At 33.4% G+C, this 144,179-nt stretch overlaps 4 protein-coding genes across 4 annotated transcripts in view; 3 read left to right on the plus strand and 1 right to left on the minus strand.

Annotated features, from left to right (window-relative positions):
* Window positions 1-7,244: 7,244 nt before the first annotated feature.
* On the plus strand, window positions 7,245-27,751 carry LOC124363044 (U3 small nucleolar RNA-associated protein 14 homolog A-like). Its single transcript, XM_046818108.1, is given in 8 exon segments — window positions 7,245-7,255; window positions 15,549-15,611; window positions 17,541-17,701; window positions 17,921-18,122; window positions 18,452-19,246; window positions 19,248-19,987; window positions 27,045-27,264; window positions 27,476-27,751. Coding segments are annotated over 8 exon segments (2,445 nt in total). The 5' UTR covers window positions 7,245-7,246; the 3' UTR covers window positions 27,731-27,751.
* An 18,295-nt stretch (window positions 27,752-46,046) lies between these two features.
* On the plus strand, window positions 46,047-83,168 carry LOC124363041 (S-adenosylmethionine decarboxylase proenzyme-like). The gene is made up of 8 exons (XM_046818105.1): window positions 46,047-46,251; window positions 57,763-57,849; window positions 70,334-70,460; window positions 72,348-72,453; window positions 73,177-73,361; window positions 75,292-75,384; window positions 78,578-78,733; window positions 81,051-83,168. The coding sequence occupies exons 1-8, from the start codon at window positions 46,130-46,132 to the stop codon at window positions 81,189-81,191; spliced, it is 1,017 nt and encodes a 338-aa protein (XP_046674061.1). The 5' UTR covers window positions 46,047-46,129; the 3' UTR covers window positions 81,192-83,168.
* A 7,116-nt stretch (window positions 83,169-90,284) lies between these two features.
* On the minus strand, window positions 90,285-110,895 carry LOC124363045 (sodium channel modifier 1-like). The gene is made up of 6 exons (XM_046818109.1): window positions 110,701-110,895; window positions 100,108-100,178; window positions 99,333-99,421; window positions 95,568-95,765; window positions 93,739-93,979; window positions 90,285-90,584 (listed from the first exon to the last, which is right to left on the minus strand). The coding sequence occupies exons 1-6, from the start codon at window positions 110,749-110,751 to the stop codon at window positions 90,488-90,490; spliced, it is 747 nt and encodes a 248-aa protein (XP_046674065.1). The 5' UTR covers window positions 110,752-110,895; the 3' UTR covers window positions 90,285-90,487.
* A 25,939-nt stretch (window positions 110,896-136,834) lies between these two features.
* Window positions 136,835-144,179, plus strand: part of LOC124363046 (frizzled-10-A-like) — a 23,770-nt gene continuing 16,425 nt past the window's right edge. Inside the window, exon 1 of the mRNA XM_046818110.1 lies at window positions 136,835-137,187. Within this exon, the coding sequence (XP_046674066.1) occupies window positions 137,023-137,187 (165 nt within the window). The 5' untranslated portion in view covers window positions 136,835-137,022. The remainder of the gene's footprint in view (window positions 137,188-144,179) is intronic.

Here is a 144,179-nt window from a genome sequence, read left to right on the forward strand (position 1 = left end):
CCATCAAAAGTGCCCCAACGTTCAAAGCGTTAAGAATTCACCTCTAACGCTTATTAGCGTCAAAGGCATTTTATAATGTTGGAGAATTTATGGCACACAACTGGGAAACCAATCATTTACAAGACTGACCCCAACGTTGGAAGTTGGTAGAGTTGGCGTATGAATTAAACTGAGCGAAAACTGTATGTCTAAATAGGTATGTGGTATAAACGACAAAAAATTTTAATTTGTATTCCTAGACGTTTCATATACATTTTAACATGTTTTTCAATAACAATTTGAAATTACAACTTGATTTGAATGTGAGAGACGAGGCGACATTCAGTCAACTATGCTTGTGAGATTCATGCCATGTTACTTACTGTGTACATGCAATTGATCTTTTTTTGTGCAGTAAAGGTTGCATAATTTATGCAAGAACGTAGCCAGAACAAATATAGGGAGGGGTCAAGGCGAGAGATTTTTCCTGTAGTGGACAGAAAATAAGGCACTTATTCTCCATTTTGGTTCCTTAAAACGTTCCTGCCCCTTTCAGAACAATCTTTCAGCAGGACTTTCAGTAATAATGAATTATTTAAATTATAATACCTACTCGTTTTCTAAAAAAGTAATTGAAAACATTTAAAATTTGGAGGGGAAGTGGGAGGGAGGCTACGTCCTTAATACAGAGTGATCTGCCAGAGGAAGCTCTCGGAGAACATTTTGGAATTGTAGAGCCTCAAAACGCTGTTAAATATAAAAATATTTTAAAAATTTGGATGGGCCTAAAAATAAAGTTTTTAGCTACTTTAAAATTAATTCGGGTTAATGGAATAATACTGCACATAACAGCATTTTCGTCTCAAAAAAATGTTTTAAAATATATTTGGGGTGAAAACGAAATTAAAATTGATTTGGTCTACGATTTAAGTTTATACCTGCATTGAAGTTTTTTTATTTTGCCTAAGAAGAAAAAAAATAAATTATGACGGTTGTTTGAATCTTTTATTTTGAGAATATGTCTAAAATCCTATAGAAATATGTGTAACCCGAAAAGAGTTACATTACACATACAGTATTTTCTATCATAAAAAACGATAGACCTATCTTGCGCCACATTGGACGTTTAAGATTCTATATAAGTGGAAATATTTACTAGGCTTTTAAGCGAATTAGGTGTTATTAAACTTAATTTTGTCTAAATACAATGTATACGCTATTTTTTGTAAACAATATATAGGGTTGTATGATAATTATCGTTATTATACACAACTACAAACTGCAAGAAACCGTAAAGAAAGATCAAGATTGGCGACCTCACAGCGAGAGTTCTGTTTTAATTGCGGGCTTTCTAATTCTGTATGGACACTTCATCACGTTGAGATAGTAACATTAAAGAAACACACGTGAAACTTTCCCTTGCCGACACCCACGCAAACTTCGTGTTGCGCCGCGCCGCAGGCAGGTACAAGCGGTCGCTACACGCCGTACCGCCTTGTCTTTCCAGTCACCATTGTAGTTCAGGTCCACTTTCGGATTCTGTGCTCCGCTGCGCTGGTTTACTGTGGCTGGGAAAATGGAAAAAACGTGGCTTTCACTTGCAACCATTGTTATAAGGTAAATTGTTCAGAAAGTAGGTACTGTAGTTTCAGAAAGTGCAGTCAAATGAAATAGAAAAGTCCAACCATCAACTTTTTGCGTTTGGAATTTAACCTTTCAGAAATAACATTTATTATACTGACTGAGCTAATGTCAACAACTGGTTATCCCTGTACCAGTACATAAATATCTCTCGTCTTACTTCAAATTTAGAAACCCGGGTTTTCGAACTGCAGGCGTGCCTCAAGGTTCTGTGCTGGATCCAGTTTTGTTTTTAGTTTAAAATTAGAAGTCCAATTTAGAAAAATAACTGAGATAGTGTACAACTTGACTCTACTTTTTACAGTTTTAATACTAAATCTTTTTCTAATTTCGGATCGAAAGTGTGGACACCCGAGTTTGAAAATTAACCTTAAAACTCTCCAGTAGAGTTACAGTAACGGTAGTTACATTAACATTCAACCTGTTTAATTCTGCGCTTGTACATAAAAAGCGACTTAAACTTACAATAATTTATAACTTCTACTATTATGTTGATAACATTTAATAGGGTACATGTTTTGGCGTTCAACAAAACTGCCACTTTAAAAAAATAATAAATCGGAAACTTATAATATGATAAGAACCATATTTACAAAAAAAGATTGGAACAATTATTGGTCTGTTTTTTATCAGGCAATTTTATAATGTTTCCAAGAACGAAATTTTCCAACCGCACTAATAGAGGTGGAGGTGGAAATGGGAGGGTATTAAAAAGGTTAAATTATGAAATCATAATGTTTTTTCAGATCATATTTATCGTTGACCATTATCGTACATTTTAAACCGGCAGACACATAAATATAATTATCAGACAAACTGCATATAATGACTAAAAGACGCCTCTCTAAGGGTTTATGATTGGAAAAAATATATAATCATAAGAACAATTATCATTTATTGTTTTTAACCCTTTCAATGCTCTCCTATTTCGACCTCCACCAAAACTAACGCGGCTGACGATCGATTTCTTTCTTAGAAGAAATATATCTACTGATCTTAAGAAACGCCTGGCTGTGTGCTTATACAATTAAAATTGGCTCTTGATTGCTGGGGGGAGGGTTAATGTTTTGTAAAATGATAAAAAAATCCTTCTTGCGAATAATGGATCTTCAAATCTCGATATTCTCAGAACCTGTGTACAAAATACAATAAAATTGTTAATTGCTTTGTGTTTCTGAAGTGTTATGGGCATTCCAAACCGCGTTTCATTTTTTCTCTATGTCCATTGATAACGGAGTTGTGAATTTGTTTAAAGTTTAAAAAACGGCCACCATATTGGAATAAAATGACGTATCAACAAACTTAGCAGAGATATTCATGAGATCAATTTTTTACCGATTTTCAACTTGTTTGGGCTATTTTGGGACAGTTGTAATTGCTACAAGCCACTTTATCTAGCATATTATACTTTAGAACAGAGGTGTGGTTTTGGCCTCTGGAGGTCTAGTTCTGTGAAGTTTTGTGGAAATTTTCTTAAGTACTAAAATTGCAATAGGTGATTTACCTAGAATGAAAAAAAAAAATTCTCAATTTTAAATCTAAAACCCGCAAATATTACTTCAAAACCGTTTAATTTTTTATAAATACAAAACTTCCAGCGATAGGCCTACTTGGAATCATATTAAGATTCCGAAAAACCTCCCTGTCGAAGGCCAATAGGCATTTGCCTTTATGATAGAATTCACATCAGAATCTATAAAGTTATTATTGCAGACTTCAGAGATAACTCAAAATTATGATGGATCCAGATGTTGACCACTGTTGAATGTCCCATATAACCCACTGTGAATAACCCAACAGAAACAGTATGCACAGATTAAGAGATTTCTCTTAATGATCACCTCAGTGAAAGAAAAATATTCAGTTTTTCTTGGGTTTCCTGATGACGCTTCAGATGGAGTTTTATGCTGGGTATATGTTCAGACACATGAACACGAGTTGTACTACAGAGTTGTTGGACATCGCTATATAGGTTGTCCCACGAGTAACCCGACAAAACTTCTCAGGTAATTTTAATTGCTGATCTTTGCTGATCTTTTATTCAAATTTACATATAAATAGTGTTCAAAATGATTTCTTTCATAATTTTTATGCACAACCTAAAACGTTTGACAAAATTATCTGACAGCATCTCGGTCGTTCTTGAGCAGTTCACAAGCGTTTAAAATTCTGTTCAATAATTCTTCTTTGGAATTAACTGGTCCTGTAACTGGTATACAAGTTGCTTTAAATGACTGGTCAAATGACTTACAATGTTTTGTTTTTTAAGAAGAACCTACATTTAATAAACAGATATCGAGTTTTCTGTCTTGTCTTTCGTAAATATTAATTTAACGAAGCAATATTTTTTTAACTTTCTGTTTGTTTTTATTGGCATGTTTTACAAAATTAAATTCTCTAAAAGTTTTTGGTTAAAAAGTTTGCGTGTTTATTACCCATTTAATGAAGGTAATGTACTTCAAATCTAAACAAAGCATGTTTTTCGAGACAGAATTTTGCATATTTTGTTTAATATCTCATAAATGGGTGGTCTTAAATGGGACGTATTTCTTTACAATTTTGCAGTTCGTTTTACATAAAATCCAATAAATTCAAGAACTATCTTTACGCCATAAAAACATCACTTTCGCTATATTTCCGTTTTAACCTATAAAATCGGGCGAAATCTTTCGCTAGCCGTAGATAGCGAACAAGGAGTTTCCGGACATGTAAAATATGAACTTTTTTCATTATTTTGATGAAAGGAAACCACCTGAGAAGTTGTCGGGTTACTCGTGGGACACCCTGTTTAATCACGAATAACATTAGGGATAAAATGAGAAAATCCCCTATTTATACCAGGATTCCTTGTGACAGTTATTTGAGAATCCTTTAGAATATGACATGGAGCAACGAGGACGGAATATGTAGTAGAATTTACTTTTTCTCAATGACTATGGCTACTCAAGAATTCTAGGGTCCACATAAGATTCCTGTGCGTAGCAGAGGGTAGAATACAGAGATTTCAATTTGTGAAATTGCCATCACAGACTTCAGTATTTCTGGAGGATAATTCGCAGAACGTGTTTCCAGAGGATGCTCAAATGATGAGGTAAAATAAAAAGTCGGTTGGGGTTCTCTTATTGACAACTGAAACACACTGAACGGTTTTATCATATAAGAGAACATTTTCCTGTTCATGGCAGAGCTCTGGAGATGTCTATAGAAGGTCGCATAGAAAACCAGTTATGGACGAGTGAGATAGTGTTGGGTGGAGAGACTGGGGGCTTCCATTAGTATGACTTATCTCATTTACAACAGAAAAATGTTCTCAACAGTGTTCCAGGTGGTGATATTTTTGAAAACCCTAGCAGCTTAGCAACGATCAGGATAGGTGATAGACATGACGTAGCCTATCTTGTTCAATATGAGGTGGTCAGAGTACCTTCTACACCGGGAGGTCCGGGCCAGCCTGCGCCCTCTACAAACAGCTGCATGATGCAAAAAAAATTAATAATATTTCACCTCAAACTGTTTTATTAGGGACTCCACTTGCCAACAGCAGACTAAATTAACAGACACCTGTCCATCACAACAAACAACCACTTAAAAATTTCTCAATCAACAAAATTCAGTCCGACTGCTTCAATAAAAACGCCCAATCAGCGAAAGCGAGAAACAGACTGGAGGAACTGCAACTCATTTGTGAAGACGAAAAAACAGATATCCTCGTTGTGACCGAAAACGGTTTCAACGACAGGAACATTGCCCTCTGCAAAATTCAAAATTTCACTTTGGCCAAGCGCATTCTTTAGACAACTCTCCAAAGGAGAGGTGTCGCCATTTTTATGAAGGAAAGTTTTAAGTTCAACCTCTTTCCAGTCAAGGAAACAGTTGAAAAAGATTTTGAAGCAGTTGGAGTCAAAATTTACACCAACAAGTCGAAAGTAATCGTCGTTGGCGTTTATAGGTCTCCCAACGGGAACGAAGATATTTTCATGGCAAAATTTGAAAGCATTGCTGGCAGAATTGACTACCCAGCAACTGACCTTCGTTCTGATTTTAACATTGATCCGATGAACCAAACTCATCCGCCGCGCCGATATGTTACAATGCTTTGGCTTGGAGTCGCTGGTCAAAACTCCAACGAGAGTGACGCCAGCAACACAATGTGCTATCGACAATGTCATTTTAAATCTCTCAAATGTCGAAGTGTCCGTGATCAACACAGCAATCGCGGATCATTATGGCCAAGAGGCTATAATTACAGGACAACAAATCGAGAGGGAGCCCAAAATTAATAAAACAATAAAAGACATAAGGACCTAGCAACATTGCTCTCCTAAACGCCTCTCTTTTTAAAGAACAATGACGTTTTCTAAATTAGTACAGTAGCCAAACAGTAGAACAGCAGTTCCAGGCATTCAATAATTGCCTAAATTTTCATCTAAATCTACGCTGTCCTACAAAAACAATTTAAAATATGCCAAAAAAAGACAACAATTACTTGGATCACGAAAGGAATATTGGTTTCAAGAGGTAAACTAAAATTCCTTTCCGAAATTTATAGATCAGATTCAAATGAAAATTTCAAAATTTATTACCGAAACTACAAAAGAAGTTTACCGAAAAGTGATCCAAGCCGCGAAATCATATGATGTCTCAAAAGAAAATTCTTTCTTCTAAAAATGTTTCCAAAACTGTTTGAGACATTATTAACAATAACAATAAAGCTCACAAACAAATCAAAATTAAAATTGGAGATACCTTGGTGCAGCACAACGTGTAGCTACCGAAAATGACGAGCAACGAGAGCGAATACCGATTAGAAGAACAAAGACGTCAAGACAGAAGACGTCGTAGGGCATTAGAACTTAATAATTTATTTACCTACATATAAAACGTGCCGTTTCTGCAGCTGTGCAATATCACGACCTTAGGACCATTTTAAATTTTATGTATCCATTGCGGTGCACTGCATTTCCCAGGAACGGGTTTCTAATAGCATAAATAGAAATTCTTTTGGTGACTGTTGTTTGCATCGACAAATTGTAATGGAGCAAAAAAATTTCAATGAATTAGTATGTCTTTTTTTAAACCGTCACCCATGTTCGGAAGAGTTTCATAAAAAAATAAGAAACATAAACGCATTCTTTTGCTCTAGCATACTTTAATGCAGAAGATGAAAGAACAATAAATAGCCATTGCACTTATAGTTTTATCGTTTGCTGACAAGTACATCATAAAATGAATCCCAAAACACGATTTAACAGAAAATACCGAACAAAACTCGATTTCTTGATATTTACTTTTTAATTACAAACAAAGTTTTCCACAAAAACTTATATACTTTTATTGTATATTGGTATAAAAGCAATACTGTACCCCCCCCCCCCCCCCACCCCCCCCCCCCCCCACCCCCCCCCCCCCCCACCCCCCCCCCCCCCCACCCCCCCCCCCCCCCACCCCCCCCCCCCCCCACCCCAGCTGGCTATGAGCAATCGCCAAGCAAGGCAGCTGAAAGCCGCTGGGATGGCACATTGTATATCCAGCAGCGAGTTGGCTGAGCACAGCTCACATTCCCCCTGCGCTCCAACCAGTACACTGTTGTACTTACAGTCCCACCAGAGCACTGATATTTTCAAAAATGTTTCGGGTCAGCATTGTTTTAAACTTTATGAGAATCTAATATTCTAGATTATAGCAGTAAGGATACACTGTAGCATGGAGTGAAAACTTGGCAGAAAATGCGCAAAGGTAGGGAAAATTGGATGGTTAGGGCAAAGCCATCAATTCCTTGGGAAATATGAAATTAAATGGTGTTAGGTCATTGTGGATGAGCATTAGCTAGGCCCATACACATCAAGGCATGGTGTGAGGCTGTATTTTTAAATATACTCATCAACATATCAAATGTTCAAAATTATCAACAATCATTATTGTTTCAGGGGAATTTTGATCCTCTGATTCTGTTCCTCAAGCAGTTATAAATTAATATTGTATCAAAGATTAAACTACTGTTTGGCTGAGCACTAAGTGAAGCTTATCTCTCATAGGGACTGAAAAAATTTAATTTTCAATGTCTGTCTGCCTGCACTATTCTTGAAGGATAAACCTGATCTGTATTTTTAAAAACTTTTTTCATTAAGATTTCCATTTACTATATAAATGACATCAAGCTAGATGATGGTGCAAGTGTCACTTCATGGGATTTGGCTGAGCATTTAGTGAAACATTATTTGCAGCTTGGAGTATATAATGGTAACCACAACCAATGGATGGTAAAGAGAAAAAATTGTAGAATGGAATAAATTGTAAGACAAACTGAAAAAAGAGTACAAGATCTCTAGACATCTGTGACTAGACTAGTGTACTGTGTTTGTGCCTTTTTGGTATCATGTACACAGTATAAGACATGTAGCCTGTAGGATATCTCAAAAAAACTTTCATCTCTAGACTTTCAAATTTTTGCATGAAACTAGGATTTTTTACATCGACTAGAATTAGATTCTATAATGATGCAGTCACATCCATCGGATTATTTGGCTGGAGGAGCGTCATTGAAGCCTATATGCCGGAGAGGGAGAGATGTAACACCATATCTTTTCTGGCCGTCCATTGGACATGTTCAAGAATGAAATGAGCTATATACCTGAAATTTTTCATGTAACCTTATCACAAGTCTGTTTTCGCGTGACACTTGATGTGGCTTATTTCCCACCTTTGCATATTAGTTTACACAAAAACCGTGATAAAATTTCCAACAATTAATTCATAGTTGAGAAGAAGGGTTATATATTTCTATAACGCCCCTTTCTCTTTCCAATACAAGTAGTCCTCAGAAATAAATAATTGTTAAAGTCGTACACATATAAATATTTGAAAATATCTATTTTGGCTGTTCTCAACATAAGTTTTACTGACAACAATATATACTGAAAGAGAAAACACCAAATTTGCATTAACTCCTTTAGTGGTCTACATGATTTCTTTATTCAACTTAAGAGGAACAGCTGGACACCAGGAGATTTTTCATAGAAATAACATAGAACTTGGTTTTTAAACATTTTTAAATTAAATTACACATACGAAGTGCTATTAATTTGGACTGTTTGAATGAAGGTCCAAATATGAAGTTACCACATGAGGATGTAGATCATCTGGTTTACCAAACTTATTAGAAAACATGTAAATATCTTAAATAATTCAGTTAAACCTTTTGAGATTTAATTAATAGGGTATAAACAATTTTTGGCCAAAATAATCTTGTTTGGAATGTCGTTGTCCCTTAATTAAAGTTTGCTTTATAACACTAAGTTTTATGGTAACTCACATGAGATTAGAAGTAAAATGTAATTTAAAAATAGTAAGCAGTGTAGTTTCACAAAACCAGTGTTTATATTGTGTGCCAAGTAAAAAGTAGGTAATATTACAAAATCTAAATAAACTTTATAAAAAACTAATATAAATTAATAATAATAATAATAATAAATAATTTTATTTGTCATGAAAAACTGTATTAGAACATCATTGACAAGAGAGTCATAGTATATTGCTTTATTGTTAACCAAGTCCAATACACTAGTCAATAACAGTCTTACAAGTAAAATTAAATAAAATAAATAAAAAATCACAAAAATGGTACAGTACAAAATTGTCAGTAACAGTAACAAACACATTAAAAATCAATACTTTTGGTGTTGAAGAATTCATCTAGACTGTAAAACGGATTCTCAACAACCAGGAATATTAAACTTATTCTTAAAGATATCAAAGGGATATGAGCAATATTTTTTCTTCCCTCCAGAAAGTTATAAATTTATTCAAAAGATACTACAACATGACTGGTGAGGGTTTCTGCTTAATCCGAAAATGTTCCAATTTCAGCATTGTTTCGATTACGCGTGTTGTGGTCATGAATTTTATGTTTTAAAATTTAACAAATTATGGATTTTTTATGGATGTAAACCAGACCGAGTCAATATATATACCAAATTTTAGAACCGTCTGAAAAACGAAAATTTATGAAATGGGGTTTGCAATGCTCTCTGGTATCACACTTTTTTAGAAGCCCTAATTGCCTTTTTTGTAATACTAGTATTTCGGAAATTCTGGTGCAATTACCGATATAGTGACTAATCCATATCTAAAAACAGATTTGGACAAAAAGGCAAAGTAATGCGGCTCTTATAAAATTTAAGTGGTACAATATCATTCAGTCTACTTCAGAAGATAAATGCTGGACTCGTGAGAGTTCTTTTATTTAGATAATCAATATGTAGTTTCGCCCATGTCAAATTTCTATCAAGGTTGATACCCAAGAATTTAACTGAGTCTGAATAGCTTTCGTCCAATGACCCAGCAATATGCCTAAGAGTAAACAACATTTTTGTTGTTTTGTCTTTATTTAGCAAAAAACCCATTAGCATGAAACCAGTTTGATGCATTTTTTAATGTATCATTTGCCAACAGCTCCAGATCATGTACACTTTGACTGACATTAAAAAGTGTAGTATCATCTGCATATAATATGGTTTTCGAGTTAAGAGATAATGGTAAATCATTTATATAGATTAAAAAGAGTGGGGGACCTAGGACGGAGCCCTGTGGAACTCCCCACTCCACGAGGGCTTCTTTAGACCACTTACCATTATTAAAGACCAGTTGCTTGCGATTGTTAATATATGATTCAAAAAAATTTAGATTAGGCCCAGAAAATCCGTAATGTTTTAGTTTAGATATAAGAATTTTACTATCAACACAATCAAAGGCCCTGCTCAAGTCACAAAAAGTAGCCCGAGCAAAGCCCTTGCTCTCGAAAGCTGAGTGAATTTGTCTAACTAATTGATCTAGAGCATTAAAAAAGTTGATTTATCCTTTTCTAAAACCCAAATTGTGAAGGTTCCAGAAGGTTATTACTTTCCCAGAAAGTAGTAATTTGCTTACAAACCAATGATTCAATTAGCTTACCCAATACAGGAATTACAGAAATTGGGCGGTAGCTTTGAGGTTGGTCCTTAGGACCCCTTTTAAAAATTGGACATACTCGTGAAATCTTGATTTGCTCAGGGAAAATACCGTCATGAAGCAGATGATTAATAGACACTGCCAGAGGTTCAGCCACACTACCAATAATACTTTTTAACAAATTGTTAGACATACTATATATTGTCTTGACTATCAGAATTGCTCATTCCCCTGACAGCATCCAAAACATCATTTGAAGTAACAATTTTCCATTTAAAATGTACTAAGCTATCATTAGAGATTGATTCCATAAGTTCAACAAATGTAAAACTGGAATTAACAACCTTATTTTTAATTTCTTTTACAGATTCGAGAAAAAAATCATTAAAACACATCAGGCTCAATATTACAAATATTTTGTTTGCTGTTTGCTGTATTATATTTAATTACATCCCAGGCAGCTTTACATTTATTTTTACTATTTTGAATGTACTCAACATTTTTAGCATGTTTTGCCTCATTTATAGAAACACCTGTATTTACACTTCAACTCATAAAACCCCATATTTAGATGTATATTATCCCTGTTACATTTTCTTAATCTGTCCAAGAACAGTAGCCTTTCCTTCATGATAGCTAATTCAGTTGTATAATACCAATCCTGTTTTGTATTTGTTTTTATGCTCTGTTCTTTTTCTATTTACCCTTTTTAACAACTTTGTAATGATTAATACTATTCAGTTATAACATCAAAAATTTTAGTAAATAGTGTTCGCAGAACTTTGCTTAGTATATTCACTTAACAAGGACGGCCAATCATAAGACTCCAGAAGTAAAGAGAGAGGTTTAATATTCTTTTTAGGTAGTACCATGCTTTGAATACTATTTATATGTTGAGAGGTACCCCTTGAGTCAACAAATCCGTCTTTTTGACATGCATTAACAAGTATCCCATCATGATCTGAGTAAGGAAACGATAAGGTAGTTACAGAGGAGACATATAAATTGTGATTAAAGATAAAAACATTATCTAGGCAATTTTTACCCCCTGGTTGCATTTTTATTCAAGGGGAAAAAGTTGAACTGTCTTAAAATGTTTAAAAATTCATTTGCAGTTTTGGTATGTTTTGTAATATCAAACTTACTATTAAAATCACCCCCAATTATAATAGTGTAAAATTTCCAATTCATAATAAAATTTAAAAAATTCTCCATTACTAGCAAAAAATTCCTGTGGATTGCCATTGGGAGAGTGATATACTGAAACTACAACAGTTTTACAATCATCTAGTATTGCAGCTGCTGCCTCAAAATTTAGTTCGTCACAAAACCTTGTTACATCACAATTCCCTAGGCTTTAGTCTATCACTAACAAATATACAGGTTCCTCCTCTTATTTGTTTTGATCTACAAAAATCCTGCAGCACAAGAAAACCCAATGGGATAAGAACTAATAATTTCATCTTTTGACATCCAGTGTTCTGTTAAGCAAACCACTGAAATATTTAAATCAAGCAAGAAACTCTCCAAAACAGAAACCTTATTCTTTAAACCTTGAATATTTAAGAAGATTAATATTAAGGCTGATTGATTTTTGTATTGTGCATGGCAGTGCTGTACATACAGGTAGGCTGAAATACATTGTCCTGATCTATCAGGTGACAGAGAATAAATTAAATTTGACTTATATTAGTACTATTTACAGTTGTGTTTAAAAATATCTTGAACGACACCCTTACCGATCTCAACAAGCACAGCACTAGACACTTTAGAAACCTATATTTTCAACCGCACTACAATTTTCACTTTCATTTTGAAAATGCTGAATGTGTGAAAGGCGGCTGAGCTGCAGAGTGGGTCATGGTCAAAGGTGTTTGCTCTCGGTACGGAGTCTTCAACACGGCTGTCTGCTGACTTCTGTAGTTGATGGTATTGCAGAGAGATTGACTGTTTTAACTTTTTGATAAACTCAAGATGAGACATACCGTTTTGTAATTCTCCAGATCCTTCATCAAAAGATACAACTTTGATAATTGCTCCAGTGCGATGTTGAAAATCTACAAGTTTTTTAGCAAAATATTGTATTGGAACATTATCCCGTACCACAGCCCATTGGAGAGCAAATAAGCTGTTTAAATTTTTTTAATTTGAAATCCTGTAGAAACTGTTTCAAAGCTTGCATCCATAGTCAATCAAATTAGGCTTTTGGTAATGTCTAGTTTTCGTCACAAAGACCATAAATAGTTGCTCCTCCTTCAGTTTTTTGACATGTCAGATGATTATTAATAAAGTCATTAGGTTGTGGTCTATTAAATTTTTCTCTGAAAACCACTGCCACGCCCTGAGTCCATTTTAACGTCAGCTGAAATACAGTGAGAGAAAGCCGTGTCAGCAGAGTTTTTAAATTCTTCTATGACATCAAAACATATTACTTTCAACTAAATTAATTGGTAAGGTTGTATCCATTCTCTTCTCTTTATCCTGCTGAAAGATTGAACTTATAGTGTCTGAAATTGAATACGCGCCAATTTAGTTTTTCCCCTGTTGTTCAAATGCAACCCGTGGTGTGTAAAGTGGAAACGTTTGAGTACTAGATCCAGATCAATTAAGGGTGAACGGAGTCAAGACGACTAACTAACTCTCTTATATAGTTGTTAGCTTTGAGAATATGATTATGGTAACTATCAGTAACATGTAGATCACACCTCGCTGGGATTGTCGTTAAAAGTACAGGTGTCTTTTTGCTTTAACTGAACCAGTTCTTGTTCCAAAGGTTGAGTAAATTGGACGAAAGTCCTTACATAGAGTGTCATTAGTTCCTCCCATCACAAAGATGACATCATCCCTTAGTATGTGAAGCAGTCCTCAGCTACTTGGAGGAGGCAGGCATTTGGCATAACTGAGCCTACTACTTTAAGGTTGTTTGGATTAATCCACTCAATTTTCTGTGCCAGTCCTCTACCCTGACTATCTGAGTACAATGAGAGTCTCAGTTTCCCTCCCATATCATTTTCCTAAACTGGACAGCTTCTTTTTGGTGGAATTTTTGTTTTCACGAGGTTTTTGCAAATTTGTCTTGTTAATATTTAGTGTTTTGTTTCGAGGTATTTCTTCTGTCTTATTCGTCTTGATGTAAAATATCAGCTGCTTTAGTGTATTTGTACTGAAATTTAGATACTGATGTTTATGGACCAAGAATGCAAGCTGTGCCCTCTTTGTTATAATATCAGCTTCTGATAGAGGGTAGAAGAATTTCTTCAAAGAGGCTTGGTGACAAAGAAATGCACCCCTCAGACAGTTTTTGAAATAATAATATCAGTTGTCAAGAGCATATGGATATACCGCAATCATCGTTATTGGTTTGTTTTGGAGTCTGAATACTTGCTACTGAAAACTTTTTTAGACCATGTTAAAATATGTATTAATTTTTAAAAGCAATCTTCTCTGCATGTAGTAAGTTATAATCACCTTTAGAGTCAAAAATGGTAAAAATTGGCTACCCACTTTATCCCATAATAATAAGCTCCAGTGGGATCCAGAGCCTCCAATGTTTTGGATTTCAGATGAGTCATTAACTGGGAAAAAAATAAATTTTTTATTATGCAGCTGCAGAGGTTTGATAAGACCTGTCATAGTCATCAAATAATTTTTACAGCCAGTGTAATTACTGGGTTGAGAAAATGAACATCTCCTTGTAACAATGTTATTATTCAAAATGTTTGGAGTAGGCATCTACTGTATCCATCAGTGACCCATTTTGCTTCTATAAGTGATATTGGTATGTTTTCTTTCATTTCGATCCTCTGGATTTGGAGAGCTAGCTTTGTCCGATGTATTTTTGTTCCCAAGTGATGCAGAGTACAGATCTTTTGTATTCCAGAGGAAGGGTACCGTCCCTCAGATATGAGGCTTTTAGGGGTCGAGCTAGAATGAAGGCTTAGTCGTCTGTATTTTTGTTTGCCATTTCTGCCATAGAGACGCCTGTTAGATCAATTGAGTAATCTATATGTAGAGGGTTTTCAACAGTTTATGGAGCTGTTATCATTTTATTTTGGGAGTTGATGTTTTGTTTGAGGTGTCTGCAACACTGATGGTTAAATTAGTTAAATCTGCTGTTTTGCAAACCTTTTGTAAAAAGAAGTTGGGGTTTTACAATTAACTTTAAGCTTGGAGGCCCTTTTAGGAGTAGACTTCTCACTTACTTTAATAGCATTTTCCAATTTCTTCTAATGCCAAGTTGAACCTCTCATTTTTTTCCCTGGGATTTCCAAATTTACTTTTAAATTCTTTATATGGGTATATATTAGACTGCCTACATTTGGAAGTTTCGTTAGTTTCCATAAAAAATTACATGAAAATATTTAGTTTTATTTTTGGTTTCAATGTCAGTCACCACAGCAGGCCAAGAGGGGTGTCCTCGAACAGAGGCAAACACATATTCCCCTATTTCAGGAACTGCTTTAATTGTTTTGACCATTTTTCAATTAATTAAATAATTTATTAATTGATTGAAATTATTCAGTTCAGTTTTAATTATTATATTTTTATTTGGTTTTATTTATTGTTTACTACTACTATTGATCATTCAATATATTTAATTCAGTAATAAATACCATTACTTTATAATACCTACTATTTACTATCATATTATTAAGTTTTCCCAATAAATTGTTATGTGGAATTCATGATATAATCTTATCAGCTGCAAGCAGTAGCAAGGTGTAGTACTGTTTACATTGGTCTATCAATGAGACTCAGTCCAATGTCAAACCAGCTGTGCAGATACAGGTTTAATCCCAACACCAGACGCGCAGTAATATTCAAAGTCCACTTTTCAATATGCTCTAAAATTATTACTAAGATGTGTAGCATATTCCAGTTGTCCTGTTTTGCTGTAAATTTAGATTTAAGTAAAATGTTACATTTTCAAAATTTAGAATTGATAAACAAACACAACTAATCTGTTTGTGTACCTTTTACAGAAACCAACTGAACTCGAACTAGAATTGTCCAAACTCCTCAAGGAACCAAAACCATTCACCCAGGTAATTAATACTAAATACTATCGATCCTTAGACTTAGATTTTGTTTCGCTAAATTTCTTAACAGTGTCATTGTTTTGTCCATTATTAATTCCTCAGTTTTTATCACTTTCATTGATTTCTGGTAATGATTGTGAATTGCCAAAATCAAGTGACAGCAACAATGTCAAACTAACTGCGTCATTGCCAACAATCAATCACCCAAATCAGATGTACAGATATATTACTTAGACATGAAACAGTCTGCGCATGGAGTGGTGAGGGGTTTGAGGGGTAGTGTGGGCAGGGTGAGGTAAGAAGAGCGGGACGGTAGATGCAGCCAACATACTATTAGCACTATTGCAGACATCGAGGTGATGCACCTCTAGGCTATCATTGAACTTCGTTAACATAACATTCCGGTGTATTGTTTCTCCATATATTTATAAACGTTGTATAATATTTAGTAAGTTGTTTTACAGTTTTCAAAACTGAAGAACTTTGCGATATCCAATTTAAGCTCTGAGATTTATATTTTTAGCCATGCTAGTACATAATTCACTCGTGGAGCAGACAGAACTGACTGTCTGCGCTTATCGGAAAAGTGGGCTATGCGCGCACTGACATTTGTCCACCACGTAACCAAGGCCCGGTTCAAGTCTAAGTAATCTATCAGTAGATACCAATTGATAACTTTTTTGTTGTATTTCAATCTTAGTTTTTTAAGCAGGAAACTTAATGATATACTCTGCAGTCTAGTATCAATATTTTAATTGTGTTTTTTTTATTGATTTTTTAAAGTGGATTCAGAAATACGGTATAACTTAAGAAGAATCTCAGTAGTAGACCTTTTTGAAACCACAGTTACGTGGTTCTATTCCTAAATGGTAAACAATGTTCATTGTGTTTGTATTTTACAGTGTGTGACATTTTGTTAAGAATAATATTTAATGAAATTAAGGATAATTCTAGTGCATAAAAGCAGAAATCATTTTAAGTTAATTAGTAAATTTTGTTCATATAACAAGTTTCTCATACTTTTTATTATAACAGTTTTATATTTTTCAGTTTTTTATGCAGAGAAGTCAGAGAACTTGAATATATTAATTATTCTATGATTTGCTTAAGCAATTTTTGGGTGTTGTGTATAGTTTTTCTTGCATTTTTCGCAATTTGGTTTTATACAAAAACTACATTTATGTGATAGAGCTTGATTCTACTTAGTAAAATGAACATTGAATTAAGAAGCATGTTTAATTATGTCTACAAAAATTGTAACTGAATAACATTCAGACATTTTTCTTTTGTTATATGTTACAAAAAAGATAAACACTACATTTTGAGAATTTAAATTTATATTCCTCTTCAAATGTCAAAAATCTTTAAAATTTCAAAATTATTTCAGTGTGGTTAAAAACTCACCATCATCTAATTTGACATAAACATAAAGTTAACTTTGTCCATTAAAACTTGGGTGGTCCATGGCACCTAAAGAAGTTGGTAAATGAAATCTTTAACCCTAATGTCATATTTCTTTGTAACATTTAACTATGGCAAATCTTGTTACATATCAAATCATCGATAACAACCTTTAACAATGAATTACGGTTTTAAATTAAATTGATTTATTCTTACTGAATTTCACTTATGACAGCATTATTTAGCTCAAAGCTTTGTACATAGAACAATATTTTTTAAATTTGTATAACACCGTACAAAATATATAAATTCAATAAAGTAAACCGAAATTATGTTGAGTAATTTTAATTCCAATCAAAATTAAATAATTCTGATTATTTGCTTGCCATGCTAGTTTAAATTCCTAATTGTTAAATTGATTAATATTACTTTGTAATAAATTTAATAAAGCTCCTCTCATGTAGTCTAATATGACTTTAAAACTTAATGCTTCTGATAAATTTAACTTACTTTGGACAATATTGTAAATTCCAGGAGGAAGAAACTCAGGATAACAAAGATGAAGCGAAAGAAGAAGATTACCCTATGAGCTTAGCAGAAGTGAGAGAAAAGCGCAAAATGATGGCCAGATTAAGGGCTCAGCAGTCTTACAAACAGGCTAAGGCAATGAGACACAGCAAGATCAAAAGTAAAAAGTAAGTATATATTTACAATACAACAGTTATAAAATACACTCTTTTGTGCTTAAATGTTAATATTAAGAACTTATTGGTATAATTTTTACACAGGATTCATGCAAACCCAAACTTGAAAAAATGTAACATTTTCAATTCAGAAGTTTAAACGTTTTGTTTAGAGTTTAAAGAGAAGGCGGAACCAGGAAAATATGTTGCTAAGTTTTTTATTATCCCCAGGTTTCATCAGATCCAGCGGAGGGCCAGAGTAAAGCAACAATTGAAGGAATTTGAGGAACTTCAACAGAAGGATCCCGAGGCAGCACTAAAAAAATTGGAGGAACTGGAAAAAACAAGGGCCCAGGAAAGAGTGACATTGCGACATCGTTCCACAGGACAGTGGGCTAAAAACCTTGCTGTTCGTGCCAAGTATGACAAAGATGTGAGTAATCATTCATCCTTAGAGTAGGCTGTCCTTGAGTATTTTGTAATCAGTACATGTTTTCTTGATTTTCCTTCAATCTAGTACAGAGTTGGAGAAATATATGTATCCCACCTTCTCTACATCAAATTTAATTTTAATTTACATCTATACATCTTTTTTTAATTTTACTTTCTTTTTTAATTTTATTTTGCTGTTACTCCTCACTTTTTCTTGCTCTTCATTTCATGAAAAACCTAATATTCGCTGTAATTTTCTTTAAATCTTAGTCTAATGGTTTTGTTATTTTCCCATATGAATGTCCATTCAAATTGTTAAATCTCTTTCAGGCTAGGATCGCATTGGCAGAGCAACTGGCTAAGAGCAGGGAGCTAACTGTAAAGCTGGCAAAGAACAAGGAGAGTGAGTCTGAGAAGGAAGAAGAAGAGGAGGAGGAAGAGGAGCCACCACAACTGCAGCAGATTGAAGAGGATGGCCCTAATAATGAGTGGTTGGTGAAACAGAGCAAGGAAATGGTGGATTTTGTCAGTGGGTACCGCAAATATTGGGAGACCAAGGTGAAAAAACAGGAAAATGAGGCTGGGAGTGATACAGAGGTGAAAGGAAACAACATTCCATGTAGCAATGAGTCGGAGATGGAAAACCCCAGTGAGGGAAACACCGAGTTAAAACAGGACAAAATAAAACCTCTGAGTAATGTTGAAAATAAATCCAGCGAAGGAAACACAGAGTTAGAACAGAACAAAATAAAAGCTCTGAGTAATGTTGAAAATAAATCCAGCGAAGGAAACACTGAGTTAGAAAAGGACAAAATAGAAGCTCTAAGTAATTTTGAAAATAAATCCAGTGAAGGAAACACTGAGTTAGAACAGGACAAAATAAAAGATCTTAGTAATGTTGAAAATAAATCTAGTAAATCTCTTAAGAAAAACGTGCAAATTAAAAATTTGTTTTTCATGAGTGATAGTTCTGTAAATACAAATGCCAAAGCAGTACACAATAAAACGGCTTCTAATTTTAAAGTTAGTTCTTCAAACAAAAATGCCAAACCAGTACATAATAAAACGGCTTCTAATTTTAAAGTTTCTAAATCTACGCATAAAAATAAAACGTCTAAAAAAAATTAGTGATTCACTAGCTACCAGAAATGGTTTTAAAAATTTTGAAAGTAAAATGGGATCTTGGATTGTGACAAAACACTCGCAAGTAAAAGGCAGAAAAATTAAAAATATAGGAAAAGATAAAGGCAATGAAAAAAGAATAAAAATATCAAGTGGGACTTATGAAATAATGGAAACCAGAAAAAGGCATAATACAGAAGTTGTTCCTGAACATCCAGGTGAAGTAGGTGAAACAAACGGACTTTACATGAATACACAGAAAGCTAAAAAAGTAAAGAGTTTAGATGAGATGTTTGAAGAGGTTGAAGAAAAATTACAAAACAAAGTTCAGGAAAAACTAAATCAGATCAGTAAACAATTAGATAGTAAACTGGAGAACAAGGATAACAATGAGATGGAATTAGAAACAGATGAAATTCCCAGTTTGAAAATGAATAGACAGAATATAACAGCTGATGTTGATGAGGAATTAGCAGAAGAAACTCGAGTTAATAATAAACGGAACAGAGTAGAACGTGATGTTGTGGCAAAGGCAATAGCAACTGCTTCAGCAAAAGTAACCTCTGGAGAAGACATTGATCCTAATAAGTTCCAAGAGGTGACTCCGAGACTGCTTGCATCTGAGTTGCCAGAGATGGTGACTGAAGGTGAAGAAGCGATGGACCAAGAGGATCAAGCTGCCAAAGATCGGCATCTCGTTATTACAGAGGCCTTTGCTGAGAGTGATGTTGTCGAACAGTTCCAGTAAGTCAATATCCTAATTTGCTTATTCTTGATAAGTACATAAAGAAATTCGGAAAGCAATTCTTTACATTACAAGGCTGTTTTTTTCTATTTATAATCTTAGTGCAATTTCAGCTTTCTATAAAAATTAATAACTACAAAATTTTTCAACACTTTTGCAGTGGATTGTGAGGCACCGTTTTGATACAAAAGATGTATGATTCTAGAGATACGTGAGCTTTGCAGCTTCTTCCACACTCTCAATTATTGTTATTTACATTGTTTCTTTAATTCGATTTTTCTAACTTCTGTTCTGCATGATGAAGCAGACTTACAAGTAAGAAGTGTCTGGCTTACTTGAGTCCACTATTAAACCACTTAAAGTATTACAAAAAAATTAAAGAATCTATTCAATTTAGTTATTGAATTATAATGCATAAAAACATAATCTTACAAATAATAATATTCAGTACAGGGTAACAGAAGATGCAAGGAAAGAGCTATTACAATCCAATAGCTTAGTGCTCAAGGTGTGCAGCAGCAATCCACTAGAAATACCTATATTTTTTTAATTTACAGATGCATTATCTACAAATAAATAATAAGATTGATATTCAAAATTAAAGTCACTTGAAACAAATAATTAATTATTCTGAAATTATAAAAGGTTGTTAGGACAACTACATTTTTCTATAATTAAAACTAAATACATTTTATATTAAAATAAATACCACCAAATTATAAGTCAAAAATTAACATTACAATCGCCTAAAGAGAATGAACAAAATAAATCCAAATCACACTCTTCAAAAAAATTTTATTGTATATTAAATTATAAATTATATTCCTTTACTTATTCTTCAATGTTTATTTTTTCAAAACGTGTTCAGGTATCATGTCTTAAATCTTGGATAGTAGTGAATTTAAACTAAATATAAATGTATTATAAAATTTGAAACAAACAGCTTCTTAAATTCAAAATATAAGTCCACTGTAGTCTACTCACTCAATATAACTCAGACTTCTTTCAATACAACAGACAAAGATTCAGGACATTAGCCACAAACCCTAGAAAAATCAGTGGTCCTAGTTTTTTTTATATATATATATATATATATATACATATATCGTCGTGCAAGAGACATAGTGTCGTAACTGCGAAATGGCAACTTTTCAGGAGAGCCCTCCAAAGAAACCTACAGCACATCTTATGCTGTAACTGCGTAAATGAGCAATAAAATATTACCAAGACTATTTCAATGTTCTAAAACATATCTTGACATGGTTTATTGACCATTAACATTTGATATTTTTCTTTTTCTTCTTTTCTACAGCTGTTTTAAGCAGATACGACTGTATGTCTCAAAAAAAGGTTTAGGGCTATGCATTTACGACACAGTTATTATTATAAAAACTTGCTTTATTTTACAAGAATAATTATTATTTTTGTATAAAATAATATAGTATTGTAATATAATATAAGAATAATATTAAACTCTATATAACAAGCTACCCATACTTTGGGGAAAAAGTAAAATACTGTGTAAAAATTAAACTAGTGTGACAAAATAAAAAAATGGTAGGATTAATTTGGCCTAATTTTATTGTTAGGCCTAATTATAACACAGACTACATACAATATAATTATAATGAAAATTTTGTTTAGGGAAACATCAAACAGTGAGATCACACTACATTACTAAAAAATATAAAATGATTAAACCTAATTACAAATAAAAAACACTACATTGTCGAAAAATTGCATATCAATAATTCATTTTTCATCAATCAATGTCCAGCCACTTTATCTGTTCACTTATGACGCAAGTTTTTATAGAACTGAACAGTTTCCTCTCCTTTTATGATGGGAGTCGATCCAGCACAAAGTCCTATTAGGTCGGCATACTTTTCTCCACTAAGCATCGGCTGGTTTTTCTTGTAAAGTTGTTTGGCCTTCAAACCTTTCAGAGTTGCATCATGTGGAATTGTTAAACTTCTGTATTCTTGAGTCAAGTGGCTAGATTTAAAAAAGATTTTGTTTGGCTCCTTCTTCAAAACCATGTACTCGACCATTGTCGGCCAGTTCAGCTTATCTCCATTATCATCAGATCGCACAGTGAGCACCTTAAGCATTTTTCCAAGTCCCAAAAAATCCATAAAGTCTGAGTTTTCCATGCTGTGTACTGTGTAAGGTTTGTTCCTACGCGCAAGACGTATGATTGATTTTAACTCAGCTGGAACAAAGACATTACCAGCAGTACTCAATGCCGAATTTATCGCACTGTGCGTGGAATCACCTTCATTTTGGCCGTGATAAGGCTCAAAAAATTTTAGTGAAATGAAGGAGATGTTTTGTGAGTTGCTCACAAAATGTAGTAGCATAGTAGCAATGCCTGAGTTTTTGTTCTGACCGCAACATCCATCGGAGAACAAAAATACTTCCTTTACTTTTTTGCGATCAAGACTTGAAAGGAACTTGAACAAACAAGTGCCAATATCAGATGACCCTCTTCGGCCTTGGCCCTCATGCCACACATAACATGCACAATCCTTTGTTGCAATGTCATATACGGTTAAATTGAAATTAGTAAATCTTCTGTGATAGAAAAGTTGACTATCTGGTGCTATAGGAAGTAGAATGACCTGCTGCAAATCAAAAGCGGCACATACACAAGTTTCATCAGCCAGGTTAGCCTTAAAATGCCTTTTCAATTCCCTCACAGCCTCTTTTTCAGCTATATGAGCTTGATATCTATTTTCAAGTTGTTCTGCTTTTTTTCTTTCATCACCGGTCCTATACGAATTGCAAAGGGTGCACTGGTCCTTTTTAGGATGATGAAACGCTAGATGCATGTCTCTAAACTCCTTCGAGTAGGTATAATAACTAGTAGTTAACCCTTTACTCTTATTTTCATTGTTAAACATTTCTACCATTTTGTAAAGGCTCAGGTCAGGATGCAAATACTCCTTTGATGTGGATGCACGGCAATAATGTGATTCCATGCGCGGGAATCGATTAATATGAGTCCTTATTGCCTCACGCACAGTAGTATCTCGGTGTTTCAAAGCTGTTGGGCGACCGCCCCTTTTCTCTTTTTCAATTACGCCTGATTCTCTTACCTTAGATAAAGTTGTACGGACAGTTCTATCCGATATGCCCAGTGTGTTCAAAAACAATTTTTTACACACAGAGATTTCTAAGTCCTTTTTTGGTAAAAAGTATTTCAAGGTGTATTACCTCCTCGAATCTTCTTTACCACTAGTTTTTCTCTTCGTACTAGTCTGTTTCACATACCTGGCTATGAACTCCCTTTGCAACTGAAGACTACCAGTACCATAAAAGTCTTTCATAATTTGTTCCCTTTCTTCTTCAGTAATTTTTGAGCATTCATGCAAAAATTTTTCACATATCTTTCCATTGCACCTTTCTTTCAATTCATTCCTCGCAGGCACGCTTACGTTTCTCTTCACGCTACTATATTTTTCACCTTTGTTTCTAAGTTCTTTTGCAATTTTCTTTTTATTTATTCTTTTTTTTGCGTTCCTTGGCAGTCTCCTTTCTGCTACCATCTACTTCAAAGGATTCAGGAGTAGGACAGATTGAACTGATCACAGATTTATTCTGACCAGTTTTCGTAGTAGGCCTATCAGTTACATTTGGAGTTGCAACAGTTTCTTCAATTTTGTGATCATTGCGACAAATACTTTTATCGAGATGGTTGAAACAGAGATATCTGTAACACAATGGACATAGGAGTACACCTCATCCTTACAAATGCCTATCTCACAGCTATTCAGTTGCTGATCATGTCTAGGGTTAGATTGTTCATCATAACCTTGGGTAGGCTTCAGTTTTTTAACTAATGAACCGCCTTCAGGACAAACAGGTTCGAGAATTAAAAGTAATTTATGGCCATCACCACATGGAGCAGCTGTGTGATCTTTGCATAAAATACGAAGGCAATGATCACATAAAGAGTAAACGTCTTTACCACAGCATTCAATGGAACATGTTGGAAAGTAATCTGGATCTAACTCACCATTTTCATTGTTTGTTGTGTTACACTTATCAATCAAATAGTTAGACAGTGTAATCTCATCTTCACTGTCCTTGTTGGTAGTCATTTTTCATTTAAATACACTTGAAAACATTAGAACAACAGATAAACACAACATTCACTACACTGAGGTTATCCTTGTTTACATAAAGATTCAGTTTAGCCAACTGCAAGTTTGCATTGGCCCATCACAAAACAGCTGATGCCAACTCTGAACAACAACAAAACATAAATTCCCTTCTAGCACAGTCACAGTGTATGACAGTAATGAAATGTACAAATATTGAAAATTAATTGTTCGCATTAAAAAAATTGGTACTTTGGGATTATACCGACCACACCCAGACATGAATCGTTATTTCACATTTCGTTTCTACTGATTACTAGATTAGCGTAGAACAATATTTCGTCAATATAAAACAGGAATTGTCTTATCGCAAACCCCTCCCCATCCTCAGACAGAGGTCAAAGTCGAGCGTCTAGTAGATAACGTGATTGCAGAGTTTCGCCGCCCGTTCAGCTGGTGCATCGCTTTGTTGTACTTCCGTGTTTTACCTCTACATTTCTCCAAACACAAAAATTCAACAAAAACAAACATTTACCAAACTAAACTCTTTATTAAAAAAACACTAAAAACTTGTTTTTATTCTTGATCACATTCCGCCACCCAAAATGCGAGTGCCTCCGGCCATCAGCGCGGGCTTTGGCAGCACCTTCGGTGCTGCCCCGCGCTGATGTCGACGAAAGAAAAACATCCCTCGAGATAGTACCTATCAGTAAAATATCAAATTCTAGAGGGGCTAATCAGAAATATAAATTGAATTGTAATGGAAAGGCAATTATGTACCGTGCAAATCACGTGATGCCGCGCGGCCTGCCGTAATCAGGATTCTCGAGAAAGATAAGATAACAACGACAACAATACCTGGAAATGCTTGTAAGTTTGTAATTTTGTAATTGAAGAGTTGTTTTTTCGTTCTATCATGTTTGTTTCTATAAATTTCTATTTTTGTGTTCTTCATACTAGTGTGGTCGGTATAATCCCAAAGTACCAAAAAATTATAAAACCTTTGAAAGGTTGAGCATTGGGGATTGACGAGAAACATATTGCGTAATACGTTTTGTTAGTTACGACACTATGTCTTTTGAATAACAAATATTACGCATGAGAGACATAGTGTCGTAAGTACAGATACGTCAGTATGTTCCTTGTATAATTGTGATAAAGTTAGTTACGACCAACCTTAAGGTAGCTATACTGGTAAAACGACAAGAGATACAGATACGACAGTATGTCTATTCAATAGAGCACATCAACATTAGTGGAAAAGCAGTCTTATCTCAAAATCGCCGATTTTGTAGTTACGACACTATGTCTCTTGCACGACGATATATGGAATCACCTTAGTCTACTTCAGCTCCATGGTTGCATTAGCTTGCCACAAGCTATGTACAGTTTAGAAATCATGTTTCATTGTTGGTAATAGTAGGAGAAGAATTTTTAGACAACTTCAAGCAGGGCTTCTTCACTACTACCACCTATAACCAGAGTTTATATATTTTATATATATATATTCTAATTCACATTTAATTATTTTTTATTAATATTTATATCCTGCTCGGTAAGCCATTTAGTACTAATTTGGCAGACGTATTAAATTTTGTAATTCACATTTGTGTTATTAATGGGTCTAGGGGAAGATTCAAAAGTGCTTTAGAGTGCGTTTAAGATTATCTAAATAAATTGTACTAACCAATGATTTTTTTCTCAAACGGTTTTCAAGATATCGGTTACAGGTAAATCCCATAAAAAGTAAATTAGTAATAATTCAGTCAAAAGAAATATTTTGAATGATCATTATTATTAAACGCTACTAAATGTTCTACCCCCTAACTTGTTTGACACTAACCCCAAACTTGTTCTTGAATAATTAAAAAATATACAACTTAGTTTACTTTAGCCTCTATCTGTTCTATAAGTCTCAGATACCTTTTAGTTTATAATAACCGTTTAGTGTTTTTTTTTTTTCTTGTTCATTTTTTACTCTACATTTTTTTTAGTGAGGTCAAACATTATTTTTTATTTGTTTACACATTGATTAGAACACAAGTATCAAGTAATTAGAATAAAATAATCCACCTTGTTTCAAGCATTGTTGATTTTGTCACATGTAAAAAACAACCTAAAAATACAATTACTATTTACTGTAGAAGTATTGATTCAGAGGACTAAAAATACTTATATGTAAATACAGAACACAAGGCAATTAATGTAAGAATCTAAAACATTTTTCAACTTTAATTATTTAACATGAAAAACACAACATACTGTTGTTATATATCACATGTTTTCAACAGTATTGTCAAGTTGTAACCTACTAAAATTCTTTTAAATTATATTTGAGCAAAGTAAACTCTTATCAGTGGTATTGGTCTCTACAAGAGAACTTTTCTATGTACTGTACATTACACAGAGTTTCCCAATCTGTCAAATTAACTGCAGGAGTAGATGTACAAAACATGTTATAGGAAAATGCCTGAAATAAAAATTAATCTAATCTTTGGTAACTTCATACCTATACAAGTTTTAAAAATTCCTTATTAATTTAATAATTTATGATACTGCCAGGTTCATTTTCCTTGCAAACTGTAGAATGTTAAAATTTGAACTTAGGTATGCAAAATAGTTTAGCAAAAAAAATTATTTTCTGTGTTGGCCAGTGGGTGTTGCAGTATGCGTGGTTTGCTATGTGTGATGCTACTCCCCATATCCCCTATACAGGCCACATTAGCAAGAGTGCTTTCCCAAAGATGTGGCACATTCCTCTGTATTGGACCCTGACTTTCAATCCTAATATGTTCAAATTTATAAAATATCCTTATCAGTTAAAGCTGTAGTGCAAACTATTGAAAAAGAGACGACGAGTACTCATCTAAGAATATTTTTATAAAATATTGCTCCATGAGAATTAGGCTGAACAGTAAAATTAACACTTTATAACTTTGCAATGTGTTTTCAGAAAGGAGAAGGAGGACGAGACCAGCAAGTCCGCAGTTGGGGATGTGAACTTGAGTCTGCCAGGCTGGGGAAGCTGGGCCGGTCATAATCTGAAGCCAGTGACACGACGCAAGCGCAAGAAGTTTGTGATAAAGTTCCCACGGGTAATCCCTCGTAGAGACGCCAACCGTGGCAATGTTATCCTCAACGAGGATGCTGACAAGCCCATCAAAGAGCACCAGGTCAGTCTTGCCATAGACATCTGCATAGTCTACACTATAAAATATGTTTAAAAAATATCATTTGTGAAATTTCATGGTTTTTAATAATAAGATATTTTATAGGTATACATTAATTAGAGGTCTGCAGCTCATATCTTTACCATCTAACAGTGTGTTGCATATCATTTATAAGGATTATCCAGGTCATACCTAAAATACAGATTTGTTACAGGTGTCAGAAGTGCCGTTTCCATTCACCAGTGTCCAGGAATATGAAGCCAGCATGAGGGCACCCCTGGGTTCCACCTGGGTACCTCAGACGGCCCACAAGAAGTTGACACGGCCTGCTCTGATCACAAAGCTTGGCACTATCATCTCCCCTATGGATGAGGACCAACTAGTTGCTGTAAATAAACAGAAAAAACTTCCTAAGAGAAAACCACAAAATGTAATGAGAAAAAATCATATAACAGAAGTAAAAAAATAAAAATTAAGTATTTTGTTTAAATTTGTTTTTTATATTCCTCTTTTCCACATAATCCTTTGCTCATGACAGCTGTATCATCTTGGAATTTTATGTTTGCAGTAAACGAATAAAGGAGTAACTTTTCTAAGCAATATGTAATTAAGTCTAGTAATGAAGTAATAAAGTTAACGTCCAAGTGGAAGTCACCTACAGCATAATCTAACTGTGTTTACCATACCAAAAAGCCATCATACAAAGGGGTGATATTTTGACAGTCTCCTGGACGAGCGGAAAATGGAATCAACCAAATTTTTCAAGACCACCCACTGAACAGAGGAATTGGGAGAACCAATTCTACACTGGTATTGTGTTTCTGTTACAATATGTTATATTTATGATGCTTTATCTAATCTCCATGATTATGAATAACGAATGATGATTGACTGTTATAAAAGGAAGATCACATATGTTTCCTAACATATTTAAGATAAGTGACAAACATTGGAAGAAACCCTTATTTCTACATTCAATCATATGTTGATATTTTAAGACAGATTACATTTTGCCTTCAAAGTTGAGTTACATGGAGCATCACTAAGATTAAAGACAAACATGCAAGAAATACCTACATCTGCACTTCAGAACCACATACACTTGGCTTGTAAAAGGAGATCATCCAGAAACATCATAAAATTGAAATGATCTTCAGCATGCCTTGGTTAAATAGATCTTGCCTCTAAAAGGGACAGAGTAAGGCCACATTTTGTTCCTTAAAAAGTTCTTGACCCGTTTCTTTGTTGAGAACAATCTGTCAGTAGTACTAAATTATTTAAATAATAATAGTCGTTTACTAAAAAGGTAATTAAAAATTTGGGGGTCCAGATCTCCTCGCTGGCTACGTCCTTGGTGTAAAGAATATATAATTAGAGTGGAAAATCCATGTTAAATGTCGGTTCTAAACCTTGATTATCATGAGCTCTCGCATTGTGGTTCTCTCTGCAAGTCAATTGAAATTAGTTAGTCCAAGTTTCCATTGTCTATCACATGGTGTCTAATTCAAAATCATAAATATTATTTTATTATTCTGTCGGTTTTTGGACATTTCTATGAAAATAGTCAATTATAATTTTTTTTTATTGCACTTCCATCCATTGTTATCAGTAAGAACTATGGCAAACAATTTGTATAACATAAACACGCGGTTTACAATAAAAATATGAATAATTCCAGCAAATTAAATCAATTCCACTATGAATAGTTTTATAATAAAAATTATAAAGAAGTAAATAATTATCAATCAATCAGATTCTTTATTGACATTTTTTACAGAATAGAGTTTCAAAATATTAAAACAAAATTTTCATTGGATGCCCAGTGATCTAGGCGGCAGTGCAAATAACTATTTAAAAACTGTATTAGAACAGTAGCAACCACATAATTTTCTGAAAACTGCACAATAAATAATTAATGTGGGATTACTCAACTATGAAGGGAAATCAAATTGACCCAAACATTTGTCAGTAAGTCCACAATGTAGTGTTACTTTTATAATTATTATAAAATCATCAGATACACAGTATGTGGGTTTATTTTTGTTCCGTTCACAATTTAAGCCAAGAAACCAAATAAGGTTTTGCAGTGTAGAATTGGTAGAAATATTTCAGGTCATTCAATAAGTTGTTAAATATTTTTTAGAGATTTAAAATTATAACGAGTTCTAGTGTTTAGTTAAGTTATAGATTTATAAAACTTGAAATTCCATTAAAATATGTTGCTCAATCGTACCTCGAAAAAATACGCATATTACTGCTATTTTGGCTGTCCTAAAAAAAATTTGCAGTGTTATGTTGTTTTATCTTTAGGCTGTCTTAATGCAAATGAAACTGTGTTTGGTGGATTTACAGCTAATTATTAACAGTGAAAAATTGGTTAAATTTTCCATCTCCAGATTTCATTCATTTTTTAAATTATTATGATCTAGAATATACGAGGAGCAAACATTCAAAAGGTGATTTCTCACAAAAAATTGAAAAGTGAGTTTTTGGCTGATTGCTATTCTCCAAATTGAATCTCATGAGATTCAATAATTAGTTTCAGTCAAAAAATGCTTTCTCCTATTAAAAATAAATGTAGAAAACTGACATCTCAATCAAAAAGTGTTTCCTCCAAAGCCTATGTTCATTCAATTAGTGGTTTCTCCAGTGGACCAATCACAGCTGCTCACTTGTGTCACATGACCAGTTGTCATCTGTTATTATTTCCAGCAGATATTTGAGGTTATAGTGAATGTTTAAAGTCATGTTAGACTGTTTTCATAAGTTTTTGGATTAAGTTAATGTTGTTTTATTATAATTTTGAAAATAATGGAAGAAGTAGTGGATGGTGTGTTAGTGAGCATTGGAAATAGTGGGACACGCAAGAGACAGGCAAGTGGTGGGAAAAGGAAAGAAGCCAAACGTAAGCGGTACTCTGCACCATCAGGTAGTAATGTTTACATCCCATGCAAACACTCCACTAAGACTTTATCATGCTCTGATATTAGACCAAATGATGTAAAGAAACTGCGGGACAAACTTTATAAAGGTCCAGAAAAACTTCGCCAAGATTCTATACTTTCTTCATTAGTCGTTACAAAGAAATCTGAATACCAACGATTTAGCAACGACAACAATACAAAATGGTATTGTCATAGAACTGACTGTAAAAAGACGCTGGCAAGCCCAAGATATGCCAAGCTGGATACCATTCTCTCTAAGTTGTCTTCCCTTGCCACTAAAACAGAACTCTCAGAAGGACTACAACTTATAAAACAAGACCTGGAATTGGTGACCTCCAAATTGCTGGAACTTGAGCCTCGCTTGGCCTATGTTGAATCTGAAATAAGCACTATCAAGGATAAACAGGTAGCGGGTTGTGATCAGCTTTTTGAAGATGTTTTATCCGAATGCAACGATCGTAATCGACGTGCCAAAAATGTTATTGTATATAACATCCCCGATTCAAACACAATCTCAAAAACTGCGGATGCCGTTTTTGTCCAGGATTTTCTAGCTCATTTGAAATCTAATGTTCAGTATTCAGATGTTCGTCATTTTAGATTGGGGAAAAAAAAAGGACAAATCGTCCTCTCATGCTTTGTATGCCGTCTGAAGGCACTGCTATTCACATTTTCAAAAACTTCAAGGAAAATGATGTTCCTAATAGCATGCGTGGAATATCAATCTCTCATGACCGCACTCCTCGAGAGAAAAGACATCTGGAGACTCTTCGTGCCACCTTAAAGTCCAAACAGGATGCTGGTGATACTTCCCTAACGATTAGATATAAGAATGGAACGCCTTTTATTGTGCCAAAAAACGAATAAATTCCAACGGTAAGCAGCAGCATGTTTCTCTGAATGTTTACTGCCAAAATGTAAATGGTCTTCGTTCGAAGCTTATTGAGTTAAAAAATAGTTTATCTGCATGCCTTGATGATGTTATTCTACTATGTGAAACAAATCTCTCTCCTGATATCCCCGACTCCGAAGTTGTTGGTGATACTGACTTCATTGTTCATAGATGTGATAGGTCTGCTGCTACAAGTCACAAAAGTTCTGGTGGAGGAACCCTACTTGCAGTTCGTAAGAAGCTTTTGTCTAAGCGACTATACTCTGGATTCAACATCGAAAGTGTCTTTGCCCTTGTGAAATTAGGATTTGGTTTTGATCTTCTTCTGGCCTGTGTCTACATTCCCCCTTCAAGTCCTCTTTCTGTTTACCGTGAATTCTGTGATGTGGTTACTGAGACAGTCGAATTGGCAAATTTCCCAAAGAAGACACTCATTTTTGGAGACTTCAACTTGCCTCACTTCGATGTCAATTTACCTGTATCTGGCCTCCCTCAACATTGCAGCGAATACTTCCGTGACATTTCTTCTCTGCACTCTCTCTCTTCCAGATAAATCATGTTCAAAACCATAGAGGAGTAACATTGGACTTGGTCTTTCATTCTGATAGTGAGGTGCAAGTTAGCAGGGCTAATGATTGGTTGATTAAACCTGAAATTCATCATCCTCCTCTGTCCCTTACTCTTGAGTGCTATATGCCCTCTACTTGTGACAACAGCTACAGCGGCTACAACTTGGGGAAATGCGACCTCCCAGCTGCTTTTACAGCCCTACAGGTGGCAGATATGGGATTTATTCACCAGCCGATCTCAGTTGATGAAAAGTTCGACATTCTGGAAAGTTCCTTAGAGAAAATCGTCAAAAATGCAAGTCCGTTGAAGAAATTTTGTATCTCACGCTTCCCTAGGTGGTTTAATAATGACCTAAAAAATGCATTATCGAAAAGAAAGCTGCGCATGCACGTTTCAAGAGAAGTTTCAATCTTGCCCATTATTATGAGTTCTCGAGGCTGAGAGATACTTGTAGGTCGCTGTCTCGTGAATGCCACATTCGATATTTGTCCAATGTTCAATCAAACATATCTTCTAATCCACGAGCTTTCTGGGGACTAGTTAAAGCTCAAAGAAATACTCCTGATATGCCATCTAGTCTGCATTTAGATGATGAAGTAGCCAGTGACACAACAAGCATTTGTCAGCTGTTCTCCAGTTATTTCAACTCAGTCTACTCTCCCTCGTTACGAGTTTCACCTAGCTTTAGCTATCCCGTCTTCGATTCTCTTTGTGTCATAACAACCTCAACAGAAGAAGTTCTCAGCAAGCTTAAGAATCTGGACACTACAAAGGGAGCTGGAATTGACAATATACCGCCATCTATGCTTCATCACTGCCGATCTCTCTTAGCTGAACCCCTCACAGTGATGTTCAATGAATCACTTAACAAAGGAATCTTCCCTAGCTCTTTAAAGTTGGGCTTCATCATTCCTTTACATAAAGCAAATGATCCCAGCGACATACGGAACTACCGTCCAATCTCTATTCTGCCGGCAATTGGCAAAGTTTTTGAAAGTATCGTGGTAGATAGACTGAATCCTTTTCTATCCAAAATAATCCATCCTTCCCAACATGGTTTTATGAAGGGCAAGTCTACTGTCTCCAACCTCCTGCTCTTTCAAGAATATGTTTTGTCTGCTTTTCGCAAGAACTACCAAGTTGATACAGCCTACATCGATATGGCAAAAGCCTTCGACAAGGTCGACCACACAATTCTTGTGTCTAAGTTGCTGGGTTACGGAGTGGCTGAACCTCTTTTGTCATGGATTTCTAGTTATCTTCAAAAACGTTCTCTGGTCGTGAGGATTGGTTCCGCCACTTCCACTCAGTTCTCACCTTCTTCAGGAGTTCCACAAGGTTCTTTGCTGGGACCTTGCCTCTTCAATGTCTTTGTCAATGACCTACTAGACAAATTAACTGTAAAGGCCTTACAATTTGCTGACGACCTGAAGATTTTCATCGATGTGTCTACACCAGAAGACTCTCAAGAAATTCAAAATAGCCTTTCCGGAATTGAGGATTGGTGTGTCAGGAATAACATGTCTGTAAATCCCAGTAAGTGCTCTTGTATAACTTATCACCGCATCAAATCCCCAGTCATATACGTGTACTCCATTTCTGGTACATCCATTCCACGGTCCCAGTGTATAAAAGACCTAGGCGTTATATTTGCCAGCGACATGGGATTTTCTGGACATATAGACCACATCAGTAGCAAAGCGAACAAGATGCTTGGTTTCATAGCAAGATTCTCCAGAGGCATCGACAACCCTTCTGCTCTTCGCTCTCTGTATTGTTCCCTTGTGAGACAGCTTGTGGAATATGCAAGTCCCGTGTGGTCGCCTTACACTGTTGGCAATAGGACGAGACTGGAGGCTCTACAAAGGCGTTTTCTTCGCTTGATTGGTGTCCGGCTGGGTTTTGCCTATCTTGATGTGCCTGTGGAGGAACTGTCCAGCAATCTGAACTTGCCACCTCTTGCCCTGCGACGTGACGTGGCTGATGTTGTCCTTCTCTGGAAGATAGTGAATGGTCGCATGAACTGTCCAGATCTCCTAGCTGAAATCGACCTCAGAGTTCCGGCAAACACAAGATCTCGAGATCTGCTGGGTCGAAGATACCACTCAACCAACTTCGACTTCAACAGTCCTTTCGCAAGGTTTATTCGCCTGGGAAATCAGGTTGCGTCTGGGTGTGACCTGTTCTTCGATGGACTTCACCAGGTTCGCCGGCAGGCCTTCTCTCTTCTTTCTGTGAGGGACTAGTGATTAAGACCTACAGTAGTTAGCTTTAATCTGTGTTAAGTGCATGTTCATTGTATTATATGTTGTATTTATTTAATTTCACTGTTATTTGTTAAATGTTATATATTATATTTTAATTTATTAGCACAATTTATTTATGTTCGCTCCATACTTGAATAATTATTGTTGTTGTTAATCTTTATTTTTATTTTTTGTTATGTTTTGGATATTTATAACTTGTTACATCTTCGAATACTAATTATTTATTATCAAATTTTGTATGATACCTATTTTGTTACTTTATGTAGATTTTTCATCTGTTCGTATTAATTTTATTTTCCGCTGTATCTACTATCTATGTTTGTATTTGTAAATTGGCTGCTGCCGTTGGAAAAAAAATAAATAAATAAAGAACGTTAAACGACGTAGGCCTAACATGCCGAACTAAAACAAGTCTCTTTCAGCAGGCTCACAGCATGCCTTTTCAGCTAATTACTATATTCAAAGCAATGAAAAAAGAATTCCTGTTTGCAAGAAAAATTTTCTTGCTATCACCAAAGTAGGGAGAAAAAGGCTAGCCAATTTAGTCGCAAAAGTTTATTCTGGAGAGCCTATTGAGGATAAGCGAGGTGGTGATAGGAAAAGCAACAGGAGTATCGAAAAGAAAAATAAAGTAAGAGATTTTATTTCTAACTTGAGGGCATGTGAAAGTCACTATGGAAGAAAAAAGTCTAAACGTCTGTACTTAAATTGTAGATTAAGTATAAAGAAGTTGCACCAAATGTATAGTGACCAAGTAGTTAACAATGACCAGTACAAAGTCAGTTTTGCTATGTTTAGGAGATTATTCGTCAATGAATTCAACATTGGCTTTAAATCTCCATCAAGTGATGTGTGTAGCACTTGTGCACTACTTGATCAGAAAATAAAAAGTTTACCAATGGGATCTGCCGAACGTGTAAACCGTATGACTGAAAAAAGAATCCATAAGCTAAGGGCGAACTCATTTTATTCGTTCATGAAAGAAAACACTGATGAATCAGTTATGAATTTATGTTTTGATTTGCAACAAATCCAACAACTTCCAAAAACAAACATCCAAGATGCATATTATCTAAGGCAGTTGAACTTTTATAGCTTATGTGTAACAAGCTTAGATGGTAAAAATTCAACTTTTTACACTTGGTCTGAAGAACAGGCAGGGAAAGGTAGTACTGAAATTCCATCAGCTCTCTATAGCCACCTCAAAACAATGCATTTATGCATTAGGTATAAAAACTTTGAGATTATTTTGTGATGGCTGCATCTCCCAGAATAAAAATAACATCAACCTTCACATGCTTTTGCATTTTTGTATACGTCCAATTCAAGTGTTAATGAGATTAAGTTTTACTTTCCAGTGAGAGGACACAGTTTTCTACCAGCAGACCGTGTTTTCGGTAGGGTTGAAAAAGTCCTGAGAAAAAATGTTATATTAATATCCAAGGAGCAATATTATGAAATATACAAGATTATTGGGGATGTGAAAGTTTTGGGTGTTGATTGGGAACTTTTAAACACAAAATCACTTAGCGTGCTCTTCAAAAATCTCCCATACATTTCAGAATTGAAGCGGATTGCTTTTGAGAAATCCCAAGGAAGTGTCAAGGTCAATGGCTTCAAAAACTATAGGTTTTAGGATGAAAGTGAACAACTTGGGGTTAAACTTCTGAAAAAAGGTGTCAAACTTTCTAATATCAAGAAAACTGTCTTGGAACCTTTACCACTCAGTCATCATATTTCAGCTGAAAAGAAAAAAAGATGTGGAGAAACTGCTGAAACTTTTGTATGGGGAAGATTAGCAAAATGAACCTGAAAACGCTTTTAAATGGTACAAAACAATCCTGTACGATTTACCAGACGGCAATGACGAAGAGGAAGAAGTGTGTGACTGTCTGGACAATGATATTGGGCTAAGGATCTGATGATGCAGGTTCCAGAACAAACTGTAGACAACAATGTAGGCTACTATTTTACTTTTCAATCGACCTAAACCTGTTCATGTATCAATTTCAAATAAACCATTGATTTTGTATCATTTGTCTGAGTTTCAATCAATACCATCCAAAAAGTGTTTTATCCCATTGATATTCAATCAAAACGTGTTTTTCTCCTTGAGTTTCGGTCAAAAGGGGGTTTATCCAAAATTAAAATGCATTTAACTAGTTTGTTTTGAGGCTAACATCTGCCACATGTCTATTGATTATCTACGGACCATCTATACTAATAAATAAAAAAAATCATGGTTAAATCATGTGTTTCTGAGTTTCTATAGGTTTTTTTGGTTTCCTGTAAAATTGCATCAGAGTGAGAAATCACCTTTTGAATGTTTGCTCCTCATACATCCTGACGACCATCCAAGCCCATATATGTCATTTTGTCTTAGATATAATGTAGAGGCGATATAGCATATTCCTCTTAGCAATATAAATTCTACAGTAATTTTGATCTGACCTATTTATAAGTCTCTACTATGAAAAGTCATAAAGTTGGGGGTTCGTTACAAACAACATAAACACATTCAAGAAGTTTATATTTTAGGTTAACATAGCTACTGAGTAGCAATTAGGTGGTTTTGTGATGAGCCTCTATAATACTTATGTAAAAAGTGACGATATTATAATAAAAACTATAAACTAAATTTCTAAGTGTTACCATAGAAGCACAGTAAAAGTTGGTTTAGACTTTAGACAGTACACATCCAACATTCATTTTATTTTTGCGAATTAGTAGTTGCGAATGGTGCTCAAATTCAAACAAAAACTTGTAAAATCTAACACAATAACCATAACTAGATTTTTATCATCCAACACCTGGTAGTTTATGGAAAAAGCTACATATAGGGCTTTAACAACTTTATTCGACTGTCAAATTCTGTTGTAAAAAGTAGAAAAATCTTAGATTTGCAAAAAAAACTTGTTTAATGATACGCAGTTTTTACATTTTGTATGTGTTTACTAACAATACAGAGACATGTATAGTCCTCCCTGGAATCGCCTCACGAAATTTGTGCTAAAAACATTTTATTTATTTACAATCTGTTCAATTTGAGAAGAACAATAAGTAAATATTATATACAGAAACAAAATTAACAATTAAAATTTAGTTAGATGTTAACAATGGTTAACACTAACATAATTAATTCAAGAATCTAAAAGGTAGATCCTGGATAGTAGTTTGGTGGAGTCTGTTACACATTTTTAGAATTTTCAAGTAGATTTACCGCAAGGTGGTTTGGATGATCTTCTAATCTTGAAAGATAAATGTGACTGAATTTGGTTATTTCTTCTTTGATTGTTGGGATGTTCAAATCTTCATGTAACGTTTTATTGGATACATACCATGGCACTTTTGCAATTTTTCTTAACAATTTTGATTGATACCGTTGAAATATCTCCAGATTTGAGTTGCTTGCTGTGCCCCATAACTGTACACCATAATGTCCATACAGGTTTTAGGATATTTTTATATAATAGTATCTTGTTCTTCAAACTGAGTTTTGATTTAGATCCGAGTAGTCGATTCATTTGATTTGTTTTTAAATTTTCTGTCTAAGCGCATGCCCCGATAATTTACTTCAGTTACTTTGGATAAATGAATGTCATTCAATGTAACTGGAGAACAAGAATTTTGATGTAACGTAAACGTTATGTGAGCTGATTTATTTTCGTTAATTTCGATTCTCCATGTCTTAAACCAATTAGCAATTTCATCTAAGCTCTGTTGTAAGTAATGGGATGCTCCAACACAATCTTTATGGACTGATAAAATTGCAGTATCATCTGCGAAAGTTGCAATTTGAGTATGTTTATTTTCTGGGAGGTCAGCTGTATATAGTAAGTGTAAAAATGGACCAAGTACACTTCCTTGAGGAACTCCGGATTCTATTGAATGTAGCTGAGTAAGAACATCATGGTATTTTATTTGAAAATATTTTAAATATTCGATTTTAGTATTAAAAAACAGAGTGAGGCAAAAACGTGTTAATATTATTGAATAATAAACCAGTATGCGACACCTTATCAAACGCTTGACTGACATGTAAAAAGGTAGCCGAACAATAACTTTTATTTTCTAAGCACTCCCGTATAATTTCAACTATTCTATAGACTTGTTGTATTGTGCCATGTTTTCGCCTAAATCTAAATTGATCAGAAGGTACTACAGAATCTTCATCGATTAATGATTTAGTCTTCTCAGAAGAAGCTTTTCAAACATTTTGAAATAATAGGTAAGCGGCTTATTGGTCTGTATGAGGTCAGCTGGGTGAGGGACTTCCCTGGCTTCGGGATGACAATTAGCTGGGCTCTTTTAAATTGAACGGGTATGTGTTCTAGTCTTAGTATGGCGTTAAATAAGAATGTTAAGAATATAATAGCTTTTCTTTGGAAGTTCTTTCGGTATTTTTCCAGTAATAGAGTCGTAGCCAGGAGACGTATGAGGATTGAGATAACTGAGCGAACTTCCTCTTCGTTATTTACAAAGGCCTCATTTGGTTTGAAAACATTGGTGAAATATTCTGCAAATGCCTCAGATTTATCAATATTACTTTTCGCCCAATTTCCATCAGGTTTTAAAATAGGGGAAATGGATATCTTAGGCTGCTTAATTCTTTTAGTTACTTTCCATAACGAATAGTCTGTAGCTTCGGTTGCTGAGAGAGACTGGGTATACTCTTCAAACCACTGGTTTTTAATATTAAACAATAATCTTTTCAGGTGTTGAACTGCCCTGTTGAAGTTTTCCTTATCATTTGGATTTCTACTGTTTTGCCATATTCTTCTCAGCTTCTTTTCTCAGCTATTTTTTTTCTTGGTGTAGTGTTAGGGTAATATAACCCTGTCTTGTCAACTTTTGAAGAACATTGTAAGGGTGTAGCCACTTTGGCAGAACATTGCAAACAATCAATATCTGTTGCATTTTCTAAATCCTCAACACATTTCAACGAAATTTTCAAATTCAAATTTTCATTTAATGAATCACGAAATCGAACCCAGTTAGTAAATTTGTTATGTTACATTTGACTTGACTTTTTTTTAAATACTTCTGTGCTTAAATTAAGTATAATTGGCGAATGATCAGAAGGTAGGATTTGATATCTGTATAGTTTTTATTAATACCTTTTGTAACAAAAAATTTAACAAACCTGGAATTTTTCTCATATCAGATGGCCAGTATGTAGATTCATCCGTAGAAAGATACTTGTAATGATTATCATTTAGAATCTTTAATAGTTGTTGTCCTCTAGGAGTGGCCAAAACGAGAACCCCATTCTGGGTGTTTCGCGTTGTAATCACCTCCTGCTATACATTTATTTCCCAATGTAGTGAAAAATTGTTCAAATTGTTGTTTGGTTATAACATGTCTGGAGGGACAATAAATTGCTGAAAATTTAATAGAGCTTAACAAATTTTCAAGAACAATGCTGGAAGCTTGAAGGTGATTCTCACTAAAGCTAGGTAGTTCATAATGTTTAATTGTGTCTTTTACTAAAATGGCACTGCCCCCATGGGCCGTATTGTCAGGATGATTGGTGTAGTGTAATGTGTAGTTAGGAATTTTAAAATTACTTCTGTCTGTGAAATGATTTTCTGAAATAAGTAAGACGTCTAAGTTATGTTGGGTGATGAATAACTGGACTTCTTGACTATGTTGAGTCAAACCGTTGGCATTCCATAAAGCGATTTTGAGAAGAATATGCATTTTAGACGAGAAACAATACTAGTCCGCAGATTAAGTAACGTACTAATCTGTTCTGCTTCTTTAGATAAAATATTTTCAAATCGTTCAAACGATTTTTGAATTATGTTAGACAAACTTTCATATTTATCTATGTGTCCGTTAGATTCTTGTTCCCTAGGAGGAAAACTGTCATTTCTGTGATTATTCTGTACAGCTTGAGCGAAAGTTACCCCTTCAGTAACCAAACTATTTTGAGAGGACTGGTTTTCTTCAACATTAGTTGGGTTGTTTCGTCTAGAAAAATCCTGGTTAGTTTCAAAAGTTTTCTTTCTAAGTGGAGGGAATTGTTTGTTTTGTATTTATTTATTTATATACAAGACAGCCTTTGTAGTTAGCCGGATACCCACCAGAGCACAAAACGCAAGCAAAGGGTACTGTTGAAGGCTTCCTTCAAACCTTTGTATCATGATCCTGGAAACATCTAACACAACGAAATGTATTTTGACAAAATAATTTAGTATGTCCATAATGTTGGCAACGTTCGCATTGAACAACTTCCTTCTTTTTATTAGGTGGTTCAAATAAAACTTTAGCGTTTAGTAAATATTGAATTTGAAATATTTCTTTATTACGATCACAAGGCTCCACATCAATACAAAACAGAGACGTTGGGTTCTTTACAATTCTTGTTATTACATTGATCAGATTTCTTACTTTGTGGCCTTTTTCTTCTATTTTTAGGTCTTCAATAGAATTATAGAGTAGGTAACGCATATTCTTCAGTACAGCCCTATATGCTCGTTCTTGCTTTAACTGGTAAGTATGGAAACTTACGTTCAAGTCTGTTAGTCCTTTGACAATTTTCTGGTAAGCGTTAGGAGAAGATGGAAAGAGTTTAGTTCTGTCTTGATTAAGACACTTATAGGAATACTCAGTTTTTACTTGCCATTGACTCTAGGGCATCGGTGAAACATATTTTACTCCTGACAAACATAAGGGAGGTGGCTTAGAATCAATTATTAGGTTGTTAGTGACGACATCTCCATCCATCGAATTTCCTTTGTAAGAGCAATCCATAGCTATCATTGAGTCGAATAGTGTCATTATTTCTTTGTACAGTAGCTTTAATTAAGCAATGGCACTTGAGTCCATGGTCTGGCGAAGAAGTATATTTCTTTTAGTGTTTCTTGACTTAACTGTTGGCCAATTATCTAATTCGTTATCAGAAATGTAACCATCCGATGATTTGTACTGACTTAATTTCAATATGTTAGAGTTCTTCCTAAATGAGGAAATGTAATTATGATCATGTTCATGAGCGTTCTGTTTCATAATGGAAAAAAGATAAACAAACAAGTCCTTAACCAAAAAAATAATCGGAATATATCAAACCAAGGAATGTTCACAATTGAAACTAAACTAACGCACTGACTTTACATGATTAATTAATCCCGCTCTAACAAACCAATACACAAATATTATATGCAACATTAAAAAATCACACAAGTAATTAAAAGATTTTCCCAGAGAAAAATGAACGTGTATGTGTTGCTTCTCTCGCAACAATTCCCTATATACATATAGGGCATTAACAATTTTATTCGACTGTCAAATTCTGTTGCCAAAAGTAAAAAATATTAGATTAAAAAAACGTGTTTAATGATACACAATTATTACATTTTGTATGTGTTTACTAACAATACGAAGACATGTATAGTCCTCCCTGGAATCGCCTCACGACAAAAATGAACTCAATGTAATAGTCGTTGTCTGCCATGTAAAACGTTGGAGTAAGATACTCTTTTTTATTTATTTATTTCACTTCTAATGGTAAATCCAATGTACAATAATAGTAAAAAAATATCTATTAATATAAACATAATCATTTTGGGTTAAATTAGAACACTAAACAGGTGATTTATGTTTACTACCTTAACAGTACCAAAAAATCTTGGCAAACAATCATAAATATAGTAAATAATTAATAAATAACAATAATTAATATATGATAATTAATAATAGCGTAGTAATAAATTATAATGAAAAGTGAGTGATAACGTAAAATATAGGTATAAAATGTAATTCTTTATATAATAAATACTCAAAATCAATAACAATAATAAATCAATAAAAAAAAATAAAAAACAGTAGCAGTCGTGGGACTGCCGATAGAAGTGAAAACGGAACTATTAAGGGGAGGCGGTACCCCAGAAAAATATTTTTTTCACATTTTTTTTTTATTTTTTTAAAATGTTAAGCGGCTTTTTCTGCACACAATGATATATTAAATACATGTATATTTGAAAAATTGTAAACCTACAGAAAAAAAGTTTTAAAATATGCTTACATCATGTTTCAGGAAGAAATTTGTGACAGCGCTTGCGTTTATTCACACATGTACTATTATACATATGACCTTTTATTTGTGTGTGCTATAATTTGCTTTTTGTTGTGTGTTGGCAGGCTGAACTAACTTCTATTTCATCAGCTTTGAGTTCTGCTTCTGACTTTATACTGTTTGTTTATTGTTTTGGTGCTTTGTGAAGTGATTATAGTGAGTGTTAGTTAGTAATTTATATTTATTATTGCTAACAAGATTGTTTATGTATAAATATGCCTCGTGTTAAAAGTAGTTATGCTAAACCCGTAAAGGAGTTGGTGGTAGGAAAAGAAAACCAGCCAGTCCTAACCCTAATGAGATGTCAAAAGATGAGTCTACCCCTAGGCCTGAAATGTCAACACAATCTCAGTCAAGCTCTTCAAAGAAAATAAACATAGATAAGTATGAGATGTTTAATTGTGATGAAAACTATGACAATGAAATTATTAACATGCAAATTTTATCAGATCAACTTTTTAGTTCATCACTTTGTAAAAATTGCAAGAAAAGTGGTTTACAAGTGCGTGCTGCTCAACATTTTGGCCTGGCTTTTGAGATGGAGATTTATTGTTGCCATTGTAAAATATGTACATAAAATTTAATAGTTCTAGGAATATTAATTTAGAAAAAAAGACTCTATTTGATGTAAATATTAGACTAGTGTATGGACTGAGGTCTATCGGGAAAGGGTATGGCTGCAGGCAAAATGTTATGTGGCGTAATGAATCTTCCGCAACCTCCAAACAAAACCGTTTCGATATAATAAATTTTTAAAAGGACAAGGCCTAAACAGGTAATGGATTGAATCCATGAAAACTGCTGTGGATGAGGCTGTTGAGGAAAATAAAACCTTAGGTAAGAACGAACGCGACTTAAAAGTAGGTATTGATGGCACTTGGCAACGGGCGTGGCTTTACCTCTCTAAACGGAATTGTTACTTGTACAAGTGTTGACACAGGAAAAGTTATGGACATAGAAGTGTTATCTAAATTTTGTAATTGTTTGGACAAACACAACATGAGGCTATTTGTTCGGCAAATTATCAAGGCTCGAGCGGAGGTATGGAGTCAGCTGGAGCCTTAGCTATTTTTCACCGATCAGTAAATAAGTATAATGTTAGGTACTTAGAGTATTTAGGTGATGGAGATACAAATAGTTTCAAAACTATTGCAGACAGTAAACCTTATGGTGAAGTGGAAATACAGAAAACTGGAGTGTATAGGCCATATTCAAAAGAGAATGGGGTCTAGGCTAAGGAAACTAAAAAGAGACTCAAAAGGCGTAACACTTTCTGATGGCGGCAAACTAGGTGGAAAGAATAGACTAACAGATGGCATAATTGATCAATTGCAAACCTATTATGGAAATGCTATTAGGAAAAATACTGATAACCTACAGAACATGAAGGGCAGCGGTTTGGGCCATATATTTTCATAAACTTTCGACGGACGACAATCCTCAGCATGGCCTTTGCCCGTCAGGAGAAAAATACATGGTGTAAATACAACAAGGCAAAGCACAACTAAAGAGCCATATTCTCATAAGAACAGCATTCCTTCAGCTATAATGTTAGCCTTGAAACCAATCTTTCAGGCTTTAGCAAATCCTGACCTTCTTCGAAAATGGTTTACACGGTAAGACGCAGAATGTCAATGAAAAGCATCAATAATGTCATCTGGTCTAGAGTGCCAAAAAAAGATTTTGTGACATTGAACACACTTGAGTTTGGTGCTTATGATGCTATTTCTACTTTTAATGATGGCAAATAGCAAAATGCAAAATGCTTAGAGCAGTAGGCATTGAACCTTGCAAGAGGACAATTGACGCAATGAAAAGTTTTGACTACGAGCGAGTGCGACGAGCAAATTGTGCGATAAGTGACTTTCAAAGACAAGCAAGGAGACAAACCAGGAATTTAAAAAGAAAGGATTGAGGAGGATTTTGAAGAGGAGCCTGCATATGATCCAGGAATGCACTAATGCTACGGTAAATAAATTGCATGTTTTTTTCTATAATTTTGTTATTGTTTACTCTATTTGTGGCTGGGTTATAAGTTCTATTTCATAATTTTCTCTGTTATTTCTCTTATAAATGTATTCTAAACTCAAAAATGTTTGAAATAATATAGCCTAATTAATTTTTTTTTTGTATTATCTTTCACTCCCGTTATGACTATAGGCCTAACCCGCATCGCGTTACTTTTGATATACAAATTTTCCAATATAGATAATTCTAAATATTAAAAGCATATATAGCCTATTCTATTAATATAAAGATCACATTTAATTATAAAAAACCAATTACATATCATATATAGGTAAAAATATTATATAACATAGCTAAATAGGTCATTATATTCGTTTTTTTTTGCGATTTCCCGCAAATTTACTTTTTTACAGTTTTTGCACACAAAGGTACACGTTTCTCAGAAACTACTTGGACAATCAACTTGAAACTTTTACACACATTTATATAGGTATTTTGGCACCTACTGAGTTTTTTTTGAGATGCCTCCTATTATAATTAGGTACCTAAAAAAAAATATTCTAAATTCCAAGTTTGATATTTCAATATGGGTTTGAAAAAAAAATCATAAAAACTTTATTTTTTAAGATACAGCACCAAAAAAAAACTTCAGTAGTTGCTTAAATACCTATATATGTTGTATAAAAAAATTTAGGTTGATTGGTCCATTAGTTTCTGAGATAATGGTACCTATGTTAACATTACAAAGATAGGGGTACCGCCTCCCCTTAAGTTGAGAGTAATTAAAACTATATGCAAAAATTATATGAAATTTTTTATGTTTTATTTATTAGTTACATATGATGGGTTAAACAAATCATGAACAAAATATAAATACAAAGTGGTTGAAAAAATAATTAATATACAATTATCTTAACAATATCTTAATAAAAAAGTACTGTAAGTATTAAAGAATATTATTTTAATGAAAAAAAGTTCAATGCAATCATTATACTTGTTGTAATTGCTCAATATTAATAGTTAGTTAAACATAGAATACAAGTGAGTAAACACCGAGTGAACAACAGTGAGTTGAACACCGTTGTAAATAATACAGTTATTGCTACGGATAAAGTATATAATTGCAATAACAATTAAACCCACAATATTTTTAAAACTAATAAATTAGTTAAATTAACTTGGTTCTTTCGTAAAGGTATTTTTATTGCACAATAAACTAATTTGTTGAGTTAATACGGTATCAGTGAGCCAATGCGCCAACTACAGTTCCGGCAGAAACGTTCACTCATCACTTCATACGCTACTACAGGCTAAACTAAACTTCCAATAAAAAAATGATAAATTACAAAAAAAATATTCATCTATTTTCACACAACTTTCTCGCTGACAAATTTTGTTTGACCAAAAAATAAAAAAAATCCTCGCTTACTCCTTTTTTTATGTCATTGTAAACGCTATGTAAAATGTAAACAATAATCAAAATTATTTCGAAATTTTTTTAATATTTAAAAATGTAACCAATAGATTGCCAATATTAAGAGCTTTAATTTGACGCATCTTACAGAATTTTACGACATTGGCTTCACTTTTAAATCGCGAGAGGAAGCCGTAAAGGTCACTGATTTTCGCAGTCTGTTTTCATACTCCGCCGGGACAGTTTTAACACAGCGAGACTGACTTTTTCATGCAGGTTAGTAGTCCGCGGCCAAGTCTACGGTTAAAAAACACAGCGAGACTGACTTTTTCATGCAGGTTAGTATCATTAGCATGTCGGTGACGCGAACCGAGGATTTTACCCTCTACCAAAACGCTCAACGCGCCTAAAGAAGTTTTCACTTCAAAAATTTTATGATACAAGCAGTACCTTTTACTATGTTAAACTAAAAAACTACATATGGTTAAACTCTGTAATTTAAGATAAAGTACAACACTATTATAGAAAATAAAAGTTGTGTCGCTGTAAGTCTGACGCTAGTAGTTATATTAATACTAACCATATGATTGATCAGCTGTTGATGCAGTCTGCGCATGCGCTCTTCATCTAATCAAATTAGAGAAGTCTAAGCGCAGACGATCGCTCGCTCAGTTGGTTTTGAAACGGTATAGGAAGTTGTTGATTTTGAAGTAGGAATCTGCGGTCAGGAGGAGGATGGCTAGCTCCGAGGTGAACGATAGCGTTCAATATTTCGAGGGAGTAGAGAAATTGCTGGAGATCTGGTTTACGAAGACAGATGGAAATGATAAACACTGCGATCTTCGCAAAATCCCAAGGTAAGATTGACGTGTGTAGCTATTATCGACATTTGCAATTATTACTGAAAATGGCCGTCTAGAAAGTTTACTGTTATTTGTTGTTGTATTTGTAACTAATTACGTTAGTGGTGAAACATGCCCATTCCAAAGTTGTTAAATTGATCATAATATATTTACTAGAAATCGCTACCGGCATTTGATTCCCGGGCAGAGGAGCCTTGAACCGTACCAGCTCGGCCAATCTCAAGGTTATTCATTCTTCAGCTTCCAAATTCGCATGGGGTCAATCTAAGCTTTGTGAAAGTTTTGAAACCCGTTAGATTTGACTGAGGTCAGAAATAGTAATTTTTAAGTATACATAAAAACATATTTAACAAGTATTTGTATAAAGTAAAGCTACCCTACAATATAATTAATTAGCATCAAGAGTGTATTAATAACATAAGCGTAATATTCTCTAGTTTCTTGCCTTTTGGTTATTGTTATGAAAACTTGCTCCTTAACCTATTACTTGTTTTATTAATAAATTTGTTTCTTGAACTTACTAAGTTATTTGCACTTTTATGAGTGTACAAATGGAATTAAGTAAATTGTGTTTTTTTAATATAGGCTAGTTTAAAAAGTAGGCTGTACACATTTGGAAGTCATATAATTAATTATATATTTAAGTTTGGCGGCAGTATAATAAGAGGTCACCACCACAATAGAATCATAGTATATCTTAAAAACTTTAAAAAGTAACTAAATGTTAAACTGTTTTGTTTGTTACATTTTATAAATACACATCACATAGATAGTTTTTATATTACATAATTCATGTCAACATTTTTGTTTATATAGTTCAGATAATCATAAATATGATTCTATTGTGGTGGTGGCCTCTTATTATACTGCAGCCCTTTGTAAACCAGATATATATTTTCTATTCATTTAATTAAATTAAATCATTTAACCCTGGAACTGGCATAATTTTCCCTCAGATGACAGGCTATTTTTTAGTATTTTGTACCCTTACCATACTTTAAAAAATGTGTAAAAATACATTTTTACTATAAACATATTTACTACATTATTTTTCAGGAGAATGTGGAGGTAGTTGTTGTATAATAACATTATGTATAAACCATCAAATAAAATGACTAGGCCTACACTAAAAAAGAATTTTTTTATATGGTGGGACTGCACCTGGTAAAGTGTGATGATATAATAAATATTAGAATCTGAGATATCCAATGTATCCTTAATTTTATCTAATTTCGGAAAATATATAATGGTATCCAAGTTCTCTTGAAGAAAAATCAAGTATATTGTAAAAAACCACAAACAGTACACAAAAGGCTAAATTTGTTACCATGGGTACAAATCATTTTCAAAAATTAGCAAAAAATATAGTTTTTACACTACATTTTTCCCAAGTATACCAGAAAATTACATGCTCTACAATTTAATAAATAAATTACTTATAATTACTTGGTACCCTACACGTGTTGGCTCATAGGTGCAGAGGCATAAAATGGTTGAGAGCAACGGGTTTCAAAAAATCAAAAGTTTTTTAAGTTATGTGAATTTTAATATGGAAATATTTAACTAACTTATATTAGTTTTCCAATAAATACTAATTTTTAACTTTTACTGAAATAGTGGCTTAGTTTGGGGTTCCAGAATTCATAAAGGGGTACCTAGGTGTCACTGTCAAGGCCTATGCTGACTGGTCAACAAGTTCTTTAATTTCAGAAATCAGCAACGTTTAAGAACATCATTGAAATGAGAGCCTAAAACAAAGTTATAACAAGCTATAAAACAACATAATAACCTTGATTGTCTTAAGCTTACTAATATTATAACATATCACATATAAAACCATGAAATTGCTATAAAAAATACTACATATAAATTTTAAAAGATCCATAATAGACTTGTATAATAATTAAAAAAATGTTTAGCAAAATAATGTATATTTTTGTGACTAAATCTGTAGACAAAAACTACATATATCAGCTTTAAAATACCTAAATGAAGATGATTTCTGGCAAGCTTATGATGTGACTGTGACATGTCATATTATGTTTGCCAAAACAACAAAGCAAATTTCACCATTGATTCAACATTCTTTCTGTTTGAAATTGCATATAAATAGTGGTGGTAGTGTTGGCTTATGTACTATATAACTTAAACTGTCAAAACGGATGTGCCACAGATCAACATTATAATGATGTTTACCAGTTCCAGGGTTAGTAAATTTTAAGATCTATATCATGGGATTCTCTATACTCAAGTACATTCATATTTGATTCATCATCATCATCATCGTCAGACGTTTCCGTTCTCACGGGTCGTCGTACACAGCCTCCTCCACTTTAGTCTATCGTTCCAGGTCTCCTCTTCATCCACCTGTATTTTCTGTAGTCCCCTTCTCTCTATGTCTTTCCACACTTGGTCCTCCCATCTTCCTCTCGGTCTTCCTCTTGGTCTTCTTCCTCCTTCCTCCTTCTCCAGTGCTATTCTAGGCATTCTATTATCTCCCATCCTCTTCACATGCCCCATCCACTGTATTCTTCTTCCTTCCATTGTCTCTTGCAGTGAAACTACCTTCAATCTTTCTCTGGTTATTTCGTTCCTTATTCTATCTCTTCTTGTAGTCTTCTCTATCCCTCTTAAAAATCTCATTTCTGCAGCTTGCAATCTGCTTAAATCATTTTTAGTCCACGTCCACGTCTCTGCTCCATATAATAAAATTGGTTGGAAATAAGATTTATACATCAATACTTTTGATTCTTTCCCAATGTTCCAACTCCACACAATCTTCTTTACCATATTGAAAAACTTTCCACTCTTCCATATTCTGTTTCCTATCTCTTCTCTTATTGTGCACCTATCTGTTATGATACTTCCTAAATAACAGAATTCCTTCACCTTTTCAAGTCTTTTTCCTTCAACTAACACGTCTTTGTTATTTCCATCCCTTCTCTCTACTTTCATTACTTTACATTTTTGTATGTTCATCTCTAAACCATATTTCTTCGCCACTTTTGCCCATTTGTTTAACTCTCGTTCTAACTCTTCTTCCCTTTTTTCCCATATCATTATGTCATCCGCATATGCTATTGTCTTAAGTTCTTCTGCTCCTCTGTTTCCTTGTACTTCTAGAATAATTTCATCCATTATAATATTGAAAAGGAAAGGTGACAATATGCTTCCCTGCCTTACTCCTCTCTCTGTTTTAAAAGTATCTGTATATTTTTTCTTCAATTCTTACCCTGTTTTTACATATGGCGTACAGGTTCTTTATTCTTTCTACTATTCCCTCACGCAATCCTCTCTTTCTCATACTCTCCCATATCCTTTCTCTCAGTACCTTATCATATGCCTTCTGTAGGTCTATAAACGCTACCATTGTATCTTTCCCGTATTCCCACCTCTTTTCTAACACTTGTCTCATCACAAAAATAGCATCCACCGTTGACCTACCTTTCCTAAAACCACATTGCTCCTCTCTTCCTGTTTTCTTCCAGTACTGGTCTAATTTTCTGCAACAGTATTTTTTCATAAATTTTTTGTGTATGGCACAACAAAGTTATTCCCCTGTAATTCTCGCATTTTTGCTTATTGCCCTTCTTAAAAATCGGCACTATTATTCCCATTTTCCAGTCTTCTGGTATCTTCTTTTCCTTCCAAATCACTCTCATCACTCTGTACAACCATTGAATTCCCAATGGGCCCGCCGCCTTTATCATCTCAGCCGTCAGCTCGTCTATTCCCTCTAAGTCCAACCCCTCGTCCTCGTCGTGAGGGACGGGCAACGGCTCAAAGAGACGGCTAACGGGGCTCTGGTGAAGCTACGTCAGGTCTAGCAAGCCGGTAGTGGATAAAACTTGCTTTCAAAAATAAGAACAGCCTCATATTTGATTAATACAAAAAATTTGTCTAAGGACAAAATTTTAAACATTTGCCCATGAAAAATGATAGTTTAAAATACCTTATAGTTTATAAGGGTGCAGTATGATAAGTGGCCACCACCTTAATCGAATCATCAATATTTATGATTATCCAAACTATCGAATCCAAAATGTTGAACCGAATTACGTACAGGTATTTGAGATTATAGTATAGTGTTCAGTGTTTTTATATCTTTAAAAGTAATAAATTAAATTTAAAAGACCATAACATTATAGTTAACTATCATTACAAAGATCTATGGGGAAGGAAAAAGGGGCATTAATCAATACATCAAAACATATTGAATGCAGCTATATGGTTACTCGGATAGTTCAACTATGTACTATATTAAATATTGCCTAAATACAGATCATTGCATAAATCAACGCCTCCAATTTTTTTACTGTGATAAATCATGAGTTTTTTTACCATGTCATGTGCTGATGCCGCGGCACTCAAAAGAGTTAATGTAAGTATTGAATTTAACAATTTTTAATTTTGGTACGCCTATGAAATGTTAATCGTTCCAGCAAGGCACTATTTCCTGTAACGTTTAAAATAAATAATGATTTGGAAAACAACATTTTTGAACAATGCTGATAGTAAAGTCATGCACATTTGCATTTATAGACTTGTTTTTTAAATAGTTATCTACTATCAAAGAGCAGCAGGCTTTGGTTATTAGAGCTCTAATAGAATTGTTTACTAGATTATAAAATTGGATTAATTAGTGACTAGATTGTTATTACACTTTCATGAAATGTTTTAAAATAGCAAACAGTTGCTTATTTTAAGATGTGTAAACATTAATTAAATGAAGTTTTCAATGTGCCCATAAACACCAAAAGTATCACGTATCACTCATTTCAAAGTATAAGACCTTAGAGATAGTACTTCAATATCCGGTAAATGCTTACAAGCCTCACTTTGTATGATTTGTTGATTTTTTTAATGGAAAGTGCTTAAAAAGTATTAAGGATAGCAATATTAAAGAACAAAATCGAGGAAAGATATAATAAATACGATTTGTACATAAGAGGGTAAATCCCTCAACATAGGAAATTTCTTAATCTTCCTACCTTAGACCTAAAATATTGATATTTTAACCACACAATTTTATTGAACAAAATAAGAGAGTAACAGTAATGAAATGTTAATTTGTTCATGAAGTTAATAAAAACTTACCAGAACCTAACTACCAGACTGTCTTGCCAACCACTCTATCCGAGAGCCTATTGCCATACTTGAGGGTTTACCAATATACCCAAGAGGGATTTTCTTCCTTTAGAGGGAATGTATTTTTTTAGCTTTTGAGGCCTGTTTTTTCTTATTTAATTAGTAATGCTATCTTAGTCACTTTAAGCACTTTCTATTTAAAAAATCAACAAATAATGTGAAGTGGATCTTGTAAACTGGTACACATTTCGTGATCATGGTCATTATAATTTATTATTAACTTCATAATAATTTTATATATTTCAACCACAAGTACTAAAGTATATAACTTTCTTGGGGCTAATAATTTTGTGAGAACCTATAGAGACTTTAAATTAAAGTATCTAATACCAATTATTTTGCAGATATTTTTAAGGCAAATTCTGAGTTCTGACCTGTGAATTTATTCATAATTATGTATTGTTTCTTCTGTTCATTAATTTTGTGTTTAGTTTTTATCTTGCATTTTTAAGTGTAGAGTACTTTATACGGACTCTGTTAAAAACATCAGTAATATTTAATAATTGAATAACAGAAGTATTGATATTTATCAATTGATACCATCAAATGTATGTTAACTGAATACAATAAACATAAACTCATAAAACGTCTAAGAGAACAATTAAAAGACGATAATAGGACACGTCTTATTATGCATTTTAGAAGCTCCCCCTCTGGGTAGCGATGGGCACTTTCAAAAAGTGGTTCAAAGGCTTGCCTTCAGGTGATCATACTTCTCTTCCATATACCAAGATTTATTTCCCAGGATCATAGAAGCCAGGAAAACTTTTTATCACCTTCAGAAGCTGTTTTTAGTCCTTTTCAACATTTACTTTAATCAAAGTTTAAATTTGATAGAAATTCACATTTTTACCTCTCATTACACTGGAAGTGTGTTAAAAACAAGTGCTAGACACTTTTGAATACCATGAGGCAAAGGTAGGAGGCCATACCTGCATACTACAAGCAAGAAAATGAAAATTAGTATTTATGGCTCTATTTCTCAACCATTCAAGATGCGCAAACTTTAAATACAAAAAATTTTTGTTTTGAAAAGAGTTATTGACAGGTGTAATGAAAATGATATCTTGCTATTTGATTTTTAAGGTTTTATGAGTTTGAAATGTCCTAAATTTAAACTATTTAAAAAAAAATGGAGAATGTGTTGATAAGTGGCAACTATAACATAGTTTTAGAAAGAGTACTTCTTTGGTAACCATACTGTTAAACTATCAGCATTAAAAATTAATTTACTGTTGGCATTAACTTTAATTAATTAATTTTTAAACTAACATTTGAACAAAGTAATAAATAAAATTACTACAATATAATTTTCTTAGCAAAAAATTAACTAAAATCCAAATTTGTTCTTAAAAATCTTAAAAACTAACGATTTAGACATTTTAAATAGGGGACACAATTATTTGACATTGTTCTTATGAAGCAAAACTTGAATTTCATTGAAAAAACAAATTATTGCTGAAAAGAAAATACACAATTGTTCAATAATTTTAAATTTATTGGACAATTTTGTATTTCCTTTACAGCAATAAAACATTGTGGAGAATTGGTAAACCTTTCATAAAATTTCTAGACAGTAAAAAACTTTTATTTTTGTAAATTTTAAAATATTTAATTCTAGAGTTCCTGTGAAGAAGACAGAAACATTGATTAATCAATTCTCATTAAATTAGAATTTGAATCTAGGAGTCATGCTAGATAGAGAAATCAACTGGAAGACACATATTGAAATTTTAAAACGCAAACTAAACAACATTTTAAGATTTTTTTATTTTTTACAATACATTTGCACCGAAGAAGTGTTAAGAATGCTGTACTTCTCTTTGGTCTTAATAGTAGGCTTGACTATGGAATATTTTGTTGGGGTGGAGCCTATGAAACCAATCTAAAGCCACTTCTAACTCAACAAAAGAAATTCATAAGGTTGATTAAACGAAAACGAAGAATGAAGAAATCTTTTCCTCTTTTTGTTGATTTAAATATTCTTCCCCTTAAATATATGTTTGTTTATAAAGTTTTAAAAATATTTTATGTCATAAGTGGGAATTTACCAGAATTAAAAAATAATTACAAAAACAAATTAAGAAAGCAAGAACCAATACCAGTTCCAAAGCCTAACTTAGCATTTTTTTCAAATAGTTATTGTTTTTTGGGACCTAAAATGTTTAGTATAATTTCTTCAATTATTAGTTGTGAGAATATAAAGTTATTTTCAAAAACATTAAAGAAGTGGTTATTGGGTTTTAATAAATTAGATTTTCTTCTCTGCATAGATTCCTAGTTTAATTAAAGAAGGTAACAGTAAATTTTAGTTTGAATTTATTTAAGTGGATTTTCATTTGCTTTGTAACTGCAGCAGCACACTTTTAATCAATTTTGTTTAGGAGCTTATAAAAAAATCAAAGTTTTGTTGAAATTTTCTTTGAGCTGAAAATTATTTTTGTTATAAAAGGAACCTCTCCACAGGCACTTGCCTCTAAAGGCCCTAGTTATTTTTGAAAATATTTCTTTTAATTTACGAGTGTTATTTATTTATTTATTTTTTATTTTATTTACAAGAATGTTAAATTTTTATTTAAGTTTGCTCATTAGATTTGTACATTGTGTGTATACATTTGGTGGTTTAGGTTACTTTATTGATTTATTACATTGTGTATACCATTGTATATAATGTGTTATTGTAATATTTTCAAAAATAAATCATATTCTATTCTATTCTAATTAAAACACTTTCATGCGTACAAATCAAGCATTCTAACAACATTAAATATAACAATGTTTATTGATAGTGTATAGACAATATCAAGTTATGTAATCAATGTTCTTCAATAACAAATTTGCATTTACAGTGACTTCGTCAATTTGATAATTTAATAATGATTAAAAATTAATAAAACTTTGAAAGTTACTAAGATTTAATTAACTGAACACTTTATTCTAAAATTTAAAATATATTGAAATGATGCTGAACTATTTTAAAATTAATATTAAAGCTAGAAGAATAATACATAAATACCAATCTATATGCATGGTGTCCAGTGTTAGTATTTAAAAATGTTGAAATATTATTTTCAACTAAAAAGAAAAACATATGTCTTCACATATACATGAAAATACTAATTTATTCAGTTTATAGATTATAATAAATTATAAATTTTTAGTTTTCACATATCTTTAATGAAATTACTAAATTTTCCAGTTTTTCAACACAGTTTTTAGAGATTGCGTTTTAAAAAATAATCCAGTTTCATTTTCATTAAAATATTTTGGTTGACAGAGACCTTTAAAATGATCCTTAACATTATTAAATTTTAAATATTCAAGAGTTGAACTCCAGACCTCTGAATTTTGGCACAATCTGTTCTTATCATTTCATGAAAATATTTTCAAACCGTTTTCAAAGATTGGTTTTTAATTGGCAACTCTGTAGTGAATGCTATTCTAGAGTAATTGGCTCTCTCAAAATTTATTTGAGGCCTATGAAACAGCGAGTGTATATCTGAGCCTTGGTCGATTAATTCTTTCATTTATTTAGAGTAATTCGTATACAGATATATAAATATATATAGACATTCTCATAAGAGTAATTTTATAACAGGGACAGGATCTCAAAACACATTTTTTTTTTAACTCTAAAATTTGTTTATTATTTTAACTATTACATTCTTTAATAATACGTACAGGTAAAAAAAGTAAAAATATTGATGTAACTAAAATAGATAGAAACTTTTAGAACTTTTTCAGTTAACTTCTAGAATTGAAATCAGTTTTGAAAATGTTTCATGATAAATGTTTGTGTTAGAAATGTAGCCTCAAAAAGTGTTTAATTGGCAAGTATCTAAGAGTGTTTAAAGATGTGTTCTTCATTACTTATAAATGTTTGAGTTAGATTGTAATAAAATATGTTATGTTTGGTCAACTGTTTTGCTTCAATGTAGCGATGTCGAGTCTCATTATGATAGCTCGATAGAACACTTCAGTATAATGGTCACATCAGTGTCAGTCCACTGGGCTCTGCTGTCACAATCAGTGGAAGTAGTCGTAAACCATGAACATAACCACAGTGGCAATATTCTGCCAGCAGCCGTATCCATTACTTACGTAACACTATCCGCCAACTTTCCCTCTACGTCAGATCAAATGTGAACCAGTTTTCGGATCCTGTGGCACTCCCATCATCTTTTTATTTTTCGTATTATTTTATTTGATCAAACACGTTCTTGAAGCGGTTTATAACATGAGGAAAATATAGAATGTGAATTGTTTTACCAAATCTTTTTCCCATTGCATACTTAATAAGTATATATATATATATATATATATATATATATATATATATATATATATATATATATATATATATATATAAAATATAGTCAAAGTGTAGTATAGTTATAATTGATTATTAATTACCAAATAAATAAGAAAACTCCCAAGACATTCTCAATAGAAATTTCCTACAAAGCTTAAACAGATAGTTTTGTAAGGTAGTTTGTGAATTAGAGTTTTGAATTTATTTGGGTCAGTGTGTTATTAATTATTCCACATTAAATTTTAAGATAGAATTTACAATTTTTTTTATTATGTGTTATAATAGAATTATTGATTGAGTCTGAAGTGGAAATTGCTTAAGCAATAATCTTAGTGACAAAGCTAATTTAGCTGAAAATAGTAATAATAAATGCAAGGCTATTTGGAACATTATTTCTGAAAGATACTGTTCACAAACACTAATTGTACGATAGTTCCCATTCAATGTGTGTTGTAAATATATTTATTTACTCAATGATAAAAATTAAATTTGAAATGTGTGTATCGAACACAAATTATTTTTACAGTGAAAATATTCCTCCCAATCAACCTAAACTGAATATTATAACAGTTCATGACATTTTGGATGCTGCTATAATGTTAAAATAACTGATACATCTCCGTATATGGTTTAAGTAAAATTATCATTGCATAGAATAATTTTAGGTGATGCAACTCCACTTTCAACATTTGTAAATTTATGTGTCAGGCAAGGAGTCTTCGCAGAGTAACTCAATGCTTCTTCAATGTATCCTGTTTACTAGCAAAATAAAACCTGTGTCAGCTTTAGGCTATACAATTATTATTTTATGACCAGCTATTTGATTGTACCCTTATAAAAATGTAAATATTTTTACAACATTTGTTGTAGATTTTAAGTTCTTTTGAATATTTTTTTATACGTCTGGTTGCCTCATTTACCTGAATATTTCTCATACAGTACCTTAAAACCAAGTTATAATTCTTCTACAGGAACTTTTCTCCTATTCTGACAACCAGAAGTTTACAGCCACATTCCACTTCCTGATGGACAATGAATTTTTCCCGCCAAGATATTCATTTCAGGTGTCAAAAAAGGTGTAACTTGCTGGGAGCATCAGGCTGTACGGCAGATTGTCCAGTTGAAAGAGTTAAGGAGGCTTTCTATTTAGGAGCTAGAATCCATTTATTAACCTGCTGAGTCTAATTTTCTTAACTACTGAATGGAGTTTCTCAGTGCTGTGCAGTAGGCATTTGTGTTTATGGTCGTTCTTTGTGGAATGAAATCCATGAGCAAAACATCACAACTGTCCCAGAACACAGTTATATTGCGTTGTGAGGTTTTATAATGTCAATTCCGTATACGGTTGTTTGGATTTGGAGGGGTTTTGATTATCGCCATGAGGGATGTCATACTTCACCTCCTAGAACGGTTTCATTCAACATATCATTCCCTTCAAGTGAGAAAAAGATCAAGAATCTGTCATTTTCTTGAATCATCAATAACATTTAGGGATATTAGGGATGTTGACAGGACATGGATCCCCCTAAGGAAACATCTTATGAGGGCGGGCCTTAGCCAGACTGATGAATGTAGACTCTGTGGAGAAGAGGAGGAATCAGCAGAGCATCTTTGGTTAGATTTTCCTGCCATCTTAGAAACTCGGAAAAGATTCCTGGGAGCGTATCTGCTCAGCTCCAAGAGATACCAGAGAACAGAAGCCCTCAAATCTAATAGGCTTCTGCAAAATCCTCGGACTTTAAGGACACAAATTTAAATAAGGGAGGTGCAAAGGTCCTTTTGCCACTAAGTGCAGGGACAAGCTGTCCTTTTCCCTTAGGACAAAAAAATAAAATAAATAAATAACATTTAGAATATTTATAACATATTTTTACACCAGCTATTTTCCAATGATTTTTCTAATTTTTCATGGGAAAGAATTAATATTCTATAGAAATAACGAAGTTTAACAAATGATGTAACTGTTTTAGTAAATGAAGTTTAACAAATTATATAACAGTTTTAGAAACTTCTTGCAGTCTGTATGGTTGTACTGTTTGTTGCAGGCAGCAACTGGAGTCCCTACTCAAGATCGTACGCTGTGAGGTGATCAGCTTCTCCAGTAACGATCAAGTGGACGCCTATGTTTTAAGGTGAGAGTTTTAACACTTTTTGTCATACTTCTGTATGTCTGTCTGTCTGAGTCCCATTATCACATACCAAACGCCTTTACACTTTTCATTATCACTGTACAGTAGATAGAGAATCTTTGTATAACCTTGATGTTTACTGGATTCCAGTGATGTTATGATAAACACCATGTTTGTCTACATGTTCCCTCCATTTGTTGTTGTGTGCCAAGTTTGTATTGGCATACTATTCAACAATATGTAGCAAATATTTAACAAGATTTTCTAACTGTTTCTTTACTTCAAGAAAAAAACTTAATGTACACGCTTAATTTGTAATTTTTATTAATTTTGTATGCTAATGCTGATGGCTTTTATTTTGCTACAATACTCTTTTTTCCTATTTTTTATTGTTTATTTAACTTAAAAGTTATATTCTTAAAGTCCTTTTTAATTTTATAATTAAAAATTTAATTTTTAAGTTGTAAACTATTTCATTCAGAGTTTAATAATTTTCCCTTGTATAGAAAAGTTAAATTGTTTTAATGTAAATATTAACTACAGCCTTTCTTTAAATAGTATTTTGCACTGTTAACCATCTGTATAGTTTACATGAGAATAAAACAATTGACTGTATATAACTAAAAATATACAATCAATTTATAGTGGGGAGGGAGGTATATTAAATGTATTAAAAAATATTTTTTTCATTGCCATGATGCAATTTACTTATATTATGCATACAAAGTGAAATGAAAAATGAAAATGGAAAAATCCAAATATGATATTTGTGAATCATTTTAAAATTATTATTATTTTTCAAATGAGCAGTTAAGTTTTAATGAAGGAATTACCAGACTAACAGTTTTATGGTGTTATTTTTTTATAGGGGAATCCCTAGTATTTGATCTAAACTGCATATAGGACAAACTATGTGTACAGATACACTGATAAATTCACTATAGCACCACTATGTGGTACAACTGTAACTTTTGATAGCCTGTATTATATGAATAATCATTAATAGATATAAATACAGCATATTACAAAATTACCTATACTTTATATTTCTTTTTTGTGAAAAATGTTAAAAAAAATACTATGTAAAATGATTATATGTGTTCAAGATTAAATGATGAAAAATAATATTACTCAGAGTAAGGCTTGTCTGTGCAAAGGGCAAAGTCCAGAATAGGGACTGGGTACATAAACAGACTGAAACTGATAGCTCACTCAATCACCCTACGTCACATGTCTCTTACTGATGCCGGTGGTCACACTAATGTTTTGTTACAATTCAGTAATCACTGTTTAAAGTTTGGTGAACGATACCGTGGAGTACAAATAGTTCAGAATAATTCCACATAAACAGACTGAAACTGATAGCCCACTCAATCACCCTACGTCACATGTCTCTTACTGATGCCGGTGGTCACACTAATGTTTTGTTACAATTCAGTAATCACTGTTTAAAGTTTGGTGAACAATACTGTGAAGTACAAATAGTTCAGGAATAATTCCACATAAACAGACTGAAACTGATAGCCCACTCAATCACCCTACGTCACATGTCTCTTACTGATGCCGGTGGTCACACTAATGTTTTGTTACAATTCAGTAATCACTGTTTAAAGTTTGGTGAACGATACCGTGGAGTACAAATAGTTCAGAATAATTCCACATAAACAGACTGAAACTGATAGCTCACTCAATCACCCTACGTCACATGTCTCTTACTGATGCCGGTGGTCACACTAATGTTTTGTTACAATTCAGTAATCACTGTTTAAAGTTTGGTGAACGATACCGTGGAGTACAAATAGTTCAGAATAATTCCACATAAACAGACTGAAACTGATAGCTCACTCAATCACCCTACGTCACATGTCTACAGATGCCGGTGGTCACACTAATGTATTGTTACAATTCAGTAATCACTGAACGATACTACAAATAGTTCAGAAAACACATCAGACTGAAACTGATAGCCCACTCAATCACCCTACGTCACATGTCTCTTACTGATGCCGGTGGTCACACTAATGTTTTGTTACAATTCAGTAATCACTGTTTAAAGTTTGATAAAAGATACTGTGAAGGACAAATAGTTCAGAATAATTCCAAACAGTTTATCAAAACAAACTATTCTGACTGATTTTCACCACCAAATCAACTACATATTTTTTTTTTATTTCACACAGGGTAAATAATATCCAGGTAGTATTTTTATTTCACACATTGGTAGCTTTTTGTAGGTAGCAATAATCTGTTAGACTCATAGAATAAGTTCAGAATGGATTTTAAGGGGTTTATTTTATATTTTTTTAAAACTACACTAACTCAAGAATGTTTGGGCAGGATCAAATAACAAATTCAATAAATTTCATAAATTATTTATCTTATGACAGTTTAAAACATATCAAGAATAGAATAAAAATTACTGGGTATATCAATAATTATACAAACCGTAATTAACTTGGGTTAATTCATTTGAAATTGCACAAGTCGGCTGAAAACATTTCAGAGTGTAAATTTTATGAGATATCTAATTTTACTTTGGTTAATTTTGTTAAGTGATTATTACTGTTCATTGTTATGAAAATTTCAATCATTACAGAATTATTTCGTAGAAATGTAACATTTCATTATATTTATAGATAATAGATTTTTTTTCATTCATAAATTAAAACATTGCACATAAAAATATAGATGTTAAAAATAGTTTGCGTTCCTTCTGTTATTCAGCCGTTTTCTAACAGAGAGCACCGTATAAACAACATATATATTAATACCACACGTTGTTACACGCACAATGTTGCCCAGAATCCAGCCAGCCTTAAGTAACAACAAAAGGTACTCAAATAGCTCCAGGGCTGGTAACCACAAGGCAGCTCTGGATAGGCTTTGTCCCCTCCAGCAAAGGGAAGGGAATCAAACATTCAACACTTTCGTTGGGCTGGGGACCCACACTTTCATAATAAATATGGTCACACATGAGGCTGTATAAGTTCTTTTGTACGAGTACAAACTGGTGTCTTACAATCCAGGTAGAGGCATAAAATTAAACAATGTTGTGTTGAAATGTGTGATAAAATGGTATATACCATGAAAACATAAACAGAGAGGGTGGGAGTATTTTTTTATACATAACAATCTATTGTAGGCACAGTACAAAAAGCCAAACTTTATTCCATTATAGGCAACAACTAATTGGACTTACAACAAAATTAAATCTTCTTTTAAGAGAATATTTTGTAGGTGTGAATTATGTTATTTTGAACTTTTTAGTATTATATTTATTTTATTATGTAAATATATAATTTAAATCACTTCAGTTGCAACAAAAAGTTTTTTTTTAGGTGATTTAACATATCTTTTCTAACAGTATCTGTTTGAATTATATTGGATATAAGGGTTGTTTATTTTAATTTTAACACTTGTCAACTAATTTGTTTTAACATCAACCCTTTTCCTCCCAGAGTCCCAGAAATTTAGCCAGTGCACATGATTGTGAGAAGTCCTGGGGTTTAGACCATACAGTAGAGCGAGGATAGCTGTACTTTAGATCATACAATAGAATGAGAATAGCTGTACTTCCGACCATACAGTAGAGCGAGAAGAGCTGATTTTTAGATCATACAGTAGAGCAAGAAAAACTGAGCTTAATACCATACAATAGAGCGAGAAGAGCCAGGCTCAAATTAACCATTTTAACATTGTTTGAAATCCAAGCTAGAACATGTTTTTATGAAAAACTTTGTACTTACCTCCAAACTTTTTTTAAATTTTCTACTTTGATAACAAATTGACCCAGTAAAAAAATCTTCACTCATAGTATACTTTTGTACACACACACACAAAATGAGACACTTATATTGATTGTAGTGAGCGTGAGTGAGTAATCCTGGGTTATTAAAAAAAAATTGATTCAAATCTAAAAACCAATCCCATGATTTTATAGTGTTCTCAATGCATTACCATTGTCATAACTCCTCTTAGTAAACTATTTCATTGTATACAGCTTAGTTTCTACATGAAACTCACTCAGGTTTATTAAGAGCTCTATGTGCTTATTTCATAATTGGCATTTAAGATTTTATCAAGGGAGAGGAAATTAATACTAATTAATAAACTTTTATTTTTAAGAAATTTTAAAAAACCTCAAACTTTTGTCTTATTAGAAAACAATAAATCATGTATTAAGAATGTTAAAAAATAGTTTGTACAAAATTAAATGTAACATAACTTTTTCCAACAATGTAAAGTTTTGTGGTTTATCTTGGTCCTCAAAATCATTAAGCGCTTTGTTATGTCAATAGCTAATCAGTTTATTGTAAAAATATTGACAGTTTCCAGTTTCAAAGTATATATTTTAGAGTCATCTCTGAAAGAAATCTTTAAACATTATTTTCATGAACTGTTGTTTTTTCTTAGTTATTGTAAGAATTTATATGGATTATTTTAAACCATTAAACTTATGGCATGGAATATGCATTGTTTTTATTTGGAGTTCATATAAAGTATAGTGTTGAACCCTTGAACTCTGGCAAATTGATGAATGCAAGTGAAGAAGTAGAGGATGAATAGAAGAAAGCAGCTTCGGGCAGTGTTCATTGTTCATTAGCGCTTTGTTCAGAGTTGAAACTTGTTCAATGCTTCACAGCTGCACAATGGCCAACTGCTGGCTAAGAGTAACCAACCGATGTATAGACAGACCCATGAAATAATAACCAATCTTGTGATTAACACGTTTTTGGTTAACTCAATAATATTTCCAAGGTGATACAGTACTGAGCATTCTTTCATGTTACTTTATTATATGATCCATTCAGTTATTACAGATCTATAATTCTTAGTGAGGAGTGACATTATTTAAAAACCCTAACTATACTGGTTGTGCAGAGGGAAATTGGTTCTATAAGTTTTCACAGTATAGAAAGAAATATCTTTTGACTTTTTAGTCTGGGAGATCAAGTATAGTTTGCGGTAAAATTTGCAAACAAAATGAAGTAGTTATATACTAGTAGTAGTAGTGAAAACATACGGGCCTAAGTGGTCATCATCCATGTAACCAAACGATGATTTTTAAGGTTCTCTTGTATAAAAGATTCATTAACATCTATATTTCATAAATGTTTCAACCAGGTTTCCCATATGGGAGAGAATTTTTGAACTAATCTTTTTTGCAGTATTTAGGCAAAATAGGAGGTCAGCAGTTTATTTCTATGAACCAAGAACTTTTAAACTACATTTCTTTGATCTGATCTTTTCTGGATTAGCTCATAAAAAATAGCAATCAAACTTGCAAATTTTTAGATACGAATAATGTATGTGTGGTTTTATTAACATGGTGGATACCCTTTATTCTTTAATTTTTATGATATGTCCGCAATTTACTTACAGCATATTATAAAGCAAAAAATAAAAATACAATTTGATACCAAATCATACATCAATTTGCCTTATTAAAAAATCATAGCTAAATGAATTGAATTGTGCATAATTATTAAAAGTACTATATAAGAATAACAAAAAATCTTATCTCTTTTTGTAAATTGATGAGCAGTTGGAATTTGAACATTATAAATGGGATATGTTTTTAAATTAATAGGAAATATTTTGTACCTATGCAAAGTGTTTGGGAATATCCCCCAACAATTTTTTATGTGTTTTCTAAATATTAAATTACATTATGAAAACTATGGTTTTATTGTGCTCAGACTGCAATCACATTAGGGTAAAAATTTAGGATGAATTTTAACAATCCCAAAGAGTATTATTTCTTCCTAAAACAAACACCTGAGCAATCTCCAGCAAAATCAAAGTCGTGAAGTTAGCATACATATTTCAAAATTGTAGTTAAAATTGTACTGTATTTTTTAAAGTTGTATTTAGAAAAGTGCTGTGTGACATCTTGAAAATATTGAGCTATGGATGGCCCAACATGGCTAAAACTTTCCCAACATTTGTATATTGTATTTGGCCATTTTAAAAACCATTTTTTATTCTTTAATACATTCACATTTACGTAAAATGTATTATATGAACTCACTTCTAAATATAACTTAGATAAAATTCGCACTAAACAAAAAAGGCCTATAAGAATAATTATGCTTGATTTAAAAAATTTAGTCACTGTAAAAAATTATTTTATAGTTTATGTCTTGAAAACAATAAAGTACGTCAAAGAACATCACAATGAACTTCTATTTGAAATAAACCATTACTATAATATTCAGAAACAAGTGGTTTTGGATAGACCAATTTGGAGTTTTATAAAAACAAAACTAGTTACATCGTTAAAAATTCTTGACACAATTGATAAATGAAATTAAGAGGGAGCAAAATTGCAATAAATTTAAATACAAACTGAAACTAAATATTTAACTGAGAGAGCACCATACTCGTATTCAGAATTTTCCTAGATACTCTATGCTGAGAAAACACAATAAGGAATTATAAAAATATAAATGGTTATAATCTATTTGTGTTATTTCAAAGGTTTCTGTGCTCTTATCAAAATTATTTTTGGTCCTTTTCTAAGTTATAATTTAACAGTTATTTTTATTTGCCTTAACTCTATTCAAATACACAATGTTATGTATGACTTATTTTAATAAAGTATATTTTGACTTTGACTACCCGAATTTCTTTGCAATAATACTAGTTATTAATATATTTTTATGTTCATAGAAGAAAAGTTTGTATAAACATAATAAGAAGCCATCATTCACATGTTGTTAGGGCTGTCTCTGGATTTAGTGTTAGAGGAGGCACTGGTTTGAGCTATGATGTATCATACATTTAGGTTAGAAAATAAAGTCTAAGAATAAATTTAAAGCCAGTTTACATCATAAAATGCATAAATAAATGTGTTTAGTTAGTATTATGTGTAGTAATGAAGAGTGTAGTTAGTATTATGTGTAGTAATGAAGAGTGTAGTTAGTATTATGTGTAGTAATGAAGAGAAGTCTCAGCGGAGACAAGTACTTTCATTGTGGAATTTATTTACATTCTTATTTATTATTTATACTAGTATGATTATAATAAATTAGAATTTGACAAAACAAATTTCTAATAATTTTGTATTGTAATATTGTTCTAGCATTTTTATCAACATCCATTCTAGAAAGAGCCTTGAATCCGGTTGTAATGTTAATGAACAGTGAGATGCAATCCATCATTAAGTATCGTTACATCACTGTAATAACACAAATTATACACTATTGTATAACACTTTGCATCTACATCAGGCAGTGTGATAACCCTGCCAGCGCCAGCACCGCTGTTATCATGTTTTTTATTTCTTCTCGGATTGGCTTGTGTGTGCCATTCAGCAAGGCCAAAGTTTTATTTTAGTGTCAGACAAAAAAACTGAGGATATTCTCTATAGATTTAATTTTAAATAAATTGTGCCCACGTATGTACTTAGAATATTGTGACAATCTTAAAGTGTAAATTTATTGTTTGCAAATAACAGAAATAACAAATATCTGATTCTCTGTTCTTATCCATATGTATTAATTTCATTCTTTTAGGGCACAAATCCAAAATGTTATGCATTTCACAGATTAACAGTCCCCAACAGCAAGTATTTAGTTAACAGAGAACCATACTTATTGTACATTGTACTTCTTCATGTACATGTACGTTTACACTTATACCAAAATTTCCTAAAATTGAAAAATTATACATCTGTTTATTGGCCATATAAACACACATTTAAATTTATTCTACCATAAAAGTAACATACACAAAGAAAACTTTTAGTAATTTTGTAGCTGTTGCTTTAAATTATACTATTTTGCCATCTTATGTAAAAAGATCCAATAAAATTCACATCGGTAATTTAGGCTACTTTAATTAAATTTTTATAAACAGATACAGTTTTTAATGTATTTAATTTTTACTTAATGAATAACTCATCACAAATTTTACCTTTCAGACTGTATCTTTTACACATTTTTTCCTACAACCGATGCATTTTACATATTTTGCTTCAAATTGTTTATAGTGGTCTTAATGGTCAAATGAATTAGAGTAATTTAGAATTTTGTAATTCCAGGGCTTTATGGTGTATGTATGTAAGAAAACAACATGTTCCCTGACATCAAACTCTTCTTGTTATGAGTTGAAGAAAATTCCTGTAGATATTTTCATACAAAACTCATACATGGGTCATTATGCTCGATATGAAATAAACTAGAAGCAAAACCATTACAAGAATGTTTCTATATGTAGCAATGCAAATGGTTTACTGATCGAATAAGACAAAACTAAGCAGACCAACTTCTTTATAGACTTAAAGAACTGATTTAATACTCAATCCCAGTTTTTATATTCCATTTTCTTGTTTGTGGTGGTGATGTAGAAATGAGGCTGATACATAAAAAATATTATGTAAAATTCTGGATTTATACTGGTATTAAAAACTGTAAGGCAAACATGTATGAATTTGAATACTAATAGTGCAATAATATTGTATCATGATAAAAATTCAAGGTTTACAAAATTACAATATACTATGCTGGAATAACCAGAGGCATTGGTGGGGAGGGCATTTAAATGACGCATTTCAATATCCTGTTTGTATGAAGTTGTTGTTACATAATTGTTAAGTGGATTCTGATCAGTATAACTTAATTCATACCTGGACAAAAGTTATGCTTAGTTGCAGAAGTTACACAATCTCCAGTCTGCATATAACATATTAATAGAAACCAAAATGAGATGAACTGCGTTGTTCTAACTTTGCATAAAGTAAAGAATTCATTCATTTTGCCACCTAGGCAATTTCTGGCAATGGGAAATCAAGCATAGGTGCTCCAACTTTTAAACTAGACTTTCTCAAAAATATTAAATTGTATATGACCATAATTTCCTCCATTTTTAGCACACAATCTGATGATAAGCGAACTGTCTCTGATCTGTTAGTTTATGAAAATGCCTGAAAACTTGAATCTAGGCCATTGGAGGTGATAAGTTAAGATACTAATCAGGCATGATCTCCAAATAGCATTACTGGTGTTTAAAAATGTAAATTTATTCCTAGAAAATATTTTATAAAACAAAACGATTGTGTATTTCAGTCTTAAGAATGTTACAAAAAATATTCCTCATGTAAGATTAGATAATTTCAGTATTATTATATAAAAAAAGATGATTAAAGATGTAGGTAATGTCATAATTGAACAAATAATAATCCATGAAATGATAAGATAGCCTACTACTGGCCCTCTTACTTGATCTTTACTGAGAACCTTGATAGCAAAGGGTTCAAAGTTCAAAACCAGTGTTATCGACCCAAAAACAGACATTTCCATTTTCTCATTCTGTAGGTTTGAACTGTGGACACAAACACAATGGAATTCCTAAAAATCATCTTTTAAGAGCATGATACATACTTAAATATATTGGAGCATTTCCTATACAATGACATCTGCTGTAATTGTAATTGATTCTCAAACATAACAGTTTAATTAATTTGATATTTTATTAAAGTTGTTTTTTTAGTAATTCAATTTGACACTTGATATTTTATCAATGAAGATTTGTAAAAAAAAATGTAAAGCCTTTATTATTGGACTTAATTGAACATTTTTATGATCTTGTATTGCCAACAAATAGTTTTGCATGATTGGCTAAAATAAACATTCACTTACATTGTTGAAAAGCAAAAGGTAAAGCTCGTGTTGTCTGGGTATCTTACTTAAGTGAGAACGATAATCTGTTACAACTTTAAACTGCTTGAATTTTGATTTAGTATTTAAGATACAATAAATTTTGAGCTTGTAACGTAAACATTAGAGCATGAAAAATAACCAAAACGAAATTAAACATAAAAATGTTCTCTCTCATTCTTCTTTATATTTTTTTACACATTACTAAGGGTGTCTTAATTTCTAATGCAAAATGCATAACTATTGTACAGAAGATTTTAAGGTATTATTGTTTTTTTTTTTTTTTACAATGAACACAACATTCGAATAGAAAGTAGTTTGTGTGTTTAATAATGAGAGCATTCTAATGTGTTTTCCCCCAACACAATAGGCTTGTAGGTGTACAATTGTTGTTTTCATTGCTTAAAATCCAATCATTAAAATCCTTACAATCACTTGCAATGTATCTTTTGAAAACTGCAGTGTATCATAATTATATGGTTATAAACACATTGCCTTAGTAAAAATAGTCTTAAAATTTTATAAAAAGAAGGTGAGATGCATCCAACTTTGTCCAACTTTTTAACCCTTAGCGAGCCACAAATAAATAACCAAAACTACTCCTAAGAGCCATACACCTTAAAAATAAAAAAATTCCCACATACCAAAACCAATTTTTTTTATAATTCTTATACCTAACATAAGAGGTAAAAAAATGACAAAATATTTTTTTTCACTCTTTATTGTAAATTTACAGCCAAAAAATGGTAAAAACATAATTGCACTGAAAAAATTTAATTTTGACATTCTATATGTGTTCATATATAACATTAACAATAGTTGAACACAATTATTGATATATTTTACAAAAAACAAGCATATAATAATTTGTATTTAGAGAAAATATAAAGAATATAGTAAAAATTTATATATATACAAATTAAATAAAAGCAATGAACTAAAAAAAAACTTGACAATAAAGCCCTACATCACGATAATAATACATAAACTTCACTGCACATTGATCAAAAATATTGATTAACATCAAAATTGAAAAGATTAATACGCGGATCGAAAATGGAAGGGCGAATAAACATCTATCCTCACGGAAGACTACAGGCGGACTGAGCGCGCGTCAGTAGACGTTGTTGGCTCTGCGGGAGACTATGAACATCTGGCCGCCCGCTATTTTGTTGATCGAACAAGAGCCGTGACCTTCAAAATAGACACAAACGGTTGTCTCTTGTTTAGATAAACCTTGTTTAACAGTTTTTACTAAGTTTGTTACCCAGAAATGCTTTTAAATAATATTAAAGTAAAAAATTGATTTTGCGTCAGTGGACGTCGTTGGCTTTTAGCGCTAGTTTAGACATGACGTCTAGTAAAGTCATTGGCTCGGTAAGGGTTAAGAGAGCATTAGAAAAAGAATAAAAACCCCTTACAATTTCAAAATAAAGATATATCAACTAATAAGAGACATCTTAATGTAATGTATTAATATTCACCAACAAAGTAAAAACTGTATTTTACATGATTGTATATCTGGTCAAGATGTGACCTATGGCAAGTAATTATTATAGCAAGTAAGATAACATACTCCCAGGAATGAAATCAATTTGTTAAAACCAGAAATACAATTTATATAAAAATTGTATGAAAAATAATATAAACCCCTAAAGACTTTTGTTTTGTGGTTTGTATGTAATTCATTAGAATCATCCTACCAGCAGATTGCTCATGAATAAGTAAGATAGTAAATAAATAAATCAACAAAACATAAATATTAATAATACAGATTTTAATAAAAGCCACACAATAAAATACATTCTAAAAAGTAATATTTCCAAAATTTTAAACTCACTTGAATGTTCTGATCCAAATGAGGTAGTGTTAGAACCATTCTGCTCCTACTTTACTTTCTGTGACATTTTAAAATTTGCGCTGAAATGAAAATCCACCACTTTTCAATTGTGTTTTGTGATCAGATTTTTGTTGGTTCATCTAACTTAAAATTATTTGTAAGTGTGATGTGTAGGGGAATGAATAATTAATAAGAGCCGAGTAAGACTATAGTCCATTGATTTTTAAAATGGTGTTACCAATGTGCAAGAAGATGAAACCGCAGTGATAGAACTAGCCTTGGGACTGGTGATGGAAATTAATATCAGTATTTATAAAAGTTTTTTTTTACAATTACGGAACTTTAAGAACGTTTTCCTCAAATTTTACAGAGTTTGATACATGAAATTGAAGTTGAAATCTTTAATGCTGATGCCAAATAGCATGCCGATGTATAACAGTGCTTTAAATAGCCAGTGGAGGATTTTTAAAGAGTCAAAATTGAAAAATTTTAGATATAGAATGATAAATTCCTTCATTTGTGTAGTAATTCAATGGAAAACAATGGATTAAAGAATACATATATATATATATATATATATATATATATATATATATATATATATATATATATATATATATATGAAAAAAATGTTTTTATTGGAAAACTTTTGATACTTTCTGGATAGCCCCCCTATATCGAAAATGAAATTACTAATTTTTGCCTTGGCTGAAATCGATGTGGCCCAACGACAAAATTACCCTTGGATCTAGTATTTTAATTGTTACTGTTATGATGGAAGGTTAACTCGCTTAGTTAAATTGTTTAGTTACAGTAGTAGTAATCTTGACACTAATTCAACAATAGGGTAACAGTGACCTTGATTTGAATAATATTATGATATAAGTCAAGCTAAGATCTCTCAGACTTTGGTGTTCCACATTGCTCTCTTCATGTATCGGTAAATGAATATGTATTACAAATCTGAAGTGACACCATTGTGTTCCAGTGAAAGCAGCTTGTTTGTGGCCCGTCGCCGCTTCATCCTGAAGACGTGTGGAACGACCACACCATTGCAGTGTCTGACGCCGCTCATGCTGCTAGTGGAAAACTATGCAGGATTTGACCAAGTTGAGGTATGTGTTATTATGTAATCTGTTTATAATATTGTACTAATTATAAGCTACAGTTAGTACTCACTTAACCATGCTCCATATAACTTGAACGCTATAATTAATTTTTCCATAATCTTGAAGGAAAGATTAAAATTAGTCAGTTTGGCTTTCCTCTCATGAAATCATTTATGCTGATACAAAAGCATTAATGATATTTTAATGCATAAATGCTTAGGGCATGGAGTGAGTTTAATTGTAGTTTAATATTTTATAATATCAATTATATATTCTTGTTGGAAATTGTATTGTTTCTAATTAGACTGGATATTATCCTGATTCGCTCTAAATTTGAATTGAATCTTGAGATAAAAATTTTAAGTGGCAGTATGAAATTTTAACATTTCAGAGTGGATCTCAATTTAACTGCTCTCTCGCTTCTTAGAATTTCACTATGGTGAAGAGGATTTGGAAGCAACACAAAATACTATAACCATACCAACATCCTCCAGCGATTCACTCATATATGTTAGTGGTATTTAAAAAGAGCAGGCAAATTTTCCACGTCATGGGACAAATAGCTACCCTTCCAGTAGTAGTATGGATCCATTTTGGGGTGTATGTTTCTTCTTGGAAGTCTTAGTTTCACCTTAAACATCAATCATAAAATTCTTCACATTGAACTTTCTGGCCTTTAAATTTAATTTATAGGATGTGTTTATTTCTCCATAAGATTGGATGTTACTAAGTTTATACAGTGTATAGTAACTGAAATAGTTTGTGATGAAAAGTATGAATCAGACTAGAACCATTAAGAATGTTGGAGTGGAACTGAGGTCTCTCTTGTTCAGGTAATGACAATCCTTGGTTATGTGAGGCTACTATTTCTCTCTCTCTCGCACACACTCACTACTCCCCTAAATATAGATTCGCTATAATTGGAAACTTCCGCAAAGACCTTAGTAGTTCATTGCGTACTTCCCAAACAAACACGTGGTTAATTATTCGGAGTGCTATTTTACTTATAGATGATTCATCCATTTTTTTTTTACTACTTCTTAACTGTGTGTCATTTTTTTAATAATGAAATTCAGTATCAACAACTTTGGAAAATCACTTTACACAAAAACAAATTCCAGTAAACAAAATATGTATTGAGTGTATTGGTTTGTGGCTATAAATTTTCTGAGTTTCAAGTAAAAATATTAAAATTTTGTGTCTGCAAAACTCTGCAATAAAAAATTAAGGAGAAATTTACTTCATAGTTTAATATTTTTCATTGGGCCGTACCACCTCGTGGCCACCAGAACACTATATTCTTAAAAATTAATTTAAGTTTCAAAGTAATTAAAATTGTTATTATGACATAAAAACATATATTTATAATTTTAATTAATTTTATTTCAATTTATTTTTTGTAATTCCTAAGTTTTCAGCAAATTTCAATTAAATTTTTGCTTAACAATTGAAATTTAAAAGAAATGTAATAGATAAATTGAATTGTAAACCAGTATAAAATGATTATATTGTGTGCTACAGATAATATGGATATTACCTATTAGAAAAAGATTTTGTCTATTAATTTATATCTGCACAACTTTTCATACCGTTAAAATAAATAAATAATTAGTGAATAATCGTATTCATTGATTAACTCCCATTATAACGCAGGAATTTTAATTTGTACAGTGACTTTTCCATAAACTGAGTTTCAGGCATTGTATTATTATTTCAACTTGGTCTCTTAACTTGTATAATATCAGTAATGATTCTGCAAGGACACAACAACGATGAAAATGTATATCAAATTTCCAGGGAAAATATTATAAATAATATTACTAACAAGCTGAGAAGTACTTTTAACATTCTCTAAGTATTTAATAGTTTTGACCTCTTGCTATTATTTTTCAGGATGTTTTTTATTCACGCAAAAACTTTAAACGCCCTGATCTACAGAAAAATCCCCATCGTAGTTTTGAAAAGGAAGTTGCTCTTTTGGATTCGTTTTTCGCTAATGGTAAGTACAGTGTATAGTTTGCATTTTTGTATAACTTTTGATATAACTTAAACTATATTTAGTGGGATTGATTTTGATCTATCCAATTGTAGAAATCCTTTTGTTGGGTTTTAGGCTGTGTTGTCTGCCCAATCTGCAATATTGGCTTTTTCTTCAACAGTGTTTTAGAGCTATAAATAGAAACATTTTAATTTTGAAAATGGATATATAAAATCCAGATTTTTTTACTGGTAGTTTTATTGTGTAGTAAAATTTCTGTATTCCTCTACAGATAGTTTCATATAGTACGTAATTTATATATCTATGGAAAAACAACATACAGATATGCGATACTTAATTTATTATATCTTGATATACTTTATAATTAAAAATTTAATTGTTGGACTCCTTTTGTCCATAGAGCCAAAACCATTGTAGAAGTACTGAAATTGTTTCGGGCTGATAGCTAAAAAACTTAAATTGATCTTGTTAATTAAAGATCAGTCTCTATTTAAGTACATTTGTATATTAATTTTTATATTCATCAGTTTCACACTATATTTATATGTTTCTAAAATATTTCAGAAAATTTTGTTAAAATGTGGCAATAAGAAAATAGTTAATGTGAAAACCTTAACACTTTTATCTATTTTTTTAAATTTGACATTCAATTTATTTAATTATCTTTTTACTACTTATTTGTTTTTTTTTCTGGAATAAAAGGATTGATCTCTGTTGTAACAGGTGGGACAGCATATTGCTTGGGCTCACCAGCACGAGACTGCTGGTATCTCTACACCTTGAACCCTCCTAATCCCCATCCTCCCCAGCCTGACCAGACGCTGGAGGTGCTCATGACCGATCTGGACCCTCAGGTCATGAAGATCTTCACTCAGGAGGGCTCCTCCTCCGCCGCAGACGCTACTCAGGTAGTTATTGTAACCGGTTCTACTCAATCCCTTACAAATATTGACCTTTTTACTACCCCATCCCATTTTGTGCAGTCCTAAGGTATTATTTAGTGGAACAAGAGTTAAATATAATTTTTAAAGATACACATTTTTTGGATTTGGATCTTTTATAATAATAATTGATTTGATTTGTAAAGGTAGTATCAGTCAACACTCCAGAGCTCGTTTAAATTTCTTCTAATAAAATAGTCATAATCTACTAATGTGCGTTACATTTGTGTTTTATTGTTTGTAAAACTATCGTTTATCACATATTTTAAATAAATTTGAAATCTATGGTATTTTGTGATATGTTTGAAATGTAACAGGACTCTGCTGTTCTCTTTCACTCAACATCAAAAGTTGTATTAATACTTTTTTCTGAATTGTTTTGTTTAAAAAAATTGTATTGTTATGTTTACCATTATTCACATCATAACAAACTAATCTCAATTTCTTTGCTATTGCTTATAAGTAAGTACTGTAATGATATTTTCGAAAATATTGTAATGCACATGTACATAAATATTTAGATAGGCATGTAAAAATAATACAAAATCACTTGTGAATATAAAATAGGCTAAAAAACATAAAAAATAACAAACTGTATGTTAGAACCTGAATATTATATACTCGTAAATAGGAAAATTAACAGTTTTATTTGTTTTTATAGTATTTTTTAAATCTTAATAACTTTAATTGATCATCCACAGTAAAAACAAAATATTCATGTTAGGCGTGCGAGTTGACTGGGTATGAACAGAATAGCTAAGGGGATAATCAGACAGAAGTTAAGAGTTATTTGTGGCCAGCAAAATATAAGAAAACAAAAATGGGAAGGTAACTAGTACCCACAACATGGTTTCAGTCAATTATGGATCCCTTAATCAATCCAATTCCCATACCAGGATGGATGGATATACAACCTGGCCTCCTCAGCTCTGGTGGTCATTTGGTTGGCTTGCAGTACCCTGGTGTGATTCCCCTTAACAGACATCGAAACATTCGATTTGTGACTTGTCATATCTCAGAGTAGACTCAACATTTTGCACTAGATTTTTTTATACATGGCAAATTGAATTGAATTAAACTTTTGTGGTGTAAAAAAACACTCAGTCCAGAAACTAACCTAAGTGGATGATCAGTAAACACAAAGTTTATCACTGCTTTCCAATCCTATCAAATTGTAGGCCTCTCTTTTTAGAGACGAACAATTACTCTTGGTGTACAGTAGTTTTTTATAACAACTGATACAGGGTTGATCTCCTTGTAGTATTCTTTGTCTTAATTGCAAAGAAAGCAGTTCAAAAAGTATGCAGTAAAAATTTTACTATTTCTGAATTTTTTTCAGAACTATCAGAAAATCTTAAATTCTTTTAGGACATCACTTTTCCTACATATAGATTTTACAAATAGAGACGTTTTGAGTGCAAGAAATCCGCGTCTCAACCCACTTGGAATGTGTAAACTGTTGCAATGAATAGAGATTACAGCTACTAGATAGCAATTACACTTTCAGCAATTAACATTGGTGGCTGAGATAAGTGGAAAATTATGCACTTTGTTAGGCAAATCCCTCTACAGACACCCAACTCTGAATTATCTGATGAACCCACTTTAGCTATGCAAACAAAGGACGATCATCAGTGTAATTCAGAAAATTGAATCATGTGTTTTCAATTCAAACACTCATCATATTGTGTCAATGATTACTGCTGTTCTACACATCATGTATTACAAAACAGTTCTTATCTAAGACTATTCTTGAAAAAAAATTTACTTGTGGATTTAATTGTTATTGTGTATATATTTTAACAGTGATGAAAATAAATTTATATCAACAGTGGTTCATCCATAGAAACAATTATTGCACAATGCGCTTCAAGTTGTTTTGTCTGCTCTTTTTCAGAAATCTGGTATTGATTTGATCATTCCGCAGATGGCAATAGACGATTATTTGTTTGAGCCATGTGGCTATTCAATGAACGGGATTGCCAAAAATGTAAGTACCATGTCACTGGGAGTGTGTTGGAATTGTGTTAAATGTGTTAATTAGTTTCAGTTAGTGATAAGATAACAGATTAGTCAATCCCACTACTGTCCATAAAGCTACTTTATTGTTGTTTCAAATCATTTAAATTTACATTCTAATGCATCACTCAACAAATAACCTCTTTGATAATATTTTGAACAAAAAATAATTTAAATAAATTGTAAATCAAACTTGCCTATTTAGTCTTTACGTTTTTATTGTACAGAAAACCATTTATTATCAAATTTTATTTAAGGATATTTGTTCACCATGCTATTTTTTATTTATTTTTTGTAGAAATCTTTTTTTATCTTGCCCTAATACTGAAAATCGACTTTAACCCTTCGCAGACACCCAAAGGTCTGCAAAATAATTTAAGTTTTTTGGCTTGTGACATAAAAAGACATATACCTGTAGAAACACATTTTTCTGATACATTTTGGTGTAAAACTTATATTTGTTATATATGAGTATATTTGTTCAAAATAATTGTTTCGTGATTTTATGACCAAGAAATTTATGCTGATAACGTGACTGCTATGTTGCTAATGCACAAAACAAACTTTTCTTAAACATAATAATATAATTTGTATTTTGAGAGTTTTTATATTTTTTTCAAATACCTGTATTAAATATGATTTACAAACAGTTTGACACCAAAAATGAATTGTTTTGGTTTTGATCTGATTTTTGTGGATATATCCACAAATTGTCTGCTTCAGTCTTTAGCGCATATATTCATATCTGTCTATGAAGGATTAAAACATTAAAAATATAGATTGGTTTTTGACACAACCTTGCATCAACTTTATGCACAATCTAAGTAGCCGGCTGGAAAATTGTATGTATCCAATTTAATGAAATTTTTAGAAAATGTTTTTAAAAGTATTCTTATTTAAAATTCAGAATTGGAACAATGTTTCACTTTTTTTATGTGCAACAGTGAAAATAATCACCTTATCTAAAAACGAAGTATATTAGTTGGTGTTTGGCTTACCTGTAAGCAAGATAAAACTTGGAGAACTTGAATATGCTAGCAATAATCGTTAACTCCGAATCTTTTCAGTGAGACACTCAATGCTGTCATGTATGTCCAGAATGCATACCAGTACAGGTGCAGGTTATTAACAAACCAATCTTTTTTTTGATAGTCGATTTTTAATGTTGGAGGATAAACTAAAGATATTTTGACCAAAAATCTTCACCCAGTAAAAATCACAACTCCTGTATGTCTGTAGACACCTCATTATCCTTATAAAGATGCCTGATGATATCTCTGGTTCAGCCCACAAGGTTCAGAGATTGGTACAATGTGAAAGTATGGGGTGTACATCGAGGAGGGGTTTCTTCGATGTACCATTGTTGGTCTCAAGGGTATTTGGAATTTGTGAAACGTCGGGATTTGATTCATTGAGACTCTGCAATGGTGCTTTTCCACCACTACAGTAGACTCTTCCCAACACTATTCTCTATTGCACAACTTTCTTTAAAACATATATATTCTCTAACCTCCTTGAAATCACTGTAACACTTAATATTAAAAGTACAACTTTTATTTATTTTTAAAACTTAATTAGGACAGGGTTTTCCTGATTCAGGTCAAAACTTAATCCTCTATAGCAAGTCTTTTTGAAAACTCAACCTTTATACTACGAGTTTAAACTCGGTAGTACGTTTTTCACATATTTTAACCTTTATAGTACAAGTTCACTCTTTCCAGTCCGTATTTTCAACTGTTAAGTGGTATGCATTTTTGAAGGAAACGTTATCTTGTCTTGAGATTTAGGTACATATGAAATTTCTCTCCTCCCCGACACAAAAGAGTCATGTGAATTACAGTAGTCAGTAGCAACATATAGTGGTTGTGTCTGTTGTCAAATACTTTTTTGACAAAATACAGTACAGTAGCTAAGGAAAAAATTCATATTATCATTACTTATCTTTTTTTTTTTATGATTGTTATAGTATTAATTTGTGGGTAAGCTATTAAATTGTTTTGTTTATGAACACGAGTTGAATTAGAAATCTTGTTAAAGCAATAACGTGTACTGTACACTGCTGCATTGTAAATTTAGTTTTTGGAACAAAACTTGTTAGTGAGGGTTGATCCAAAATGCAAAATGCACTTGCTATAAAGGTGGTTTAGATAAACCCATATGACCTTGATTGCATAACTTTAAGTCCTAATAGCATGAATCTCAATTAGAAGAGTCCCTCGATAAGAAGAATGTTTCCCAAATCCCCTTGAGTCTCTTGCTATCGAGATTTACTGTATTACTGACTGCAAATTATTTGGGGACTTGTTGAAATCCAAGGGTGTCTTTGAAAGCCCTTTTAAATTGTGGGTGCGTTGTCGATACTATTGCAGATCATTACTTTTAAACACTGAATTCCGCTAAACGTTACAAAACATTTGTACCAATAGAACTTGGTTGGGCAGGCCCAATTTATTATTCAACTGTTTGATCATGTTTTGTTGCAATTCACTGTTCATTTTATCTGGCTGTTGCACAGTGTTGTACAACTCTTTGACGAAACTATAGAAACAAGAAACAACAAATAAGTTCTGAAGACAAAGTTGGAGTGCGAAGACAACTATTATCTTGTAGAGATCAGGTTCTCTCTGAGAAGAAATGAAGAAAATGAGAAGATTTTAATAGTGTTTTGAGAATCAAAACAAAATGTTTTGGAATTGGAATAATATACATCAACATTTTTACCATTAACTAAAACATTGAAGATGAGCAAAAATGTTAGATTGAAACGTTTGCTGAGGCGTATTGCTGTGAAGATGTACAAAAAGGACTTGAAATTGGTTTGTTCCGCCAAAAAGTATGTTCCGTCATTTTTCCATAAATTCCTTTTCATTATTATCATTACATACTTATTTTTATCTTGAGCATGTTACCATTATCATCCTCTGATTTAAAAAAAAATATGTTTTGTTTCATTCTGGTAAGAAGGTACTCTATTAATGAGATAGAAAATGTAACATACATAAGTAAACTAAGTGATAATAAGATGGGGATAATGTTAAATTGATTTCTTTAAAATACTTGTTTCTTTATAATGACACAAATTTTATTTAACTTTCCTTTGACTATATTTGATAGCTTCTTTCATAATGAAATCTGTTAGATAGTAACTGACGTGTTCAATGTAGGGCTGCTATATGACAATCCACATCACTCCAGAGAAGGACTTCTCTTACGTCAGTTTCGAGACCAACATGCCCCAGGCCTCGTACCAGCAGTTGATAGAACGTGTGGTGAACACGTTCCGCCCTGGCAAAGTGGTCATAACAGTATTTGCCAACAAGGTAGGATTGTTTGCTTCTTTATTATGCCAAAGTAGAATAATAGTTTGTAATACACATGTTCGGTGTAGTTGTAGTGCACACTACAAAATTTTAAAATGCAAACGGTTTCCATTCAATCTGTAACATTTTGATCAAATATACAAAAAGTATGGAAATATTGTAGTTTTGTGAATAATAGTTTACTTGAAGCTTGTATGTTCATGTCTATGTTTATGCATTGGCACGCGGCTATACGTGGGCAACAACTGATAGCCTGTAAAACTTTGTTATTCGTCATATTTGTTGTGTATGAAAAACTGTAGATAGATAAACAAAATATTATGGTTTCCGAATAATTTTTTATTTTGAACTTTATCACCTGTTCAGCAGAAACATACGATCGCTAAAATGTATTTACGCAGTACTCTTTGTATTCATATTTAAATATATCCTCTTTAAGAATACATGTGGGTTTAAATCTCGTATTGTTCTACTGGCTGAGCATTAGCGAAAGATACTACTCGAGGGGGCTGGAAAATGTCATTTCTATCTTTTTGCACAATATCTCAAAAACGAACTGACCTATAGACTGGAAATTTTTCACGATACTTCATTTCTTTATAAGAAACACTGAGTTTGGCGTTAGATCAATGGGATTTGGCTGAGTGTTAGTGAATATGTTTACATTCGTCTTAAGAGTAACCATGGTGGCAACTTGAAAATCACAGAATAAATAAACAAACTGAGTGCCATCATATGAAATATTAACACATGTAGCCTAACTACCCCTAATATATACCTTTTCTTTTAGTGATTTTGTTTCTAGACTTTTATTGATAGAGTGAACAGGAAAAAAAGAAAAACTAGTGGAAGATTAATGTTACAGTCGGTAAAAAGATTTTATTTCAGCTCACTCTTGTGTAGACAATACAGAAACTGAACTTAACGATAATATCTGAAGCACATATCAGCATGAAAATTGTGTAGACAATACAGGAACTGAACTTAACGATAATATCTGAAGCACATATCGGCATGAAACTTGTGTAGACAATACAGAAACTGAACTCTAACGATAACATCTGAAGCACATATCGGCATGAAAGCATCTTAGATACAAAAATTATAATTTATGACCTAAATTGTTTTTCTTACATTTAAAATTAAACCTCTTTGTTCCACTAACAGTTTTAATAAATAACACTAATTTAACACTTTCGCCCCAGTTGTCTGTGTTACTCTACAACAAGTGTAAAATATTCTTACTATGAAACCATGTGGAGCTGAGAGTGTACAACATTGTGTACTTTAGCTATTGTTATATAACACTTCCAGTCGTAGGCATCTATTTTACTTTACAGTAAATGGTAATATCATTATCATGTATCTTCACGTGGGGCTGATAGTATTAAAGAAGTTAAAAATAAAGATTAAGTGATTTTGGGAAACATTACATGATGATATTATACAGTAATATTACATGTATTCTGTTTCTATCTATAGATAGTAACAGAGGGGTGAATCGGTATGGAAATCAAATCTTGGGCATTTTAACAAAGATAAATCAAACATAAATATAACTCAGCAGTATTTTATTTTTTATGTCTGTAGATAGCACAAAACTGACATTTCTAATGGCATGTAGGTCATGTTGATTCATTGATTTTTTTCACTGTGAGAAATCAGACAATAATAATTTTACATGAACAGTCACGTTAACGCTCTGATTTGTGTACATAATATATCAGCAACTATTTCTGTTCAAGGTCTATACATGGTTTCTTATTATAACAAAAAATAGGACTCCACAATAAATTGGCAGCTATTCATCATTGATCAACCATTAACAAATCAGTCCTTTATCAATGGATAACCGTTGCCACTATTAAAGTTAAATATGAGGTTGTGTTTAACATCTATTCTGTGAAACTAAAAATTGTACATTTAGCAGATTTCCTGTTACTAAGTATTTAAATTGTAACTTGGAATATTTGACCTTCCTTGAACTTTCATCCTATTGTGTAATCTTTATCAAGCCATTGTTGATGTGCCACTGGTCTGGACTGATTACAGTAGTTTAGCAAGGCTAGATAACAACCTAATGACAAAAATATTCATTTAATAAAAGATTAATTTGCTTTTACCTTACACATGTGAGAATAAAATTTAAAAAAATTAAATTAAAATAAAATTCATTAAAATGTATTTAAATTACCAACGATTTGTTTTATTAATACTTTTACCATCAAGTATGCTTTAGTACATTAATGTAAAATAACTGTATATAATTTAATTTACTTGTGACAAAATCGCTATACTAGTCCCTTCCAATGTGTAGGAATCGGTGGCCGCAGAGTTTCCCAAGGCCGTGCAACAGATGGCTACGGTGGGAGAGGAGTTGCGTCGCCACGACTTGCAGTATTGTCGTCTCCACAACTACGATCTCACCTTCGCTTTCTACTCCAAGTTCCCGAGCTGAGGGTTTGTGCCGGCCCGCGGCCCCCTCCAGGCCCGGACCCCCACCCCCCTCCCCTCCACTTGCCGGTCCGCCATCCCTAGTCCTTTCGCGAGCCTCCTCTTTGCTTGGTGGCAATACAAAATCTCCTGAATGAACCTGAAAGCTTTAGATATCTTAAGGAATGGTCACTTTTGCTGGGAACACTTATGACGTTTAAGTTGTTTTAATTATCGTTGAGTTTTCTGCTGATACCCTTGTTTCGTCTGTTTGGTTCACCTATGAGGGTGTCGCTGTCAGAAGTCAACACAAGCTTCACGTCAGAACTGCAACTTCCTGTCAAACATTTCTGTCTTAACGATACAAATATATTTTGTAGCTCATCAAGAGTATAATTTTAGTAATATATTTAATTTAAAGCATTACTCAAAAAATGTATAATTTGTTTTTCTAAGAAACTAAATCCAAAACATAATAATAATAGTAAATTGTAAGTCTCATTAATGTAATATTATTATAAATATGATGATAAAAAAAGTTTGAGTCAAAATTAAAATGAAACAACCATGCCTGAAACAAATCTTGAGTTCTGAATCGTGATGTTTTCCATCACTTAAATCAAAAGCCGTTGAAAACTTAGGGCTTTTACGTTTGGATTGTCATTTAAACTATTATTACTTTAACAGTAGTAATACTGAGATTTGGGCCATGTTTTACCTTCGAGACAAGACAGGTAGTGACTAAGTTGCTCTATATTAGAGTGAGATTTGTCTGTTAGCAGACTGTCATGTCACTGGGGCACAATTTGCCAGTAACCCACCTTTAGTTTGTGTTAGATGAGTATTTGTTAACTCACAAACCATCATGTGCAATATTCAGTCAGTAGTTGTGATTCTATTTTAAAATTATTTTGTCGTAGAATTGTCTCAATTTTTTTATTTTTAGCTATTACAATGGTTTCTCTTTAAATTTATTCCAGACTGAATATAGCACATAGTAGAGTGTGTGCCATTCATCAGTGCATTTCGTTCAGTTCATGGTGCTAAGTTCCACTCAAAACCATTTCAAAGTCCGCATTGAGCAGATGTTGTGACTGTCTCAGTGCTTTAGAATAAGGTACAGTGACAAAGTTTGTTAAAGTTTTTGTGCTGGTGTGAATGCAGCGTTTATTGAAACTTTAAAACCCCCAAATTTATTGGATCCTCTACGGGCTTGATTAATCTTTTTTTTTCAAAATTCAGCTATTAAGTTAGTCATATTCCGATTCATTAAATCTCTTGGATAACGTGTAATCTAAATCAAACCCGTGTGAGATCCAGTTTTTGTATCTAAACGGAATCAATAAGTGAACTCGATTTGAACGAGTCGTTCCAAATTATTGTGGTCCAACGATTGTTATCAAGTGCTGCATCCATTCCTGTGGTAGATCTGTGATGTTGATAACTAAGGCTGTCACTTTGTGTTTGTATTAGTTATAGTTTAGGATATTCTATTGACTTTTTACTTTGTTTAGTGAGGTTTTTGTGCCCAAGCAAAGAGAAGAATCTGTTGTCTTCCTGTTTGTGCACACTAGTGTTGATTTGTAGTTTTTATACATTTACAACCAGTATTCTTGTTTTATTTTCTGATTAGTTATTTTATCTTGTTTTTTACTTTGCAAAGTTTATACGGTTTTACTTTTAGATAGACAATTATCGCGATACGACTAGGTACATGGCAACTGGTAAGACTGTCAGCCTGATTTATTGTAATCCTTAGTAGTTTTTTTAGATTTGTGTCGGATTGTTATTAATTTCCTATATTTGTGTTTAATGTAAGTTCGTGGAGGAGGATCATGTTTGAGTTTTTCTTGTTCAAGTGTTGTTCATACAGGGTCTTGAAGTGATTGGATATACTATACAGTACATGTTGTAGCCACCTCTGTCTAGAGCACCTATTGTAACAGCTGTTCATCCCCTGTCCGCACTATATACAAATTATCAATAAATATATGGTATAGCACTCTTGGTGTTTTTCTCTCCTGTCTATCATTGTAGTGACAAGTATGACAATTTACCGCACCATCAGCATTATCTACAATTGAATCTTGACCTTATATGATAAAAGTTCATAGAGGCATTATGATACAAACCATGTATATGTAATAATAGTTGGTATTTTCTAAATTTACTCTAATTAACAATAAACTTGTGGTATTCTATAGTTTGAAATTGAAACTATTCTGTTTTGCTTATTGTTTGATCTCAAAAAGCCGAACCAACTTAAGACCAGACTGATTCCTTCAATAGGAAGAACAAAATATGAGATCTAGTACCTAGTCTTTAGTCTAGTTATTTCATTGCATTATTAGTTTACGTGGTGTAGCAATGATGTTGGTACCGATCAATTCAGGAGATTCTAATCAAAATATTTAGTTTCATTCTATGTCTATAGATGCAATATAAATAATTAATAAATAAATGTGTATTCATTCCATTAAGACATTGTACAATAATTATTACGTCCAAAATAATTTAGAAATAATGCAAATACAGAATTAAACAAATATTATACATCTACATAAAAATGTATTAATATACTGTATTTTTTTTAATTTAATGACCATAGTAAATAGTTCTCCAAACTTATTTTGAAAGCCGTACGCCGATCAAGACCACGGAACTCACAAAATATTCAACCAATTACAGCTATTCACCTGGTTGACAGAAAACAAGTGGTAATTAAATCACTTTAAAGTGCTGGGATGTTTTGAAGCAAAATACATGGTTTCTTAAACGCTACTTTTTAGATAAAAATATACATTTAAAGATCATGTGTTATTCCACTTTTCTCTAAAAGAGTCTTGATGAATAGTAAAATTTTTTTTTCTTTTCGCTTTTTTAGATGGTGAGGTTGTAAATGCGTTTTAAAACCGTTATAAATATTTCAAAATATACAAATTGTTTCAAAATTCATTTTGAACAATAAAAATGTCACTTTAAAGCCTTTTGAACAAAAACTACACACACAAAATATAAAATCTAAAAAAATGTTCTGCACACCAAAATTTGCACGAAGGACATGTTTAAAGTAAACACTTCTCAAAAAATATTGGTTTGGATGTACATATAACCTCACAAAAGCTAAATGTCTGTTATAATAATTATGAATAGTAAAAAAATCCTATTATGGTCCTTTTGTTTATATATATGTATATATACATATTTACATTTGACTAAAGAAACTTTGTCAGAGTCAGATTCTGATTGCTGTGCTACCCTCTTTCTTCTGCCTCCCCATACGGACCTCCTGAAGTGCTCTAAAGCACTGTAGCAACTCATAATAAAATAGAAAATACACACACAAGAAGCAAGAATCTATCGTACAGTGAATAATAACACAAATCAAAACGATACGTCGCGGCGGAGCCACCGAACGATAACTAACCTATACGAAAACTACAACAAAGTACTGCGCGGCGAGCGTGGCAACAGCAGCTGTCAAAATCAGCTGACTGTTATTTTTCATTCTACTCAAAGGCTTACAGAGTAGTGCAAGTGCGTAGAGAAATTTCTCCTACGTTGTACTATGAAAATCACAGAATAATTAAATAAACCGTTTTACGGCAATTTAACCAAAACTAATAGTAGTGATAGTAGCACTTGGAGGGTTAACAGTCTAATATGCAGGAGTAAACACCCTTAATTCCAGTGTGTCTGCCATTTTATTTGAAGATCCAGTTTTTTACCATAAATGATTCATGATGTTTCAATGTTTCTGTAAACCCTTACAAGTTGTAATTTAAAAAGACACCTGTAACATCTTAGAAGAAGCTTTTCTTTTAGCAGTTATTTCACAAAAACAGGAAGAAAAAAATATTTATAGCAGAAGAAACGTTCGAACAATTAGAATACTAAATTGGAGTAACAGCTACAGGTGTCACTACTGACCAATTTTCTAAATGTGTATCTGTGTCTCTCTCTGGCACCAAAGCAGAGTTGCTGTAGCCATTTTATGCAATATAGGTTAGTTGAGTGTTGTGTGATTTGTGTGTAATCATCTTGTGTAAGTGTTGTGATTGTCTGTAGTTTTTGTAGATAGTCAACAAAATAAAACTATTTGTTACCATTCATTGTTCTCTTGAAAAAATTGCTCCCCATAGCTTGTCTGAACCTGCATTATTCATTTAGCTTCAGAGCAATAGCTATAATTTATTATTCACAATACATGTTGATTTATAATTAGAGTTACGTAAGCTGGATGGGACTGAAATTAAAAGTGATTCGTAGTTACTATTACTAGGTTCAAGGATAACTTCATGTAACAGAAAAACAATTCTGCTTGTTTATAGTATAAGTACTTCATTGGTTACCAATTGGAAAAAATTTTGAAAACATGAGTTCTGGCTAAAACAAATGCAAATTCCACTTTTAACTTTTTACCACAAATGCATATTGTCAACTAGTCGAACAAAGATACCCTCGAGGGTATCCTGTGAGAGAGATGTTGCATATTTTGTAACTTCAATTTTAATTTACTATAATGGAATAGTGCAAGACCAGATAATGTAGTAATTCCTTTAATTTGCATTTCTATATTATCCCTTACAGTGATGGATACTAGTGTTATGTTAAAAGGTAAACTAAACAATTAATTCAATTAATTGTTATAGCTAGGTCTATGTTTTTAGGTTTCAAGGTAAAATTAATATTTTTTGTAGTTATAAATTGTATTTTTACAACTAAAATGAGTTGTTTCCAAAATTTTAAGAAAGATGTTTGACATTTTATTCATTGTTCAACTAATCAAGTATACAAACAAGGAAATTTTTGGCTTTACGTTAAGTAACAATGAGTTAAAATCAATACAAGGTGGTGGACTAAGGATACAGTGTTATTAGTGCCCAGAAAAAGTTAACTTTCTCGTGTTAACAAGACCAACTTACCTGTATTTCTATCAACAACAAACTGGTAAGTCTTTTCACCAAAAACTTTAATAAGAAACTTAAAATGTCACAAGAAATAGGCACATAAAGAAAACGTACAACTGATACCCATTCCAAGCTGATTACACTTATTTTGTATTAAGCTCATTTTAGTAAAAGCAATTTACTTTATACTGAATAAACACATTTTAACTTTAAAATACTATGGGCTATTCCATATTTTTACCTATTCGAACTATTCGAAAATAATTCAAGAATCTACAGATCACTAGTAGCATTTGCCCGACAGGCTATGGCTATACATCATAGACAAATCACAGCCAGGTTCGTAATCAGACCGGTTTTTACTTGGGCCTGGGCTGAGCTCTGCCACAAGTTTATTTAAAGTGGGACCCGACGCTGAAATTAGAGAAAATTTACAATAGGCAAAAATGTTAACTTTCCACGTGGGAAATGCTCTATGAGAGTGAAATATTTTGCTATTCAATGTACATGGGAATGCGGTAGCTGGTTCCATTGGAGATGTTTAAATGGAATAGAGGCTGATTTAAAAATAACTACATAAGCTAACAAAAGAGGAAGTCAATGCCTGGAAGTGCCCAAACTGTGAAATGGGTACTAAAATGACTTGAGCATAGATAAACAGATACATCACCATAACAATCCTCTAAATGGAGTCAACTTGTACTCTGATAAGGATGAAAACCTTGAAATGATCAAGGTTCATGAAAAAAATACAAAACACAGACAAACTATGACTGTACAAAGAAACTTCTTTTCCCTTGAACTAGACAAGTTATCAGTAGAGATAAGAGACCTTCAAAAATATCTATAAATAATTATACTACAACTTAGACAGCTTATCGCCAACAGCCATTCCATTCCTCATAATTATAAATAGTGGTTTTTTATAGATCATGGAGAGAGAAACGACCTACACCTAAATCAACAGGAAGCGATTTACATGGAAGTAATAAATACCTGTATCTCTGATCACACAAGACAGCTTTGTGAAATATTAATGATCAAAACAACCATCATCACAAATGACTGCAGAAAGAAGAAACAACAGGAACCTACTTAAATTGAAACTACTGATGCCGATGAAGCCTATAAGTTCAATATCATTTTAACAAAAGCTATAAATCATGGCTGACCAATAATTAAATCAAGATACAGAAAGAGAAAAGTACATCAGCTTCTAAATGACACTAGACTCGGATACCTAAAACACAGACACTCAAATTAAAATTGCTGAGGCCGACAACCAGACAAAGACCCTTTGGAAAGTAGTTAACTTGGAAAGAAAACTGATTAAAACAAAGAGATTGCCTACAAAACTGAGCATTAGGGAACTTTTAAAAATCAAACCCAGCAGTAATGGCAGACTACCTAAATAATTTCTTTATTGAGGCTGCAAAGGAAATAATAAACATGAATGAACAATATAATTTACACACAGCTCTTTCTCTAGTATACAAGAATATCCCACCAGCTAACATCAAGAAATGTCAAAGATCATTAGGTTACCAAAGACAAAAACCTTAGTAGGATATTTCGTCAAAGTTATTGAAGCTATGCAAGGATGAATTAATACAACCTCTGGTCGATATCTTTAACAAATCTCCCCAATCTGGGACTTTTCCATTGGCCTTAAAGCTGACAGTCTACCCTAAATTTAAACAAGGCTGTACATCTCATGTACTAAACTATAGGCCAATCTCACTGATCTCCAATTTTTCTAAAGTAATTGGAAAAAATATGTTAAGCAGGCTTCTTGAACATATGTCACCTATGTTAAGACTAATTCGTTGTCCTTCCAAAATCCTGACCTAACAATTAATAAGATTTTTAATCTATTTGAGGATTTTACGCAGCCGAGATGTTAGGTCTAAACTTACCAAGTACTATGCACTTTGAGACAACCAAATGCCATGCAAAGTAATCTTACAGGTAGACCAAGAGTTCATTGGCATATCTTTATCATATGAGTGGCTGGCAATTGTATTGACAATGAACACTGAAATGTTGCTTTCCTCATGTGGTCTATTTTTTGTTGGAGAGAGTTATCTGAATGTAAATAAACTTACTATAATTCTTATCTGGAATTTCAAATAGAGTCCATCCTTTTCTGTTAAACCCTTCATCTAAGAAATGTGTTTTTAATAGCTAATGTATAAACGGTTTTTTATAAATCTTAAAGCTATTATCATGGTCATTATTCAGTAATGCCTCAAAGAACATAAATATATTTTTTTATTGTAGACAAAAAAATCAAAACGGGTGTTAGGGTCTGGTACAATTATATCTAAGAACCAAACCAAATCTTTTTTATCGCTGTGACAATAATTACATCGTGTGGCAAACGTCAAATTAATAAGGATATCAAATTTCTGTCATTCATACTACAATACACATTCATACATACAAACTTTACAATCCCACCTCTTTCATTCATCGCCAATGCAACCAACTTTGAACAATAGGGTCAGTCTTCTAATTGGGTGGCCTCCCAGTTGAAAGCCGAAAACTCACCTACATTATAAAATTCCTGAGACACCAAGAGGCGTTTTAGGGAAGTCTTTAACACCACCTTTGGTGTTGGAGCATCTTGCTTGAATTGGGCAGTCTGTTGTGGAATTTAACACCTGCTTGCAAGGGCAGCCGTTCATAAGCCACCGTTCTGTATCTCCCTGTTTTCGGTAGTTTACTCTGCCACATGTCTGATACATGTGTATGTTAAGGCACATTTATTCATACAAAACAAAGTTTTTTTCCCAATATGTAGAGACATGGCAGAGTCAACAGCTCCAATTTCTTAAAAACTTGCCTGCACGACTCTCTGAATTTGATTTTTGCGATGATTAGGGTCACTTTTTTTAGTCCCATATGCTCTTTGGAACTGAGTGTTTGTGCAAGCTCCCCAAAGGATTACTCCATATGCCAGATGGAGGCATCTCAAGCCATAATATGCTGTAATCAGCAACTGACTCAGGCAGTATTTTGCTAAAGACCTCACAACAAAGATGCCTGAGCAGATTTTGGTGCAAACATGATCAATGTGCTCATTCCATGTCAGTCCTAGATCAAGATACATTCCTAGGAATATCGAAGAGCTGACTCTTGTCCAGTGTGGTCATCAGCCATCAAGATGGCAGGTTCAAATTGGTTGCCCACAGTGTGCAAAAAATTCAAAATATTGGTTTTTGAAGAGTTTATTGTGAGGTTGAGGCTGTTGAAATATTGGACACAGTTGTTGATATAGAGAAAACCGTTGTTCCAAAACTTCGCTTGATCTTACATTGAAAAAGAGTCATATCATCTGCAAATTGCACAGTTCTTCCATACAGAAGCGATGATTCTATGTCGTTGACATAAAGCAGGAAACACAGGATTGAGGATAGACCTGGAAAGGAAACCTGTCAATTTCCACACAAGCCAACCACCGTTAATTTAAGGTAGTTCCTCCCACCGGTCTTATTATAGACCAGTGACTCTAATAAGTGTGCAACAGACCGCAAAAATCCCTAACATCAGGCACGGGAATCGGACCCGCAACTCAAAGGCTAACTCCCGTATCTGAGAGTAACCTTAGACCACACAACCATCCTGTTTTGGATGTCTTGAATATGCAGATAGATCACAGGAATGCCGCTGTTCATAGATTTAAATGAATTAGATAGACCTAATTCTAACTAAAACATTTAAGTGCTGTATTTCAAACAAGTTAGATCTCTGTTATACCTATATATTGTCACCATGCTGCGCCCAGCTACTGCAAGATGAGATATTTTATCAGTGATTCACAATAGGTTAATGGGAAATAACAAAAAGTAACTGAACAGAATAAATGGATTTGAGTGAGAATGGATATAAACAACACATTACATATTCATCTGTAAAGGTACATGAAATAGATGCAATTCCATAACTTGGGAGGTAAATGCCTCTGTTATTGAACTTTGTATGGCTCCATTTTTTATGAAGAATACTGTGTATATTGCACTTGTACAGAGATGAAATAGACATTTTAATTAAAGTTAATAAGCAAAATTAAACAAAATCAAGAGAATCGTTGGATTGATTTTCCTGATTTAAGAAATTACATGAACACCCTTAAAACTATCTGTATTTTCATATACAACTTTGTAACACAGTAGAAGTTTGCTTGTGGTCAATCATGTTTCAATAAATACAAAATATAATTAAACGGATTTAATCACAAACAATAATTTTATATTATTGTACACGTAACGTAAATAAATACATTGTTAAATATTCCTTACAGCTAAATGGTTCACTGTGCCAACATCTATTTTCCTATCCTCTCCTCAGTCTCCAGCAAATGTGCCAGATTTTTGAGATGGTGTCCGTGAGAGCTGCAGGTCTTAATCTGTTACGTGAGGGGAGGAGGAGCCTCCTCTTCATCACTGTCAAACTCAACATTGGGGTCCTTGATCCAATTTCCCAGGGAATCCTTAATCCAACCAGACCTGGAACCAATGAGATATTTTTCAATATATTAATTAATTAACATTATATTATTATCACCCCTATTCAAAATCAATATCGAAACAATTCACTCATAGCTTTTAAATACTGTCATCAAAGATCTATACATTTAAAGAGCCTGCAAAACTTTGCTTCAACAAGTCATAATATTCACATTGCTTATCCACAAGGTTTTAAGCTGTAATCGCATTTTGCGAAAAGAGTCAAGAAAATGTGATGTTAAAAAAGTTTTGCAAAATTATGATGAAGGTGAGAAAGAACAACTAACTGCAAAAAGTATATCGTGTTTTGAAAATAAATTTGCTGTAAGATCATATATTTTGTGATCACATTAAATGTTATGTACATAAAATATTAGGCACTGTGTCACCGGCCAATAAACTGTCTGGTTGGAAATCATCTGCCTACCCTCAAATCATAAGATACCTCAGTTGGACCGTTAACCACAAATTAACTAAAGTTGTGGGAGTTACATTAAAATTTAGTTTGTTTATTTCTTTTTCTAGACATACACACACCCACACACACACATATATATATATATATATATATATATATATATATATATATTATTCTATACAAATGAAAATAAGGTACTTTACTTTTGGCGCTTTATGACAAAACTGCTATTTTGAAATTTATTTATTCATTGTTAAACCTATCATTGGAGGTCCAAAGTCCATGAGAAAAGATGATGGGAAATGGTCAAACATATGGAAACATTATTTAATTTATTACGACCTTCTCTTGCAGTCCAGGTCACGAGCGGGCCATGCACAATCGTGGCAACACCGCCTTTGGCAGTCTGACAGTTTGTTCATTCTAATGAGCATGCACCTCCCATGGTAAGTTAACTAAATTTTTTCAATTATACTGGTGTTAAAAGTTATAGTTTTAAATTGTGTTTACAAAAATAAACGACCTTTAAAATCAAAATAATGACTTTGAAAGCTTCATAACGTGGCCAATGCCGAATTTTTTGAACCACACACCCAGTTTTACATAAGAACATTTTTTATGTATTTTTTCACAAAAATCCCATCTTTTAATTATTAAAGTTCTAAATATTTTAACAGTATTTTCATTAATGTTTGGTTCTGGGGACTAAAATATTAGAGAACTTCAGACTTTTTTGATGAATATTTTTGGAAACTCTGCTGAACACCAATGCTATTATTAAATGCTACAGGACAAATATCTTCCGGAGGAGTCTGAGAAGCTTGTAGCAATTTTGCTAATAAAAAGATGAAAGTGAATTCAGTAGAATGGTACGTAAAAATGTTCATATGTGACATGCATAAACAGACAATCTGGTAGAAACTAAAAAGTGCCAAGAAAAGTACATGTATCCCATTTGTGACTGAATAAATTACTATAATTTTTGGACTATAGAACTGGATATTTTCCATGCTTTTGTGTAAGAACAGGTGCACTTTGCATAACACTTACTGTATAACATGCTATGAATATTATAAATTAACCTTAGTTATTCCTTGTTATTGTATGAACAAAAAATATTAGGTTTTTGAAATATACATATATTTACACTATTTAAAAATTGTTATTATACTTCTTTAGAAGTTGGTTTGGGTGTGAAACACCACTTCATCTGGAAACATGTCACTTTTTACATTGGTACACTGTTTCACTTATTTTCCCCTGTGAGGCACAAACTAAACATTTTCTTGAGGGTCTGGCTTTGTTTGGTGGTTGGAGGTATCTTTTCAATAAAATGCCCCCAAAACTTTCCTTGAAGGCGCAGTGGTGATTCTCCACAGGCGGGAGGCCTACCAAAGGGTTACCTGAGCCCAAAAGGTTTCGTCACAGAAGTGATTGAACACATCTGATGCAGTGCAGTTTTCTCTTAACTGTCTCGAAATGATAGGATATATTCCATGATTGCCGGTAAAACGCATTGTACTAACAGTATTTGGTCCAACACTCCACGCAAAATCACAAGGCCTAGCCGGTGGGTTATCGTCACTTTCATTATCGCTGCTGTCATCGTTTGTACCATCAGACATTTCATTATTTTCATGTATCATGTCATCTTGTTCACTGTCACTTTCCTCATCACCACTTTCATCTAAAACATTAGCAACGTAAGCCGCAAAATCATCCGAATTTACGAACACATCATTCCGGTCGCGAGACGCCATCTTGACTGTTTACAAACGAAAGAAGGCTGTTTTACCAATGATTTGAGGCAATATCAGATGATTTTCAGCAACGAAGAAGAAGAAAAACATAGACTAGAATATTGAGAACAAAATATGCAGCAAATGTGAATGCCTCTGCGATCTATCGGCAATATATTCAACTACGTCAATGTCGTGTCTAGCGGACTACGTCTTTAGTCGTTGGGCCGCGCGAAGTGAAGGATGGAAACTGCCTGTCCAATGTCTTGAATGGGTTAATCAATGACTAAAAATTACAAGATACAACTAGACCGAAGAACTAGCAACAACTCAATATTCACTTCCAATTTACATAGTATCCAGCTTTTCCAGAAAAAATACAAGCTACAACTAAGGGTAGTTACTACTACCTCTTTATTCACATCAAACCTAGTTACAACTGAAAAAAGTTCAATATTAGCAATGACTACTTTTTTATTCACATCGCCCAATGGGTGAAAATATTAATATTGGGCCGGTGCTTGCATATTCTGGCACCATAGATCAAATTCCATTTTGCCACTCCCACCACTAAATGTTCACCTTCCTCCCTCAGTATAGAAACACTACTACAAATACAGAACTTTGACTTTTTTCTCACTGAAAGTACACTAATTTACAGAAATATTTACTCTTTTGCAATCCTCCGAAGCTGCCTAGTTTTGCCTAATGGACGCACTTGTCCTTTGATATTCGGTGATACTATGGTTTTATTTTCAGAAACTAAACCTGAAATAAAATAGTACAATGGTTCTTTTTACTTTCTATTTTGAGTTTATTACAATATACAAAACTGATAAAACAAGTCTGATGAAAATAACAAACCTCGGTATTGTCCGTCAAACAATAATTCTCAATTCTAACAGTCAGATTGATTGTCTGATTGTCTAAAGGTCGACACAGATGGCTTGGAATTTACCAATACTGACTTAAAAACAAAGGTGACACAAATACTTACATTCTAAGTTTTACTTCGTAGTCCTGAGAAGGTTTAGAGGATGGTACAACTGGTTTCTCGACTGACTGCTCAGGTTCAGCAGCTACACAATGTTGGGGTTGGGGTTGGCTTGTCTGCAAACCTTCACCGTAGTTCTCTCTGCTCTTCTCTACCACTTGGTCTAGTGAAGACTTGCGAGACATGCTCTTAAGATAGTGCCTGACCGTGACAGAGGCACTCTTGGGGTCTGCTTCCTTCAAACCTGCCAATCAATTATAAGATGATGATATCGCAACAAAAAGAGGACTATTGAACATTTTAACATTGGGACAGCGTTGTAATAGAATAAGTTGCACAATGAGCCAGGTCCCCCTTCTTTGGGTTTCACCTAGGGTTATACTGCGATCTCATTTGTTGCATTTTGCAAAATGAGCCAAGAAAATACAACACTGTTGAGAAAAGCTCTCGCAAAATTGCGATGAAAGAAAGAACAACTTACTGCAAAAAATGTATCACGTTTAAAAAATAAGTTTACAGCATTACAAATAATGTTTTTCAATTATATTATAAGAAAATATAGTTAAAACTTATATAAAATATTAAACACTGTTCTGCGCTGCCAGCTGACGAACTGTCTGTCTGGTTGGAAAACGCCTGCCTACTCTTAGATCATAAAGTATAGATACCTGAGTTTGAATGTTAACCACAAATTAACTGAGCTAAAATTACAGGAGTTACATTAAAATTTAGCTTGTTTATTTCTATGTCTAGACATATCATCAAATAAACTATTAACAAACAATAACCAAGTTTTGTGTCTGTAAGACAGTAAATAGGTACCGGGTTTTGGCACTTTACTACTAAACTACAATTTTTAAAATTAATTATTCATTTTTTAACCTGCATTTGGAGGCCCAAAGCCAATATGAAAAAAGCTTAGGAGAAATGGTCAAATATATTAATACAACATTTAATTTATTATGGCCTCTTCTTACAGACAGTAGTCTGAGCCCTCAATATTCTGGCAGTTCGCACGTTCTGACAAGCAGATGCAGCCACGGTAATTTAACAAAATCTGTTTAATTAAAGTGGTATTTTACAAAAATAAATTACCTTTAAAATAAAAATAATTACAATAAGAGTTTTTTAATCGAGCCCGGTTAAGAATAAAGTTTAAACGATTATTTATAACTTCTATCCATATAATTCTAAAAATCACCTCAACATTAAGTAAACAAATTCAGTAATTGGTTATTTGAAAAATATGAGAATTGATATTACTTTGGTTTTATATTTTTATTGAGTATAGTTCAACTTGCTTCATACAGAATCTTTGCAATACACTTTCAATCTCCATTATATTCTCAGTAACTGTAGACGTTGTGGTGTATATTAATAACGTAAAACACAAACAATTGAAGATATGTGAGAAGTCATCATGTAAATTAAAATCAAAAGTGTCCTACACTACTGGGCTTATGCGGTTTTAATACTGTAATACAGTACATTCATCTTGTGTTAAGAGATGAATGCCCCACCCACAGTGCAGTGGACCTCTGGGTTTGTGATCAATCGAGGAGAAAAATTCAGGAAAGTCCATAGAGACCAGCCTGTCACTACATCACAGTAGTGATGGGCAGTGCCTCACTCATACTTGTCGAATGGACTATAATAAGGTAACCTTTTTATTATTGCTTAACTACATATATTGTGCCTCTACCTTTCAATTCCTGGACTATCTGTACTAGTCTTTATTACAAACAACTGTGCATGGCTAAAAAACATAAAGAATTCAGCAATAGTAACCACACTTCACTGGTGAAGTTAAAAATTTCCAAAAGCATACTTACTGGCATCTCTTGCAGGAGGTAGAATCTCCAAGATGGGTTTGCGCCGAAATCTGTGTGGCCTGACGGACCTGGCTGCTTGTCCTAGCTCTGTCACCGATGTCAGATCAGTCTTGTCACCGGACATCTTGGCGAGGGGGTGAATCTTCCACAACCCTTTTATCACAGACCGTTCCTGACATTGGATGTGTTTGCTGAGTTCTGTTAAACAGTGACAATCTATTACATCTCATTGAGAACATAACAGCCACAAATAGAGATTCCTTTCATTTCCTGGGTGTGATACTTAAGCCCCCATACATCATCTGTGAACTGAGTTGGTTAGACCTCTGGTTTACCATCTCGGCACCAACTGCAGGAAAATAAAACCAATATGAGCCTGACTTGGGCTCAATTTTGATCCTCAGTAGGACCTGCATTCAAACAAGTACGGTATATGAGGAATCCTCCAACATAATTTTTTGACAATACCAAAAACATTTATTATCCCATAAAAAAAGGATGTGCGAAAAAGAACACTGCTAAAATAGCTGTTTTGCAAGCATTAAAAAACTTTGATAATATTTATTTGTCATAACTTTTTTTTTACTTTGATGTTTAGAAATAAACTACTTGTTAGAAAAAACTAGTAGGCATAGCTTTTAATAGATATAATATTTTATGTAAACAGGTAAAAATAGATTTTCAGCATTTTAGGATATAAACAAAAAATAATTTAACTGTGGAAAACCAACTCATTTGGTTTTAAATGTTTATTTTTTAACACATTAACGAAAGACGTTTATCACATTGGGTACACGTGATCTTTCACAACTGCAATCGTGTAGCTGATAGGATACACACCTAGCTTTCATAAAGCGTATCATGTGCTCGATGGGGTACACATTGCTATGTATTTCCATATATCGTTTTTATTGTTTACCTGTCTTGGGGGTTTATTAAATTTGATTCTGCTCTTAAAATAAATACTTCAAACTATCGTGTATGCTTTCGGGCGCACAATTGTTTAATTTTTAATGTAAATTCATTTTATTTTGTACACCTTTCAGTATACGGATAAAATTGAAAAATCATAATGAAACAATTTTTTTGTGCAAAATTACAAAGACTATACATTTTTCTTGTTATAAAGGGTGCGGCAGCATAACTTCCTTTTTTTAAATGCGCGCCATTAAGTTAGTTGATGTCATAGCGGAGCGCTAGTGGTCTCATTCAAGAGGGGGTACTGTAAAGTTTTGTCCCGACACGGTTCAGTCGCCATCATGCGTTGGAGTAGTGAGGAGCGTGCCTTTGCCGTTGAGGCTTACTTTTCAAGTGGACGTTCGGTTATTGCAACACAGCGTGCATTTCGGAATCGCTTTAATTTAGCCCCGTTGGCTCCCGTCCCAGACCGCAAATCAATTTTTACATGGCTCACTACATTCAACAAGACGGTGCAACAGCACACACTGCGAGAGCATCGATGGCTGTTTTGAGGGAAAACTTTCCAGAGCGCCTTATCTCAATTAGAGGCGATTTGGAATGGCCGATGGTTCTCCCGATCTGTCACCTTGTGATTTTTTTTCTATGGGGTTTTGGAAATATACGCAAAAACACCACCCACAGGGGTGTTGGAACCAAGTGTCCCCCAAATTCCAATCTTCTAGCCGTGGGAAAAAATATTTTGTAGCGTGTTTACATACCCGTCCAAAGTCACTGTCACTGTGTACCTAATTTTCCTCAAAAAACCAGGGACCAATAATTCCAGCTGAGGAAATTGCACACCACACTGTGACTTTCGGTGAATGCAAAGGCCTTTGATGCAATTCTCGAGGGTTGGTGTCAGCCCAGTAGCGCATGTTTTGTTAGTTAACCGACCCACTCAAATGAAAATGGGCTTCTTGCTAAAAAAAACAATAGCACCCTCGGGAACGACATCAAGAAGAAGCTCACACGCGTTCATCCGAGAATTGAAGTCACGTTCTGAAATTTCCTGCACTATCGCCATCTTATAGGGATGAAAATGAAGATCATCACGAAGCATTCTTCTCACAGAACGATCGGATAGTCCAAGGGCAGATGCGTGTTTGCGCGCAGAACGCCGTGGTGATCGCAACGTTGACGCTCTCACTGCTTCAATGTTCTCAGGTGATCTAACGGGCCGAGGGACTCCAGTTCTTCGTTTTGTCGCACTTGCAGTTTGTCTGAATGTAGTGACCCATGCAACAATTGATTTGCGGTCTGGGACGGGAGCCAACGGGGCTAAATTAAAGCGATTCCGAAATGCACGCTGTGTTGTAATAACCGAACGTCCACTTGAAAAGTAGGCCTCAACGGCAAAGGCACGCTCCTCACTATTCCAACGCATGATGGCGACTGAACCGTGTCGGGGCAAAACTTTAGAGTACCCCCTCTTGAATGAGACCACTAGCGCTCCGCTATGACATCAACTAACTTAATGGCGCGCATTTAAAAAAAGGAAGTTATGCTGCCGCACCCTGTACATAAGACATGCTTCTAGGTGACAAACGAAGCAACTCAAATAGGGATTCCCTCCCCTTAATAAGGGGGTTCTTTGATAAGGTTCAAGTAATTAACTGGTAATAAATCATTTAATGTAAAAAAGCCCAATAACAGATTTTGCCATTCATTTTTTTTTTAAAATTTAATGGCAATTAAAAAGTTCAAAGCCGTCATTGTGAATGTGTTAAAGTACATTCTAAAATAGAAAAGTCATAATGATAACAATGTTTTACTCATACGCTGGGAAAATAAAAAGAGTAAACAATTTAGAAGTCAGGCAATTACAGATATTTTTTTATACAGAGAAAGCAAATCATATCTTTTTATTACATTTTTTTAATGCTTATTTACACACAAAACAGTACAATGACATAAATACAATACTGTGCTGTCATAGAATATTACCTCTTTGTATTTTTAATGACATACGTTTTTATTTAGAACAAAATTGTTTATGTTACTATTGTTATTATTACTTTCATTCAGTTGTGTGAGTCCGAAGATGTACTCATTGAGTGCGAAAGGCCTCACAAAAATAAAAAACTTTATGTTATTGGAGAGTTTGTTTGAATTAATATATAAATACAAGTTTATTTAAGTTGGAAATGTTATGGTAAATTCATGATAACATCAGCCTGAGCAGCAATCTTGTCGGACAAAAATAAACAAACATTGCAAGCTACCAGCTGTTGCTTTGCAAATATGCTGATATAAGATAGTGGCCATGTTCTGGTGAAGAATAATGTTATTAACAACGTAATAGACGTCAAATTACATAATACCCGATTATGATGTAAAATGAACGATTGCACAATACACTAAAATGAACTAAATTTGTACCCATGCCGTCCCTGGGAGGATCAGCTTAAATTCTAACCACTCAGCTACCTTGAGTTACAATCCCTTACGATAAATTAATAATAATAATAATAAATTCTTTATTGCATTTGTTACAATTTTACAATTGTGTTGCAAGCGTCATATTCTTCCTAGCCATTCATACACATTGAAGCTCACTCAAACATACATACATCTCTCAACAATCATGCAAACAATCACACTCTCAACACCAGAATATGGGGTAGGGGGGTTACTAATTGTCCCAGCGGTATTGAAAAAACTCCTCAATCGTGTAAAAGGCACTAGACACCAAAAGATGCTTTAAACGAGTTTAAATTTAAAATGTTTTAATGGTTGATCAAATATAGTTAATAATTAAGGTGTGTAACAAGTAAAATGGATATAGCTTAATAACACAATTTTTACCATAGAGATGTCTCTTCCCTCTTCTGTGCATCGAGAGCATGTTGATTGTATCGAAAACCGGTCTATGAAGACAGATCATACACGCCAACCTGAAAACAAGGTTAATATTATTGCATTATTAAAAAGAGACATTTACTAACAACAGACACACTTGTAAAGCAAATCATTCTTCTTCTTATGTATAGCGCAAAATAATATTTCTGTTGAAAACATATTGCATGAATGTAAATCAAGAAGAGCACAGCAGAAAGTAATGTACAATTTGCATGTGATTATTTTTAACGTAAATTAATTCAATTTATTTTCTGACCAGAGGACTATAGCCTCTGAAGTGTTACTGTACCTCACCAACTCAAGTTCCCTACTCCCAAATCCTTATGGCTCATGTTAAAAATTCAACCAATGTTATATGATAAGATAAATATTAACTATTGGATTTTTTTAACAACACTGAACCAGCTACTGTAAGTTACATGTTATACCCAAGTGAAGTGAAAACTATTTACAGATCATCAGCACATTATAACATTTTGTTACAGAGAGCCACTATTTAACAAGATTGTATCTGCCCAGTGTTAGATAACAAGTAACAAGGATATTCTGAGAACAAGCCATTGTTTTTCTACCATGTTATAACCAAGATTTATTACAGTTACAGAAAATATAATTTGACTACAAAGGAACCTGTTAAATTTGTATTTAAATTTGAGTTTTCAGACTAACAGGACTTGGATGAGCAAGTTTCTAATGTATTTGATTTTACATGATTTTGTACCTTCCATTGCTGAGGAGTTTTGCTTCATCTTGTGGAATGTGGTTGCTGAGTAGCTCTTTCACACGTTGGTGCTGAAACATTTGACAATTACTAGATATTTGTAGAAAACAATATTTTACATTTCATGCCTTACTAGTGTAACCATATTGTGTTTGTGTCTTTCTTTTAACATAAATAAATTATAAAAAAAGTCCTGAAAACAGTCCCAACCTCTCAAAGACCTTTACCATTATGCCATTGTCTACTATATATTGTGATTATTTATTTATTTATTTCCAACAGTAAACCATTATAATTCTTACAAAATATTTGTCACAATATTTCACACAGTAAGATGGCATAGCTTACAACATAGGACATAGAAACAACTGACCAGAAAGACTGCAATAATACACGTACTAAACTATAAATATAAATAATAATAAATATAAGTAAAAGTAATTATGTCTTCAACAGTAAGTAATAAATTATACAAAAGCCCCGAAAACAGCCAAAAATTTTAGTTTACCTTTATGACATTTCTACTTTACTTATCAGCTTTATGCCAAAATACAAATAATTTTAACATAATTAGGAATAGGATTGAATAAAATTAATAATGGAAAGTATTTACAAATATAAGCTACATTACATTTCCTCTAATTAATTTGTATACAAATGTATATGAAGGAAAATTATGCATGATACTTTTATTGTAGTTTTAGCAAAAGTACGTATTGTTTTTTTTTTCTTTTTGCGCTTTTGGCTGTACTCACTCCATTGTATAAAGAAAAATGTTTGAAATAATTTTGCTAACTAAAAATAGGTGCTTGCGAAAAGACAATCTCCACGGTACTAACAACTTGTAATACTTGTTTAAAAGTGGTTTACTTACGTCAATTAAAGTAAAAAACAGTCAAAACTAACATTAAAAATTAATAAATAAGTGTTTTGATTATGTTTTCCATGAACGGCTTGTCAATCGGACATGACAATTTTTGGAACCTTGTCCATCCGATCAGTTGGACGTTGGCGTCCGATAATCAAATGGTTAATAATTCCATAATCCTAATAATATTGTAAATACGAAAGTGCCTTTGTTTGTTTGTTTTGTTTTCACGCGTAAACTACTAACTGATTGTACTGAAATTTGACATGGACATTCTTACAGTTCCTGGGTGGCTGATGAATATAAGCCTATACTTATTTCGAAAATCTCTCCGGGCTAGGCCTCACTGGTCTGTGTGATATTAATTGAACGAGCCTGTCAAATGCAATCAACTGTTAATCTAAATATTGTTTATTATTAGAAAATGTCCTAAAACACAAGAAGGTCAGAATTTAACTCCGAAGACTCCCTTCAAAGCAGTCAAGAAAAAAAATGCTAGCTGAAATTTCGCTGGACTGTTCTTTTGATCTAATGTACCAATTCCACCTTTCAATGTTCTAAATATTTTTAAAATGATACTATAAATTTAAAGACTGATATATATCCCATCTTAGTTCTCTTTTGACAGAAATAGGTTTCTCTGATCTGTGACATGTATATTTACTTGATCGAGAAACAAGACAAAATCAGCTATGGAATAAAACATTTAAAGAAGGAAGTAAAATTATTAACTTTATGACGTATTTTCTTGATCGTGGCAACAAGGTAAATTCAACATTGGCGTCGGAAATATAATTCACTCAAACCAGCAGTGGTCATAAATGTGCAGTGCCTACTAAATTGCGTGCAAAGCAGCAGGTAACTGCTAGAAGTGCAGATATAAGAGACAATGTAGTTCCACTTTTACTATACATTTAAAGACTGTTATGAAACCAATCTGAGTTGTCTTTTGACCAAACTATGCTTCACAGAGATGTGTATCCATTTATATATTTTCTTGATCGGGAAAGATGTCAAATCATCTTTGGAACAAAAAAATACTACGACCAGAGTCAATTAAAATGACCATAAATATATACTTTTTAACATATTTTCTTGATCGTGAGAAGAAGACAAACTCAATATTATTGGCATTGGAAATATAATTCACTCAAACCAGGAAATATAATTCACTCGAAATAGTAACTGCTAGTTGTAATATAAATATTAAACAAGTAATTAATTCTTCCTTTTTTTCAACATCATTTGGTATTTTCTGACTAAACGGAAGCCACCCATCCAGAGCACGATATTACAATAGGCCCTAGTATAAATATATCTTCATTACAAAATAGTTATCAAGATCAGAGAAGTTATGACTGATCGGCGCGCGACAAGCATGAAGTCAGTCTAGATCAAAGTAATTGGCCTGTGGGACTGCAACACCCATATACGCAATTTATGCTCGTTAGTACTTGCTCTTACAGCATGTTTGACCTTGTGGTATTTTTCTCTCTTTTAAGCATTCCTGCTCTGATCCTCAAGAGATTTTGTATTTTAATGATCGAAAATACCTCGAGGGTTGTTCGTCACCATCAAAGGTGTTTTTGTTTTAAAAAAGTTATTGCTTGAGTACAAAAACTACATATTATCGGGATGATTTATATGAATTGTTTCATCTGTTATTAGACTTACTAAAATATCTCTTCTTCATTAATTAGGCTAGCAAAGCAGTAAATGGTCAATTTGACAAGGTTTAATTAACTCGTGTTTTTTTATAAGCTTTCAACATATTAAAATGAAATTTTTAATGTTTATTATAAAACCAATGCACAATCAAATTATGTATTATATATACTTTTAAAAAATTATTAAAACATATTTATGTAGGCTTTAAAATATTTGTATCTTTAAATAAAAAATTGATAAAAATAAAATTAAGAACTTTTACAAACATTTTCATTGTATTTTTATTATTTATTATTTTCACATAAACATTTAGTGCATATGAAGATTCTTTGAGCATGGGAAAGATATTAATTTATTATCACTAGTAAATTTAGTGCATAATTTTACCATTTAAATTATATAGATACAAATGTGAAATTAACGTTATTAACCTTTTGCTATGGACCTCCTTGACAAAACAACATTGAAAATTTTATATTTCTTTTCTTTATGTACCAGTAACAAAAGTGGCGGCTGCAGTATAATAAGCGGACCAACACAATCGGATGATGCTCATCGAATGATATGGAATCATCAATATTTATGACTATCCAAAGGACTGAAAGCAAAATGTTGGACCAAATAACGTAATAGGTATTTCAAAGAACAAGATGGTTTGGCTAGTTTTCAATTTTAGAAATTAATGTATAAATATTAATATAATTTACAAATTAAAATATAATGTATAATTTAATATAATTACAACAAAACAATAACATTTACTTAACACATTGCATGCAGCAGTCACCGGTCACCGCCACACACCACTACTGTTAACTTATTTATTTTCAATGATAATGTAACTGTGAAACAAAGAAGACACGTACGTCACTGTTATTGCCGCCATTAGTCAAAACGAAACACATGATTATTATTTTTAATTTATTTTTGGGAGGATACCTTTTATTATAATACCAAGAGAAAAAATGTATTACAATAAAAGCTTTGAAGGATTCAAGGTTAGCACTTTATTTAAACATTTAATATTAAGACACATAAAAATTTGTTCCTGAGTAATTTAGAAGTATTAACCAAATAGATAAAAAACATTGACTAGCAAAGGGAGATAATTTCACTCCTCTAACTGATTACAGAACACAGTACATTACTTAATGTACATAGCAATGGCTGCTTACACCAAACTTTTTTTTAATCGGAAGGGTATGTATTTTGGGTTTTTCTAACTGTTTTTTGGGAGAATTCAAAATATAAACAACGTAGTCATGTGATAAATCAAATTAAAGAGCATTTCAAATGGTCAAGATGCCAAAAATTTTAGCTCTTTAGCTTTAATAGATTGTGCTATGGAGAATAAAAATAATATTAAAATATGACCAAAAACTGCCTTTCTGTGAATTAAGAACTTCCACAACAAAACAACTTCCATAAAAAAATTCATCAAAATCTCAGAGGTCACTCCTCTAACTGATTGCAGAACACAGTACATTACTTAATGTACATAGCAATGGCTGCTTACACCAAACTTTTTTTTAAAAAATCGGAAGGGTATGTATTTTGGGTTTTTCAAACTGTTTTTGGGAGAATTCAAAATATAAACAACATAATCATGAGATAAATCAAATTAAAGAGCATTTCAAATGGTCAAGATTGCCAAAAATTTTAGCTCTTTAGCTTTAGAGATAGATTGTGCTATGGAGAATAAAAATAATACTAAGATATGACCAAAAACTGCCTTTCTGTGAATTAAGTACTTCCATAACAAAACAACTTCCATAAAAAAATTCATCAAAATCTGAGAGGTCAAGGTCCAAAATTATTTTTTCTTACGTTGATTTGAAATAGATTGACCCTTACTATAGCCAAAGTGGCATCCATTGTCGTCTTTATCCTCCTTATTACATATTCTGTAAGTTTGCCATTGTTTTTATTTCTCTATTCATTTTATTTGTACAAGTTTTTTCTTTCTTTTCTTCGGTTATATTTGTTATTTTAATTATATTATTGTTTCTTGTATGCCAGTTGGCCTCCAAATTCCCATTTTTCCAAAATAAGATCACATTGGACTAATTCAGCACTCATGTGATCTGAGTTCGGATTTAGGTACTATCTCGAGAATGTTTTTCTTTATTTGTTATAAGTGCAGGTTGACACCGAAGCCCATACTGATGGCTAGGAGCAATTAAGGAGAGACTTTAATATGCGGCCTACACTCGTTATTCGGTTTGTTTTTATTGAACAATTCGATATATTATCCAACTTCGATATGTAAAAATCGTGCACAATAAGAGTTTTAATAAATAACCGTAACAAGAAGAATCTCGTACATTACAATTTTAAATACATAAATTTAACACTAATATTACAAAACAATAAAACCAACTACGACCTAGATCCTAGACTTAGATATCAAAGAAACCTTACAACATTTATAACGTGCCCAGCTTGATATCAATAAGTGACTGCTTTTGTGAAATGGAGAAAAGAATTCTCCCCATGTGTTAACAGGAGCCAAACCCACATGTTGAAGCCACTTAAACCAATCTCTTAACTTGTGAGAAATAGCTCACATACTTTCCTCATATTCATCGCCATTTTCAAAGTCTCAAAATAATTAGATATTTCTTGGTGTTTATTGTTTACATTAAAATTAAAAGTTGAAATTATATGCTAAGTTAAATAAATTGTTGTATTGAATTATTTCTTCGGATAAAAACACCGAACCGTTCGATAAAAACAACCGAAAAACGAGTGTAGGCCGCTTATTAAAGTCTACCTGCAATTAAGATTGGTACTATTCTGACGTAATTTCAGTTATTATTTAGGCTTTCCTCCTTTAACTCTTTGAGTGCCGTGGCGTTTTTCTATATGGTATGTATAAAATGCAGAGCCAAAATGCCTGATTTTGCAAGGGTCTGGTTAAAAATTCATAAACAAATTATTTATTGGTAAATGTCCTGGGTTTTTGTTTGTTTTGTAGATAAATATATTTTATTTATAAATATAATACATTCATTAGTTATTTCACGTTTTTATACTAGTAGAAAAAAAACATTAACAAAAACTTTTTTGTTTGTTTTTTATTTTGACACAACATAGTGTTATTGAAATAATATATTATTTTTTCATTTTCAGTTATGCTATCTTATACTCCATTTAATTCTTTACGAAAAAAACATATAAAAACTTTTTTTTATACTTAGAAATAAAGTTTTTGGAAAATAAATATGAATATATGAACCGCTACAAAACTAGAAAGTTCAAGTTTACAGACAGTGTTTCAAGACTTGGATAGTATTTTCGTTGTTTATAAAGACATGTGTATAAATTGTTTACTGTTTTATAAATAACAACATAATACAAAAAATGTGCTTCATCTCATTTTTATTTTATATTTGAATGCTGTTACAAATATATTTACCAACTGCCTAATGGTTTGCGCACCTGTTTGTTTCTCTTGTCAGACAACAAAACAAAAATTCTGTAAAAAATAAATAAAAATAAACAACAGGGCTAGATTCAGAACGAGGCATATGTTTTGGTCAATCCAATCAGAGGGGTGGGGGTCAAGCAACCGGACGACAACAGGCACATCAGGCGCCGGTTCATCGTCATTGGTTGTCATGTCTGGGTCATGAATGTCAGGGGAACCATGGTCACTATGAATAGGACTTCTTTGTTGTAGGCCTACGCTTAATTTCAACCTTTCTGATTACCTTGTAATTCAGGATGTGTTCTCTTATTAGGCTTTTTAGATGTGGATGTAAACATTAGGGCTATATTGGGTATTAGACGAATCTGATTCATTATCAGATGATGGATAGTAATCTATGTCAGCATCAGTATCGTCTAAGTCTGAGGAAGAATCTTCAAAAACGTCAAGATCACTCTCACTGTCTGAATATTGGTCATTTGTATCTTGGTCACCCTCGCTTAACCCTAACCTAACACTCTGTGTATTGTCTACACTGCTAATGCTTGAATCTAATGCCTGCAATACTAGGTCTTCATTGTCAGCAATGTTTTTATGACTCATTGTTTATAAATATCACTAAACAAACACAAAAAAAACAAAAACTATACAAATGTATTTAGTAAAGTACTAGTTGCTTACGATCACCGTAACTCACGGTCAAGTCATTGTTCTACTTAGACAAAGACTAGAACAACATACACAAACGAAATAATTTGAAGATACTACAGTACAAACCCATTTACACTTCCCCAAAACTTTCAATATTTACAATCATTTGGGAAATAAACACCAGTGCAAACAAAGCCGTGTAGTTGTCGATTCTAAACTCGATTGACACGCCGTAAAAATCAGAATCTACTCAGAAACAAAACCTTCATAAAAAGTTACGTTGAAGCCTTTGGAATGCGTATGTATAGACGACGTTACTTTGAAAGATAAGACATATGTTTCGTGGCTTCAACATGTTGGACTCGTACTGAAAAACCCATTATGTGAAATTTGTGGGAAAAAAAACAACTGTAACTGTGAGAGTAGCAAATATGGTCGTCTTCAGTTTTCCTAACTTTGCTTATAATAATTTGTTCGATCACTGTAAATATTAAATTCATATTTTAATTAAAAACATATGATTGTTATTGAGGACTATAGATACTTTTATATCGATTGATAGTCTAGGATTTGAGATGCGAATATTAGGTATCGATGATTACATTCTTCGATATAAATAAACGGGTCCGCTTATCGTACCCTACCCCCTGAGAGCTCAACAAGAGCTATCCTCCCTACCTAAAGGGCTTTTCTTTCTCCCTATGGGGAAAGGTGCTTTTTTAGGCCTTTCCTCAATTTCATTTAATTAGTATTGCTATCCTAGTCACTTAATAATCACTTTTCATTATAAAAATCAACAAGTAGTGTGAAGTGGGTCTTTTAAACTAGTACCAACTGGGTATCAATTTACAATATCGTGACCATGGAAAGGTATGTTCATTTTTTTTTCCTGAAAACTACAATTTTTCCTCAAAACAATAGTGAAAAAAAATTTGTCGGCAACAAAAATCAAAGGAGTACGATTTTTTGAAATTCTCTGAAAACTCTGTTTTTGACAGTACCTCTGGCAACACTATCCATATTTGACAGTTTGGTATTACTCTGCGGCTCTCTCAAATAAAGAAGGGACGCCATTTTGAACTATTTTGTTCCTCCGTGTCTATTCTTAACCTCCTAGTTCAGTAGTGGTAATGGCATACCTTTGTGTTGGATGTTCATTAAGGTAAGTGATAAGTTACTGAAATGATGCACACTAGTACGTTAATCCTGTCAACGATGCCTGCCCGCTGCGCAGTGCTGCGCACTGCTTGCTCTTTTAGAAAAAAAAAAAAATTATGGTTGCCTGTAAAGTCGGTTTTACGGGCGAAGATTTTACGTGACAACGTCTTTTTCTCGGTAGGACTATTTATTGATATGAATATTATTAAATTGCACAATAGGAACAAGGAATTGATATGAAATAAGAATTGCACAAATTTTAACTATAGAAATATATTTTGTTTACTAAAACATTGTACATAATTTGAAATTAATTAAAATTTTTTATTGTAAATGGTAAAGTTGAATAAAACATTTACTAAAATTGGAATTTGAAATTCTTGCTAAACACAGTTAAATTCTAACTCTGCGCGTGGTGATTGGTCGGTTTAGTTCGTTTGTTTGGTCGGCACTGTTATGACAGGTTAGAGGTTATAATTTGTTATTTTAAATGTTTGACTAGCAATACGCGCTGTTTCTTCTCAATCGACTGAATTACGATTGATTGCAGAGTGATTTAAACTAATAATTTACTTAACCCCTAGAACTGGCGGTCATTTCATCCTGTAGTGTCAGGCTGTTTTGGAGCTTCGCGCAAGGTTTTTTTTTTAAAAAAAATTATTAAAAAAATATAAAATAAAAAGCAATATAAATAAGAGTATATATTTTTGTGTTCAGAATTAAACTTAGAATTGCACTTATTGTAAAATTAACCATCAAAAATTTTCTAATAAACACTTTTTTTAATCAAATATAAAATTTTTACGAAAAATATTTCTTAAAATTTGGGGGGGACCACACTAGCAAATGAAGTTATATAGTGAGAAATATTTATAAGTGAGATAGCCATTCTGTGTCAAATTTTATCTAGTTTCAGAAAAACATAAACATTATACACATTTATGAAAGCATCATAAAGCTATAGAACAAAAAGCAGCGATGCGTATAAATTCTGAAAATCGGGGTGTACACGTAAGACTTTGGTAAAACAAGTTTTTCAAATACATTTATCTATGAATACATGTTATTTTGCATATTTTATTACTTAGAATAAAATAGAATATACAGTTAGTAATAAAATAATTACCATAAATTATTTTTTGAAAAGTAAAAAAAAAAAGTTTAAATTTTGCCATTATTCAAAAATTTTGCGAAAAAATTTTCATTCAGCAAAATATAAAATAGTTTCTAAAGCTTGTACTATATCAAAATTTATAAATTTATGGTTATAAGTAATAGGAAATATTATGTAGTTAGAAAACTATAAATATAACTAAAGATATAAAAAAAAATAGAGAATAACCCAAACAGTTACTATATATAACCAAAGAAATTACAGGAAATATATATTTTATTGTGAAAACTTATCTATTTACCAAAAATAAATAGTTACTTCAGAGCTAAAAGAGTGCTATAAATAACGTTTAGTAAGTGAAAACAATAACAAACTATGTGAAATGAATTTTAGCCAAGTCATTTTGCCATAGCCTACACAAAGCCGGTAATTTTCTCAAACATATTTCAGTAAATAGAAATTGATTTATTCTAAAAAATATATATGTTTACACTACTACGACATCAAACAACACACTACACATTAAATACGACACTAAAAACACGCGTGTTTTAAAACTATTAAAACTTACAAATATCCACAGCTCGGCACGAAAAGTGATACAGAACGGCAGCGGCAATATGGCGGTCACAACAAACGGCGTCGCGTTTTCTTTTACGTTCAAAATAACAAAGCTTGCTACGTCATAACCATAATACAAAGAGGAATAAAACTCATCTGTTTCCTTAGCATTTTTCTTCCCGAATCCAATGGTGCATGAATTATATCGATACGTTACCGGGAGTATTATTATAAAAAGTAATTATAGGAGGGAATGTTTTGATCGACAAAATTTTGATGGTTAACACCACAAAAGCGGCATTTAACCGACATAATTATGTTGATTAAACAGTTCTAGGGTTAACACTATCAACATTTGTCAATAGTATGACATAACCTATAAACTCAGTTTCTCAACTTTTGTGTCAATCTAACAATTAATCAATCAATCATAGTTTACGATAATGAAATATCAGTGTACAATTATTTACCTTTATTGTTGTAGTTGTTGTAAATGACGAATCTTAGAAGCACTCCACATTTTCACGAATAAACATAGTTATGTGCTTTATCCCATGCGGCGGACCCACAGTTATCTGCTTTTATCCCGTGCGGCGGACCCACTGGACGGGCATCGTAACGTTACCGGGCGTTACACTTTTTCATGAGTGACTCCGAGCCGCAACCTAATTTAAGACGTTGTCACGTCAAAAAATTGACTTGCAAAAGTCGAATCCCAGATCACGTGATGCCCCTGATGCCTCTGCTCCTTAACGCAATAATGCCCGAAAGGCATCAATATAATACAATAATATTCTTTCCCCCCAGTTTATATGCACCTGTGATAATAATACTAGGCTATAAATGCCCAACCCATGAAAAAAAAGTCCATTTTCCATGGTCACGGTATTATAAATAAATACCACCAACTGATCCATAAATACCAGAAGTACAAAAATAGGTAATATTTGTAAGTTAATAAATTACATAGACTATGAGAATACAAAGACAATAATATATTTGTATACTGTCTCCAAGACTGCCTTTACTAAACATTTCTAGTGGGTAAGCTTGCATAAATTTATCAACGAGATATATAAAGAAACATAGCCTAGGTATTAACAAATGTTAGATTTTAACCAAACAAAGGTTTCAAAAACTTACATTCAAATTTTGTAGGAGGTTGGTATCGTCACCATCACGCTTAAAAGACATTTTTCAAGTATATGATATCTTAAATTAGCTATAAGATAGTTTATAAAAGTTACTTTTTGGGAACACGTGCAATATGTAAACAATAACAAAAACAACTTAGTACGATTCAGCTGACTCAGTCACAAGCGAAGGCCGAAACAGAAATGATGAATGATCGTGAATGCCGTCGCCACATGGTTTTGTGTTTATTGACATTTGGTTAAAACATGTTGTCCTCTGTAGCATAATTAAACAAGTACTATAAGAAAGTTTTGTATTCTTCACAGCTTGTATTTACTTGAGCATGTGTAATGTTAATTGTTGAATTAACAATTAGTAGTAAATACTAATGTAATTATATTAATATTTTACAGTATTTTATTCGGTTAGTTCAAAATAATATAAGTAGGTAGTGTGTTTGGGATTGTATCTGATGTTACTGAGCTATAAGCCTACAGTAATACAGGTTGTCAGTAAAATAAGCTCTTCTTCATGCAGCGCATCATTAATTGAATCGTTTATTTCAGAAACCCCCTAACTAACAAAAAGTAAATTTTAGGAAAACAATAAAAAACTCTCCTCTACAAACACATTTTTTTTTCTTATCTTAGGTTTTTTTACGTTGGTTCCACCTACATTTAGAAATTGCTTAGTTGTGTTTTTTATCTCTCTACATATTACATTTTTGTAGAAAAAAAATTATTAAAAAAAATCAGTTGAAGGGTTTTTTCTGCACCAAATGGTTGTTCCATATACACTTTTCATTGTCTTTATATTATTTATGGGTATTTTTTGGTGTAGTTAAAATAAATTACACACTGAACAAGTGTCAAAAATGATTATTTATTACAGAGAAAACATCTAATTTGCAAATAAAAAGACAGAAGTGCAACTTATTCACACCCTTGATCCACTTCCTCAGGGTTTTCAGAGTCAGTTGTAAGGCCACAGTAGGATTGCATTATAAAAATGTTCATAACCTCTCGTGTACTCAGTTAATTTTCTCAAATCCTGTATCTTTTTCTTGTTAATGGGTACCTGAAAACCATTCCACTTTTATAAAAAATGCAGTTTACTGATGAGAAATAAAAATAACAAAAACTTGTTTGCTAATTTTATCATTCCTTTACATTATTCTCATGGAGTTAGTCTAAATTTTAGTGGAACAAATTTTAAGAAATAAGTTTAGGCTTACCTTTTCCTTGGGGATAGGCCGGCTGATTTGGTAGTTTTGGAGGCTTATATCACATTTCAGGAAGGTGAATGTAGATGAAATCATACCATCAATAAACGGTTTCACTACTACTTTTCACCTTTGTTCTTGAGCTGAAACAAAACTGCTTATATGTTGAAAGTTTGAAGGGCTCCTTGTCTTTTTTCGGAACATTCCTTCCTGAAGTTTCATCAGAAGCAGAAGTGGACTTTTTATAAGAAAGTGGCCACCAGTCCTTGAAATTCAAGATTTCATCTGTTTTAAATAACCATGTGAACTGAAAAGCGGCCATGTATTACTAGCCCTCAAAATAAGTTCTCTATATTCTTCAGGGGTGTAGATCCTGTCTACCTTTCTTATGAGACGCTTTATACAACCAAAATCCCTATCACAAGGAGAGTACGAGTGCCCCTACGTACTGGGAAGTTGTAAGTGATTGTCTCTAGGTTGCAGTTGTCACACAAATTCATTAAAAACCTAATTACAGTGTTGTTCTTGTTTTGGCCGAAAGGTCCAATCACTGAATAAGATCAAATGTTTTACAGAATCTGGGATCTCCGTTTTTATATAGTCAAAAATAAAAGAACACACCTCATTGGGAGATTTGTTTCCTTCCCCTTCGTGATAGACGTACATCTTGGCCTTATTGATTTCAAATCATGAATACAAAAATTGTTTACCCCATAATTGCCTCATGTAAAATAAAATACCTCCTGTACGGGTATGTGGGGCAGGGGGAGGTTCTGCATAAAAATCAAAACATATAGCAACAGTGTCATCATTTGTATATCTTCACTTGCTAACTGTAAGGAATGATAAAATTTTTTTGCTCTCCTTTTGTGAAGAATTAGCTCAGCAGCAACATTACGTTTAGCATTGTCACACATAAGGGGATCCTTTAATTTACTGGAAAAACTTTCGCACTGACAGCATACGTCAACTTGAGGACGACCAAATGAGAAATTAAAATTTTCCTTAAAGTAGCCGTAATAAAAAAGTTGTATTTTTACAACTTTTTCTAGATCAGGATGTTTATCTATAAACATTTCATGCATTTTCTTGAGAGTAAGCCGAGCATCTAAGTATTTCTTTGGCTTACCACCATAATGAGTTTCCTTTATTCTCATATGACTTTATATGTTGATCAATAAGTATACAGATATTTCCTGGTATGGCGTTTCCACTTCGGGTTTTGCCCCTCAAGTCACGTGGACTTTTCTCCTGGAGCAAAAGCTGACAAATCCTTTTTCATACGATCAGCTGAAAATTCCATGGACTTTTAAAAACACACTTTTGCAAACAGGTATAAGACAACCGTTAATTTTTAAATGATAAACATAAGTATGATTTCTCTTGAAACTTCTAGTGTCCTGTTCCATTAGCTCATTTGGTTCTTCACTCATTGATTCAATATTTTGTCCACATTTGGAACGCCTACCAATTTCTTTGGCCTCAACAAGTGTTTGAAGTAGACATCTTGAGCATTTTTTGTTTCCAGGGTGTAAAAAAAGTTCCAAATGTTTTTCTTGGACTCATTGTTTATCTTACTTACGATGACATTTGATTGGACACTTACAAAACTATATCCTCGGTAAAACACTTTACTTGACACCTGCTTACCTTTGTAGGAAACATAAACCTGCCCCCTTTACTCTGGCATCAACGTATGATATAACGTTTATAACTTTCTGGTCGTGTTGTTCCTCTTTTCTTCCTTGGTGGTTGTTGCTCCTCATCAGAACTTTCACTCATTGTGACAAACACGTATAGTTTTAATAAACAAAACTGTGATCACTATTCACTAACTCAGATTTCTGACAAGTTTAGGTTTAGGTTAGTTAAATAAGCAGTATTAACAAACAAACAACAGCTGACCAGAACTGAATGAGTGGGAAAATGCTACTGGCTCAGTGTTACCAACTGTCATTTCTCATAAATTTAAATTATCCCCTTATTTGTTTCAGAAACCCCTCAAGTGTTGTCACTTGAGGGGTTTCTGCACTAAACAGAATATTCACTTGCATTTTAGTGTTGGTTATAGAGGTTTACAGATAAGGGGTTTCTACACCACCAAACTGTGTGTTTATACTAATACTATAGTTTTCTAACAAAAAGTCAAATTAAAAAAAAATGTCGGTTAGGGGGTTTCTGAAATAAACTATTCAATTAAAAGCATGGATTCACTGAAGGTTACCAAATTGATAGTTTATCAGAACTACATACAAGATACACTTAATAGCAGGAATAAAGTGATACCATTAATTTGAGCATAAAAATATAACGGAACGCTGGCTGTCAGATTATCCTATTTAGAGATATGTGTTTAAAAACATCATAAAGATTTAACGGAAAGTTAACTGTCTTAGTGGTGGCCTGTCCTTTGAAACTGTTCTTTCCCAATAACCACAGTAATGTATGCTAATTTCAATACCAACATATCAAAAGACATCTCCTTCAACAATTTTAATACACTGGAGATTTATTTTACTCTTCATTAGACTTCCGTAATCGTCTTGACGTAATCTGTTCAAATGCATCATCTTTCATAAGTTTAAGTATGAATTCTGGTTAGGTGCTCTCGCCATTATTCCTTGGTGCGAAACGATCTAGAGTATGCTGGAGTTATATGGATATAGTAACAGCCCATACAGATTACATAGTTCGCAACGACAGTGGTTTTGACATTAGAATCAGAAGACTTTATTCATGAACGTAGAGTACACAATTGGAGTCAAATAGTTTACAAAGACAAAGATAGTTCAAATCAATATAATGCCTTGTTAGAAGTCATTGGGAGATGTTCTCTTGTTCACGAACTCGTCGATGGTGTAAAATGATCTAACCAACAACCATTTGGTGAGCCGTCGTCTCGTGTTACGTACTCCTTTTCCTTTGGCTACTTTCGGCAGCAGGTTGGCTTCTCGTTACTTTTCTAAGTAGACCGAACTTTATTATTTAAACATTGCTATGAAGCCTACAAAAACAACAAGCGGTTTGTGTTATGAGTTAGGATAAATAGAAAACTAAGCTTTAATATGTAAACATTAGATTTTACATGAAACTTCGTTTCTACAGAATGATTTATATGATGGCGTATATCCAATCATACCATTTGGCTGAGCACCATTGAAGGCTATTACCAGTGGCGTAGCGAAGGGGGGGGGGTCCGGACCCCCCCGAAATTTTAAGACATATTATTAAAAAATGAAGCATGGAGCAGGAGAAAAAAGGAGAGTTATCATTACTCTTGTCTACAAACATTAAATTGATTGATTTAATTTATTAAAGCGACCGTTGTTAAAAATATAATTATCCTTTCGTTTAAATCATAAAGTATCAAACGATACTTTTGGGCTCGACCTTTCGGATAGTGTAGTGTAATCACGGTATTTCTATAGGGCGCGGTCACGTGACGTCGCAAAGTAACCTGAACCGTAACACGGCGAACAGTTTAAATTAACGACCACTTCGTTCAAATTAGTCTTGAGGACGTAAAATGACTGCTTAGAATTAAGTTACGACGTTGATTTTAGTTGTTATTAAACTGTAGACGTGTATATAATTATCGAAAAAATATAAAAAAATCACTTTCGGTCGGAAATTACACTTGAAAAACTCTACTGATTAGAACTTCAACTAATTTGGACTTCAGTGATTGAGGTAATTGTGGTGTTTTCGACTGAGTTAGGACGACGATTTTTGTTATCATTAAACTGTAAAAATGTACCTATATAATTATCGAGGAAAAAAATCACTTCCAGTCGGTAAATACCGAAGAAAAGCTCTCTACAGATTCAAGTTTTGACGATTTTGGATTTCACTGGTTGAGTGGTTGAGGTAAAAGTGGTACTTAGGCTATAATTATGTTAGGACGTTTATTTCAGGTATTAATTCAGCGTCGACTAATACATATATAATTATCGAGAAACAAAACAATAAAATCACTTCCGGTCGGAAAATACAGAGGAAAAGCTGTACTGATTCAGATTTTGACGATTTTGGATTTCACTGGTTGAGTCGTCGAGATAAAAGTGGTACTTAGAATTATGTTAGAACATTGATTTTAGGTATTAATTCGACGCCGACTAATAAATATATAATTATCGAGAAAAAAAAACAAAAATAATCACTTCCGATCGGAATATACTAAGGAAAATGAAATAATACCTCAGTCAGTGAAATCCAAAGTAGTCGGAACTTCTTATCAGTAGAGTTTTTCCGGAGGTATCAATTGAACGCCGACTAATACCTATATAATTATCGAAGAAAAATTGAAAAAAATCACTTCCGGTCGGATAATACACCGGAAAAACTCTGCTGATAAGAAGTTCCGACTACTTTGGATTTCACTGACTGAGGTATTATTTCACTTTCCTTCAGTTTATGTATTTTAAGCGTGTCAATTATACGCTTGAGTGAAGCTCTGTTTTGTTCTTTTTCTTTCTTATCCAGTGAATCCAACATCACTTTGGTGCCTTCTATTCGGCCAGAATTGAACTTCGTAAAGTTTCTGTAGCTATACAAGAAAATTTGTGGTACTACTAGAGTTGCTGTGAGAGTTGAATTTGCCTATTACATCTTTCCACTTTCTATAAGGCGTAGTTACTAAAGCTCCATATTTTTTGTATTTACCTATTACCAGTGAACTCATTGGCAAATAACACACAAAACGTCCCCCGGATCCCCCGGTTTCGGACCCCCCCCCCGAACGAAATTTCTGGCTACGCTACTGACTATTAGCATGCTTACAATTATTACTCTTTTGTCTGCTGGGAAATGCAAACATTTAGTTCTTCTCTGTAAGATCGTCTTTATGTATAACTGTCTGCAGAACGTCTAAAAAAATATTCCAATGAGCTATAAACTTGAGATTTAGCATGCTACAGTGAATCCTGTTACACGACACGTGGTGCGGCATACTCCTGCCTTATATAAATAAAAACCCTAGTAATTACTAGCATGCTAGTGACTTAACGCGTTTGATTTTACTAGCCGCTACTAGTGAAGAGGAAATTAAGTCACATCAGCGAATTAAATCCCATTACTCACTCTTTCTGAATCCTACTGAACGTGGAGTAAATTAACGTTCATGAATGACTTCAAGCTGTACAGTAAACAATATACATAATATAAGATGTATAGCAAAAAACTCACAACCAGATCGAAGGATAAATGTTGGATGCTCGAAAGGAAATATATAACTTGTGAGAATAATTATTTATGCATTATTAACGTTGACGCCGACAAACAACGATTCCCTTCAAATTGTGAAATTGTTATCCAACTGATTCCACTTTCTGAGGAGTACGGAGCTAATTCGGAGAATCATATTTGTGATTAATCTTCTAAGCAGTACCAAAACACGGTTTCAACATTGTATTGCTACTGAGCTGTCTTCCAAAGTACAGTAGTTAGGCTAAATGTTCAGTTAAATATTAAGAGATAACGAAAAGTTGAATTTGAATTCGGAATATATGTTAAATTCTTAAACATGTTATAAGCCGTACAAGTATCTCTGTTATGTCACACATGATGATTAACACATTTCAAAAGATACACAAGAGACGTTTCTTTAATACATTTAATGTAACATCTCCAAGGAGAGATGTTTCATATAAAAGACAAAACATGGCAATTGTGTTTTCCTGTATGAGTTCATGATTATAATTAAATTTTATTTTATAAACATATATATATCTCACAGATTAGGGTCACAAATGTAGCTGGTGATGTTAGTTCAGTTAATAACCACCAGGTAACTCACTCTTGTTACTTTGTGACACTAGGTTACGTTTTATAGACAGTATTAGGATAATACATCGATGCTATTGCAAAAGCACAAGGTGGCTCTCCATGAAGAACAAGCGATACAGAATAATTTCATATTTCAAACATAAACTCGGAAGTTTTTAGTGATTCAAAAGAAATGTTTACGTGTAACAAAGAATGTTTAGAACACTTGTTGAGTTTGAACTTAGTTCTGGGATAAGAAGTAGTGATAAACTTAAGGCTCGCATACTATAATTAACTCTACTGAAACGAAACATTATCAACTTCTCTCTAGTCTGACAACTCCTGTTCCACTTACTTCTAAATCACACTCTGAACTTGTTAAGTTGTTGGAACACTACTTGAAATGTTCTGTCCCAAACTTTCTCCTTCCTTCCTAGTAGCCATTTCCTAGTAGTCATCTTTGAATAAAAATAGCATTTATGTTAGAGCTTATAATTCAGCTATAATCAAATACATCAATTCCAGCTTTATAACTATTTTAATTTACGAAATACACGACACTGTACGTACAATAATTCGATTTTGTTCAAAACGCTAAATATTTGAATTAGTTCTAGCAATGTCTTGTGGCTTCTATAACTGTAACCGGTACTTGATCGGATCACAAGTTTCCAAATGATGAATCTTCTAAGTTGCAGTTTGGTTGAAAAGTGCAAAAACCAGTATTTTTTCCTTGTTATCGATGTAAAAACTGGATGTTATTGTTAGTAGTTTTATATGTATAAACGCATAAATAAGTAATCTAAATCTCAATATATCTCTCGTTATTGTATCTCTATTAGTTAGTTTGTAGTGAACTTTCAAATCCAGATATCTATACATTTTATCTAGACATCAAAATTTAGGTTTGGTCTTGATTTGTTATTTACACTTAAATATTTTGTTAATGTTTTGATTAAATTTTGTTTTAGTTAGATACATTTCATATAAACTGTACATAAATATCATTTCATAAATTTTTGTTGCAGATTTTAATTATCCCCGTATAAGCTTCCTGGTGATTGGTGTTAGAGTGTTTTTACTGTAAACTTTATACATTTTGTCATGACATTTCTTCTCTTTTTATTACTTCATAAGTGCTATAAAATAACGGTTCTAGGACCTAATATCGTCTGATATTGATTTCATTCAAGTTTAAAACTATAAATAAATTGCTCTCTAATGTTAGCATATCGACTGTTCCAATCTCAAAAATGGGATGAACAGATTAAAAAACTGCATTAACTGCAATACCAGCTTTAGTATAAGATTCAAAACTAAAACCTAAACTATTTATAGTTCTGAGTTAGTTATGTAAAATACAGCACTGACGCAATCTAGAGTTAAAGTTATATATTATTAACTCTGTCATGGGAGGAGATGAGGCAGGTTTTCCTGGGATTGTACAAAGAAGCCAGAATGCATCCTCTGGGCCTTGTGAGAGTTTATTCTCTAAAGCTGGTGGTTAAAGTAACTGAAACAAGGAATAGGCTTTCAAACACTATTTCAAGCACGTAAATATGCTTTTGTTTCTCGGAGGGTTCCCAGCCGATTGATAGTTCAAGTAATGTATGTGTTAATTAAATGTGTTTAAATGATTATACATATAATTTGGAACTTATAGGTTAACATTATGAAATACAATTAGTAACTTATATGTTACTATTACTAAATACGGTGTTTTAAAGCAACATCTGTTAAAGCATTTTAGCCCCTCCTACTCCTTTATAGTTTCACTAAATTTTAAGATTTTTCCTCACAATAGCAAGCACTACACCAACTGTTAGTTGGATAAATGAATGTTTTTAACTTTAAACTAATATTAATAATTCTTTGGGGTTGTTGTTTGATATAGTGTCTTAACAACAGTATGAAGACCACTCCATTATACGAAATTTACCACGAATGACTACAGACGGGCGTGGATTGACTCTTTGTACTCAATTCTATAAGGTATCGATACTTTTCATGCAATACATGAGTAGTATCGAGAATTTTTTTACCGATACCGATACACCTATTGTTATTGGACAACCCTAGGTCCGTTACACCCCCCCCCCCCACCCACTAGTTAAAGCGTCAAATTAGCCACCATTCACCAACTGAGTAAGAAGCATCTCAGTTCGTATAGGCGGCTTTCAAATAATAAACTATTAGAACTTACAAAGATGAATACAAATCAAGATGAGAAGAAAGTATATAACAAAAGGAAAACGTTGTTTTAAAACCGCGAGGTCTTTTGCTTAAAATAGTAAATATAACCCAATAAAAGTGAATTCTATTTATAAAATATTTACAAACAATTACCATTTAATTATTTTTGATAATTTATTCACATTTAAGAGATGTTGATTTGTTTTGTTGATTATTAAATAGATTTTCAATTATATTTATTCAATTTCCATGGGAAACAACCTAGTGTCAAATCATCGAACTGACAAGAGCGTGTCACCTGGTGGCCATCACCAAAACTATAAACATACCGCAGCTACAGGTAGAACCATTGTCAACAGCGAGATGGATATCTGTATAAAAGTGAACTCAATTATAACTATGGGCTTGTTTTACTAACTCTTACCTACAACAATGAAGAACAACTACGCTCGCTCGGTTGCCTATATTTTCGGATAGAGTCAATTTCATAGAGAATATTACATACACCTCGTCACACAATAGCATAGCATACATCAATAGACTACTTTTGACTGAGTAGTTAATTTCTTTTAACGTAACAATATAATTACATTTTTATAAAAGTATTCCAAAAATTACTGTATTGAGATGAACTGTATTTCACGTAGCCACACGTCTTGTGCTGATTTTCTGTAATTCTTCCATTTATTGGACGACATGATCACTTTATGCAGACTGTTTTACAACTAACTATTACGGTTTGTTTGACCATGCTCTTAACAATTCCGGATATTCTGTAAATCTCACTCTTTATTAATGACTGTGGGGAGCCTTCTATGCCCCTTATCCTCTCTTGGTTACACCATTGATCTTTTAAAAGAATGCCATGTTAAATTTTGTCTATTGTTATAAAGGTTTCTATTGAATCCATGAAATTTTAAAAATGATTATAAATTAAATTGTTCACAATTCAATCAGTGTAACATAATAAATTATTAGCATATAATCTCTTAGGATTTAATTACCATCGCATAACAAACCTTTTGATGGCAGCTCTCTTAGACGATCTCTGGAAGAATTATTTGGGCCTTGAATTACTCTTGCGCCTGTACTCGATGTGGAAAATCAAAGTAGATTTCACAATGTATCGGCTCCTCTAAAAGATGACTAAGGCAAATCTTACCTCTGGAAACAATAAATCCTCAAAATTTTTCAGGCTAATGGTAAGATATGATGACAATGTTCTTCCTTTAACGACTAGCTGAAAAACTCAACGATTGAAAACGAAGCGAACCATAAAATGTGTTATGGTCTATTTTATAAAAAAATACAAAAATATACTACGACAAAATAATGACATGAACATAAATAAAGAGTAAGATAAAGAATTATCAAGATTTTAGATTAAAATAAAAAAAGGGGTTTACAAAATAAACAGCGAAAATGTGACAAATAACTGGTACATCTCGTTGATATCTCGTATTTTAAACGCGAGAAAACTCAAATATAAGCTATTTTATAAATAAATTAGAACCCAATCACACCTTTAAAAACTTTTTAATCTCCGGAAAACCTTCAGTTTTTATCTCATTAGGGGGACGGCCCGCAAGGAGCCAGAAAAATCTTAAATTAGGAGCACAGGTCGAGATGTACATCAAATTAAAGGTCCTTTATAGTAGTCTTATATGCTGCAAACCGGACCTCAAAAGAGTTACCCTGTCCGAAATGGCGGCGCTTTGAAGTTTCTCTTAAAGATATCTTAATTTACGGTAGTGAAATTTTCAATCAAGTACATACAGTTACAGTAAGTGTTCAAAATGCTCTCCAAGTGTTTATAGGCAATATCCTAATCTGTGGTGGAAACCAGTAACAACATTGTGTAACATATCCGGAGTTATTTGCCGAGTTTTGATTGATGTGATGAATTAGTTCTTGTGTGTTAGCAGGCTTAATTATGTACCGTAGACTCTTTGTTTTAAATCACTCCACGAAAAGAAATCTAAAGGGTTAAAAAATTATATTTGTATGAGTAATATTGATATATCAAGTCTCATTGCTTTACAAGAAATAGTTAAAAAATGATTACATCTTTCCCGCCCTTTTAAAGCACACTGTTTTATGTATATATAAACAAGATTAACATGAAAATAAAGTATTGCAAAAGATCTTTGACCAAATTCGTTTTGAGTAGGAAACTCGGATGCTCCACCGTGCATAGAGATGTGTCTATTACATCGTAGTGCACTCAACCGTGTACTGATGAGACAATGAGACTACCACTTCACCTATTTATAGTTGTCTCCGATTTCGAAACTATACCAATGTTTCATTTTGAGCTTCTTCGTCGTCGACTTCCTCTGTATCTCTTTAGACGAACATGACTCCAGATTCAAGGAGTCAAGCCTGAGACAGCGTCAGATAACAGACGCTGCAATAAAAGGAAGGTGAACTGGTGCTCAACTCAAAATTCAATTGAATCAACCCTTCCTACCATAGCTAGCTCAATTAATGTTTAACAATTCCCTAGTGCTCGGGGTATTTTCACCACAAATTATTCAATTGGTGACTTTAACGACATATTACAAGCACCCAGCGTGACAAGACTCCTGGGGCCGCAGATTTTTGGTGGAGATAACACTTACACAATTGGTCAAGCGAGAGCCGCTCTCTCACGACGTGCCGCAGGCGTCGCGTCTGTGCTACCCGGCTGGAAGTCCACGTACGGCTACGGGTATCTGCAGATACAGCACTGCCTCTCTAATGGTTACAGATGACTGGAATATTAGCAGAGCTGTGACGCAACGTGACCCTCCCTTACGTAAGCCAATCCTCTGAGAATAGTCAAGCGACACCACCTCAGCTTTTATTATTTGCAGAAGAATGATTCCAAGAAATGCAAAACCCTTGTTGTGATAGCTGTACTTTTCAAGATGCCGAGCTTAAACTGACATCATATTGATGGGATGAGTAATGTTGCCATTCCAATGTAGTCTACGGCTATTACTACCCCATGATGCCTTTGATGGTAGTCAATTCTCAGGTTTGGTGAAGAGACCCCAAGAAGTACTTAATGGTAACATGATTTCCTGTCAAGATTATTATATCCTGGAATTAACTAAATTAATTTTATTAGGGACTAAAACAGCTAAGTCTGATTTGTTTCTTAAAAAAGAATTCAATTAATATTATTAAATGCAAATTATGTAGTTCAAAAATTAGGTGTAAAAATAAGGATAGTAAATTATGAAAAATTTAGAAAATAATTTGTGCTCATTAACAGGCAATTTTGATAAAATCTTAAATGTATTGCTTTCGTATTGTTTGTATCTTGGAAAGTATAAAAATAGTTCAGCAAAGTAGTTGATAAGTCAGTCACAATATTTTTTACTATATAATCCGGTAAACACGCACGGTGTACAATATAAAAATTTGGGTTTTAATGCCTAAAGGCATTTTAAAAACGTTTTTATTAGTTTGCTTCCTCGTCTGTCTGTTTATTACAAAATTTAGCTCATCCCTGCACTTACCTTTTAAGGTGAAATAGTTTAAAAAATCACTAACGTTCACTATCGCAAGTGCAAGAAATAATTCCATATAGGCACGCATCCTTCGCAGTGTAGAGATTACAGCTGTTGTGAGATAACCGAATCAAGTTACGTCGAGCGTGTCTTCTGCTTGGATGGGTGACCACTGAGCGATCCTGTTCTTGCCCGTCCACTTGGACTTTGATGGTGTTGGTAAGATCCCCTTAAATGTTATAGAGATGACTTCTTACCCCTAACTTCGCCTGGTAAAATAAGGCGGTATTAATTTACTTTTACCCTTAACACATCAGACTGGAACCTTGTTTCTTAATTCAGGGTGCAATCGTTCCCCCCACTTGATAGTCCAGGGTACAATCGAGGCCAGTAATGATAGTCGTAAAGAAAAAAAGTGGTATCGTAAATCATCATTAAATTAATAACAAAAATAATAAAGAAATAATCATAATCATATTTGTATATATGTTATAAGGAAAGTTTGTTTTACAGTTTCTTGAATCTTGTTTTCAGTGAGAGTAAACCCTGGTTTAATTGAAGGAGGACCTCTTCTTATTGGGAAAAACTATTGAAGTAAAATAAAATGTATAATTGTCGAATTGATGTACAAATGTATAATTTCCTTCTACTGCATAACCTTGTTTTTTTTATTAGATAAGGTAGGGATACGCCACACCATGTTGCACAACGGGCCGTATGCAAAAATTTTAAATCCCCGCGACGGAAAAAAAGAGCGATTGTGCCAACCTACAGATTAAAAAGTTTATATTAAGCTTTGCCAAATTTCATGGTTAGACATGCACCGTCATATACCTCATTCTATGTAGAAATGAAGTTTCGAGCACAATTTAAAGTCTACAGATTAAACCTTCTCGTGAAATCTAGCCACATGAGACATCTTCATTTTTGTGCATTGTGTTGTGTCATAGCAATGTGCCAATAGTAAAATTTCGTTGAGGTTAGGAAACTACTACAACTCAAGAGCGTGCCGAATTTATGTCTTGTAACCGACTGTCAAAATTTACTTTCCACTATATAATTGTTTTATTTACTCTATGAATAAAAATGTAACATGTTGAAATCTCATATGACTGTACTCAGTTTGTTTACACCTTTGTTTATTTTGCTAATTTCCCGTTTCCATCTTGGTTACTCATAAGATCAATGTCAAAATATTCGCTAATGCCCAGTTAAATCATATAGAGTAACATGCACCATCATCGAACTCAGAATTGCCTATATAAAAAAGAAGCTTCGTGCAAAATTTCAATTCTATAAAGTCAGTTCGTTTTCGAAATATCGTATGGAAAGACAGACAGAAGTGAAATTCTTCCATACCTTCACTCGAGTGCGCTCCTTCGCAAACGCTCGATAATTATGCAAGTATTGTAACGATGTTCTGTTTCTTTTGTACATTTCTCGGGAATAAACTGCATACACAATTTACCCGTGACAAGAGAGATAACTCATTATTTATACATTTTACTTTGTTTAATTTTTGTTCTTATTACTAAGGTTTAAAATAATACAATATTAATTTTAAAAGCCGGTAGGATACAATTTTGTCTATATATTGCGTAATTTAAACGAGAGTTGTAACTTCGAATGTTTTATATAGCATTCTGTTGAGGTTTAATATGTTATTATAATGACAACTCTTGTTATTTTATTGGCAGGACATTTTGATTTTGATTCTGTTGTAAATATAAACCACGATTTAAATGTTTTGAAATATAAAATAAAAACTATTCTTGATGACAATACAATAGGTTGTTTAGTACAAATTTTCGAATAAACACAATTTCACCATTTTAATTAGGAATAAAACTGATTGTAAAAGATCTTAAGTAACGTATCGAATATGTTGCAGTGGACAAAATCCAAGTCGCAATTCACAGAAAAACGGCGGTTTGAAGACTGATGAGAAAAAAAGACAAACACCGTCCACACATCCATTATAATTTCCAATGTTCCGCCTTACCGTGAGACGCGGGCTACTCGCATCAATTCGTGGCGGAGACGCGACGCGCATGCGTGATGTACACACATGCGCGGGACGATCTTATAATTTAATTTTGGTCGTAAAAACCTAATGGTGGCGTGTTGTCAGGGACTGTACCGGGCTGACGGGACTGTACCGGTCCTACGCGGGCCGGTCTGTAATTACTCCGCTATTAGCTCGCCTCTACCCCCTAATTTTCGCAGCTCATTGTTGTTCCTCTCGCTCGCTCCTCTCCCCCTCCTCCTCTCCCTCTACTTTATTATCGTGGCTGGACCGAGTTCATCATTATTATTGTTATTACGTTCGTCCCGGCCCCGCCGCGTCGATGCGCCGCTGCGCCGCCCGGCCGGCCCGGCTTGCCCTTCACGCTACATCCTCCCAGCCAGTCTTTGTCCCGCCGCGGCCGGAGATCACGTGTCATATTTACATCGTTATTAGCATACGGGAATCCGAGTGCACATATCTTACTAGACCTCTGTGTCTCGACCCTCCCGCTTCCCGGGACGACCTGCCTGGGAAAGTGTCTGTGATTCTGCGCAGATTCTCGAGAGCACTTTATATTTCATCAAGACAAAGATGTTTTCTGAACAAAGCGATAGCGGGTTCTGAGCTTATCACTTTGTAGTTCTCACTGTAGGCGAGTAGTTACGCACAGGCACTACAAGCGTACAGTTTACGTATTTCAAAACGTCTTTACATTTCACAGTAGGCTACATTATGGATATCCTATAATATAGTCCTAGAAGTTTAGATGCAACCTTGAGGGACCCCATAGCTCATTTCGATTGGGTTTGAAAATTGGTTTGCTATCTGAACGACTTGTGGTTGTAACATTGTCTGCCAAATCTCATTTTGGCGCTCACAAGTTTGTTACTGAAACTCTACGCGCAGTAACTGCAAACAGGTGTACTTTTAGAGCATAACATCCCTAACAACTTGTTGTTTTGGCAGACAATGTTACAACCACAAGTTGTTCAGATAGCAAACCAATTTTCAAACCCAATCGAAATGAGCTATGGGGTCCCTCAAGGCTCCATTCTCAGTCCAATCATTTTCTTAGTCTATGTCAATGACAGGATCATCATCACTACTGCATGGAATACTTGTGCAGTATGCTGATGACACAACTGTCTGCCAAAGACAGCTGTGGAATAACAGGCTTTTGTTGACCTCAACAACTGTACCCAGTACTTTCAAAGTTTTAATGTGACCACAAATTCTTCTAAATCAAACTTTTTTAATTTTTCATTGCGCTCTGTAGAATCAGAAAACGACTCGGTCATCACACTTTTTGAAGAATTCCTTGCAATTCCTTGCTAGAAGAAGTCTATGCCTCGAAGTTCCTTGGTATACGCCTAGATCGAGGCTTGACATTGAATACACACATCGATTCGGTTTGCGCAAAATTGTCTTCAGGCATTTATGTTTTGAGGTCCCTAGCCAAATACTGCCCTAATTAAGTAAAGATGACAACGTGTTATGGCCTGATTTATCAACGTCTTTCCTACGGATTGGTTTTATGGGGGACGTGCACAAACAATCATTTTTTAAGAGCATTCAAGTTGCAAAAGAAAGCGATTCGAATAATCGCAAAAATAAATTTCAGAGAACCTTGCAAACAAGTGCAACTGTTGACTCTTCCGAGTCTACATTTTGCTAACAATTCTGTTCTGTAAGTCAAGATGTGCCCTGACAAGTGGCCGAGACATAAACGGATATAATACAAGAGGCAGAGACAGCTACCGAACTGAAAGACACAGAACGTTTGCTTATGAGCACTTGCCCTTACATGCTGGTGTTCATCTAATAAACAGATTGCCAGATTCCATCAAAAGTGCCCCAACGTTCAAAGCGTTAAGAATTCACCTCTAACGCTTATTAGCGTCAAAGGTCAAAGGCTTATAGGCGTCAAAGGCATTTTATAATGTTGGAGAATTTATGGCACACAACTGGGAAACCAATCATTTACAAGACTGATCCCAACGTTGGAAGTGGGTAGAGTTGGCGTATGAATTAAACTGAGCGAAAACTGTATGTCTAAATGGGTATGTGGTATAAACGACAAAAAATTTTAATTTATATTCCTAGACGTTTCATATACATTTTAACATGTTTTTCAATAACAATTTGAAATTACAACTTGATTTGAATGTGACAGACGAGGCAACATTCAGTCAACTATGCTTAAGAGATTCATGCCATGTTACTTACTGTGTACATGCAATTTCTCTTTTTTTGTGCAGTAAAGGTTGCATAATTTATGCAAGAACGTAGCCAGAACAAATATAGGGAGGGGTCAAGGCGAGAGATTTTTCCTGTAGTGGACAGAAAATAAGGCACTTATTCTCCATTTTGGTTCCTTAAAACGTTCCTGCCCCTTTCAGAACAATCTTTCAGCAGGACTTTCAGTAATACTGAATTATTTAAATTATAATACCTACTCGTTTTCTAAAAAAGTAATTGAAAACATTTAAAATTTGGAGGGGAGTGGAGGGAGGCTACGTCCTTAATACAGAGTGATCTGCCAGAGGAAGCTCTAGGAGAACATTTTGGAATTGTAGAGCCTCAAAACGCTGTTAAATATAAAAATATTTTAAAATTTGGATGGGCCTAAAAATAAAGTTTTTAGCTACTTTAAAATTAATTCGGGTTAATGGAATAATACTGCACATAACAGCATTTTCGTCTCAAAAAAATGTTTTAAAATATATTTGGGCTGAAAACGAAATTAAAATTGATTTGGTCTACGATTTAAGTTTATACCTGCATTGAAGTTTTTTTATTTTGCCTAAGAAGAAAAAAAATAAATTATGACGGTTGTTTGAATCTTTTATTTTGAGAATATGTATAAAATCCTCTAGAATATGTGTAACCCGAAAAGAGTTACATTACACATATTTTCTATCATAAAAAACGATAGACCTATCTTGCGCCACATTGGACGTTTAAGATTCTATATAAGTGGAAATATTTACTAGGCTTTTAAGCGAATTAGGTGTTATTAAACTTAATTTTGTCTAAATACAATGTATACGCTATTTTTTGTAAACAATATATAGGGTTGTATGATAATTATCGTTATTATACACAACTACAAACTGCAAGAAACCGTAAAGAAAGATCAAGATTGGCGACCTCACAGCGAGAGTTCTGTTTTAATTGCGGGCTTTCTAATTCTGTATGGACACTTCATCACGTTGAGATAGTAACATTAAAGAAACACACGTGAAACTTTCCCTTGCCGACACCCACGCAAACTTCGTGTTGCGCCGCGCCGCAGGCAGGTACAAGCGGTCGCTACACGCCGTACCGCCTTGTCTTTCCAGTCACCATTGTAGTTCAGGTCCACTTTCGGATTCTGTGCTCCGCTGCGCTGGTTTACTGTGGCTGGGAAAATGGAAAAACGTGGCTTTCACTCGCAACCATTGTTATAAGGTAAATTGTTCAGAAAGTATGTACCGTAGTTTCAGAAAGTGCAGTCAAATGAAATAGAAAAGTCCAACCATCAACTTTTTGCGTTTGGAATTTAACCTTTCAGAAATAACATTTATTATACTGACTGAGCTAATGTCAACAACTGGTTATCCCTGTACCAGTACATAAATATCTCTCGTCTTACTTCAAATTTAGAAACCCGGGTTTTCGAACTGCAGGCGTGCCTCAAGGTTCTGTGCTGGATCCAGTTTTGTTTTTAGTTTAAAATTAGAAGTCCAATTTAGAAAAATAACTGAGATAGTGTACAACTTGACTCTACTTTTTACAGTTTTAATACTAAATCTTTTTCTAATTTCGGATCGAAAGTGTGGACACCCGAGTTTGAAAATTAACCTTAAACTCTCCAGTAGAGTTACAGTAACGGTAGTTACATTAACATTCAACCTGTTTAATTCTGCGCTTGTACATAAAAAGCGACTTAACTTACAATTTATAACTTCTACTATTATGTTGATAACATTTAATAGGGTACATGTTTTGGCGTTCAACAAAACTGCCACTTTAAAAAAATAATAAATCGGAAACTTATAATATGATAAGAACCATATTTACAAAAAAAGATTGGAACAATTATTGGTCTGTTTTTTTATCAGGCAATTTTATAATGTTTCCAAGAACGAAATTTTCCAACCGCACTAATAGAGGTGGAGGTGGAAATGGGAGGGTATTAAAAAGGTTAAATTATGAAATCATAATGTTTTTTCAGATCATATTTATCGTTGACCATTATCCTACATTTTAAACCGGCAGACACATAAATATAATTATCAGACAAACTGCATATAATGACTAAAAGACGCCTCTCTAAGGGTTTATGATTGGAAAAAAATATATAATCATAAGAACAATTATCATTTATTGTTTTTAACCCTTTCAATGCTCTCCTATTTCGACCTCCACCAAAACTAACGCGGCTGACGATCGATTTCTTTCTTAGAAGAAATATATCTACTGATCTTGAGAAACGCCTGGCTGTGTGCTTATACAATTAAAATTGGCTCTTGATTGCTGGGGGGAGGGTTAATGTTTTGTAAAATGATAACAAAAAGCACAAATCCTTCTTGCGAATAATGGATCTTCAAATCTCGATATTCTCAGAACCTGTGTACAAAATACAATAAAATTGTTAATTGCTATGTGTTTCTGAAGTGTTATGGGCATTCCAGGACATATGAGTTTAATTTTTTCTCTTTGTCCATTAATAACGGAGTTTTGAATTTGTTTAAAGTTTAAAAAACGGCCACCATATTGGAATAAAATGACGTATCAACAAACTTAGCAGAGATATTCATGAGATCAATTTTTTACCGATTTTCAACTTGTTTGGGCTATTTTGGGACAGTTGTAATTGCTACAAGCATATATCACGTTATATAGCATATTATACTTTAGAACAGAGGTGTGGTTTTGGCCTCTGGGAGTCTAGTTCGGTGAAGTTTTGTGGAATTTTTCTTAAGTACTAAAATTGCAATAGGTGATTTACCTAGAATGAAAAAAAAACATTCTCAATTTTAAATCTAAAACCCACAAATATTACTTCAAACCGTTTAATTTTTTATAAATACAAAACTTCCAGCGATAGGCCTACTTGGAATTATTTCGCTTTTCATATTAAGATTCCGAAAAACCTCCCTGTCGAAGGCCAATAGGCATTTGCCTTTATGATAGAATTCACATCAGAATCTATAAAGTTATTATTGCAGACTTCAGAGATAACTCAAAATTATGATAGATCCAGATGTTGACCACTGTTGAATGTCCCATATAACCCACTGTGAATAACCCAACAGAACAGTATGCACAGATCAAGAGATTTCTCTTAATGATCACCTCAGTGAAAGAAAAATATTCAGTTTTCTTGGGTTTCCTGATGACGCTTCAGATGGAGTTTATGTTGGGTATATGTTCAGACACATGAACACGAGTTGTACTACAGAGTTGTTGGACATCGCTATACAGGTTGTCCCACGAGTAACCCGACAAACTTCTCAGGTAATTTTAATTGCTGATCTTTGCTGATCTTTTATTCAAATTTATATACCTTATAAATAGTGTTCAAAATGATTTCTTTCATAATTTTATGCACAACCTAAAACGTTTAACAAAATTATCTGACAGCATCTCGGTCGTTCTTGAGCAGTTCACAAGCGTTTAAAATTCTGTTCAATAATTCTTCTTTGGAATTAACTGGTCCTGTAACTGGTATACAAGTTGCTTTAAATGACTGGTCAAATGACTTGCAATGTTTTGTTTTTAAGAAGAACCTACATTTAATAAACAGATATCGAGTTTTCTGTCTTGTCTTTCGTAAATATTAATTTAACGAAGCATTAATTTTTTTTAACTTTCTGTTTGTTATTATTGCCCTATGTTTTACATCATTCTCTTCAGAATTAAATTCTCTAAAAGTTTTGGTTAAAAAGTTTGCGTGTTTATTACCCATTTAATGAAGTTAATGTACTTCAAATCTAAACAAAGCATGTTTTTCGAGACAGAATTTTGCATATTTTGTTTAATATCTCATAAATGGGTGGTCTTAAATGGTACGTATTTCTTTACAATTTTGCAGTTCGTTTTACATAAAATCCAATAAATTTAACAACTATCTTTACGCCATAAAAACATCACTTTCGCTATATTTCCGTTTTATCCTATAAAATCGGGCGAAATCTTTCGCTAGCCGTAGATAGCTAACAAGGAGTTTCCGGACATGTAAATATGAACTTTTTTCATTATTTTGATGAAAGGAAACCACCTGAGAAGTTGTCGGGTTACTCGTGGGACACCCTGTTTAATCACGAATAACATTAGGGATAAAATGAGAAAATCCCCTATTTATACCAGGATTCCTTGTGACAGTTATTTGAGAATCCTTTAGAATATGACATGGAGCAACGAGACGGAATATGTAGTAGAATTTACTTTTTCTCAATGACTATGGCTACTCAAGAATTCTAGGGTCCACATAAGATTCCTGTGCGTAGCAGAGGGTAGAATACAGAGATTTCAATTTGTGAAATTGCCATCACAGACTTCAGTATTTCTGGAGGATAATTCGCAGAACGTGTTCCAGAGGATGCTCAAATGATGAGGTAAAATAAAAAGTCGGTTGGGGTTTTCTCATTGACAACTGAACACACTGAACGGTTTTATCATATAAGAGAACATTTTCCTGTTCATGGCAGAGCTCTGGAGATGTCTATAGAAGGTCGCATAGAAAACCAGTTATGGACGAGTGAGATAGTGTTGGGTGGAGAGACTGGGGGCTTCCATTAGTATGACTTATCTCATTTACAACAGAAAAATGTTCTCAACAGTGTTCCAGGTGGTGATATTTTTGAAGACCCTAGCAGCTTAGCAACGATCAGGATAGGTGATAGACATGACGTAGCCTATCTTGTTCAATATGAGGTGGTCAGAGTACCTTCTACACCGGGAGGTCCGGGCCAGCCTGCGCCTCTACAAACAGCTGCATGATGCAAAAATTAATAATATTTCACCTCAAACTGTTTTATTAGGGACTCCACTTGCCAACAACAGACTAAATTAACAGACACCTGTCCATCACAACAAACAACCACTTCAAAATTTCTCAATCAACAAAATTCAGTCCGACTGCTTCAATAAAACGCCCAATCAGCGAGAAACAAACTGGAGGAACTGCAACTCATTTGTGAAGACGAAAAAACAGATATCCTCGTTGTGACCGAAAACGGTTTCAACGACAGGAACATTGCCCTCTGCAAAATTCCAAATTTCACTTTGGCCAGCGCATTCTTTAGACAACTCTCCAAAGGATAGGTGTCGCCATTTTTATGAAGGAAAGTTTTAAGTTCAACCTCTTTCCAGTCAAGGAAACAGTTGAAAAAGATTTTGAAGCAGTTGGAGTCAAAATTTACACCAACAAGTCGAAAGTAATCGTCGTTGGCGTTTATAGGTCTCCCAACGGGAACGAAGATATTTTCATGGCAAAATTTGAAGCATTGCTGGCAGAATTGACTACCCAGCAACTGAACTTCGTTCTGATTTTAACATTGATCCGATGAACCAAACTCATCCGCCGATATGTTACAATGCTTTGGCTTGGAGTCGCTGGTCAAAACTCCAACGAGAGTGACGCCAGCAACACAATGTGCTATCGACAATGTCATTTTAAATCTCTCAAATGTCGAAGTGTCCGTGATCAACACAGCAATCGCGGATCATTATGGCCAAGAGGCTATAATTACAGGACAAAAAATCGAGAGGGAGCCCAAAATTAATAAAACAATAAAAGACATAAGACCTAGCAACATTGCTCTCCTAAACGCCTCTCTTTTTAAAGAACAATGCCATTTTCTAAATTAGTACAGTAGCCAAACAGTAGAACAGCAGTTCCAGGCATTCAATAATTGCCTAAATTTTCATCTAAATCTACGCTGTCCTACAAAAACAATTAAAATATGCCAAAAAAGACAACAAATACTTGGATCACGAAAGGAATATTGGTTTCAAGAGGTAAACTAAAATTCCTTTCCGAAATTTATAGATCAGATTCAAATGAAAATTTCAAAATTTATTACCGAAACTACAAAAGAATTTACCGAAAAGTGATCCAAGCCGCGAAATCATATGATGTCTCAAAAAAATTCTTTCTTCTAAAAATGTTTCCAAAACTGTTTGAGACATTATTAACAATAACAATAAAGCTCACAAACAGATCAAAATTAAAATTGGAGATACCTTGGTGCAGCACAACGTGTGGCTACCGAAAATGACGAGCAACGAGAATACCGATTAGAAGAACAAAGACGTCAAGACAGAAGACGTCGTAGGGCATTAGAACTTAATAATTATTTACCTACATATAAACGTGCCGTTTCTGCAGCTGTGCAATATCACGCCTTAGGACCATTTTAAATTTTATGTATCCATTGCGGTGCACTGCATTTCCCAGGAACGGGTTTCTAATAGCATAAATAGAAATTCTTTTGGTGACTGTTGTTTGCATCGACAAATTGTAATGGAGCAAAAAAATTTCAAATGAATTAGTACGTCTTTTTTTAAACCGTCACCCATGTTCGGAAGAGTTTCATAAAAAAATAAGAAACAAACGCATCTTTTGCTCTAGCATACTTTAATGCAGAAGATGACAGAACAATAAATAGCCATTGCACTTATAGTTTTATCGTTTGCGGACAAGTACATCATAAAATGAATCCCAAAACACGATTTAACAGATAAATACCGAGCAAAACTCGATTTCTTGATATTTACTTTTTAATTACGAACAAAGTTTTCCACAAAAACTTATATACTTTTATTGTATATTGGTATAAAAGCAATACTGTACAGGTATATTTAACTCACATAAGTTTAGTATTATGAAAATTACAGTACCTTGGCACAACTGTGTATAGAATTAATTGTATTAGTGACTAGTACTTATTACATAAATACTAGTCACTAGTGAGTTTTCATATATGTTCAGGGAAATTTAACAATGCATGGTATTGTGTTATAATCTGCTTAAGTATGACAAACAAAACTCGAGTAGTTTTTAATTTTTTGCCATGAGTTTGTAATAGTCAAACTCCAAAGTTAGCTTTGTGTATTGACGCCGAATACGTGTATCGAAAGATCAGTAAACTTCAGACGAAATGCGATTTTAAACGAGCTTTGATCTCTGCCATTGTATTTACGAGTAGCGAGTTTATTATCCTAATCGAATTGCGATGTATACGTTGTTCTAATGATGCTGTTCTATTCTGTCTGTAGGCCTCTCAGCAGGCCTGGTCTCTCTCTGTTTTGTAATGGTGTATGTGCACTGGTTCGCACGACTTTTGAGAGACAGTATAGTATGGGGATAGTGTCCACTGATGAGTTTCTCGACGAATCTCTATATTATTATTTAGAAATGGTACACACCTCATATCCGTTTCAGTGATTGTCATCAAGTAATTAGGATTTTTATGAAATGGAAAGCAAAAATATGTTATGAAATGGACATTACAATGTCACACGTATATGTTACTCTGCAGTACGTGTTCGAAAAAATACCATAATAATAAATCTTCACGGGAATGGTAACGTTGTGTGAGCTAATCCAGTATTGCTACGTAACACTTTCAGACCCAGGCGTCTATGTTACTCTACAGTAAGAGTTCCGTAAACACCATAATAACAAATCTTCACGGGAATGTTAACGTTGTGTGAGCTAATCCAGTATTGCTACGTAACACTTTCAGACCCAGGCGTAATGTTACTGTAAAGTAAGAGTTCCGTAAACACCATAATAACAAATCTTCACTTAGGGCTGAGAGTGTTAATGTATTGTGAGCTAATCCAGTATTGCTACGTAACACTTTCAGACCCAGGCGTAACGTTACTCTACAGCAAGAGTTCCGTAAACACCATAATAACAAATCTTCACGGGGAATGTTAACGTTGTGTGAGCTAATCTAGTATTGCTATTTAACACTTTCAGACCCAGGCGTAATGTTACTCTAAAGCAAGAGTACGGTAAATACCATAATAACAAATCTTCACTTAGGGCTGAGAGTGTTAATGTATTGTGAGCTAATCTAGTATTGCTACGTAACACTTTCAGACCCAGGCGTAACGTTACTCTACAGCAAGAGTACGGTAAATACCATAATAACAAATCTTCACGGGAATGTTAACGTTGTGTGAGCTAATCTAGTATTGCTATTTAACACTTTCAGACCCAGGCGTAATGTTACTCTAAAGCAAGAGTACTGTCCGTAAACACCATAATAACAAATCTTCACGGGGAATGTTAACGTTGTGTGAGCTAATCTAGTATTGCTATTTAACACTTTCAGACCCAGGCGTAATGTTACTCTAAAGCAAGAGTTCCGTAAACACCATAATAACAAATCTTCAACGGGAATGTTAACGTTGTGTGAGCTAATCTAGTATTGCTATTTAACACTTTCAGACCCAGGCGTAATGTTACTCTAAAGCAAGAGTACGGTCCGTAAATACCATAATAACAAATCTTCACGAGAATGTTAACGTTGTGTGAGCTAATCTAGTATTGCTATTTAACACTTTCAGACCCAGGCGTAATGTTACTCTAAAGCAAGAGTGCGGTAAATATCACAATAACAAAAATCTTCACGTGGAGCGAGAGTGTTAACGTTGTTTGTGCTAATCGAGTATTGCTATGCAACACTTTCACGAAAGGCGTCTATTTTACTGCACAGTAAGAGTTCCGTAAACACCATAATAACAAATCTTCACGGGAATGTTAACGTTGTGTGAGCTAATCTAGTATTGCTATTTAACACTTTCAGACCCAGGCGTAATGTTACTCTAAAGCAAGAGTACGGTAAATACCATAATAACAAATCTTCACGTAGGGCTGAGAGTGTTAATGTTTTGTGAGCTAATCCAGTATTGCTACGAAACAGTTTCAGACCCAAGCGACTATGTTACTCTACACCAAGAGTACGGTAAATACCATAATAACAAAAATCTTCACGTGGGGCGAGAGTGTTAACGTTGTGTGAACTAATCCAGTATTGCTATGCAACACTTTCAGACCCAGGTCTAGGGCCTAATATGTTACTCTACAGTAACAGTAAATACCATAATCATACATCTTCACATGGTCTTCACTTGGAATTGAGAGTGTTAGGTATCATAGTTTTAAGACAACATATGATAAAATCGTAACTTTCTTTACAATTATTTCAATAATTAATCTGTCGTTACAAATATAGGTTTTAGTGTTTTTAAGATGTTCTCATCCTTTTATTTGCAACTCCGAAGGCATTGAGTACCAAAACCCATCATACTGTCCCCCATCCACGCGTAGCAAGTAATGTAACGAGGGCAGCAGTTAATTACGGTCATTTGGCTCTACCAGCCGAGCCGTGGCGATACAGTGGCGGGGTGCGGGGTTCCGCCGAGCCGTCTCACATCAGCTTCAGCTCCACCGCACACCTCTCGGGCTGTCGGTCTGTCGGCGCGGTCAAAGAGATTGAGGGGCGAGCGAGAACTGAGAAGAGCGCCGGTCGGAGTGGAAGGAGGAGAGGAGGAGGCTGCATTCCGTCATGGTCGACAGCGCTGCCTGAGCGGAGCGAGTGAATGTGCTGCTAGTCCAGTTCGGTTTCAGTTGTGCTCAGAGCGGCATGCGAGTCGTGTGGTTGGTGTCGGTATGCCTGTGGGGCCTAGCCCCGGCATGGGCACACAAATGTGAGCGAATATCTATCCCCATGTGCCAAGAACTCGGATATAACCTCACCGTAATGCCGAATTTCGTCGGTCACGAAGATCAGTTGCAAGCCGAACGAGGGGTGAGTCTTTCGTTGTTTATGTTTTGTTTATGCCATCAGTAGCGACGTGTTGTTTACGCTCTACTTCACCAAACACTGTTTGTTTATACACTTGTTTGCGGCATTTTAGAGTTGTCAACTCGCAGATACAGTTAATGAGGTCCTGTGTGTGTTTTAGTTTTCCGATTTTGTTATTTTTATGTGTTCTTTTAAACCCAAGTTAACTATCTGGATAAGAACACACACTTGTCGTATATGTACGTTTAATGCTACTTGAGATTAAGTATGTTGTGCTATTCCAGCAACTTGACAACTCTTTTAAATATTATATTGTACCCTTAGATTTTATTACTAAGATGACTACACAATGGCATTCTTATTTTACCCTTACAAATGCAGAAATATACCAAGATTTAAATTCATTATTCTTTAATTTCGTACAATATCAAAATTTCGGAGTGATTTCTCTCCCCTATCCACGTCTGACAAGCTAGCATTATTAACTGATTATGATTAATGCACAATATGGGTTGTTTCAGTTACTGTTTTTTTAGGTACTTGCGTATTTTAGGCTACCTGTTACTTAACACCTTATTGTACTGTTTATTGCTTATATTTAGCAAAGTCTAGCTTTTTAGAGGTCCAGAGTGTTTTAAAATGGTATTTTAGTAAGGGCTACAAGGTGTTCTACAAGTTGCTTTATCTTTATCAGTAAATAAGTTTGTGTATTTCACATTGGTTGTAGAATAATTTAAGGAGTGGTTTACATAGAGAATGAAACAGTTTTGAACAGCATAAAAAATTAACAATGGTAAACAAATCTCTGTTGGTCTACGTAAGTGATCTCCAGGTATTAGTTCTCCACACTTTGATTTTGGACATTTTCAGATAGTAAAAATCCAGAACAATCGAAGGTAATGAGAAGAACTAATAATGATTTGGAAGTTAGCGAACTGATAAAATGCCCACTCACGCGTTTACGACCTGAGCACTATGGAGAAGCGCCGCCGTCAAGCTTGTGAACATTACACGTACATAAATAACACTAGTTTGTTGACGACGTCACAAGACTAAATAGATGGACACGATGATATGATTTGTTCTTAAAACAATCCACGAAAGCCAACTTCAAGGTCAGGACTAGGGTGAATTGATTTCGTCGTGATTTTCTTTGGCTTTTAATTACCAGGTTGGATCACGATTTCCTGTCAATTTATCAGAAATCCATTTATCCGAAGATTTGTTGGATGCTGCAATTTATTGCAAACAAGCACATTTTCACATACAGCTGGAACATTAGTTAATGAAGAATGCGTGCAGCATTGGTAATATCTAAATCTTTCTACGCCGAGTCACCAAATCTTGATGGTTAGATGTGGGTGTGAAGCATCCATTAAGATAAGCCACTGTTACAGGAAGGTAGTAAACAATCTTTGAATTTGCCGACGCTGCCGGCTGTAGTGTTGTTCAGTTATCGCTAACAAACTTATCTTTACTGAGCGATAATAGACATTGATTATCCATCGTAGCACTTATCAGTCTCTGCGACAACACTTCCTTGATAGTCCATGAGTCTTATTAACTCATTCTGTATAACAGCATAACCTAAAATTTCGTGACGCTAATAGAGGAATTTTTCCTTCGAAAACGAAATCTTCAGCCGTATTTGATAAAATCTGCGAGCCTTCGTAATACAACTGTAATATTCAGGGTGTAGCAATCTGTACACAAACTGAAGGATAATGTTCTATGGCTCAAGAGCTACAAACTAAATGTAACTTACTAATGGTCTGTCTCTTGTAGTTTACCGTATGCCTGTCTGTGTTTTTCAGTTTTTATTTTTTATTTCAGAAAGGAACCAATAAAGATAAAAAAAACTCAAATACTTAGTTTTCTTAGTAAACATAGAATTATTTGTAACTGTATTACAATCATGCAATTAATAATGTGAAGGAAACAGGATTTTCCGCACATTTGACATCGTTCAGTGATGCAAAAATCGGTAACACTATTCTTCAGGTAAATAACTAACCTGACACATAACTACAAACTAGGTTAAAGTAAATCATACCAGAGCGTTGTGACACACTTTAAGCCATCTTAAATCCTGACATTATAATACAATGCAGTTTCTCTTGATTTGAGACTACCGGTTATACCTTGCTTCTGGAATAAAAAGTAAACGAAAAATATATACTATTGAGTGCATTTAGTCTTTAGCTCGTCTTGGTCTAGGGAACAATATCCTAAAGTTTGTGTACAGTTTTCTTACACCCTGTACAATCATTATGCGACAAAAACTTAATTTATTTCAATTCAAAGATTCAAGCCATTGCTATTGCTAATAAATTAAGAATATGTTATGCTATTGTAATAAACATTTCAGCCTAGTAGCTAGGTCGGCTTATTTAGCCTAATGGGTAATCAGACTACATCAGTGGAAGTTATAGATGCAGGTAACGTACGGTCTGTACCTACGAGAATACCAAGTACTAAGGTAATTACTGACCACCAGACATCTACGGACAATCTCAGTCAGTACGCTCGTGATCTAGCCAGATTGGATCTTCCCGTTTCCGGATCGGACTCGGCGGTGCTTTGAAAGCGCCGATCGCCGACATCCGCTACCGGTGATCTGCACGCCTCCGGTCTCCTCTCTCGCCACTTTTCCTTTCTTCTGTGGTCTGCAGTGTCAGTGACATTGAACTTGACCTCTATAAAAAAGCTGGTTTCACGTATTACTAAAGCATTACAGTCCTACAATTTATATGATTTTGTCCAGACGTAACAAAATACATTGGGGTTACACTAAGACTGCTTGCTGTAAAAATAATTCTTATCCTCTCTCTTGTTGGAGAGTCAGTTGTTTTGAGTGTCATCAAGTTCTTAACGCCAAGAGAATAACCGTATAGCCTGGCTTTGAAGCTAATATGCCTCACATTCTCGATTCGAACCAGGCGCGTCTGTCTATAAGGTCGATAATTTTCAGGGCATCACAGAACTTTCTACCAACTGTTTAAGTATTATTATCTGGGCCAAAGATAAATTTTTAAAAATCTTTAAGTTTACAAACACCCAACAATTACCCGAAATCTGCAACTTTGTTTATTGCACTTGACAAAATTTTATTTGAGAAAAATTTGTTGTAAAAAGTTGAAATTTGGTACACAGTTTTATGGTCAAAGGGCCTAATTACAACCTGAAGAATAAAGATTTTTCATTTTAAACCGTGGCTTTTAAAATGCTGTAATGTAAAATGTCTCCAAACACCAAACATTTTGTTCATTACGTTTTATTTAGACAGGTCAATTCCAAGTCAAACGATACCAAGCTTAAAAAAATTCAGTTAATACAATACCAGGTAACCAGGGGGTTTCAGGTAATCTATATATATAAAAATGAATGTTTGTATGTTTGTCCTTTATGGAATCGTGAACTATTGGACCGATCATGATGAAAATTTGTACGTATATGTATTTTTCCACGGAGAAGGTTTATAAGCTATGCCCATCCCTTTCCCGATTCAGGATTCCGCCCCACTGGTTACAGAAATACCCATAAGAAATGCATTGCAGCAAACATATGTTAACGTCTTTTCAAATTTTTAATCAGCTGTTCTTTGTAAACATATATTACACTTATAGTTTTAAAGCATAGAGTAAGCTTAAGAGAAACGACAAATTTTGTTTAAACTGTTTTTGCAATCACTGTTAAACATAGACTTTACTATCCAGATAATACAATTCAAATTTGACGTAAAAATTCACCTTTAACTGCAATATTTATTTAATATAAACCATGCTCATGCTTGATCAGAAGAGTAATGCAGATATCATAATTACTATCTTACGTTGGCTACAAATATAAAGAATGTTATAAAATCAACCTTAGTTGTTTTTTTTTGACAGAAGTATGGTTCTCAAAACTCCGTGTGTACATATTCTCTCGATCGAGACAACAAAGCAAGCTCAATCGTGGCATCGGAGATATAACTAATTTAATCTAAAATTTATTATAGTAAAAAAAAAATTTACTAAGTAATATAAGGACTTCGGTTCTTAAGATTTGCGTGCGAAGCCGTGGGTAACAGCTAGATAGAGGCAGGAATATGGTACATACCTTCATAATACGCCCAAGAGGCTCACGATGGAAACGACTATCAATTATCTCAGCAATGTTTAGAATGTGATAGAAAAAGAATAAGTGAATATAGTGTACTGTTTTCAACGGGAAATTGCGTGCGAAGCCGCGGGCAACTTTTGCAAAAAATTATTGAAATGCGCAGCAAAGCGCGCCGGGCCCGCTAGTCTATATATATAAAAATGAATGTTTGTATGTTTGTCCTTTATGGAATCGTGAACTATTGGACCGATCATGATGAAAATTTGTACGTATATGTATTTTTCCACGGAGAAGGTTTATAAGCTATGCCCATCCCTTTCCCGATTCAGGATTCCGCCCCACTGGTTACAGAAATACCCATAAGAAATGCATTGCAGCAAACATATGTTAACGTCTTTTCAAATTTTTAATCAGCTGTTCTTTGTAAACATATATTACACTTATAGTTTTAAAGCATAGAGTAAGCTTAAGAGAAACGACAAATTTTGTTTAAACTGTTTTTGCAATCACTGTTAAACATAGACTTTACTATCCAGATAATACAATTCAAATTTGACGTAAAAATTCACCTTTAACTGCAATATTTATTTAATATAAACCATGCTCATGCTTGATCAGAAGAGTAATGCAGATATCATAATTACTATCTTACGTTGGCTACAAATATAAAGAATGTTATAAAATCAACCTTAGTTGTTTTTTTTGACAGAAGTATGGTTCTCAAAACTCCGTGTGTACATATTCTCTCGATCGAGACAACAAAGCAAGCTCAATCGTGGCATCGGAGATATAACTAATTTAATCTAAAATTTATTATAGTAAAAAAAAAATTTACTAAGTAATATAAGGACTTCGGTTCTTAAGATTTGCGTGCGAAGCCGTGGGTAACAGCTAGATAGAGGCAGGAATATGGTACATACCTTCATAATACGCCCAAGAGGCTCACGATGGAACGACTATCAATTATCTCAGCAATGTTTAGAATGTGATAGAAAAAGAATAAGTGAATATAGTGTACTGTTTTCAACGGGAAATTGCGTGCGAAGCCGCGGGCAACTTTTGCAAAAAATTATTGAAATGCGCAGCAAAGCGCGCCGGGCCCGCTAGTTTATTTATAAAAGATAACAATATTAACACTGCCAGTGTGTGACAGAGCAACTGGTGACCCACAACAATCAGCTGCTCTGATTAACTAATTAAAACATCAGCTAATTGAATTGATTTATTGAAAGTGCGAATATGATATTTTGGATTTTCTCTGACCTAGAAACGCTGCCTGAAATGTTTCGTAAAAACTTCTAGATATCCTGTATATCTTATGCTTAGTGAATACAATTTTCCTTTTTAGAATGACTGATGTTATCATATATTTGTTTTTTTGGTTGTTTGAAAATATTTATAGTCTAATAGCTCAATTAACAAAATTCCATAGGGCTAATATAATTATTAAAAGAAATATTATGTCAATACAAAATAATATACAAAATCGTAATTTTATAGCAAAAGTTTTGTAGTAGCTGAAGATAAATGTTATTGCGTAGAAGAATGCAGAATTTTGTTTATGATGCATTTTTAAGCATTATGGATATATTATATTATTGTATCATATTATGGACGTTGTAGCTATGTCAAATTGCATACCGTTATCATTGAACTCTCTTTTTTTATTCGAAGACACACGTTCAGGATCGTACCCCACGCTGTCTTGGGGGGGGGGGGGGCAGGTCTATCATTATATATTGCACACTTGCCAGTTTTCATTGTTACTATTATAAGGTACCCATGGGAAAACTTTGTTGACAACTAAAAATAAATACATATTCCAATAAAACATACATAATCTTTAATTTAATAAATTTCAAAATTTCTGGGATGATTTTTTTTACATCATATGTACGAATATACTGTTGAAATATTCTATTTCAATAAATGTTTGTGAGGCTGTCAGATTTTAAAAAATCAGATTCGAATTTTTCTTCCATTTTTTTTTCTTTTTCCAAGTTGGAAACCAATTCAGACAACGCGAAGGCAGCAATGACTAACTCTTTCACACTATGCATCCTCCAAAATAAAAACAGTTATGTTTTGCCGACGTGAGCGTATATTTCATATTTCACTTCATTCCGGCAGTTCAGTTCCGCACCCAGGCGTTTCTTATTGCAAATTTATCGCCCCCGCTTATGCAAATCAAAAATGCGTTCAGGTGTCGGTCTCGGAGCCTAAACGAACCAGGAGTGGCGCTCCTACGCAGCTTGCCCTTCGGATTGACGCAGCGATGACGACGCGGTATATTAGTACTGTCAAATGAATTTTAAAATTAACTCTTACAGATGTGTGAGATGAATATTTTAATTAGTAATTAATAATTACTTCCATTACTCTGTAGCACTGTTGTATATGGCAGAATGGTAACGTGGTAGTAAAATGCACAAGTTTTCTTCTAGACTCTAACTATTCATCGTGCGGCAGAAAAGGCTGACGAATATTAATAGTACGTAAACATTAGTTACTTTGAATAAGTCTTTTTATAGCGCTTACAGTGAGTTAATATTTCGCTAGTAGTTTTAGAGGAAAACGAAAATTGTGTGGATCATCGTCTTCGATACAAATTAGGCCTACGATCTTGCAGCTAAAAGATATTAATGGTTTTGATTATTTTAAAATGTGTATAAATTTGCATTAATGTTTTGAAAAGATGTATCGTTTTTATTTTAATTGCCGTGACAAGAAGGCTTTCAAAATACATGGTCTATTCTTTGTTTGAAGTTTATGTTTGACGATGGAAGTATTGTGAAGTAAAAAGGATTTTTCCGGACATTTACCATCGTTCAGTGAAACAAAAAATCAGTAACATCACGTTTCGAGATCTGCAATCTGATCTTTTCTTCAGG

The sequence above is a fragment of the Homalodisca vitripennis genome, chromosome 5 (assembly GCF_021130785.1).
Source record: "Homalodisca vitripennis isolate AUS2020 chromosome 5, UT_GWSS_2.1, whole genome shotgun sequence".
In the NCBI taxonomy this organism is placed as follows: Eukaryota; Metazoa; Arthropoda; class Insecta; order Hemiptera; family Cicadellidae; genus Homalodisca; species Homalodisca vitripennis.

What these genes read in the sequence shown, in the direction of transcription:
- LOC124363041 (XM_046818105.1), top strand. Translation starts at nt 46,130, where the DNA reads ATGGCTAGCTCCGAGGTGAACGATAGCGTTCAATATTTCGAGGGAGTA. An exon ending in CAGGATTTGACCAAGTTGAG is followed by an intron (nt 70,461 to 72,347) that starts GTATGTGTTATT and finishes ATTATTTTTCAG; the next exon opens with GATGTTTTTTATTCACGCAA. An exon ending in CCGCCGCAGACGCTACTCAG is followed by an intron (nt 73,362 to 75,291) that starts GTAGTTATTGTA and finishes GCTCTTTTTCAG; the next exon opens with AAATCTGGTATTGATTTGAT.
- LOC124363045 (XM_046818109.1), bottom strand. Translation starts at nt 110,751, where the DNA reads ATGTCTTTTAAGCGTGATGGTGACGATACCAACCTCCTACAAAATTTG. An exon ending in ACCTCCTACAAAATTTGAAT is followed by an intron (nt 100,179 to 110,700) that starts GTAAGTTTTTGA and finishes CAAATGTTTCAG; the next exon opens with CACCAACGTGTGAAAGAGCT. An exon ending in AAACTCCTCAGCAATGGAAG is followed by an intron (nt 99,422 to 100,107) that starts GTACAAAATCAT and finishes CCTTGTTTTCAG; the next exon opens with GTTGGCGTGTATGATCTGTC.